The following is a 119,379-nucleotide window of genomic DNA, read 5'->3' on the forward strand; positions in this document are numbered from 1 at the left end:
TGCCAGATGGGACAGTGGGAACAAACCAGAAAACCAAAGTAAAGACAAGGGCTGGTTTCTGCTTTCTCTCAGGAACTGAGGGTCTCACAAAGCAGCAAAGATCCGCTGCGTCCTGGCAAAGGGCCTGAATAGTCCAAAAACCCCTTTAATAAGCTGCTCTTCCAGCCTGTTCAGAAGCAAGGTCTCCCTCGCGTGCTCACGATCTAAGGGCAAGAGAACCTCCTGCTCAGAGGGATGTTTGCATAAATATCCCTTTCAAGCTTCTTGAGAAGGTTAGATGAGAGATTTTCCATTCATGAAGAACTTCATTTAACACTGACTATCCAAAACCACCGAATTTACTCTCAAGCTACCAGTGATTGCTTCTGCTGTGAGCAAGTCTAAGTTGAGGCATTAACAAAAGCCCTTCTTCTATATCAAAGGCCTGTACTGAGGATTAAGATCTGAACTCCAGGTTAGCCCTTAACGACACACACATGCACACAGAAAACCTTCCCTTTAGCTAGAAGACTACATCCTGCTGTAGCAAGGCAGAAATAATGATCTTACTGGATTCAGTAATTAAAAAAAAAAATCAGATTAAGCTTGAATTTTAGTTACAGAATTTGTCTGCAGGTAAAATTATTTTTAAGCTGTTCCAAGATAAAAGAGTAAATCTCTGCCTGCCTATCAGCATTCTGTGGTATAGGGAGAGGGGGTTGGTATGACAAACTTGTTCAGAGCGAGAATCCATCTCTGCTTTTTTTCTTCTCCTCACCAGTGCGTAGGGAACCATCCCCTCCTCACCACTAGGAAACAGTCTGGAAAAACCCCTCCAGGGCTGGAGGTCCAAGCCACCACGCTCATAGCCAAGACAGCCTTCTACAGCAAACCTGCCCTACCGCTGCGTCCTCCCAAGCCAGTCCAGCACCTGCCCCAGCTCTGTCCTGGATCTCTGCGCTGGCTCGAGAGGAGAGCAGAGGCGTATGGAGGCAGAGTGGGGCCAGTTCTGAAGGGCACAAGGCTGCTGCAGGAAGCCTTCATCTACTCTTCAGTCATTTTTCAGCTATTTTTATCTCCCATGTGATAATTAAGCAGCAGGGAAAAAAAGGGCTTACAAGAAGTAGGGCCTTTCATTTTTATTTTCAAAATTTTATCTGTCTCATTAAAAGTTCCATCAGGGAGGAGAGAGGCACCTCTCCAGCGACACCATCGTCATGGAAACGGAAACACAACCTTGTACAAACCACGGCCACACGCAGGGAGGGTCCCTCCGCCCCTGCCCATGCCCGCACCCCTCGAAGCTGCCCCAGCGCAAGCACGTTGCATGGGGAGAAGCTCCTGCCATCACCTTACAGCACCTCCCCGTGCGCCAAGGGCAGCAAAGGGACCCTGCAACCCCGTGGCAGGAGCCCAGCAGGGCTTTGCCAGCAGAGAGGAGGCCTTCACCCACCCTCTCCAGACCCCCGAGAGCCAGGGGGATACAAGAAAACGCAGCAGCGAAGCCCTTACTACAGGCTCTTTGCGGGAGCCCCTGGTTCTTCCCTCTCTCCTGTGCCCTTGCACAGCCGCCCCACCAGCGGTGAGCGTCCCACCACAGCCCGGCTGCTCCTGGAGCCTTGCCGGAGGCAAAACTCCCGCTGGCCAGGCGCTCGGGAGGGCACGGGAGCCACGGGGCGCCCAGGGTCCCTTCTGTGACACAGCTTCTACACTTTCTTTTACCACAAATATTCCATGTCTCTAATTCACCAGACACCTGCAGTTCTCCAAGCACTGCAGCAGAAGCACACACACTTCTGCACAGATCTGAAATCCAGGACTAACCTCGCAGATGCAGGTCCATGACCACTGGCGTGACGGGCGAGCGCGGTGCCACGCACGGGGCGGCGACAGACGGTGGGTCCTCACAGCACGAGCCAGAAGCGAGCTGAGCACAGGTCTGCTGAACCTGATATGCCACACAGGCACCATAACCCAATTAACTCTTCGTCCTGCCGGGCCACGGCTGCCCAGCGCTCGCTGCCTGGGTCCGGAGGGGCCTCTGCCACGAGGGTGGGAGAGCTGGATCCCCAGAGGCAGGGATGCCTGGAGGAGCAGCCTCAGAGCCTGCAGGGGGGAGCTGGCAGCCCAGCCTTTTATCACCTCCCTCCCCACCCCAGGCCATGCTGATTGATGCTGTAACATAATGATCTCACATGGGGAAGAGCTTATAGGAGGCAGGTGAGCTAAAACAAACAAACAAACAGAACAAGACAAAAGGAGGCTCCTGGCTCTGACTGGCCATCCCTGTCCTGCTCTCACACCTGTGTCACACACCAACACACACCTGTGTCACGCACCGAGACGTGGGAACTGCTGTTTTCTACTCCAATTCGCCCAAAACCAAGTTCAGGCCTTGGGTGGAGGAGACCCCATCGCTTTTGATGCAACCATATACGCTATATACCGGTCGGCTGAACAAGGACAATCTCTCTCCCAGATTTCTCCTCCCTGCCCCCATACCTAATAATAATAAAAAGGAATCATGATAGTACAGGATTCATTCCCCAGACAATAGCTAGGCAGGCTGTGTATTTCTTTACGGCTGTTGACTTGATTTAAAATGCACTCTTAAAAATGAAAGAACAACTCCTTAAATTTGCAGTAAATGTATAGTTCCCCAGATCTGATTTACTGGTTATGAGCCATCAGAAAACTGCAACTGCAATTTATTGTATTGTTGACTCGAGCAGCGAAACCTTCAGCATCACTCTAGCTCTGGTAACCATTCCAAACCTGATAATTTAACGTTAATCATATATTTCAGGTTGGTTTGGTTGTTTCTTTTTTAATTCTCAGCTTCCAGGAGATAAGGGCGATTGCTTCAATGGTGGCTGGTTAGCCCAACGTGTGTGAGATCACAGGAGCGCGGTTGGCTTGTGCTTTGCTCAGTTCAGAGCTTTTTAGCCTTGGTCGACTCCTAATTGCACGAATTCCCAACTGGCTGCAGGCAGATCCCTGCAAAAGGAACTTGCTGCAGCGCAGCCGGATAAAGAACAATGTGTCACGTCCTGCCTGGACTGCGAGATGCTAAAGCATTAGCAGTAAAGTGTACAGCAAAGCAGCAAAGAATTCATCTGCTTCTACAGAGCTTCTAGCTTCAAGCCAATTGTCCTAATTTTCCTCTCATTGGCATCGCCCTGTTCCAACTCCCTGGTCTTCGGTGAGGGTCCCCCTGCTCTGCACTGGGCGCGGTACAAGCAAGCGGCGCCCCAGGCCTGGGGTACCCCTGGGACAGCAGCACTAGTGAAAAACGGCTTCAAATTCAGGATGGCAAGACTGGACTGCTCTGGCACTGTTCTCTTCAAGGTGTAAATAAAGGCAAATCACAGGCAGGGTTGTCTCACAAGCAGACACTGAACACCCAGGCACACTAGTTCACTAACCGACGGGGCAGCACTGCTTTCCTGCCCCCAGCTCATCTCTCCACCTGCTCCTCAAGAGCCCTGCATCCTCCGCTCGCTCCGGCTGTGCTTTTCACCCTGCCCTTCCCTGCCTGCCTGGTGCCACGCGCCGGTCTCACCTGTAATCAGGAATGGTAACACGAGACTCTCATTACTTAAACGTTTGGATGTTGATAACGTGGAGTATGGCCAATTAAGCACAGTCCCCGATGAGCTGTTGCAGGCAGCAGCATTGCAAACCAGCGTCCTGATTTCACTCCCCGTGTGAAGTGAGACTGGAAGAGCGAGCCATGGTGTGCCCGGGGAGAGACGGAGCACAGCGGACAAGGAATCAAAGCCCTGATTCAGGATCACTACTGTCCTTCAAGGGTCTTTCCCCTCCACTGTCGTGTATGATCTTTTCTTGATTCGTTAAGGTCAGCTGAGCAGAAAACTTTGCAGCTGCTGGCTAGCTAGCAGAGCTGCTGGACACCATCCACGGCTCCTTCCTCTTCCCTTTTGGAAAGAAGTGGCAGAATGCAGCTGCCTGTGAGGCTTTATTTCGGGTTGGAAAACCTCCAAACATAGAGGTGGAAAAAGCTGAGCAGGCTGTAAATCAGAGATGGCCTTGGACCAAACCCCCGGGTCTGCAAGTACCAACAGGCAGTGAAAGATTGCAGACCGAGACCGGGAGATGGACTGTCCCTCACACACCGATGTCTCTGTCGGACGGAGGGGTCTGAGAGCCGCACGTGGATGCAAACAGCACCCCTGTACGTTCTGCAGCGTGCCCTGAAGTGGAGCCAATACAATCTCCAGTCACCCTAAGTGAATCCCCCAACCCTTAACATCTCCCTGTAGGGAACCTTCTTCAAAAGGTGCTTGAAAACGAGCCGCTGTTTCCTTTCTCTTATTTTTAAGCCAATAACAACATCCCCTTAAAAACTCCCGAGGGATGCCGAGAGAATTCAGAGTTTCATTTTTTACAAATCTCTACAAAATGTTTCAGATACTGGTTTTGCAAAAAAACTAAAGCAGAACTGTGTTATGAAAGACCATTTATTATGGACACTTTCCAGATGTGTCTTGTTTTCCTTATAAGAAAGCCTGCAAAATTCTGATCCAAATCCAATTTTTGGCAGTTTTTTTCTGTGTCAAAACAAATTTTTCACCAGAAGTGTGCTGATAAAAGGGAATTTAGATTAGCCCTAGTGAAGATCATTTCTGCTCCTACAGTCGACACTGCATTTTCCAGTGATAAAATATATACATGAGACAGACAAACAAGTGAGCAAGTTACTTGAACACCGTATTTTGCCATGCCTGTGGCACGAAGGCATCTTACTTCAAGAAAGTGGTAGATATTTTTCATTGGATTTATACGACGAGATAGAAAGTGCCTTGTGCCTTCCTTCATTTATTCATTTTTAGGACTACCTGTTCTGTGCCTTTGTGTACCACGATAAGAAGCCCAAGAGAAATCTTGGAGGGTGGATAGTTGGAGAGACGGATGGATGAAGTTCTGGAGAAATGCCGTATCAGTTTGCTTTATGATGCCGGGGTGAAGGGCAGACAGACCGACAAACAACTAACTAGATCACCCTTTACACTTGTATACAACTGATTTCCTTCAGGAATCATGTAGCCATTTATAAATATTTATACATTCTGATAATATACTTTTTATCGGTAAATATTATTATACTCCTTTAGCTGGAAGTGAGGAACACAGAGCTTAGGAGCCCTAGCCAAGGTCTGAGAGAGGTTCCGAAAGCAGCAGAGATACATTCAAGCAGCCGTGTTTTCCAGGCTGTTTCAATCACTAGACCACATATATCATTTTAAGGCTACAAAGGCTGACTCTTTCACATAATCATATTAATGATCTTTCTTTAATCTATGAAGGTATTTTCAAGCTTGGATGCAAAGCAAGGAAACTGCTGGCACAATCTATAGGACATAATCAGACTACGAAGCTACAATGTTATGGCAAGCTGTAATTTCAAGCAACCAGGCTAGCTTTATTACTGCAAGTGCCATTACAGAATGCTTATACAGCACGGCCACGAAGTCACCGGGGCAGTTAGATGCAGAATTAATGCAGGATAGCGCCCAGTGTGAAGAACACACACAATAAATAAAATACACTCTAGAGGCATAGGATATAAATACAGAAGAAAATGACAGAGCAAAAAAAATCAAATGAGCTATATTAAATACTGATATTTGACCATGCATAGTTTATTCCAGATGTTTCTCTGCAAATATGGCTTGTTTTAACACTGGCAGGTTCTACTTTTCAGTAATAGAATGAGAAAAAGTTGTTCAAAAAGCTTTAATAAAACCTCTAACTGGTGCAGTTCTTAGGTTCTCTAAGGAGATATTCCTAGATAGAGAAAGGGAAAGGCAGGAAGAGCAAAAGAGAAACGGGGAAAAACAGAGACAGTTTTTCTCTGAAAAAAAAGAGAGAAAAAGAGATAAAGAAACAAAGAAAGGAAAATATAAATAAAAAGAAAGAGAAGAAGGAATATTTTCACATCAGACTCTTTGCAGCTAGCTTGCTTTTGACTTTCATACTCTATTTAAAAACACAAAATTGGGAGCATTGAAAAAGAGTTCCCAAATTAGCTTTTTAATAGAGATCAGAAGTTAAAACGGGGCCGAGTCATGCGGGAAAAGCTACTCAGAAACACAGCCCGGCCAGAGCCAGCAAAGGGTGAGGCCAGAGCACGCGGAGTGAGAGGGAAGTCAGTAAGTTTTATGAAGTGATGACACCGTAAATCACAGAAAAATCTCTCAGACCAGCCAAAGCCAAATGACATTCCTGGTTTTGCTTTCTTCTGAGCATCTAGTGGCGGCCTTGCCGCGTCCCCGAGTCCCCTGTTTTAAAACGACGGAGCCAGACCAGATCCCCCCCTTTGCTCTCGCTAGAGGTGACGCACCCGGAGGAGCATTCGCTGGGCTCCGCCAGCCGAACGCCCCGCAGCCGCCCGGCCGGGGGTCCCGGCCTCCCCCCGCACCCCCCCGGCCCCGGCCGCGCCGCGCTCGCTCCGGGTGACACCTGCCGGCGGCACGGGGGGGGCGGCCGTGTGCGGGGGAGCCCCCGCCAGCCCGGGCCCTGCCCCCCGGCCCCCGCCCCACCGCCCCCCGCTGCCCCCCGGCCCCCGCCCCGGCTCTGCCCCCGCCCCTCCCCGCGGAGCTGTCCGCGCCCGCGGTGCTGATCGCGGCTCTCCGCCACCGCCCCTCCCCGCGGAGCTGTCCGCACCCGCGGTGCTGATCGTCGCTCTCCTGCGCCGCCGCCACCGCCCCGCGCACTCCGCGCCGCCCCGCGCAGCCCCGCGCCCGCCCCCGCGCCGCTCCGCGCTCCCGGGGCCGCATGGCAGCGGCGGCGCTCGGCTGGCGGCCGCGGCCGGGAGCGCCGGTCGAGGCGGCGGGCCGGCGCGCCCTGCGGAGGTGAGGAGGGGTCCGCCGGGAGGGGGGAGCCCCGGTCCGGGGAGGGGGGGTCCGGCCCCGGGGGGGGGGGGTCGCCTGCGGGCGGGGAGGAGCGCGGCGGCAGCTGCCGGGGGATCGAGGGGCAGGAGATGCCCCCGGCTCGCTGCCCCCCCGCGTCCTCGCCCTCGCTCCGCGCTGCCTCCCGCTGCTCGCCGCTCCTGCTCCCCTTCCCTCCCCCGTCCCCAGCTGGTGCCCGCACAGCCCCCGAACGCCCGGCGACAGATAAAGTGTAACCGCGAGCGGTGGAAGGACGCGAGGCAATGGCGAGGCAGCCGGGCTCCTCTATGCCGTGTATGTATTTGTCTTACTTTATGGAAGTCACTAACTATCGCTGCGGCGCATCAGTCATTGCCGGGAGCTGCCCGGCAGAGCAGGGCATAACTGCTTTGCTCTGATTTGGGCTTAGAGTTATTTATTTAATGGAGATTCACCGGCAAACAGATAAATGAGCAAGGATGCCAGGTCCCTGAGCGTGTGGAGTCCAACTTCTGACTACGGATGAAAGAGGGATGCTGAGGTGGTGGGGAGACAGGACTGGTAAGAGCAGCCAAGGAGCAGGGCAAGCGAGAACAGCAGGACGAGGGAGAAAGGGGACAGGAAGAGAGGGAAAGATCAGTTTAAGTCTGGATTATTTATTTTTATTCCTGAACATAGCCTCCTGCCCTGGCTAAGGTGTTGGTTGTAGGTTTGTGATGCTGGAGGAATAGCTCATTTTCTTGTCCAGGAGAAGGGACCTCTCCCGCACGGTACCCGCCTGCCTGAGAGCCAGGGACACAGAGGCAGCTCCAGGCAGGACCAGTGAAGTTCATCTCATACTTTCCCCCCTTTATACCCCCCCCCGGGCCACTGCTGGCACATTAGCATGTAGGGTAGGCTCTGGTGTGTATTTAATGATCCCATTTGCCGGTGTCTCTGTTAGCTCCCACCGCCCTTCCTTCAGCCTCGCCTTACAGACTGCCTCCCCGGGACCAGCTGGGTCCATCTCCCCGCTGCGCCCACGCAAGCCGACTCTCCGGGACCCGGGTGCCATTTCCAGCTGGGTTAGGCAGCGAGAGCAAAGCTCCGAGCGGTGCTGGAAGGGGAGGGGGCAAAACGAAGCAAGCCCAGGCGAGAGAGTCAGGGAGAGACTCCATCTCGGCAGTAACAAGGGAGAAGCTGTTTAGTCATCTCTCTATATATACTTTCACAATGATGATCACATTTACTGATTGCTTCTGACTGCATTTAGAGAGGGAGTCAAGAGGCAGGCAGCACAGCTCACCTTTTATCCTGAGGAGTGACTGCTCCCCCTTCCTTCCAGTTCCCCAGATTCAGCCCTACTTTTGGGCGCTGAATTTCCTTGCCAGGTAAGGCATCGCTGCGAGCCGGCAAGATGGGGCTCTCTGGGCTGACTGGGAGGGAGGGGAGAAGTTTGCATGCATTTATCCTAAGCCTGTTGCTTTTGCTCCCAAATGTCTCCAATGGACTGAGGGAGTGAACGTTTTGCAGAAAGTTTTATTATCTGATGTGATTGCAAAGGGGAAGGAATATATGAGTGACGGAGGATACCGAAGCTTTGGCTGACATATTTTGCTCTAAAGCAAATACCTCTCTGCTGTCTGAGCCTGACCCAACAAGGACAGGGAAAGGAGAGAATGAACAATCTCAAGGCTCTTTACTCCCATTAGCAGCATTTCATCAAGAACTCACAGTGTGTTTATCATATTTTAAGTCATCCCTCTCTGCTTCTAGAAAGGGAAAAACTACAAGATTTTTGTTTTGTTTTGTTTCTGTTTTCATGAGACTATGAAGAGACATGTATTAAGCACGGCACTGCCGGCAGGAGCTAATGTGGTAAGAACCCATTGTTTGTTTCTTGACCCTTTAGGTGAACAGAAATAACCACGTTCTCTGAAGTTTTTCTCCAGAGCTTTACTGACCTAGCCGTGCCTGTCAGGTTTTTGTTTGAAACTGGGATGGAGCCATGGTGGCCAGGAAGCGGCCGCAGCGCAGGCGACCTGCGGGAGCCAACGGTGGTCAGGGAGGGACATAGACGGGGTCAGGCATCCCGGGAGGGGGACGGGGGGCTCATGCCACAGGCTTTCCTATCACATTTCCTTGCACCATTTCACTGACCTCATAATTATCTAAAGAAAACAGATTATTTTCTCTACAGATGCTCACTTTTTTAAGTCAGAAGGAGACAAATTATTTTATTTCATGTACCAGGTCTTCTAAATGTTATCTGCAGGGTACCGATCTTTTGTCAACTAGTTCCTTTCAAATTACATGCAGAAATTATGGTAATTAAAATTAGAAATATGTGTATAGCTAAACATATGCTTGTTAAAATTAAAGTGTGTCTGTTTGCTGGGCAAGCTGAAGAGACTCTGTCGACTGCACAGTATATTTTGAGCCCAGCCAATTGCTTTCCAGCCTAAAAAGAGCGGTTAGCAGTTACCAAAACCCAGGCATGCAGAAAAGGATTATGCTTTCCCTATTTTGTAGATAAACTAGTTAGTTCATATTTTTGTACTCGACTTAGTTTGTGCAGCTCTGAATTACAAATCCAGTCCTACCTCTCTCTTCATTTTCTGTCTTATTTTGGGGCGGGGTAGAGTACCAAGGACTCATGGACAAGAAAAAGCAAAGCCTCTTCTCCCTCTCAGTCCTTCCTCACACACAGACAATTCATAGCTCAAAAAGACTCTTTTTGCATATTTTGAGGATCCAATGGGACAGATTTAACGCAACTTTGAAAATTAAGCTGCGTGCACTAAGTTTTCTTAACCAGCTACATCTCTGTCACAGAGAAATGAGAACTTCCACAGAAGAATACCCCTCTCTTTCTCTTTTGCTTCAATCTCCTGTCCATTTCATAGCCGAGATATTTATAGCTTCCCCACATACACTGCCAGCATGAAGGACCCATTTTGTCTTTAAAAATTGATTTAAAAATGTGTAAGTCACTTATGAGTTACCAGCGCTTTATTAGAACAATTATATGTGAAGTATTTATAGTGCCTCGGCAGCTAATGTAGGTAACCTGGAATTTACAACCAAAGTTATAAAAGTACAGAAGAGATTTCTAACGAGGTTCCCCTGGGAAATCGGAGAGATGAGGATCCAGCGTACTGTAGCTGGTCAGGTCACTGTACGATGCCAGTCAGTCCTGGCAGAATGACTGTGGTGGTGTCACTAATTGAAATGAAAAAGCAGAGAAGACAGTTTACCAGCAGGGAAACCAGGAACAGGATGCACCATCTTGGTCTCCTAGTTATTTGCCTGTATATATTTGGTGATTAATGACTGAAATGGTTGTCATTTTGCTGCCTCCTGTCTTACAGTCCTGTTCTTAACGCAGTGTTTCATAAAAGTTAAACGATCTGCCCCTGCTGGCATAGGAACTCGGCGTCTCTGCCGTCGGAGCCCCCGGGCCCTGGGGACTGCCTTTCAGCTGAACACTGGGGCACATTTTCCAAGTCGTGCAGAGAAAGTTCGCAGGGCTGTGCTCTGCCTCTTCCCCGCACCGACGGAAGAGCCTGGTCTCCAGGGCTGTCAGTCTGGCACTATTAACGCAATAAATCCCCTCTTTAGGGGGAGAGAAAAAAATGGTGCGTAGTAATATTGAACAATCCTTTATAGGAAAATATTGTGGGATGTTTGCTCCAGTGCCATGTGTATAAGCAAAGTGTCTCCTTGGGATAAGCATCACTATGGATTATTACATGCTTCGTAATTACAAAATCTCTTCCAGCAGCAGTAAGATGCTTGCACGAGGGATTTCGATTGTCCTTTGGATAGTAAAATTGCATGGAAAGATTCTCCACATTAAGGTGATGAACGTTAATGCGTCCTGAAGAGGAAGAGCGTTTCTGTGAGCAGTTTAGTAATTTTCACCACAGATTGATTCCATCATTTTTTATGCAGTATTTTGATGGCCTGTAGAAATCAATAATGCTGCAGCCTTACTGGCTGGAATGGCAGCTTTCATATAATTAAAAAACTTCACCATAAAACTGCCTAGAATGATACCATGTAAAGGTTATAATTAAGCTTTGAGGGCCTGAGTCAGTGGAATCAATGGAATTTCCATTGATAAATCGACTTTTGATAGGGCCCCTAATGCATCTTATACGATAATGGCACCTTTCTCCAGCTAATTTTATGGTAGAGTCAGAAAAACACCAGGGAAGTGAAAGCAAATACAAGTTAAAACAAAAGTTACATGTTGTAAGAACTCTAATCAAAGGCCAAAAAGAAAAAGAAAATTCACGGCTAGATCAGAACCACAATAACTACTCTAATTTCAAGAGAATGTTGGCTTCCAGTGGCTGAGGACCTGGACAACTTGGGATATTTTTCCTATACAAATCAAGAGTGCAGTGAACATATTTCCTTTCAACCTAATAGTTCTTCAGTTCTTCGGCTGAAGGACTCCTGCCTCTTTTAGCTAGGAAATAACCAAGGTATCTTCCTGCTGGAAGGAAGTTGTCCAGCTCTGGAGGCTTCCCTCACTCTGATGTAATTGGTATTCAGCTGGCAGCTTAATCCATCAGCTTTCACACCCGGGATGCGCAGGTATTCTGAGCAATGTTTCCCTGACAGTCAGAATCTCCCTCTGGTCTGGTGGAGGGATGCAGTATTTCACAAGAGTAAAACCCATCTCTAAAGGAAAGAGACCAGCAAAAAACTGCTGCTGAGGCCAGGTCTTCAATTAAAGGTGGAAGAAAACGAACAAAAAACAGAGCAGATTTTCTGTTTCTTTAACTGAAATGTTCTTAGTGCAGGATTCATTACGTATGGAACTTTTTTAAAACTGGAAACCCAGCTCAGCCCAGTCGAGGTTTCTCACGGCGTACAATTTCTCTGGGTGAACTGCAAGCTGATTTCACTGGAGTTCCCAGCTCTTTCTTGACAGCTGTAGTTAAACTGATGAGCACATGAGGCTTACACCTGGGGAATTATGGATTAGTCTTGTTTGTTAGGAAGCAAATATAAATTAGTGTGTTTATGCTACTTTTAAAATGTTTTTAATGAGGAATCATTTGCTATTCAAGATTTCAATCTATAATAATGCCATAACCCTGCTGAGCCGATTATCCTGTGCCTTGTTTAACATCATTCTTCAAATGGGAGATGAGGGCAAGGCAGTTGTTTTAACTTCTTGTGTACGTACTGGTGTGGGACTCTCTAACACAACGGAGCAAGACACCCCGCTTGACTGTGTCTTGTGTTTTTATTTTGTTTTGTATTTTAGATGGAACTGATCTGACTTCCAACAGGTCTCAGGAGCAGCCTAACTGTCCTCTCCACTAACAAGGCCTGGGGTCATCATGGCAGCAGGAGTAGCAGCATGGTTGCCCTTTGCCAGGGCAGCTGCCATAGGATGGATGCCAGTGGCCAACTGTCCCATGCCACTGGCTCCAACGGAGAAAAACAAGAGGCAGGATGAGCTGATCATTCTCAATGTGAGTGGCAGGCGTTTCCAGACCTGGAGGACTACACTGGAGAGATACCCGGACACTCTCCTGGGTAGCACCGAGAAGGAGTTCTTCTTCAACGAAGACACTAAGGAGTACTTCTTTGACCGGGACCCCGAGGTCTTTAGGTGCATCTTAAATTTTTATAGAACTGGCAAGCTGCACTATCCCAGGTACGAGTGCATCTCTGCTTATGACGAAGAGCTTGCCTTCTATGGAATCCTCCCTGAAATCATCGGGGACTGCTGCTACGAAGAGTACAAAGACAGAAAGCGAGAAAACGCGGAGCGGCTGATGGATGACAATGACTCAGAAAACAACCAAGAAGGGTCCATGCCATCCCTGAGCTTCCGGCAGACCATGTGGCGAGCCTTCGAGAACCCCCACACCAGCACCTTAGCCTTAGTCTTTTACTATGTCACCGGTTTCTTCATTGCTGTCTCTGTGATCACTAATGTCGTGGAAACTGTCCCTTGTGGCACAGTGCCTGGAAACAAGGAGCTTCCATGTGGGGAAAGATATGCTGTGGCTTTCTTTTGCTTGGACACGGCTTGCGTGATGATTTTCACAGTCGAGTATCTGTTGAGACTCTTTGCGGCCCCAAGTCGCTACAGATTCATTAGAAGTGTGATGAGCATCATTGACGTGGTGGCCATCATGCCGTACTACATTGGCTTGGTGATGACCAACAATGAGGACGTCAGCGGAGCCTTTGTGACACTAAGGGTTTTTAGGGTTTTCAGGATTTTCAAGTTCTCTCGCCATTCCCAAGGCTTAAGAATCTTGGGCTACACTTTGAAGAGCTGTGCCTCCGAGCTTGGCTTTCTACTCTTTTCCCTCACAATGGCAATCATCATCTTTGCAACTGTGATGTTTTATGCAGAGAAAGGGTCCTCAGCAAGCAAATTCACCAGTATTCCTGCTTCCTTTTGGTACACTATTGTAACCATGACAACGCTGGGGTGAGTATTACTCTTTCTTTTACTGAGCAGCAGGCAAGCATGTACTAGGAGCTTGACTTGAGTTACGCCTAAGCATTTTCCTGGGTGCATGTTTGAAAAGGGGCTGGAACTGTTAAGGGCTCGATTGTGCTTTGCCTTACAACTTCTGCAATTTATGCTTATGTGTAGTTGTATAAAACAGAAAAAGCACTCACACCCGCTCGACAAATGCTTGGCACAGTGGTAAATGAGTGCAGGAGGAGCAAGGCTGAGGAGTAGCAGGTCCTGTTTCGCACTCCTTCTGCAGGAGAGAAAAGTTAACATGAGTGCAAGGGAGCTGGCAACTAGAGCTTATGCTTTTTTCAGACATGCGTTCGAGCCATAGATTTTACACGAGGTTGCTGGTGTCTGTGTTGTCTCTTCTTGCGATGTCGGTCATTGTTTCTTCACTTGACATGCCAGGAATTACCGATTTGCTGAATTCAAATGGATATTGTGGGCTGCTATACTCCTGAAAACACTCCAGGACTTGATGTATTTTTTACTTAATTGAGCAGGATATGGGCTTCTTGTCTGTGCTTAGTTGTGAGTTTAAAAAACAATATGAGTATGCTGTAGCAGTTGCAGTAGAATTTCAAGCATTCCCAGGGACAGGTACAAAGATAATGATATCAAAGCAAAGGAAATGTAGTCTGGAGGGCACTTCTTTCCCTTATATTTCATTTCTGTCTTACAGATGTTTCTACTGAGATTATAGATTTGAGCAACAGACTAAAACCTTTGTAAGCAGAATGACCAAACCCTCACCCTAACGGGGTTATGTAAAAGCAAGCAGGCATCACAGGCTGCTGCTTCAGGCAGTCACAAAGTTATGATCGAATGCAATCTCTTAATTCTGCACATCAGAGCAATACACTAAGTTTACAGTTACTTTGCAAGAGTTTTCCCACCGGAGAGTTCACACAGTTTAATATTCAGATGTAGACAATTCTCATTCTTGTGATATGGTGACCACTTTTTCTCTAAACTGCTTTTGATTTTAAACACTTCTCTGTGCCTATTATACATGGACAGGCTCACAGTAGCACTTTTAAATTATTAAAATCACAATTCAGCTGTCAGAAAGGCACAGAATCTGAGCATATGACAGCCGCAAGCCTGAATTTCTTCATTAAGTGAAACTGTAGAACATGTTTGTCAAAGTCACCAAGAGATCTCTTCTGCCTCCTTTTTAACATCTAAGCAAAGTTTGCAAGTTTGTATGGCAAAAGCTGAGGTCCCTACCCTGGAAAAGAACTCAGTGCTCGCTTAGAAATCGAAGCTGGGCTCTGGATCCCAGCACTCCCCCAACCTGGGGTTCAGCTTTCCATATTCTGACTGGGCCATACTGGTCGGTTCCCACCACTGTATCTGAGCAGCTGAGGGCCACCTGTCCTGGGGGCTTGTTCGCCCATCCCCTCCACAGGGGAAAATGCATGAAAATACAGTTCTATCGTCTAGTTGCTGTTTAATAACGATCGCACCTTCCTCCTACCCACACACGCTTACGCACATCCACGTGTATCTGTTACATCTTTGGGACGGGGAAGTGGGGGTCAAGGCAACGTTCAGCATCACTTGGGGACAAACCGCCTCTGTGAAACACATGCAGATGGGCTGTGGTGCAACTGAGTCTCTATTCCTGCTAGCGCAGTGACTTGGTCTCTTTCTCTTTCCCTTCCTTTCTGAACGCACGGATAGACAAACCAGAGTGCTCTCGAGGACTTTAAAGTGTTCTCAATCTGTTGTAATCACAGAAATTATAGATGAATGAGTGCCTTTAATGAGTTGACAAGAATTTTAAAAATGAGACATTTAAACACGGCTTTGTAAGAGTTCATTGGAAAGGGACCTATAAAATGCTGTCAAAGCCTTAAAGCTTAAACTTCTAGTATTAGTGATCTGGGATTTTTGTTGCAGGATTTTAATTAAAATAGGTGTCTCTAGCAAACAGTCTATCAGCTAAGTTTAGTGTCATATCACAGACTTACAAGAAATTCAGAAACCTCAATACCAGCAGACCCCGACGAGCCCCTGTGCTCTCTGACAACACCCAACTGCCTACGACCGTGTTCAGCAGGTCCCTAGCGCTTCCTTATCCAAGCACCCGAAGACAGACACTCTCCACTGGTTTGCCCAAAGCCTGTACTATGTAGAGAAGTTGCTACTGTGAGCCATAAAAACCTAACTCCTGCAGACCAGCTCCGCAGAGCCGCAGCCAGACCTCCTCGGAGAGGCACTTTATGGAGCTGGTCACCACGGTGGTGGGGTCCCAGCCATGGGGGTGCAAGGACAGCACCGGCAGAGCAAGGCACTGGCAGTGCCAGCACCAGCCCTTGGCTCAGGCAACAGCTCTCACCCCTGGCTTGGCATCATGGCACTGAAATTCATGAACTCTAGAAACAAAACTTTTGGCCTCAGCTCATTTCCACCTTCCTGACTCCCACCACGTGGTGGGGGTGGTTAACATCCCCCGGCCCCCTTCATTTCCTCATAAAACCTTTCCGTTTTGACAAATTGGCATTTTCATACAATATTTCACATACATCTCTATTCAGAAGTCATTTCAATATGTTTGGAAGGATCTTGTTACTAATGAGAGTACTGGCAATTCCTGTCGCACAGACATTGCCAAAAACACAGCCGAAGTCCCTAACTCGCTTCTCAACACGTCAGGCTTTGCCTGCTAGTGGTTGCCAGTTCGCTGCTTGCATTTCAGCAATGCTCAGAGCTTTCCTGAATATCTTAAATATTTTCTGCCATTTGCCTTTAAAAATTCACCCAGCATTTAAAACGTTATAAAGCACAATGGTTTTTTACGCAGATCTATACACGCACGTATGTATTTTTTGTTTTGAACACTAAAAGATTTAAACTCAGACAAGTGAACATTTCCCTGACACGAATTCCACCACTGCTTGTGACAGAGCACTTTGTAAAAGTGCTTTGGAACACGCAGGATAACTTTTCCCATGTTATTAAGACATTAAAAAATTAGCTCCATTAATATAAAATAGAAAGTTTACTTAGAACAAACAAGCAAGGCTCGCATTAGGAAACCATCAACTCTCCTACTGTACTGTACGTCAGCTGCTCTTATTCCAGATTGCCAAATATCTTCAGGATACAACTGAATTTCCAGATTGACCCATAAACAAAAAGCAATAAAAATGCATTTCTTCTTGAAGGTGAAGCACTGCAGAAAATAGAGTAAATGCTGCTTTTGGTGGGGTTACTATGCAAATCACTTCTGAGAAAAGGAGGATGACCTGCGAGCTCCTTAGGTAGTTAACAACCCAAGGAGACAGGTACAATAGTTTTTCTGGAATGGGAAACAAAGCAAAGGAATTAAATTATACTGACCCTGCATCTCTGATCCCTCTGCTCTGCTCACCAGCCCTGGTTTAACAGAGGCTGTTTTTAATTTAGCACGATTTAAATTTTGCTCAGGAGGTTTTATAATGAAAGCATTGTTCTTGGGTGCATCTTAAATCAATCTGAATTACTGAAACAACTATCCAAAATTAATTCAAAATCATCTATCCAATTCATGCAGAAACATTTTTCTCAAGAGGCCAACAGCTACCCATCTCCTCTCTTGCCCTTGTCTAAAACACCACCACAACACCTATTAGCTTTGCCAGCACCTCTCTTTGTTCTGCAGAAGGTTGTGACCCCCAGGACCTTCCATCTCACTAACGCAGGCGCTGCCGAAAGCAGCGGAGGAGCACAGTGCTGGTTCCCATCGTTAGCATTCATGGCCCTGTCTTGGTTTTTAGCAGACTCGATATGCAATAACGACCAGTTTTACATCTGTATAGAGACAGTTTAATTATCATAAATTTTGTGACCTTGCTACCAGCACGTTGGTTTTATTCACTTTTAAATAGCGTTTGGCTGTGGATGGGGCAGCCTCACGTTTCTCTGCCCGTCAGCGTGCATCTCAAACCCGGCTGTGGTGCGAGACCTCTCTCGTGCTACTAAACCCCACACATTTCCGCCCAGGGCACATATTTTTCTAAGCTTTTTTATAGCTGTTTTCATTCCACCTGACAATAGCAGTATGTTTCAGAGTCTCAGGCAGTGTTTGCGGCCTGCACCCCCATCCCCACACAGCTGGGAGCAGCAGGAGCAGAGAAGGGCGAATGCTCTGTGGTACATCCCAGAGGGAATCGGCACTGAGATCTCTGGGCCATTTGTGTCAGGAAACCAGCGGTACCGCGGACCAAGGGACAGAGGTTGTTGACGGATTTTGTTCTGGTTTGAGCTTAGGGATCCGCCGTGTGATTTTCTATCGCCTAACGAAGGCTGAGCTCCCACAGCTCAGCGCCCTCGGGGTGGTCCTAGGAGAATCTATCTTCTGCCTGACTGTCCCCCTTACAATTTGCAAGAACATAATGGTTTAGAGATCGCTATCGCTCTTTCAGATTCAGCTGCAGTGGTCAATGAGTTTGAACGATACGCCTCAGTGCCCTTGGACAACACAGCCTATCTAGAGAATCCATTTAAGGAACCAGGTTAACGCTAGGAAGTCAATAAAACAGATGTGCTGGCCTCGTTACGTCAACAGCCTGATCTGGAGCAAGATCTGAAATTCCTCACTGTTTTTATTAGCCGAGTGCTTCCAGAGCAGGGATTTGGGGGTAGGGGTCTGTTTTGGTTTGTCTTGGTTCAAGCTGGTGCCCTGCGGTTCTGCAAGACGTGGGTCAGAGAGAGTGCGAGAGACCTGACACCTGATCAGCCCCTCTGAAAGAAACATCATTCTTTGGTTTGCTCATTTCTTGGGCTTTCTTTTTTATTGGTATTCAATCATGGACAAGAAAGGAGATGAAATTTAAGCAGTGAAATAGCATGTGAAATACTTGCTGCCAAACTGTTGACAGCTGGACTAGCACGAACTTACTGAGCACTGACCACGTTGCTTACAAACGCTGCCAGCTACCGTGCGAACAGAGACGTCTGCAGTTATTTCTCCAATGCAAAGTACTGAAACCACTCGAGCTGATAGTAACCTTCATTCACCCTCCTTCATGCAAACTAAGAGGAGTTTGCAAAGTAAGGAAAATAATAAATCATCTCTGGAGCGCTGCCATTCCCGGCTTCTCCGGAAAGATTGCCGCTTGGCCCAGCAATCACATCGTGCGTGTCAGTGCTTCAGCAACTGCCATTAAACTGAATCAGAAAAATTGCTTTAATAGAAACACTACTTTGCATATTTAACACCATCCATAGAAAGACGGATGAGATGTGGGGTATTTCCTTTGTAAAGCGAGGCACTAAAATTTCATCACTCACCATTTCCCACACTGCCAACAATTCCATATCCACAGGCCAAAGAACTGCTTGAATTTAATACGCAGGGAGTCCAATCAGACAACGAACTGATGGAGCTACACAAAGAAGCCATTTTCTTGAGCTTTCATTCTCTTGACTCCAGCTTCATCTTATACAAAATGTGTATCAATTTTCTTCTCCTAATGGATTTACAGATAGTATGTGAAATGCCTTTGTATCAGAAACTACAGATGGAACCTTTTCCCTTCACTATCTTGACGTAAATCTCAGGCAAGCATCTCATTTTCGAGCTATTTGTATTCACTAGAACCCCAGAAGTATTAAAATACCTTTATTCATTCTCAGAGCAAGTGGAATTCACTTGATTTTTCTCTCTCTTAAAAAAAAAAAAATTATCTGTCCTTAGGCTTTTTGTGGCTTTGGATATCTGTGATGGCTGCACGTATGTGCAAACACACCATTTTTAATGTACAAGACAAAATAACTTTCCTTTAAGGTAAACTTGTGTGAGAAGTGAATTATTTTGAATAAGGCCAAGTAATGGTACCGGCTAAAATTGTAACGTGGCTGCTAAATTTACCGATGGAAACCTTGGCAGAGATGCATCTATAGCAACTGATTTAAGACATTTTTCTGAGCTCCTCTTCTGTTTTTTTTTTTCCCTTTGTTTCTAGCCTGCATCACAGTAAGTGCCTGGGAAATACAGATTAAAGATAACATTGTATTTTCATTGGAGATGAAGGGAAGTGATTGGCTTGCTGACTGGATCGGAGCTATTTTTAGTCTCATAAAATGATAATTTCATAACAGCACTGACCCAGTAAAAGTAATTAGTTTACAGAGATCAGCTGAAAATGAGGGACAGAGTAGCCACAGTCAGTCGGAAAGGGAAAGCAGGGAAAGGGGAAGTGAAGTTAAAGGCCCTGCAACAAATTAGCCAGAACTAATTACATCTCTCAGCTGATTACAGCCCATACAGTCGGAACCAGCTCTCAGTGTGACTGGCGGAGCAGAGACGGGCACCCAGGGGGTCTCTGAGCGACCCGTGCCTCGGCGGTGCCCCCGGCCCCAGGTCCGTCCCCTACCCGGACGGCTGCCAACAGCCACCCTCACCCTTACAGGTGACATCTGTACACCACGTCCTTACCGAGACATTCCTGCTTGGCACGGATTTAGCATGGGGCACCTAAACCAGGGGATGAAACTCCTGCCCCGCTTTAACATTAGGAAAACAATTTTTATTGCACTTCCTTAAGGGATCTGTGCATTGCGGGTGGCTGAAGCCAGAATGTGGGAGCACCTGTGACCAAAACCAGCTTATTTCTAGGCCGTAGAGGAGTGTCCCAGGCACTGTAATGCAATCACCTCATTTAAAAAAAAAAAAAGAAAAAAATACAAAAAAAAGTGTAAGATAAACGGAGAAAGTTTTTCTCAGCATTAGCCAGCATTCTTCCCTGCCACCCATCACGCTTCCAGCTGGACTCCGCTCTCGGGTACCACGGCACTCTCAGCGAACATTAACGCTGTTACCCTGTAACTCAGCTGCTTTCAGGGGAAGCAGTGGGCTATTTGCACTTAACACAGGTCACGTCTTCCTACCCTTCATCCCAACCCCTGCAGAAGCACACAGGGACGGAGCTGCCACAGCACGTTATCAGAGGACATAGCAGGTTTATGTATTTTTAATGCAGCACAAGCCTCAGAAATGGTGATACCTGAACCCGGCAGCTGCTTTTTCACTGCTCATGGAAGTGCTCTGGCAACGTGCTTTTGCGCATGACCCTGGCGGTCAGAGGACCCATGGGTCGGCCCTGGCTGCCTCTCCAGGCTCGCCGAAGGGTGCTGGCAGCCGCAGCGATATCCCCCGGTGAGCATCATGGCTCAGCAGAAGTTGAAGAAGAAAAGAGCTACGACTAGGTCATTTATCCACTGCCCTCCCACTCTCGCTGCTTCAACATCCAGCACACACATTTTTTTCTGCCACGTTGCACCACATCCACTGTGAATTTATTACTGTTTTCCTTCAGTGCAGGCAGGCTGCTGGGTGTTTTTCCTGTGGATCAGGAAGACGGGCAGGGCCCAGCTGAGCTCTGCCTTCCCCTGGACAGGCAATCTCTGCAGAAACAGATTGTGCCTATTTAACTATTTACCACCACTACATTAGAGCACATTCAAGGGCTGTAATTCACCTTTTAAAGTTACAAGTAAGCGTGGAAGAGTTATTTTAAAATCAATATCTAACAGAATGCCATTGTTCCAACATTAAAACCTGCTGGGAAATTACTAGGAGGCATGTGGCAAGTCAAATCACTGCCTGCCAGAGGAGGAAACAATTCATTACTCCTTTAAAAGGTGCAAGTCTTCACTGGCTTTTTGTTCTGGTTCGCAGCCTCAGAAATGACGCTGGAGCATCTGGCTCTTTCTTTCCCTCGCTCTTTTGTTATTTCACTCTTTTGTTCTGGCTCTACATTGTGGACTTCTTCTTACTTTGTGCACGGGGCCGTGAGGGGTTTGGGTCTGGGGACGAGCGCTGCGATGGCAATGTCACTGCTGTCACTCCTCCTGATGGAGAGTGACGCTCTGCGTATGAATTATCTCTCACCTGTAAAAGCATCTGCAAGGACAACAAGCCCGACGCGGGCAGCCGCTCAAAGCCGTTTTCCAAGCAGGCTCTGCACCGCGCGGGTTCGGGAGGGCCACGGAGCGCATCGCCTGGGGAAGCCTGCTGCTTTCATCTTGGCCTGCCATCTGCGGCAGAATTAAAACACAGATCAGCTTCAGCTTTTTGCCTTCAGGACTTTGTGAGATTTGGCTGATGTACATCCCCAGAAAGCCCTTGAGAAGGATTGTTTGCTTCTAAAGAGAGTAGTCCTGCGGAACCAGGCTACGGGCCCTGAAACATGAGCTGGAACAGAGAGATGAGAGGTCTCAGGGCAACTGGGCTGTGGAGTCTCCTACTAACAAGGTCAAATAATTCAAGTAATAAATCTTATACGTATGGAGGGAAGCAGTCGCTGCCACTGACCGTGCCCCCCAACCTTGCCCAACCTGCCCTGCCGCAGGCCGGAGCGAACGCTGCTGGGCTCACGTTTAACAGCTCCTGTCGATCAAACACCACACCCCCGCGTTGTGAAGTACCCTCAGCTTTTTATCACGGGTAATTATTTGTCACGTACTTATTGCTTTGTTCTCTCGGTACATGTGACTCCCCTTTGCCATCCAAAAGACACAAACTGCTGCTGTTTTTCTCATCTTGCCTGGAGATACAGGGTTTCACATCAGATGTGAAAACAACAGATGATAAAATCTTGAGTCACTTTCAGCCTTTAATATTTAAATGCACAGCCTTGATAACAAGATTTCACCCCACAACCAGACAGCCCCTTTTTTTCTTCTCTGCACTAAGGAAAACACTTCTTACTATTACTTAATTCTGCTTATTTTCTCACCCTCTTGCCACACTCCTCACCTCCATGTCTGTATGCTCTACATGCATTTCTGGGGTGTCATTTGGGGACAACACGCCATCAACAGTACACACTTTTCTCTATATTTGTATGACCTGGAGCACAAGGGAGCCATCCTCCTTAAATATTAATTACAGTTACTATGGGAAGAACAAAAATAGCACTTTATTTTTCAGTTGAAAAGGATACCGCAAGCCAGCTCTTCTTGCAACATAATGCTTGGCAGAAGCAAGCTATCTTCAAAAGGAAAGCTAAAATGAGAGAAAGCTGCTCTGAGCTGCTTTCTCCTAGAGTCCATCTCCTTCAGTGGCCCAGTTTGGATCAGGAATGCTCTTTGAAAGCCAACTCAATCATCTTGTCCTTGCTGCAGCTTGGCTCACACTGCCAAGAGGTTTCAGAGCAAGCAAACTGCGTTCCTTCTGGATGAAATACGACTAGAAGATGCACTCCAGGAACGCACCTAATGTGCTCTTACTGCTAATGGGCATTCAGTCCATGGATGAGACTAGGACTAGTCTAACATTAATCCTCCCTGAGATGTGTACAGCAGGGATGCTTGGCCCTCTGCACCAGCCCAGCTCCTGGTGAGCTGCACTACCTGCTAAGGCAGATATAAACTTATTCTTTCCCTGCAATTGATTTCAGAACTCATTCTCAACTATAATCCTGTTTTAGCATCTTTTGAGGTTTACATAGTTTCTTGGCCTTTTGTCATCAACATTAAACTGAGAAAAGCTCCAACTGCTTCTTTCTGCCTCTTCAGAGGGAAGATAGGAGTAGGCTGTTGTCGATTTAACAGACTCTGACACCTCCGTTACTCCACTGCATGAGAGCCTTTTTCTAATCAGTGTCTGAAATGAGTAGAAACAGGACTTAAATTTACCACTTTGAACGTGAATCAATGAAGCATCATTGCCAACACACATCCTTCACTGTCATACGTTTCAGTGGTGCTGTTGGTTCAGCAAGATTTAAAGCCCCGTCTCCCACCCAGCGTTGCACCTGTGAGATACCCTTTTTATCAAGCTCACTCTCTCATCTCTGCATAATTAGCCAAAATACGAAATCCCTTGCTTCTGCCGTGTGTGCTTCAAAACTTCCTCTAGACCACTAGATTGGGTACAGATGGGCAATCACGGTCAGCTCACAGGAGGCAATCACAACTTTTACTTGGTGCCTCTTTCGTTTTCCTGCCTACTTACATCTGCCTAACCGTCTGTTCATCAATCCAGGGAGCATCCATCATGTAACAGGATGAGTCCTACTGAGTCAGACACTCTGCTTCAGTTCATGAAATGACTTGGTATGATATTCTAGCCTTGGCACACTAGATGCAAAAGACTTCAGCCCTTTTAGATATTTTTCTGCTACAGAGGAATAGCAGGCCAGGTTAAATAATAGAAACGTTCATTCAGCAAGACAGCTGCTCAATGAAAATACACCATCCAGATGAAATTAGGTAGAAGTTATCTCTCTTGCAAAGCGTCAAAACAAGCAGTAAGCTGGGCTGAAGGGATACAAGATTTTGGGCTGCAGAGGGCTGAGCAGGATGAATTCCACCACTAATGAGCTTAGTGAATAAGCTCATTACCTAATGAGCTCTATTGAACAAGCTTGATTTCCAGCCTAGGGAAAGCCTTCTGAATAGATAAAATGTAGGTAAACAGCTCCATCAGTTTACACACAGAAGACATGTCTGTAGCTCAACAGCAAAGCCACGGTCATTGTCAGATTCGTTCCCGAAGGTGTAGATGTCAGGATGGATCAGAAAAGCAACAAACGGTAGAGGCTCTTTTCCAGTTTTGACCTTTCTTTACAAATTCTGACACAAACAAAGATGCGCACCAACGTGACTTGTTAAAACACGCATGCCCTAATAACGTTCCTTCTGCATTAACGTAGGACTGTCCTACCCTCCATGTAAGACACCACAGAGCTGGACTAGAGAACCTCCAGAGGTCCTTTCCAACCAAAATTATTCTATGACTCTATGAACAAATGCTCCTGAAATGGCACATCCCTGTGGATCTCCATCTGAGACCCCAACCTTGCTTTTGGGAAGATACATCAGACCAGATGCCAATTTAGAAGTTTTGCCAAATGATCCAAAGGAAATCTCACATCCACACTGTCTTGTGGACAATTTATTACCCAGAAAGGCAGGAGTCTGTAAGGAGCGGTCCCTCACCTACCCACATGCTTCTTAACATAGTTTTCAATTCTGTTGGCTTGGAACAGAAAGGAGAAAATGGGACTTCAGAACAGGAGAATAGATCTACAGATCTTGAAAGAAAAATCTTTACATCTTCCTTTTGTCTTCCGCATAGTAACTCACATGTATTTTTACCATTTTTTTCTTAGCCAGCAAAAGATTTTCAGCAGATATTGAAGTGTTGTTTAAACTATTCACCTCCTAGAGTTGTGCCACGCTCAGACACTGCCACTGTCCATCCTTTGTCTGTTTTCATCTGAATAGAGCTGAAAAATGTTTCAAGAGGAAAAGGGAAGAAAAACATCTGAACTTTGCAGTAAAAAATATCCGCTAATTTAGGGGTAGATAAAGATTTCTAGGAGAAAACAGGTGTTCAGTCTTTATATATATATATAAACCTATGTGTGCATGTCCTCAAGTGCACATCACAGGGTAAACAAACACGCACACAGCTCACTTGTACATGTCAGCGTATATTCACATGATTGCAGCATGGAAGTCTGGCACCAAATGTACTGTGAACTGAAAATTAATTTCAGCAGCTTTTATGATTCTTTCTTTGTCAGAAACAAAGGAGGCGGCTGTAGCTGCCTCGTTAGCTGTGTCCGGGGGCTTCGCTCGCTGCTGCAGCACATAAAACCTGCTACTCAGGCGAGGCTGGGGCTGCGCGCGTCCTTCCAGGACTGCTTTATTGACAGCTTTGACAGCCCCTTGCAATTTCATCTATGTAAATAATTTTTAATGGCTCTGCCCACTCCGATCACAAGGTGTCTCGGGAGTAACTTCATTACAGTCAGTGAGTCACACCAGTGAAAAACGAGTGTCACTGACAGCTAAACTGGGCTCTGTGGATTTGAATAGGTCGGGGTGTAATTTGGGAGACGTTATGCACTACTTTTATGGGAAAGTCATTATGGCAGGAGATGCCTTCTGGCGTCAGGTCCTCCACAGAGCCGTATCTCATCTTTCGTGTTTACCCGTGCTTGCCCTGGACATCCCACAAAGAGCGGCGATTTCCAGCTCGCAGTACTAGATGCACTGTAGTTAAGGCACTTAAGAAAACTGTTGGATAGGATTTGTGTGCAGCCACTAATAACTGCTTCCCTGGCAATATCAAAACAGAGCGGGCAGACAGCACATCTACTACCTATAGCACTTGACTATACAATAAATTAAATCCACCCATTAAATCATCTCAAACTGAGAGAAAGGGCATTTATCTGAACATCGGTGCACAACAAACGCTTTATCTGCAATGTGAAATACTTATGATGAAAACTATTGGTGACTAAAAGCAAGTCAGGCAAGGATGTGTGGAATTGTGCAGGAAATAAGCATAGCTAATGCACCCTGCACTCGGAGCAGCGATTTCAGAAAACGTGTAGGCAAACAAGAAGTGAAAGCATCAGCAGGCAGCCACACGGGACACCACTCAGCTCCTGGGCAGTAACAGCACCTTTGCTGAACGTGGTTCACTGTATCAGACAGCTTAATGCAAATGAACACCGACAGCATTAGTGCAGCACAGCCATGGAGCAGGAGTTACCGGCAGTGCCAGTCGGGTATCTCTGCCAGGAGTGGGCAGCCAGCTTCCCTGTACCTTCATGTGTCTCGTTTAATTGATTACTCTTAGCTTGTTCTCTACCTCGTTGCTGGACTGTACGGAAAGATGCGCCTCTTTCTCTAAAGGTCATAGTCACATTTGATACGAGATACCATAAAACACGTCGTAGCAGTAGGATGTCTAGTGCCCTGCATTTCTGGACAATGTTTCTCCCTCATGAGCTGTCACAGTGGCTTAGTGCAATGGGCTTCTGAAGGCCAGATATAACTGCCAAGGGACAAGGTGAAAGGGTTTTGAGACAGCTGGACCACTTCCCTCATCCGGTCCTACCACCAGGGAAAGATATAAGCAAAAGTACAACAGCGTCTTTGCTCCTGTGCGAGCTCTCACTATGACTCAGGAGAAAAAGCTTCATGTGAGCAAGGCAAAATCATAACTTTGTGCTTCCCATAGCACCCTTCGGCAGGCGTTTGGGAAGGACCCGAGGACCACTTGTCAATTAGCTGTATGAATCTCTGTGCCAGGATTCTCAAAGTCAAGTGAGACTCAGATCCCACCTCTGGCTGTGAAGTGACAGAGATCCCAAGTTTTCTTTACCATGCTCTGCTCTTCCCAATGCCCGAAAGCAGTTGCCAACTGCTGGGCAACAAACTTTATAGATGGAACAAACTCTGACACACTGAATCCCCAGCTATCTGGAATATGATCAGGCAAACATGCCCAGTCAGATATCCCTCTCGTCCCACACATGCATCACTCCAGTTACAATTTTGATGCAAGACAGGCACCGTCTGCACCGCGCAGCTGGAAGGCCAGAGGTCCAGAGAGAGGTGACCGGGCAGCGGTCGTACAGGAAGCGTATCGGTACCCAGCTCAAATGGGTTTACTTCCACATGTGCAGGGCAATCTAAATAAAATATCAAAGAACTCAATCTCATCCCACAGATAAAAGGAGAGAATGGTGAAAAAAATCACACAGAATTTTAGATGATGGAATAGATGATGTTCTCCAGGTCTATGTTTTCCTGCTTTATACCCATCTGCAACTTCGAATCCCATGAATACTGTGAGTGTATCCTGAGCCATAACCCTACATGCATCCAGCTGGGAGTGAATCAGATTGAGTGGGTATGAAAAAGACTCTTGAGGATTATATGTAAGATGTGAAAAGCAATCACACCACTATATATGATAAAACATAACCATAAAATAAAAGACTGAAGGCCTGAATGATTGGGCATTGATGCAAAGCGATTTTCTAATGTTACCATTCAGATATAGGAGAAAATAATATCCCTCTTGCAAAAAAACAGCACTGAGTGGTAGAAAACAAAACCCACTATAGAAAAGGCAGCCCTGAGGAAAGACATGGCAGAAGCACGGGTCCCTCTCCTCTGCTCATCATTTCAAACAGTTTTCCTTTCTCAGTGTTCACACTTTTGCATAATTCAAGAGTTCAGTACGTGCTGTTAGATAGGTCTGCCTGAAGAGCTGCAGCAGGAGATGTGCACCCACAGTCAGCAACACAACAGGACTTACATATATTTTGCCCCTCATTCATGTCTCAGAAGTATCACATATGTGGACTTTACAATAAAATCATCTTTTTTTTTAGTGCATAGACATGTAAAAAAATTGCTTTTCATGTATTGATATACTCAGTTAAAGCTGATCTGAGACCAGTCAGCATGAGAGAGGAAGGCAAAACCCCTCTGGGGATGCATGTGCTGGGCAATGCTTTTCTAGTCTGTGTCTGGGCCCATGTGCAACTGAACCATCTGAACCCTGGTTTAACCACACACCTGAAACATGCCAAGTATCACAAGGAGTGGTAGGAAATGGAGTCTAAAATTGCAGAGCTGACGTTGATGAAGAGGCTGTATGCGGCTGTCAGTAAAAGCGCCCCCCTCCCCGCCAAGTGCCCCGTGGTCACAGATCACTCAGGATGCGCCACGCCTGACAGCAGCGTCCCGGGGAGCATCTGCGAACCAAAGGGATATTGGCTTTATGCCCGCTGCGAATAATGGCCTTTGTCAGGAATGATCTATTTAAAAACCAAGCACTACTCAGGGCTGTCTTTCAGACACACACGACCATTTACAAGGTACCACGTTAGCGGTGCTGAGGGCTGGGGCTCCCGGCGAGCCTGCGGTCCCACGCCAACGGCGGGGTAGGACACGCCGCCCCAGACACGGCACGGATCTGCACGGCAAAACCTGCAAGTCCCCACACTGTCACCAGCTTTCCCATGGACGCGGAGAAGGGGGACACAGTAAAATTGCTTATTTTCTTCCCAAAAGCCTTTTACTACAGTGACAACAAGCATCATCCTCAGTCCTCCTCCATCCTATCCTCAGTGCAGGGAGGGGCAGGGGGAGCACGGTTCAAACACACTTGTCTTCTGTCCCATCCAGATCTTCGTTAGTGCCAGTACAAGCTTAGGGGGCTAATTACTAAGACTAAAAGACTCTTTCTTAGGGACCTGGGGAAGAAAAGAGCTGCCAAGGGCCAGGCCCATTATTTCCTCTGCCTCTCCAGCTGCTTTTTTTCATATTATGCATCTTCCCAAAATGTCTTTTTTTTTTTCTTCCATCTGAGTCACGTTCTGCTCTCCTCTCCCTTACCAGAGCCCTGATTTTGTGCTTCTGTTTGGGGACTGTTTTACAGAGAGGGGAAGTGTTTGTGCTGCAGCCATGGCAGGTGACCCAAGTGAGAAGCTGTCTCACAACTCAACTGCTACGGCAGTTGTAGCGCTGCCGAGTCTGCAACCCCGCGACAGCTCTGCGGAGCAAACAGCTGGTATCTGAGATGATTTTGGTGACGTGAGATCATTTCAGAGACTAATGTTCCCCCAGCTCACTATTGACACATGGGACGGGTAAATGAGATTTACTTTGGCATCTCATTCACTTCTCAATCCATCTTCTCTAGTACTTTTCTCCCCTCAAGCCTGTACATGGAAAGGTCAATCAGTTTAATTACAGATGTTAGACACATACGTGCCATTTGCAGCTCTCCTAAGTGCACTCAGGCAACTGGAACTCTGTTGCACACTCCTGCTGACTTTTGAACCAAATATAATAGCAACAGGTTTCTCACTGCAGCGCAGAAACCTCCCCACACGGTCACTGAACCAATAACAAAAGAAATAAATAAATGAAGAGCAATAAGTTTTCATGATATTTCTGTAGCCTCACCAAGACTGTCAGAATATGCGAGAAATATTTATTAAAGCTCACTGCCTTCCTAAATAAACACTGACATCTCCACTTTACAGATGTAAAATCCAAGGCAGCAAACAAATGAACTTCTCCTACACAAACCATACAACAAAGAATTCCCTGCCCCTGTTCTGGGGCAGCAGCACATCCTTCCCCGTGGAGCAGGGGAACTGTGCAGTCCCTCAGCCCACCACCTGTGCCAGGACAGCGGTAGCACGGAATGGGTCACCTCCTGCAGACAGGCAAGGGGGGGGCACTGAGATTTTCTGATGTTTGTTCAGAGAGTCAGTTCAGCACTTTTCCACCTGTAGTTTTCTTGCTAATCACTGTAACATCACCCCAGAAGAAAATCCTGCTGACAAGGCAGGTACTTTTGATACCTGCTGCTTCTCTCCACATCACGGTTCTGTTCGGCACTCCCACATTCAAGACCCTTTGTAAGGCAGAAGCACAAACCCATTCAGGGGCTATAAATGGTCCACTGAGACCGGTGTGTTGTTTCTGTCCCTTTAGAGAAACCCACAAAATTCTACAGGGGTCAAAACAAACACACAAATACACAAACAAACAGTAGTTGCCTTAGTCTTGGGAAACGATTCAGTAGTGTGCTCCAGGAACTCATACTGCAGTATAAACTTCACTTGGAAATAAAGAACACGTTAGGATTTTTAATTGCATCCTAACCTTTCGTTAATTGGGCTTTATGCAGCGAGCAACATCACAATAATAGGTCTGCAACCTCTGCACAGAATGCAAATGGGCCCCAATCAGGGGAGAGCACCCGAGCTCGCCAGGCCGCCAGCGCCGCGGGAGCTAATGGACTCATCCAGCACAAGACAGGCTTCCTAATCATCCCGCGGCCTTTGTTTCACTGGAATCACTTTCAAAACAAGCAACATCTGAAAAGCATTCCCCACACACCACAAATTTTGGCATTCGCTCAGCAGAGAGGCATACAACAGCTCAAGAAAGTGATGGCTTTCAGCAGCTCTGAAAAGTCACATTTTAAATTTATTTCCCTAATAATGAGTCTAGCGAACAATTTTGTCAGAAAGATTTATTTGCATACCTCACATTTATGTTTTCATGTCATTTCTGAACTTCCCATAAACAATGGATTTTATGGCTAATAAAAGTAATAATCCCAAGGGCATCGGCTTTACGGCTTCAGCTGCACGTGTGCAGCCTGCCTGCATCCGCGCCACGACGCCCGAGGGACCGGCCCTGCAGGACGCTCAGCGCGGCCCTGGCCACGTCTGGAGCTCGCTGCTCTGAGCCTGCAACGCACAGACCCGCAGGATGAGGCCACAGAGTGTGAACTCAGGGCTTGGGAGACACAGACCCCATGTTGGGTGAGAGAAGGGAGAGCACAAGCTGGAAGGGATCTTCCCCCAAAGCCCAGGGATGGCCGCTCACGCCTGCGCCTCGGGAGGGCTCTCACAACTAAAAGGAACAGAATCAGTCTCACAGCCAGATTTCCTCTCTCTTTTTTGCCAGGGCTCAGGCTTCTCAACCTCAGCCTTAGGAACATGATTTAGGAGCACAACCTGGCTTGCTTTCCGGCCACCCTGGTCTTTCTACTCTGTGTGCCTCACGCTTTGCGGCCCCTCCGCGAGCCCCGAAGCTGCAGCTGGGCAGCCCTTCACCAGGGACAAGCGCAGCTGCACGAGCCCCGCGCGGGGAGCAGGAGCCTTTGGCGCAGGCGAGCACGGGGCTGCGGGAGCAGCTGGGGCGCGGGACCCTGCCCCCGCGAGCCCCTCTGCTCCGCGGCACGAGGAGGGGCTGGGACGGAACCCAGATCCCGTACGCGCCCTACGCACGGGGCAGGTTTTACTCCCAGATTTCAAGGCTGAGGTTCTCAAAGCCTCCAGGAGAGCCCAGCTCTCCGGGGTAGCTTCGAAGCTCTCGCCCTGCGACCCTCCCCAAAACGCAGCTCTGGCACCGGCTGCAGAGGAGCCCGCAGCACCTGAGACCTCTCCCCTCCTCTCCCCGCAGTGGGCTGGCTGGAAATATTTCCCAGCAGAAACTTGTTGTCTCTTGGGAATTACAACGCCATTTGTTCTAATTCTTGTTGACATTTCATTTCACACACTATTAAATGAACCCCTTCAGAAGGACGAAGCAGAAATCTGCTTTAGAAGAGAGAAAAATAACGTGTGCTTTAGGAGAAAACAAGCTCATGATTTATTTTTCTGATACACTTAACATATACAGTGCAAAGCACCCAGCCCACCTAAACCAGTGCTGCTCTACTGGGCACGATGCTGTGCTTGGTGACTATGGCAGCAAAGTCCCTAACGCCACGTGCTTCTATTATTATTATTGCCATTTTTAAACCAGTCATAGTATTTCTAACTAAACTAATCTCTCCCTTTGTTTGTAAGTAGAGTTGAAATACTTTCTGCAAATACCCAGTTTTGTATCTGCAATAACACGATACTGGATAATGGAAGGACAAGTGTAAGAGAACTTAAATAAATCATTTTTTATTTGACCAATTTAGCAATGACACGTTATATCAATCACTTCTGTACTGGGTCTGTAGAGTAAGCAGATATCCTGACACATTTTATACCTTTCTTTGAACAATATAAAATGACCTTAGAGGATGGAACGAGTTGCTGAAGGTAGCTGTGAATCTCTCTTACTGGTGAAATGGAGCAAGGAGGGAGAGGGACGTCCTGGCCCAGAAAGACACATGGGGACAGTGGCTCCGAGAGCAGCACAGGGGACGGGCCGCTGCCGGGGGGACCTCAGCTCCCAGCTTGGGTGGGATCACGTCACCCAGAAAAAAAAAAAAAACACACACTGATGTGAGCAGAGCTGGAAAATACAGCAGTAAGAATGTCACCACTAGAAACTGCCGTGGGGAAAAATTATTTTGAAACAAGGAAGAAGTTTGAGGCTGATGTGAACTTCTACTTTCTCAATTTTTAAACTAGGATTATGTCATATAATATCCTTAAAGATATTCCCCAGGGCCAGTCACTTTTACAGTGAATAATATCTAATCACCCATTTCTTCCCATATAATATACTACCGCCTTCTAAATTTGTCGATCTAATTAGCTCTTTCCCCTAACACTCAGTATGATTAAATCTGTATTAAAACTTTCTGCGCAGCACAAGAGCAGACACACCTGAGCATTTTCTAAATTTAGCAGAGGACAATATTTAATGGGTTATTTTTAATGGATGCTGGAATTGCTGCATAAATGAATTCTGATTTGAATTTCCTCAACCTCCTTATTTTTTTCCTCAGCTCCCTTAAATTGTATATCAAGCAGATTAGAAAGAATAATGGAGAAACCTACCTGGTACCATCCATCAAGGATCTTTCAGAACTAAATTAACAATGAGCACTTTATGCAAAAAGAGGTGGAAGAAACTGGGTTTCTTTATACTTCAGCTTCATCATTTTATAAGATGTGTCAGACTAGACACATTTGGACTCATCTTGCAGTTTCCATGCGGTTTAAACAGGGCAAACATAAGGGCTGGGAACAATTCCCGAGGATTTTCATAACTTGCATTTAATCCAAATTTTAGGAAGATTTGCATGTACTTGGGGTAATTAAAAGGCCCAGGAGATGGGGGATGCTGGGGAGTGCAGCCCCTGAACCTCTCAGAAGAGAGGAGCAAAAACTCCCCCCGCACTCCACCGCCCAACAGGCAACCCCGGCTCTGTGCTCTTCCCCAGAGCCCAGGAGATGCTGAAATCTTCCCTAAAGCTACAGGCTCCAGACACAGACACGGGGTTACCCGAGTCGTGCAGAAGTACAGGGTACGAGGAGCACGGCAGATGTTCCCCACCAAGATCTGTTGAGCAACAGCTGAGCTGTCTCAGCCCCTTAGACCAGGGGCGACTCACGGCTGCTTCCCAAGCTTAGGAGAGGATTTAAATCGCTCAGTGCAACTGGCAACTAAAGGGGCAAAGCAGGGAGGACGGAAGACGTGACAATACCAGCTCCAAGAAAAAAGGGTAAAAACATGCGATGGGATCTCTTCCAAATCCTTGCACTGTCATTCATTAGGCAGGTAGATGGGAAACCATGCTGGTGTTGCTGGGGGCTCTCAACTGCCTTCAGAAAGCCCCACAAAAGTCTTTGCGTGCCCCTAATTGGAACACTTTCTGTCGCCAGTGCAGGAATTTATCTGAATCACATTGTGAGGGCTGAAAGTCGGTTCTGGGCCCATTTAACTATACAGCCACCTCTTTCATTAGAGTCCACCGGCAGAAAGATAACCAATTCCATCTTCATAATTACAAAGACATCCACAGCAGGAGACAATAAGGTTGTTTCTTACGGAGGATTTGAATTACTTCAATTATCGCATCTGAAGCCTCCCATTCAGGGAAGCGTGAGGTCTGGGAATACTTTAGAGCAATCAATTGTGCCTGATTGGTTATATTCAATAAAACTAGATGGGAGAAACTTTTTTTGTTCCCTTTCAGCAACACAAGCTCAAAGACTTGTAAAATCTCTGTGCCCCCTTCAGAGCTGTCACTTGAACAAAACAAAGGCACAAGCTGCAGGAAGGCAAACTAATATTCTGGGTGTATTTAGGCTGCTGCTTCCTGAAAGAACAGTTTATCCTCACACGTCATCCACTGAATTCAGAGCTGTGCTAGGGAGGTCAGTGCTATCACCCCCTCCCCTTGCAGGTGAAGAAACTGAGGCACAATGGAAAGCAATCTAGGCAAAGGCAGCACTTCTGCTCATGTTATAAAGGCAAAAGGACAGGAGATCCAGTGTTGGTGTGCAAGGCTATCCCCGGCTTCCAGTCGAGGAGAGAAGCAGAGCAGGGAGATGTGACAAACCCATCCCCGACCAAAGGACAGACCCGTCCCCAGAGTGGATTCACTCTGCAAGCAAAATCCAGCCAAGCTGAAGGTTGACCTCCAGTACAAATGAAGTCCTCATGACTAATTAAAATGCACTTTTTCTTCCTCTTCTCTCTGCTAGTCAATAAGATAAACAAGAGGCTGGTGGAATACAAAGAACTTGCTTTGTGCATTGTGGATTCTCAGAGATGCTTTACAGCATTAGATAGCAAACACAAAAGCTGAGCTGATGATGTGTTTGTTTCTGTATAAATATCTGTTCCTCTGGTGTCACTTTTGGCATGGGAGAAAAGAAACCTGTTTCCTCCCAAACATTTCAAAATGGCCAGAGGATTTAAAGCGGATCCTCATTAAAAGATTTGTAATCCTGCCTCTGGAAGGCATGCAGAAAAATGGGTATGCCTCAAAAACCTACAATACGTTAATGTTTTTTACATAATCCGCTCCTATTCAGCCAGACTTCCAACTTACATTTAATTTGAAGCATAGATATGAGTTCAGATTGGTTTGAAATTATACACTGAATAGAAAAGCTTTGCTGGTTCGAGGCCATAGCTGTGGACTTACCCTCATCTCTGGGGGTTGTGGCTGACACTAAGAACTCCACCAAATCTCTGAACATCTTACTGGCTCTAAGCTTATTAAATTTCCTAGAAGTTTCCCCTAAGAAAATATTATTTTTCTCTTTATTTCCATCTCTGATCAAAACCCTAACACCCAGCCAGACCATCCTGTTAAACTAAAACCAGATAACACTTCCAAGTGTGTTTCTTCATTAGCCCTAACATCTCTTTTTGGGAGGTAGGAGAATTGTTCTTTCCAAGCAAAACATGTATTTATGAAAGTTACAACCGCCTGCTCGTGAGACCAACGCGCCAGTTCAGCACTCCATGCTGGATCAACAAAGCACTTAAACACGTATTTCGTTGAGGCAGGTGTTCAAGTCCTACTGCCTTGAGCAAAGCACACCTCTAAGCAGGCTGCCACGCAGCCTGGTTTAAGCACCAGCTTTGCAGGACTCTGCTCTCCAGCTTAGCCCTCCTCTGGTAAGCTGCCTAACGCAGCACCACCGCCTCTTGAACGAGCTAGACAGAGAAAGTTGCAGACAGTAATATCGTGCACTCCCCAAGGAAATTAAAGTGGTCATGTTGGAGGTAGTTTCTGCAATGGAGAATGAAAGATGCTTGCATTATCGGTGAAGTATAAGATATTGTGGAATAGGACTGTGCTTTTGCAGTTCACGCCCAAGCTGAAGCCCTGTCTTATCTCAGGACAAACTCACAGCCTGCTCCTACGTTTGCTTTGCAAAGAAAAGGAGGACGTAAGAAAAAAAATTCATGAAAAATACTTTTTTCTTTACTTAAGTGTCACATGAAGGCTTAAATTTAGTAATTAAAAGTCCCTCTATGCTTCTGCATGAATTTTTAAATATAGTCATTAAAAATCAAATAAACCCTTAGCGTGATCCAACTTACATAACTTCCTCCACAATTTAAAAATAACTTGTACAACTCTCTAGTACTCAGTGTGCACCACAGCGTTACAGGAGAGGCAGGTACCCCGACTGCAGCGCACGCAGAGCTCGCACCTCACCCCCTTCCTCGCCAAGATCCTCCTTTACAAGAGCTTTAGCCTTTGGGTACAGAACCTCCACAGTGAAAGGTGTAAGACAGCCTCCCCCGACAAACCCGACCCTGCTGCACCCCAAAACCCAGCTCTGTGTCGCGGGGACCTGGTCACCTCTCTGCACAGGGCATTTCTGTACCTACTGCAAAGAGCTGTTTGTGTCTGGAGCTAAAACAAGCAGAGCTCTGCATTGTAGCTCGGCTCCTGGCTAACTGAATTACCAGAGAATCCTAAATCTTATGTTATTCTGGTCCAATAAATATTAAAGTCAGGGAAAAAGCTCATTAGAAGTCCCAAGAGTACAAATACAAAACAGAGCTATCTTTGTATTTGTGCTGAAATCAAACAACGCATTAATAGCGCTTCATAAAACCTTCCGTGTGCTGGTCTGGGCAGCTCCGCAGCTGAAGCCTCCGCTGTGTACGATGGAAGGACCGAGTATGAATGTCCTTCTGTTCCAGATACAGTTTCTGAGAAATTCTCAGAAGCAGCCAAAAAACTGGAAGCCAGTAAGAATTGCAGAGTGGAAAGAAATGACCATGTGAGAATGATAAATGCATTGGAAAACAAGGAGAGCGAGGATATACATCAACACAGGTATATAAATCACGTAGCTGCAGGATGGATTTGTTGTGCCAGCTATGCCTGTCGAACTGTTAAGGCAATGCTAAAATATGATTGAGGCACATGCGAGAAACTCCAGGCAAGTCTCCCAGGCCCTCATTCCTGTCTGGACTAAATTATTACAGCTGTACTCAGCGCAGTTTACATTAAACGAGGATCTGGCCAGTTTTAGCTACAGAGGGAATTATCACTGAGCACACATCAGGCAGAACATCACCAGGTGGTCAGGCACACGTTTGGTTTCGGTTTCCCAACTGCACACCCTCTCAAGTCCACCCACAACCTCAACCTTTCTCCTAAACACGCACACGCCTGCTTTGGGCGTGCAAGAGAAACCCTTCAGATGAACTTCACCTCACAGCCTGGCCCTGCACGGGACCCCGGGAGGAGCTGGGGAGCAGCGTGCCAGCAGGCAAGGAGCCAAACGGCCTCAGGACCTTGCGACCCTGCCGGGGGGCTCAGCACCCCTCGATCCTGCCGAGCCGACCCCGCAGCCCTGCCCCGGCTGCTGCCGCTGGCTCCGGAGCTGCTCCGCGGGTGTTTCCCAGCGAGGAGCCAGGCGGGACGAGCCCCGGGAGCCCTGCCCTGGCCAGGCTGCTGTGCCGCGGCCCCCGCGCCGCTTTGCTGTGTCATTGCTCAGCTATTTATAGACCCACGGTTGTATCCAGGGAACCGCAGGATGTTGACTAGTATTCTTCTATGAATAAAACATGGATATTTTCCTGGCTCGAGAAGCTAAGAGCTGCTTTACATTTAACGTTTTTCTCTCTGATTGGACTCAGCCGCTGAGCCAGTCACTTCAGACACAAAAAGAAAGGATTTGAGACTTGGCCTAAGAGCATACGTTACAAACACGAGGTCAATACGTCCTTTGCTGTGACAAAATGGCACCATTCTATCAATATTATGGAAAAAATGATAAAACTTCAGGAAATTTGCTTTTTCTGCAGATAGTATCCTTTTCTCTACTTTTTCTTTCCCATGAAGTCTAAAGATACCCTTCCCTCTCAAGTGAGCACAATTCTGAAACTTCTTTGAATAATACAGGCCTTGGTTACTTTTTCCTTTCTATAATTATAAATGGAATTTAAACAGGAGGCGTGTCCATGTTTTTTCCAAATACTAAATTGCACAAGAGGACACGTTGCTTACTGCCCTTCCCTGATGCCCAGGCAGAAGCTGACATTTCAGGGCAGGGGCTGCCCGCTCTGTCCTGAGTTCGTACTGCTTGGGTGAAATCAGGCATCCGACACCACCAAAAATCCTCCCCAGCCCTGGAGATCTAACGGGGACCAGCTTAGGGAAGGGAGGGCAGGCAGGGGGCCTGGATCTTCAGCTTTAATCAGCCGAGCTCAGGAATCCAAAGCACTGAAGGCCCTGCAGCACGCAGAGCAGCACGTGGCTTTTCAGTGGGCTACATGGATCTAAACCGGGCTCTGCGCCGCTGCAGCCAGGCTGTTTCGGGTACATCCCAGCCTGCCAGCACCAAACCTGCTCAGGGATGTCTGCACCACAAGGAATCCACCCTAGGTCCGTCCACAACGTCAGTAAACAAGAGATCTGGAGTGTACCCAACTACACAAGGAACGGCCCAAATATTTCACTCTCTCCTGGTTAAGACACCGAGTGTTTCGATTTGTTTCCTGCTGAAATCCCCATTTCTTGCTCCTTCTTATAGTCACATATTTGCTAGAAAGCATCAGACCTGATACATACTGCGTTCTTCCAGCTTCATGCCATCCTCACGCTATAGAGTTATACCAGCCTAAAACCAACAGTTTATCACAGACCTGCTACACCAGAGCAGTGGACAGACAGGCTGAGAACAGGAGATTCACCATCTCTCAGGCACAACGTGTCTTTGTGGTGGTCCATGAGAATACACCTCCTGTTACCTGCAAATTACCACCTCTACCCCAATCTCTCTCTCCCTGTCAAAAAATTAATGCCAAGTTTCCTACAATGGCATCGGAGATGTGAAATGACGGAAGGTCAGTTTGGGGGATACATTTCTGCATACAGTTTTGAAGTAGGTCAGGTAATATAGGTCTTGGCATCACTCTCAAAGTAATCATAACTGGAATTAAATTTAGGTTTATATAATGAAGGCACTTGAAAAAGTCAAAACTCCAGGCCTGTTTCTGTGGCCCCTCTTTCCTGCAAGAGCAATCCCATGACTCTGCAGTCACCTCAAAGGGTTGATAACACACAGATTTGCCAACGCACCCAAGAGAGTTTACTTTTTGCCACTGTTTTTGTCAACCTCCCCGGACAAACCACCATATGGTTAAGCACAGTGCTTTCATGGCAACTTTCACTGTAAAATTTCAGTTCATTTATGAGCTCCTCTAACACACAGACCCATATGACGGGCTCTGCAAGATGAGGTGTTTGAGGATACTGCAGCATGGGAAGATGAGTGAGCTGCCCAGGTGTGCACTGCAATGATGGGACCAACCCAGAGAGCTCAGATTCTCCTGGCACTTAAACTACGTTACTCAGCGTTCTTTTCAGGTTCAAAAAGGCTTAGGTTTAATGTCTGCTTTTCACTGCTCACTAAACTGCTTGGTTTGAGTTGGATTCACAAGAAAAATACCAAAACATTGCAAGAAATCAGTTTCTCAGTGTTTCAAACCATCCTACATCAGAAACCTTGCAAGAAGCAAGCCTGACCTAATGAGATTACCCAGGCTACTATTTTCAGGGCTAACCGCACTGAGGAAGAACAGAAAGAAAAGCACATTACTGACTGATAAATAAAATAAAACTCTTTTCTGATTTATTCTGTAAATCAAATGCTAAAAGAAACTCTAAGGCTATATTAAAGCCTAGAAAAACGTAACACCAAATCAATGTTAAAGGCCATCTCAGCATTCTTTTATCTAACCAAAATTGTAAACACACTGCTACATTCCCAAAGCACAAAATCCATTTACACTTTGCATACTTGAAAAGAAGTCTAATGCATTTTGAAAACCACAGACTTAACTGCGAGCTTCTCCCATTTAATGCAACGGGACTTAATAAGATTTGCAGGAGGCATAAAAGGGAAATTGAACCCTATAGTTGAGCACACAATTTCAGGTTCCCAGCAGAGAGGCAAACCTGGTGATGGGGAAAATGTAACACCAGAAGGGACCAAAGCAGGGTAATGCATGACCAGAAAATACAGGGAAAAGGCATGAAATGCAGACTCAGTGCTCAACTTCTTGCAATACTTCTCTGAACACTTAGCAAACAATTTGTAACAATGACAAAGAATCAGTTTGCAAAGCCAGGTCCCAAAAGGATTTTACTTCTCGTGGATAACTGCATTTCAGAGCTACCCAGGTCCTGCTAGCTTTGGGTAACAGAACCGGGCAGCCAGACTCTGAAGGAAAAGCTGCCTTGGCTCTGCAGGTCAGTGCTGCTCTTGTCAGCACGCACGAACACGGCCCCCCTGAAGAAGCTGGAGCATCCTCAGGGAGACTGACCTGTGTTCATCCTACTCTGACCATTAGCTAACGGCAGGTCAGTACTTGTACCCGAGAAGTGCAAGGTTAAATTTCTGAATACGACAAGAAAAGAGAAAACTCTGAAACCTCACAGACATGATCTTAGAAACAGGTCTCAAGACATCTAAGACTTGTGGTCGTTTGAAGTCGCCCATGTAACTAGCCATCCACCCATGCGTAGACAGACCCCTAACAATTATCCAGTGGCTTTTGATCTCTTTACTGATGTCTCAGCGTCCTGCCAAGGCTGTAGAAGCACTGAATGGCGAGTTTGCAATCTTAGACCCCTCCTTAAACTCTCTGCCCTGTTCTCAGCACTTACACTCCCACAATCTCTGTGAAGTCCACGATGTCGGAGAAGCATAAACACAGGTAATATTTTTCCCTCTGCTTAAAATTAGAGAGGCAGACACTAAGCTCAGTTTAAACTGGTATATACACATACACAGCAGAAAGCTGAGAGCTTATCCACAAGTGGTCTAAAGCATGGCACAAACTCAAATGACTCAACACAACAGATGCTCTTTATACCTGTCTGACTTTCTGCACAATGTGTGCTTTGATCCAAAAGCTTTTATGGTAACGCCTGAGCCAAAGATCACCGAGGAAAACAGAAAGGCTCCTGTTGACTCGAGTAAGCCCTGGATCAGTCTGTCACAGATGGAGGAACTGAGCATCGGTTTTGGAGTCAGTAACGTAAAATGTGCACACACAAAATTAAAAACATGCTCCTGTGCAGCCACCACGATAACTTATATTAATTCTTCCTCTCTATTTATTTCCCTCCACAAAAATACATTTTAGCAATGTAGTCTGGGAACTGAGTCTCACCCTAGGAGATCTCTGCACACTGCCTGGCTGCTGCCTTGTCCTCTCTAGAGATCAGGTGTTGCCAAGACAACCCGCGAGGAAGGAGCTGTGCACGGGCTGCGGCGAGTGGAGGTGGCCTGAGGAACAGGGCGAGGGGTCGAGCAGGGTGGGAGCGGATTTCCAGGGAAAAATCGAACACTCACTTTGGAGGGGACGTAGGAAATTACCAGGGATAATGTTTGGCCTTTGTCCCTTACTGCCTGCACGGCAGCATGCCCAATTCCCCCGCTCTGACCCAAAGTTCTGAACTGTGCAACTAAATCCAGAAAAAAATGGGTTCAGTGCTGCAAACCGCCTTGCCAAGGAAAGAAACCCCACGGGGCTCCTGCGCCTTCACTTTTCGGTCTCCCACCGTCTCCCTTCCTCACCCTGCTCCTCTCCCATCTCCATCCCGTATCCAGCGGGTGTTTCCATGGCAACACCACGTAAAGCCATCCTTCCCCCCGACACGGGAGAAATGTTGAATGGCTGAAAAGAATTGGCTTGGGAAAACCTGGAAATTCAACTGAAAATAGGAAAGGCAATAATGGAAGGTGATGGTGAAAAGCTGCCTGGGGACTTCAAACCCTTCCTGGAGGTCTCGTTACAGGCTGGATGCAAGTTGCTGTTTCTTTTTCACTCTGAGGAGAGGAAAGAAAGATTTTTGTTTTCTTGTAAGATGTGAAGCATCTCTGGCAGCTTTGTCCCTTCATTCAAGCCTATTATTAGCAGTAATTCTCCTAATTCTATTTTATCACATAGAATGATTCCGAGGGACCGAGAGAGCAAGGAATGAGCAGCAGAGCCCCAGATTCCCCCCCTAAGGAATGGCTTCACTTGAAAGCATGTACTGTTACAGCAAATGGGTGTAATTTGTGCTCTGATGTCCTGCATGGCTTTACAACAAGCAGCAAATCAATCATTATACAAACATCCTTTGATAATCAGTGTGGTTACATTAATTATGATAAATGCTTTTAGCAGCTGCAGTATGTGGATGCAATGCACAACTGCACGGGGATCATACTACCCTACTTTTCTATTCATGTCCTGAAGTACAAAGTCTCTCAAAAATTGCCATATTTCAACAGTTGAATGCAGAGTTTGCAATCCACTCTTGCAGGTGTTTAACTGTAAAAAATGCAGAGTCCATTAGTGTTACTGTTATTAAATATTAAGTAATATTCCTTGAAAAATAACCATCACCACTTTACAAATTACAAATATACAGGAGGACTATATCGGTTTCCTGACCCAGGGGATTAATTGTAGCAGTTGTTGCACAGCAACAGGGTACAGCAGATTAGGACCTCACCTAATGAGTAACACTGCATCCAATTGGAATTGCAGGGAAATTTAGCTTGGCAGAATGCAATTACAGATGTTTAAATCTGATTGGATTACAATATTTCTGTGTTCTTAAAAAGTGCATCTATAATGAATGGTAAAGAGCAACGGACGAGGAACATGTAATTGCCATTGGCCTTAAAGACACAAGAGGGGTGGAGGCTGAAAGGTTTCAAAGTGACAAATTCAGCAAACAGATCAATGGATACATCTTCACACAATTAACCTCGGGGATTCAATGCCGCAACACATCATTGGGAGTAAGAACTCAGCTTCCTTTCCAGAAAGAACGAACATTTCTATCAAAACCAGGAATTGATGGTCAAAGCAATACAAGTGAATTTAGAACAGGTTATAATTCTTCTGAATTAATAGAGAAGTGTCCTTGGTGGTAGGTTTTCCCCTCGCTGCCTGCTCAGGGTCTCTTTTTTCAGAAGCAATTCCCGTTTGTCACCGTGACTGACGGGATGCTGCACCGGACAGATTTCTGGAGCGACTGCTCACAGCAGTGCCTGTGTTATGTTCCCTCCCATCCTAACGATGGCAAGGGGTCAGCCCCTTGGTTTTACATCTCATCATCACGGAGCTTTAAGGGAGTCTTTCAGGGGATTTTGGTAAAGCAGAACAGCTACCTTAACTGTGTAGGAAATCCAAAGCACGTGTGTCAGCGCTTGCTACAGCTCTAAGGTCTTTCTAGCCTACAACTGAACTTAAAATCCTTTTCACAGCAACAGCTTTACTGCAGGAATAACCCTCTGAGCTCTTCTTCTGTACGAGTTCTCCTGAGGAACCCATGTCCCCAGGTCCTCAGTGATCCAGCAGTCCCCGTGGTCTGTCCCCACCCTCCCCTTTGCTACTTTCAGGGTTGTACATCAGCACAGTTCCAACAGTTGCATCACTTTTTAGCAAAGAGGGGTTTAATCCTGTATTTTCATCAATTTTTCCTAAACCTCTTGGCATTAAAAGATCTGAAAATAACCCCCCTTTCATATTTGGTGTGCTTTTGGAGTCTGATTTAGAAATGGTTTGAGAAGAGCTTTTTTCTTCCTTTTTAGCCTTTATATCAGTCATTTTATCTGATATTTGATAAGCCCAGATGAGTTTAAACTGATTCATCCTATTTTGTAATGTTTAAATGTACTTTGCTGAAGCTCCATCATAATGTCACACACTTTTAAAATGAATAATTCATCCTGCCCACCTCTTCTGAAATGCCAAAAGGATACTGCGCCTCACCAGAGAGAAGCAAATACCTTTACTAAAAAGTACACAAGGAAACAATATAATTTAAGGAAAAAATACCAACCCAAGGTGCACCGCTGCAAACCTCAATGCCGTGCGCTCACTTGGGAGAACGCGTTCAAACCCTGCAGGGAGGGAGAAGGCTCTTTTCCAGGGAGGGGCCAGGCCAGGGATTCAGTTGTTCTCTGCATTAGGGACCGATGGCTCCGGGCTTTCTAACGGGAGTCAAGCAGTATCTGAGAATCACTGACAGGGGCAGATAAGACTCTTCTAGCAAACGCCTGTCAAGGAACTGTGTAAGAAATGACATTGATTTTATCCCCATGCTGGTACTATTTCAGGGAGAGCCTTTGTCAGCTCTATATTTAGCTGCTGTATTATGTACCCTGCTAATAGTCAGGTAGAGTTTTGTCAATTTTGAACCCAGCAGGGATCAGGTTAAGACTCCAAAATGAATGGCACTTTGTGCAGAACCGGTGTTTGCCAACTGGAATAAAACACAGGTACACCGAAAGAAACCCAGGGAACTTCAAATAACGGGCAGCGGAGTTTCCTGCCACTGTGTAGCACGAGGGTTTCCTGCAGCCGTCGTGCAACGGCACATTGGCACCACAGGCTCCGCGGGGTGAAACCTCCCACCCAGCAGCACCCTTCCCAGGGCAGGGGTAGGTGGGCTGTGGGATGTTCACGGCTCCCAGAAACACACTGCTGCGCTCCCCAGTACAAATGCCCCGGCCGTTGGGAGGGGGGAAACAGCCTGGGAGGGAGGAAGATGAAGGCTGCAGAAACCCCAAGTTAGATCTCTGGGAAAAGACGGTGAAGCCAGAAGAGACGGAGCGGGGGTGTCACCAACCCCTGCTCACTTGGATTACAAGTTTTGTCTGGGTCCAGAGCAGAAAGCAACAATGTCACCCACTCCCCCCGAGCTGTGTCACCGCAGGAGCTGACCCCTGCTTTGGTCACAGCCACTTGTCTGCCCAGCAGAAACCCAGAAGGAATTATCTGAAGACGTCAAATAGGTCCTTTTGCCACGGGGTAGCACTGACAGGGAGGCAGGAGCTGGGCTCCCAGCCGGCCAGCTGACCGAGCAGGGCCATTGGCCACGACCCCTTGGCCTCCCCCAGCCCCGTGTGCCTCTTGCAAACAGGACTCCAGCACAACAGAGCACTCTGCAATGCATCGTTACACAGCCCAATATTTGAAGGCCTGAATCTTCATTTGTATTTCATAAATATTTTATGCAAGGGTATTTTTACTGAGTCATGGACAAGGCATGAGATAAAGTCTCCACTGGAGATACTAAATGCATCTGATCACTTTTGCTGAACATCTGCAGCACTACTGGGAACACTGGGTGCTATCACTCATGGCACATCACTTCAGACACCACCAGGAAGAGTAAGGCAAGGACAGACTCATATCATAGTGTCTTGCTTTTGTGGAGACAGGCTTGCAGAAAGCCAAAATCAGTTCTCCAAACACCTTATGAGTCTGGAATAAATAAAAATTAAAGCAAACTAAAAAAACCTGTAAAACTCCACAGTCATTTTCCATCAAGAGCCCCACGCTGCTCATCAAACATTGAAGAGCAGTCTGTGAATATCTGAAAAAATGACCTCATTGTCATCCTTCAAATCTTCCCTTCAAGCCTCAGAGCACAGCGATACTTGCAAAAGAACTCTAGATGAGTCTGGAGTCCTGTGGCCACATGTTTTCACATTCACCAGCATTTTTTTCACTCCCAAGTACCTTTTTTATATGGTTGAAATGCAAAACAAGTGCGTTGGCGGAGCCCCTGTACACTCACCCAGGCTCTTTCTAAAGTAACTTGTGCTGAGGAAGAGAACAGCGAGCCAAATGGTTTTAGCACTGGCTGCAAATCTTCCAGAGTCTTAGCTACAAACCCGAGGAGCTAAACCACATAAAGCACCATGCTGCTATGGGCATTTCCCAGACAGACCTAATTGTCAGCACTTTGGGGCAGGACTAAGTGAGAAGCACTTAGACCCCAGCCGAGGACTCTGCCTGTAATGCCTTATAAATGATTGAAACAAAATGACTGAATCTTCATTGGTCTCTAATTAATCTCAGAGGGCTGACTACAAGCACTCTGAACCCTGGTGAGAAACTAATGTGTGTGCGATGCCTTAAGAAGCAGGGTAGGAAAAAACAAAACCATAAAACAAAAGGTGTGGCCTGAAATTGCGCAGAGAGCTGAGGGCACAGAGGCACGCGCAGAAAATCACGGTTACACGCAGCTCTGAGTGGGGCCTCCTGTGGCAACTCGCTGGGTTATGTTCTTTCTAACACAGGGCAGTGGCAAACACGATACCTGTGTGCTCCTGATCAGCTCCTGATCAGCTGGCACTGGCTTAAGTGAAGGCAAGCCTGGAAAATCCCTCCCTCCAGAGCACGCTGCCATCGGCAGAGCCTGCCCCGTGTGTGTCGGGAAGGGGCAGCACATCGCGTTTCAGCTGGGGGGTCTTTTGTAGTGATGGAAGGTGGAAATATCTGTGCGTCAAACAAGATATTCAGTGCTACACGCCACGCTGCTCCAGGTAGTGTGCCTGGTGCCAGCCCTGCTCTAAGTGAAAAACGAGCCTGTCTCATCCCTCCGAGGGCTCAGACGCACCCTTGGGAGGAAAATTAAATCTCCTGCAGCTCCTTTGGGAGGGCAGCCCTGCCTGCATCACCATCCTGTCCTCCCCGTGCTTGTCTGGCCCGCTTAGAAGGCAAGCACTAGGGACCTGACTCCTGTCCAAAAGTAAAATCTAAAGGAGAGCATATGGTGTGGGTCTGAGTGCTTGGCTGCTGTTCTAGCTCGGCAGAAGAGGTAGCAGCTAAGTTTTGGATGCCAGTGAAAGCTCAAGGTCCAGCCACAGAAAGTCCATTCCTGGGGGATAAGAGTTATTTAATGTGGCTGAACTGCCCTTGCATGGTTTCACAGTCATTGAAGGAAATTGTGTGTGTGATATTTATCTCTCTCTATATATATGATTGCACAGTGTTTACATAAACCAATCAATGGGGGAATGTCCCTTTCCTATACACCCCATCACTCATAGACCAGCAGTGTTATTTATAGCTGTATATAAGAGAAAGTCACCAGTTTCAGAAGTCTTGCCAGACTCTGGGCACCGAAATGCCCAGTGGGAGAAGCAAGGCAGGACGCACTAGTAAATAACCACAAGATGGGCCACAGGAGATCAGGGATTCATTAGCAGCTTTTAAGGCAAGAAGGGAACATTGCGATCACCCTGGTACTGGCTGTTCAGCAGCAAAAGGCAAAACACCCATCTACGTGTAGACGTGCCAGAACTAGAATGGGCTCATGACTAATTTGCTTAGTTTTGAAAAACAGTAGTGTTTTCTATCAATCCAGTCACCTGTTTTTACTACCATTGTTTATTAGGTGACTTGGTTTATTCTTTTTCTCCAGTACCAGGCTGCTAGGGATGTTGCCAATAGTTGCTAAGAGAGATTCTCTGCTCCAAGTCTCCCATTTCAAGAGGAGAGGATTAAAAAGTGGAAGGGACCCACCGTGCAGATGAAAAATAGGGGCATACAGACTGACTCCTGAACTATACTAAACTCTGTTCCTGATTTAGCAAAGCAAATCAGCAGTGATTTAAACAGTGCTTACAGTAAAGCAGGTGCTTAAGTGCTTTGCTGGATGATGACTGGGACACTGAGGGTCTTGATGGATTCAGCCCAACATTTCCCTGTGGCAGTTAAGCCACTTTTGTTACATTTTGCTGTAATTCTGTCACTTCATGAAGAATATCAAGCTCTGTCTCCTACTAGCCATCTGCCAAAAGAAGTCAAATAAAACTCTGTAATGAGTTCTCACTGCAGAAATCTTTCCCACCATCCATGTTTTGGGCACCTTTGACCTCACATCCCCATAGAAAATGACCTTTCCTACTTCTCATGGCTCTGATCTATTAACACTGAGTTTTACATCGCATTCAGATCCTCTATGACATGACTTAAATCTGAACCAAGACAAGGGTAAAAGGTGTGAAAAAATACACTTCTACCTTCTTTATAAATGATTATTCCATTTAAGAACTAGAAAGTACTATTCAAGAGAGGATAAAAGATACCTTCTATACGAACGCATAAATTTAGAAAGGGACACACAGCCTTCATGACTCATAGGAGGATTTACTATCTATATTGTCTCTTATCGTGCCAGTTTAAAGCTCATCTGTTGCAAACGGTTTCAAATTAAATTTCTGGGGTAGGAACATGCAGAAAATGATCCACTGACTACAGCTGATGCCTTTCTCACTCATACACAGTATCGAGACCGTGCATGGAGCAGAGCAAGTTCTTGCTGAATCATTCAGAGGCCTTTTTCCTGCTTGTAAATTATCCTCAACCTGGCTGCTCCCCTGCCACACGCATTAGCACGCAGCACTTCTCAACCAAAACATCGAGCAGGCAAATCCCAGCCCGTGAACTGCTGTCACGCTCTTCCCCGGTAACGCTCCTCTCATCTGCCAGCCGATGGCTCCGGTGGGACGCAGCGGACCTGCTCTGCTTGCCGGGGCTCCGAGTACCCACTCGCTTCCCGACCGACTGCTCGCAGGTATTTACACAACAAAGATGCTGCAGTGGAGGAGAACATCTCCGCTGCCACTGCAGCGTGTCGAATGCTTCACCCGCCTCCCTCGCCCTCCTCCTCCTGCTGGCGAGGGGAGCAGGGCTGGGCAAGCAGCAGGGCTGGGCACACGCCAGCCCCATCCTGCCGGTCACGCAAGGGAAAGCAACGGGAGGTGGTAAAGCCTCACGGCAACCAAAGTAATAGAGAAAAGGAGATTTTTGTGTTTGACAACTAGATGAGTAATCGTCCTCAATTCCCTGCTTCGCCCTAATCCCCTGCTGAGTCACTGGGTCCCTGTTGATACCCCGGGCTGGGCGACTCCTCTCTCGGAGGCTGCCAGGGATTTTTGCCATATGGCAATGAGGAGATTTGATTAGTTGACTGTTTCCTATTTGTTTTAATTAGTAGTTTATTAGCCATATGTTAAATTGCACATTTCAAGTGCTCAGCAGTGTTACTGGAAGTCAGAAAGCGTCTGGATGGGGTTTCTGTTGCCTCCTGAGCCACGTGGGTATTTGCTTTGAACATAATGTCACCTGGTGGGAGCGTAGGAGTGCTCTCCCTTGTCTCATCCTCTCTCATCTTATCTCATCTCTTCTTGTTTTATTTAATCTCATCTGCCACCTCTGCCAGCACTGGGCAGGGGAGCAGGCCAGACCTCTGGCTGCCTCCCAGAGCTGCTCGTCACATCGGAGGATGCCGATGGGCCTTGGCATGCCCACGCTCCGGGAGGTCTGCTGCAGGACACCCGGGACTCAGGGAGAACCTCCCGGATGAGCTCCTCTGTCTGGGCAGCGGACTGACAGGAGCTCGAGACCTCTGCGCTAATCACACTGTGGCGCTTGCACCTCTCTGATTCTGCATTCCCATCAGTCAGTCACATAAAAGTTAACAGGAAACAGATAAAATCATAACCAGCAACAGAGCAGATTCAGTTTAGAACTCACTAACAACATCCACAGGGACCCAAGAGCAGTTTTCACGCAGCCCTGGTGCACAAGCTTTTATCGCAGACAGACTCTGGCACCAAGGGCTGCTGCCGCCGTCCATTTCACCAGCACACAGCTCCTAAGAATAGCCAACCAGTTACTAAACAAATCCTGCACACCGTCCCACTCCTTGTCAGGAAGCCACTGGAAAGGTATTTGCCTTTAAGAGAGTTGCCTTTTTCAGTTTTTAAATGATAATCAGATTTCTCCAAAGATTTGCCCAGGGCTTTTCCAGCTCCTCCAAGTTCTCTCAGTGACCAGCGTTGATGGCACGCACAGACTTTTTTTCCCCAGTGCTACAGCTCCAGGTTTTACTACTTCTGCACACAGAAATGCAGAAATTTTGTCCTGCTTTTTCCACCAGTTCAGCAGTTACAGTAGTCTGAAAAGCAGTAACTTTGTTCTCTCAGATACCACCTTTAATCAACGTGTTACTCTGATTCACTCTTATGCACTTGCTCCCTGTGTGGGCTCAGATCAATTTTTAGATTCTAATGACTGACACATTTTTACAATACATTTCAGCTGCATGGTTACAATAGATCCCAGGTGCAAATTTGCGAGTGGGGATGATTACAGCCCCAAACCCTTGCCGTTTGCAATGCAAAGGCCAAGCAGTGGGTGGAAGCGCTCACAGCCACGCTGGGGTGGGAGCAGGGTGGAGATCCATCTCCTCTGCAGTGGCTCCTGGTGCTCCTGGGGTGGTGGAGCTGCCTCCTCCCCCAGCTCAGCACGCTGCCTGCCCCGTGCTCACAGCAGAGACCAACACGGTGTCAAGTCTTGCTCCAGCCCAGCAGACACACAGGTGCTTTCCAAGGGTTGAGCAACGCAGCTTCCCATGGCTCAATAATAGAGTTTCTCGAGCTATTGTGTTCCACTGCCCTCAAAGCAATTAGTACATCAACCTATTAATACTCCACGTCCTCTCCCCAGCCCGGGGGGCTGTGCTCTCCATAAATGCCAACAGTAGGGATGAAAACAAGGGAGAACATTTATTCTGAGGGTGGCATGAGGAAACTGAGACTATACAGCCATCCACCTAACAAGAACCAGCAGCAGCATCCCTCCCCTGGCCTCACACCAAGCTCAGTAACATCTTGTCATCTCTGCTGTGACAAAACATAGGTGCTCACTACAAGAGCATTACAAAGCACTGCTGACAGAGGGAGATTTTGATTAGCAGGCCCTGGAGGAGGGGTTATACCCAACAGTGAATCCTGGAGCTTGTTCACATTGCTCTTCCCTTGCTCTCATCAATCCAACAAGCAGCCCAACCAACTCCCTGCTCAGTTTCAGATGTGTCTCAGCTGACGCACACATCCCTGAACCCCCCCCAGCTCCTGCGCTCCCCCAGACTGCACTGACCCAGCTCTGAGACACTGGAGTTGCAGACCTTGGACGTGACACCATCAATGAGCTCTGCCAGGGATGGGGCAGGAGGACATTTAACACCACCGATGGCTGCGGTGCCTATGCCACACCGTACAGCCCCCCCACACCCCACTCTGCTGACCGTGTCCCCCCGGGAAGTGAATCCCACCCCCCCCAGCTCACCCGCTTTGCGGCGCAGGGGAATCACTAACTCTCTTCCTGCAGCACAAGACAGTCATTTGGGTACAGAGGCAACAAGAGAAACCTCCCTCTAAGAGATGAGGACCTTCATATTCACTCTGCCTGGTATATGAGAGATTGTAACGCCACTGTTCATGTTAGTCAACACTGACAAATGTGACAAAACGTGGAGTTAATCCTTGAAGCCTGCTGGAACCAAATATTCTGTCCCATTTGGTAACAAATACAGACAGAAACATGCTCTGTGACCCCAGTGTAGTCATATAAATATTTAAAGTTACTTACTAAGTACACGAAGGGTCTGAACTTCCAGCTGATCATTGTAACATGCAGATTCTGGAGAAGAATATGGAAGGGCAGGCATGCCAGCAGCTCCGCCTGGGTGTGAACAACGGGAAGTTATCCTTCAGCTGGAAAGTAAGACAAATGAGACTGTATTAAAGCATCAGATAAGAAAAAATGTTCCCTTTATTAAAAAAAATAGCAGTACATTCTTTACATTTAGCATAAAATCTGCTGTAATTACCTAGCAGTTGGAAAGCAATTTGCAACAGGCTTTATTGTTCAGCATCTGTACCAAATTCTCAGGGAAACATCCACCAGGGAATAAAGTGAAATGAGATGTGCCACAGTAACTACAACATTTAAATGCCTGCACAATGGAAACTTCAGTGAGGCTTAAATGAGCTACAACGCAATTCTACTTTTGTGTTGCTGTTTTCGTTTTGTTACTTAAAGGGCTCTGGGTTTGACTCCAGCTTCTTTTTCTCCTGTATACACACACCCACCAGGAATGCTATAATCCACACAAACTAGTAAGGTTGTATTACCAAAAAAAAAGTCATTGTCAAAAGAAAAATCAAGTCTATTGCAGCCACAGAACAAGAAACATTTTGGCAGGTACCACCACCAGGACTTCACTATTTATTGACGCATGTACCTCTTCGGTTTTAATCTCTGCAATAAAAAGGTAAAAGAGCTCACAAGTCAACTAATGACTTGCAAATTCACCACAGCATCCCAGAGCAACTATTGCATCCAGTGGAGAAAACTGGAGCTCACACAACGTTTGGTGGATGCTTAAAGAAGATAAATTTTACTCCTGCTTAGCTTGGTATAAATCTGGCCTAACTTCACTGCAAGTGAGACAGACAGCAGAATTGTGATGGAAATGAATCACTTCAACTTTGTGGCAGTTTAAAAAAAAAAAAAAAAGAAAAAAAAGAAAAAAAAAAGAAAGAGTTCTAGTTTTGCATCTCCCAGAGCAGGGAGCGTACGTGTAAGGCCCTTGAGGAATTCTGCCTCGGGTGTTGAAACCTTCGCCCCGCGGGCAGAGCATACGAGCCTGATGCTCTCCAAAGGTTCCTACCTTCCCAGGGGACCTCCCATGTCACAGAGTGACAACCACGAGTTTATTGCATGCCTGTTTATTCCTTCTTTCTTTCTTTTCTCACTGATTAAATAACATTCCTTCTGATTTAATTTCAGACCATCAAATAAAATAGGAACGCATCCTTGCAAGGAAACGTATCTTATGTTTTGTTCCAGCCTGAAACTAAACAGCATAAACAAATCCATCCCTTTCAGTAATGAGGACATGATTGCAAGAGTGCCTGGAATTAAGGAATATTAACAAATTTCCTATACTTTTCTCCCATCCAGAATTATGTTTCAGAACTCTGCCTCGTGCTCTGCTCCTCCACATTACCCTGTCCAATCAGGCTGTGTGCCCTCCAGCCTCCAAGCGGGTTATTAGTCTTACAAAACGCAGAGGATTAAAAGCGCCTGTCTTTAAGCTCTACAGGCTGAATTCTACTCAGCGTGATTGCATGGATATAAATGAGAACAGAGCTTGATTCTAGATGTTTACAGTACCATGCGATTTGCTTTAACATGCTGGCCTCTGATGTAAGGCGAGTTCCACGCGGAGGAAGTTAATGTCTCTGTCCTCTTTCACATCAGAGCAAAGCACACTCGAACGGGGAAATCAAAGTCTTATTATTAGGTAAAATAATTCCCTCATTCAAGAGAAAAAAAGAAAAATTCAACTAATGCTGAAATAAATGGGATGATCTGTGAGTGAAAGGAGGCAATGTAGATGTGATGACAGGAGGGATGTGACTGTGTGCTCTATGGGTTGGTAGGAAAGCCAGGAATAATAGAGAGCAAGGAGAATCAGACAGACATTTACAAAAATCCTAGACTTTATTCAATGAATTATTTAAAGTCTATTTCTGATCTGGCACAGGAGGTCACTTGATCTCCAGAAGGGAGCAACGGGAGCCCCATCACTTCTGCCATTCAAGACTCGAACGAGCAAAGTGATAGGAAACACAGCACAGAACCATCATCCCGTGGCTCCAGGGAAAGGACTACGTGACCTTAGCAGACTCCCCTCTTTCTAGTGTTTCTGTCTTGTTTGCAGCCCTGGGAGTCCACAGCCTGAACTGGCTTCACTGGGTAAATACTGACACCTCTATACGCATCAGTACGTGTGGACCAAAGCTGTGGTCAGCTGCTTCATGTCTGATGGCTGAGGTGTGCCATCACCAACAAAGAGCACCAAGCTGGATGAGGCCTTTCAGACTTACCAAACAGCAGCATTAAATCCTAACAACGTAGTCTTGAAAGACTCATTTTAGTAAGACAATACTGAATACTGAAGATGAAGGCTAGATGCCATCCAGCAAAGCCTCTGAGCCGCTCAGCAGCCTTAGGAGCTCACCCCCGGACTAGTGCCCTGAAGCATATGAACATTGTGACAGACAAACTTTGTCTTTATTACAGCCTTGTCTAAGAGTTGGAAAAAAGGATAGAAATAGGAGCTGAAAGTGATGAACTAAATCACATGAAGGTTAATGACTTTAATGACTTAGTCAAGGTCTCACACACTATACCGCAGCAGTAATTTGGGAACACTAGTGCCCCAACCCAGTTCTACAGTCGTAAGATCATCCATCCTACTTTGCTTCAGAGAGCACAGACAGATTAATAGAAGACACATCTTTCCCCACACGCCCCGAGAGCTGGAGATGTCAGGTCTGCGGAAGCAAGTGCCCTATTCCCAGGATCCGAGGGAGCGCAGTGCATTCGTAGAATGGAAAGTAGATCTTAGGACCAGTCTTCCAGGTCCACCAGGTGAGGAGAGGTTGAAGCCACTCCGCATTTGCCACAGTCCCTTTATTCCCCCACCTTTCTTGAAGTCATGGAGGTGTTCATTCATTCTCTTTCTAGACTCTCTTTGGTTCCCTGTCCTGCAAATACCCTTGACAACAAGCTCCGTGGTCAAAGAGAAATCTAAAACCCTACACTCAGTTTACCTCGTTCAGTACGTTCACAGTGGCCAGGTTTGCCCATAAATAATGATACTGCTAAAGGTGAACGTGAACAACTTGACATACGTAGACACAGACAGAGAGAATGAGTTCTGGGCAAAGCTGAGATACACAGCTTCTCTCTCTGCTATTCAACTGCAGCAATTTCACATCTCTGGGAAGAAGGGAAAAAAGCTTCAAGCATGAGATTATTACATTTTGTACATTACACTCTGATAGAAGCTAAAAATAGAGTCTGACGGTTGCTAAGTGCATTTCAAATGGCCTTCCTTAGAGGTAAAAATGGGATTTTATTTGAAAAAGCAGAAGGTGGGATTTATAACATCTTGGGAAAGAGCTGAACAGAAAATCGCCAGTTGTTGGAACGGAAGAGGCAAGGAGTTTGCTATTCCTTTTCTTCTCAAGAGAGAAGGCAAGTGGTGTTTACTGAAAGACTATTTGGGGCTTCCTAGTGCACTACATGAAGATGACACACACAGGCTCAGGGTGCTTCTCATCCCCTTGCTTTACACAAAACCACAACGTTCCTGCAGGTCCTACCACACCACGGGGCACACCTGCCCTGCAGAGAAAGTAAAAATGCCTGTGCTCGCTCCAGGCGGTTTCATTGCCTAGGGAAGCAGAGAGCCCCGTGACAGCTCATTTCCCTGCTTCACAGGGTACCTGGCAGGGGGTTGGGGACACGGGATGGGAAAACCTGCAGCTTTAGCCCCATCGTCAGGGTTAGAGCTCAGGTGAGTCTGAACCCAGTGCTCCACTGCCAGGTAGCCTTCAATACACTGGCCACTGAGGATGGTAACAGCTTTCAAGCTTTCACACCGACTAACTCCGCTTTTTAATTGCTTCGTTAACCACTTGGCATGGCAGGTCTCATGCAGAACAGCACGTGTGAAACAGAGCCGTGTGTGTCACTGCAGTTAGGACAGCGTGTTAAGGGTGAAGCCTGTTTGCATTCCTTCATAGGTCTGAACTACCGGGGTGTAGGGACTGAGTGCCACTCTCATTAAAAGCACTGTGGTGATCATTTTGTAATTACGAAAATGAACCGTTATAACAAAGACTTACAGTTGTAATTGAAAGACATCTTATGTCAGAGCAATTTTTGAGACACACTCCAGGTATTAGGAGAGCCATTTCCTGCAGCAGTAACTGCTGTAGGACGAAGCAACTTGTTAACATACACACTTGGCAGAAAACAGCCTCGAGATAATTACAATTACGGCCATGAATACACTATTCAGAATGTTTCAGTGCTGTTAAAGCTGATGCAGAAACAGTCGCAGGCAGGGAGAGAGGCAGTGAGGGAGGACAATGAGCAGAAGCTCAGGCAGTGGAGGCACGCTTTGAAGCATCAGACTTTCTCTGCGACCTCGCATCTCTCCAGAAATGAGAATCACATCCAGGGGGGACATAAAATGTTGGAGAAGAGTAAAACAGTGGTTCAAAGAAAACAGGTGTTAAATTAACAGATACTTATGCATTGATGTGGAAGCGTGTATATTGAGGGGGAAAAAAAGATAAAGCTCATTTATTTTCTTGTATAACTTCTTCCTTGCAAACTCACTGTGTCCTTATCAAGGCAACATGAAAAAAAGCATTATCATGGCTGAGAAAGAAAAGCTATTTTTCATCAATTCTGTCAAGGGAGACAAACTTAGGTATACTTTTTGCATGCATTGTCGAGCCAAAGATCTGGGCCGTACGCATCTGTGGACAGTAATTCTATCAAAACAGATAAGTGTCCTAGGCTTAGTCTGAACCCTCAGGGTGGTTTCTCTGTTCCACCTTTCAAATGATGTCGATTTGTGGAGTGTTGATATTCAGAGGCTTCTGTGGTTAATACGAGAATTTTGCTCCAGTTCTGCATTTTATAGGAAATGAATGCACATGTAAATGCACAGCGTGGAATTTAGGGAGGTAGGTGGGTGTGCAGCAAACGGGCACTGTTCCTTCATTAGCTGTGGTCATTGTGATTTGGAAAGGGCATGGGGCAGGCTGACAGGTTCAGGAACTTGCCCTGTGCCCAGCATCAGAGTAGAGCAGAATATCTCAATGCCCAACACGCTCACTGTGACTTCAGCTGAACCGCGCTCCTTTTGGATCCATAATACAATGGGAAAAGATAGAGAAAAATCTATGTCAACAAAACAATTTGCCTCTAAAACTTCCACTATCAGATCAGATTTCTAAAAGAAAAGCAGGCAATTAAACCCAACTGAATGTTTCACAAACAAAATCACCGAGGTCAAGAATCTGCATTAATACGACAAAACCCAGGAAATTACAAACTTCTGACTGACGGTTCATCCCCGACCACCCCTGCACAAAGGCCTCCCAACACTAATGACCCACTTTGTCAGCAACTTCCTTAACTTTAACACAGTTTTCTCCTTTTGCTGTAGAATTTGGGACGTTTTTTATCAAGTACTAGGTAAGTCCTAATCACGATGAAGGTTATAGAGTTTACAGGGAAAGTAACGAGGCTGTTCTGACGCACGGGTTAATAACCTGCTGCGGGTCTTTCTCCACTGTACTCCAAAGGCATGATGAAAACCTCAACGCAGCAAAGCCCAGGTAGCTTGAGTAACATCTGCTTTTATTTATTTATTTTAAATGAAAACCGCTGTCCCTTCTCACTCCTGACAGAGCTCTACATCTCCTGTGCCAGTCAGCGTATGATAAAATAGCAGAATATTCACCAGTGTCAAGCAGGGGATTTTAGCAATAAGCTTCAGTGCAATGTGAAATATTGTAACAATTATTCCTTGTGATCAGGATGTTAATCTTCCTTTTTCAAACAAAATCCGAGGTTATCAGTGTGATCCAGCAGTTTCTCAAAGAACTTCAAAACAGTCTAATTATAAAATTCCGATTTTGGGAGTCCCTGGGTTCACTGTGATCAAAAATCATTGACATAATTTAACTCGGAGCCTCCCATTGCCACTCTGTGCAGCTTTTTGACTTAACAAAAGCTAAATTTGTAGGTGTTTAAAGACAGCCTAAGTAACATACATGCATATTTGTGTGTATACGAATATATGCATGCTTACATATATATAAGCTTCATTTAAAAATAATGGAAAACATTCCCAGCTCTAGGTACCTACACTGTAGATACACGGGAGATGTCGAAAAGTCTCCTGAGTATGGCCAACTCAGGAGCTGAACAGTGTAAGTAGGAAAAGTGAAAGTGTTTAAAACAGACCAGTGTCCAGGAACAGGTACAGATGAAGAATATTTTTACTGGTAACGCCTTGCACATCTGGATTTAGAGAGTCTGGATAATTTGATGAATTATTAACATGCTAATGTAAATGTAATCAAATCTCATGACTCAAGTGTACAGGGATCACCACAGGGAAATAAATAACAAAATGTTTAATTTTCCCTGCACTCCCAAGCACCGGTTCTGCCGAAGGCAGCGCGTGTCGGGCGGGACGGACACGAGAGTGTTTCTGCCACGGCACAGGGAGTGATACGGAGAAACAGAGAGAAAGCACACCCGTGCAGCGCTGGTTTTCCATACTGCAAACGTTTTCCCAGTCCTACGCAGAGGACGTAGGACAGACAGTAACAGCAGCGTCCCCAGCCCCCCTCTGCTCCGTGCATCGCACCACACCATCCCCTTCACAAGCACAAGGCGATCCCCACGCACCAGCACACATGTTTCCCCATCTCTGCCAGGGATGCTCCGTCTGGTACAACCTACACCGACTTTATGCCATTAACTCAATGGCTACAAAATCCTTGGCTAAATATTTGGGTTTTGGAGCCTTTTATGACCTATTTTGCTCCACTTCAAATGTTTTGGCACAGAAATAGCATCAAAGAGCTAAACAGAACTTGTTACTCATAATAACCCTTTAATCTTGTAAACAGTGTTCAGCAGACACAGATCTCGGCAGTGCCGTAAGATTAACGCCCAGGGCCCAGCTCAGAAGGAAACGGATGCTGGGTGAGCAGCTCCATGTAGCAAAGCATATTTCTGCAGGTGACAGGACCCCACAGAAATATTTGTGAGTGCATGCTGTGTATATTGAGAGCTAGAGAGTCACCCCAAGCACAGAAATACCGCTCAGTGCAGAAAGGGCAAGAAAAACTGTACTTATGGCAAGACCGTGGAGATGTTCTCCTCTGAACTTGGAGTGTTACCAGACTGCGGGGCTACAGAGCACTCGTGTGATGGTCCAGAACCCAACAAGATTCGTTTCATCTATTCTGATTTGGTATGACAGAGCACAGGGTCTGTCCTCATCACACAGACAACAAATTTAGGAAGGAGGGAAGTGAAGAAAACCCAAGAGAAGATTTCACATCTCTTAGCAAACCCCTGCATGAAGTGGCAGCATCCAGACTCCATCCTGTTAGCAGCTCGGTGCTTGCCAGGCAAGGGAGGGGACAAGCTGGAAGCAGCTGAGCTTTCATCAGCCCCCACAGCCCCGAAGTTGCCCAGTGACCCCCATTCCAGCGGTAAATTGAAACCCCTCCCGTGTGCTGGGGCCGGAGCGGGTGGGATCAGGTCGCTCACCCTTTGCTGAGCTGGTGCAGACGAAGCATCAGGCAAGGAGTGGGAGGCAGAGACCCGACTCCCAGCCCTTGCACAGGACACCGGTGTGTTTTTGTGTGCTCCCCTCCAACCAGCAGCTGTCTCAGCCACACAACGCTGATAACAGCCAGCATTTTCTCACCTCAGACAGGAACTATGAGACTAATGTGAGTAATGTCTGAAAAGAGCTTTGAGGCAGCCGGACGGGAGTGCTGGCATTATGATTAATTCTATAGACTCATGTGGATTATAATAAGCATGAAACCAAACCGTTGCACAGAGGACATCGATATTATACCGCTGCTGTCTTTGGGGGGGTTTAGCCTTTCAGCATCAACTCATAACCAGCAAGAGAGGGCTACGTACCACTTGTCTAGGGCACTCAACAGCTCTTCAGTCTTCCTAGGGAAGGGCACGTAACGAGAGCTAAGAGCAAACACTAGAGAAGCCAACAGTACAAGTCACTACAAAGCCTGACCAAGGCAAGAGCCTGAATCACATTAAGAGTTCAAAGACAGTGATGAAACCAGTATGGCACCCATCAGGGTCAACACCAGGGCCGTGACAGCATTCACAGGGAAACAACTCCTCTTGCTGGGATGAGGAGTGTGCCACGAGCGCGAACACCTGCCCACCCGCGCTGGCTTGCCTGAGCTCTGCCAGGTCCAGGCTCCCACTCGCGGGGCCAGGAGGCTCCAGCCAGCACTGCCAGGCTGCTCACGGGGCTCGAGCGTCAGCTCTTCCCTCCCCGAGCCAACGCTCCGGCTCGGACAACCTCTCGTGTCTCCCAGCTACAGCCAGACCACAAGGCACCTCACAGGCAGGAAGGGCAACCAATTCCATCCCACCAGTGTAAAGGCAGACGGTGCCAGTGAACACAGGAAAGTCTCTTCTCTGCTCTTTGGCAGAGGGGAAGACACAGATTTGCCCAAGGTCACACAACAAGTAATTAGAGCTTCAAATTAAACGCAAGAGACAGAGGTACCAATCTCCCTTCCCGATTACCATCAGGGCCTCCTCTTGCAAGAAGCACTTGAGGCCATCGTGGCACATCAAAGCAGCATCACAACACACACTGTGCCTCAGCTAATGCAGTCGCTGGCCCAAATGTCATTAGAATGGGCTGTGTCAGTAAGAGAGGGATCTCCAGGACTTGTGAAGCTGTTCCTTGAAAATAATGTTACACTAAGCTGTCAGCTCTCCTTTGTCACTGAGCAAAACACATTTCTTTTCCTCACATCTAACACTCTTCATGGAAGGATGTGATAAGCACAGACTTTCACTTAGAAGTTTGGGGGATTTTTTTAATTAAAAGAAGAATGTCACGTGAGATGATTTTTATACGCAATCTGCAGATCAGCTCTCTGGCTGAGAAACAGTTTGTCTGCAGCCACCCCTGTGGTCACAGGTACCACTGCCTACGTGTGTGCCCTTCATGGCAAAATCAAACTGCAATGATCGCAAAGATTAGATTACGAACACACACAAAATAGAGTGTTTACAGCATCACCAGTAATCCCACACTCCTGCCCGGCTACAGACTCAGTAAAACGTAGCCAGGACACACATTCTCAGGAGATCTACTTTCTTCCTGGGAAGGACAGAGATACGGTACACCTCGCAAGGGACGTGCAACAGAGCCTTAAATAACCACTTACAAACTTCCCTTCCAAAGAAAATTGCAAGTCAGTTAATGCCAAGAAATGCCAGGCTAAGACTGGTAAAATAGGACTGCCTTCTGCATTGGTGCGAAAGGAATTAAGGAGTTGTGTGAGAGTTTTTGGCAGAGCAACCAGGAAGAGAGGGATTTCTCACTTTTGCTGTTACTGAGAATGCCTGTTTCAAAAGAAAGAGCTGGGGTTTGGTCCTAGTACAAGACACACATGATTTGATCAGGGTCAGAGGAGTCGCATCCCTTTGCAACGGGGGGAATTTAGCACAGGAACTTTCTATCTAAAGGCTACACCCAAAGTCCTGTATGAAGCAAATTTTCCTGCTGGGTTACATCAAGGCTGGAGTCAGCAGGACGTCAGGGTTCAAATCAGGTATCTGCAGACTGGTAAGATGTTTCACCTCTCTTTGGCCAGTTAATTTAAAATAGGATTAATAATTCCTGCATGATTAGGATTTTATGAAGCTTAATTAATTAAAGGTCATAAAATGCAGTAAGACCCGCGTATGACAGATACCAGCTAAATCCAGACTATTCGTATGTAAGTCACGCTGGGTTTGAGACCTATAAGCTGCTCTGCAGAACGACTGCCAAGCGAAGCCAGACCGGGCGGCCCCTCGCCCCCCTGCCCAGGGCTGCAGTGGGGTGCTTGGCTGGGGCTCAGCCAGGAGCAGAGAACCCCAGGAGATCCAGAGGGGAGGAGAAAAGAAAATCCACAAAGGCAGAAGTGTGGGTTCACAACAGGCACCGGTGCAAAACACCCGGTGACCAGCCTGACTCCCGAGGACTCATCCAGCCCCATGCCAGGATGATCCATACCCACACGCACAGGGTGGGGTGTGTCTGTGTAAGCACAACGAGCTGTGCACATCCACGCTGGAGTGTGCACACCTATCATTCCACTCCAATGAGCTCAGTGTTCTCTGGGATCTTTAATTACTAAAAATGCAGCAAATCCCCTTAAATATACCAAACTGGGGGGGGGGCAGAAGGGGCTGTTCAGGATTGAAGTAGGATAAAGAGAATAAAATGCAAATCTCCCTGCAGTTCATACTTATGACTAATACCTAACACAACAGATCATCTGGAAACATGCTTGTGACGTTAAACTTGTCGATCCTCCTCACCTCCCAAAGCCTCTGCTGTGACGTGCCTGTGCCAGCTCCTCCAGCCCTGCACAACAGGCGCTCAGAAAACGCTGCATCCCTCCAGCTTTGGATGCTGCTGCATCCCTCCAGCTTTGGATGCTGCTGCATCCCTCCAGCTTTGGATGCTGCTGCTAGGAGTCAGTGCTCGAGAAGAGGCACCTGCAGCCAGAGACCAAAGGTTTCAGTGTATGAGCTGATGGCACCCCAAGGAACAACAACCCGAGGCGTGCAGGGTCTGTGCACAAGCACGAGGCATCCCTAATCGGCAAAGCCACAGTCCGTGACCCCGAGCTCGCCACGCAGGCAGCCCGCAGCCGCTGCTCCTCGCAGAGGCAGGGCTGGGGGGGGTCAGCCACCCCACTCACAGCTCGGCCATTTCGGGGCTTCTCTCCAGCATGTGGAAGCAGGAAGGGGAGGAACAACCTAAGGGAAAGGCAGATTATTCACAGAGGGAAAGGCTAAAGCTGCAATCTAAAAGCAGAGATATTAGCGTATGAGTAGCCCATCTGCAGTTCTTGAAGAATGAGACAAGCAAGCTAAAAAAAGAAAACGCTATACAAGGAGATGAACAACCTCAGCATAGGCATAAACTGCCCTCACTAATTGCACATTTGGTTAAGCCTTTAGGAAATCCTGCATCTTCCTCTGGACATCAAACACTGGGAGGCAGGATAGAGTTTGGCCGGGGCTATGCAAGACACCCCAGTTAAATTAAGCTCCTTTAGAGGGAAGTTCCAACTACCTAAAAAAAGTTTCTGCCCTGAACGAGCTGCCTGAAGACCTTCTCCCACCTTGGGATCTGGACTGTGAATGCCTCTCCTGGGGTCACGGAAGCTGGTGGGAGCCTCAGAGAGGCAGCAGAGCTGGGGGGTGGCAATCTGTCCTTCCTTCTCTAAGGATCCAGCCCACCATTTCCAGCAGCTACTAAATTATTTGAAAGCTGCAAGCCTATAGATTTGTCACTGGGAATGAGAGTCCTAAATCCCGTACGTACCAGCACCAGCCATCCCGCTGGGCGATGGATACGTGACAGCACGAGGCCCTGCTCTGCCTCCATCTCCAGCTCTGGCTCTGCCTGTAGCCTATTTAAAGGAGTTTGTTGGTTGGGAAACGCTCCAAACCTCTTAACAGACCACTTCTGTCTCAGTGAAATTATCAGGAAGGATAAGAGTGCAATTTATAACTATAAAAAACCCTGGCCTGCATTTGAATAAAGCCATGCCAAATCCATGTGTGCCTGGATTCACTCTGGGAGGCCAGGTAGCGATGGCCATTTAGGCATCCTGCTTCACTAAGCACCCCGTACAAAAACGCTCATATCCTGTGAATCTATATAAATACATTAAACAGAGAACGAAAACTGCATTGAGATTAGATTTCCATCTCTTAACATCTACGTACACGACAGATGGGATTAGTAAATGAACAGACCACTGAAGGAAGGAGGGAGGATTAACAATGGAAAATGAAAAAGGTCGATAATCAGTGGCAGCTCTTTTGAAAAGAGACTTAGGGCAAACGGCACAAGCGGCTTCGATTTATCTACTTCAGCAAATGAGAGATGCAGAATATGAAAATGAAAGAACAATCTTCCTTTAATCTGCGGGGAAAGCAGGGCCGGGTACAGCCCCCACAGGACACCGTAACTGCGAACAGGGGCAGAGCTCTCTGGGAACATGCTCCGACGACTCTAATCATCCCAGGGCCTGGGAAGCTTAGAATCCAATTCCAGCTCCAGCGATTATTGCAGAAGTTTTAATCTCCATTCTCATGCAAACAATTTGAGGGAATGATGGATAGATAAATAAACGAGCAAATACATAAAAATCAGGCTGACACAGATGCAAAGGAACTGTTTCTCACTGAGTCAAGCATCACATGCTGGTGTGAGCTTGTGAATGACAGTCAGTCTGAAGATGAGCACGACAGGCGGAGGTTATCCTCCTGCTTATGCTTTAGATCAAGCCCAAATTTCATATTCCAGACACGGCAACAAGGAAGCAGTGACTGCTGTAACAGTAAGCACGAATGCAAAAAGAGCACTGTTCTTCATTTATGTCCAGACAAAGGAGTGCTGACCTATGAAATCAAAATTTATGAGTGAGATATATAAGCAGGTGGTGTCTGATTCTACTAGACCCAGGCAACATAATATAAAACCACACTTGCTGTACAAAAGTCCACCTAAGCATCTGTCTGGGCTCCAGCACGGACCTACAACACATGTTTACAGATTTTTTTTTTTCCCCCCCCTCTAAATACACATTTATAAGTTTGTGGATCCTCAGCTCCTGCTGTCTCCTCTGTCAGGAGATCCATTTTTACCATTTTCCCCCCACTGCCAACATACCCACTGACTGGTCTCTTTTGAAACAACCCCCTCATAAACTGCCACAAAATTGATAGAATAGAAATTGCCTTCTGTGACAACAGTTACATCCAAGCCGTAGCTGGGGGGGCTCGTTTTGGACAGGCCCACGGAAGATGCTTCCAGGCTCTAACACCGGTACCTCGCACTTGTACTAAATCACTTCCCTCGCACCAAAAGGAAATTAAAGATTATTTTATGCAATCAGCTTTTAGTCCATTTACAACTTTCTGCATTAATATTAAGATATACACTCTCACTTTTGTCCAGACTGTAAAAAACACATGAATTAAAGATATTTGAAAGTTATTTAAGACTTGTGCCCTCTGAACAGCTCCCTCGGAAGGTGAACCATTAGGTCTTGGCCTCCCATTTAGATCTGACTCTAAAACACATTTGCTGCTTGTTAGCAGATTAACAGATGAGACAGAGGGGAGTTAAACATAGCCAAGGTGTGAAAAGTAATTATAGGCTGCTGCATGAGGCTGGGAATAAGAAAAGCCAGTGTCAAGCGTCTGCTCTAGGAGGTGATATCTATCTTTACTGGAAGAAGAACAAGGCACAGCTGAACCCGTTTGTATCTGAAGTAGTTGACCTGAATCTCATCCTGTATCTCCAAGTGAACACTGTTCAGACTGACTGCACTTAGATAAATTTTACTCTCCTCACAGTCTCCCTTTTTGGAAAGTCAGATTCTGCAGCTGACTCCGGCCAGAGGCACTGCTGGAAACAAGGGCTGCATTGCAGGTCTGGTGAAAACAGTAGCAAACCAGTAACGATTTAAAGGGACAATGAACTTCCATTGAGAAAACGGTGGGGGGTTTTGTTTGTTGTTTTTTTCAAATCAATGAAGAGACACACAGGGTTGCTTTGCTTGGAAAGGACCAGTATTCTCCCAAATTTGTGCAAAGGAAAGTCAGCCAGCCTGATGTGTCCGTCTTGAAAAACAACAAAACCCTCCAATTCACAATCCAGAGAGAAGTGATGTTCCCCCGCTCTCCCAAATAAGCGATATGAAACAAAGACCAGATCAGTCTGAAGCTTTGGAACTTCAGGATAGTTATGAGCAAGGGAGAGCGCTGCCCATTAGTGCTGCACACTCAGGAACAGGCCGGCAGGATTTTATGGCAATCATGAAAAGAGCCATTTGTGGGAGGCTGGCTCAGACTCCCCCCAAGCCACCTTTTAATAAAACCTGGCTTAGTGTTGTTCCCTACTTCTCATATTGTATTCACCTGTTGTCTTCTGCCTCGTACTGGGGTTGTAAGCTCCTGGAGGCAGCGTTTATAGCTTTGTTATGAGTGAAATCCAGGTGTCATCAAAGTCAGGGGTGATTTGTCACATCAACAGCAGCAGCTTTTCATCACACGGGATGCTGCACAGTGCCCCTCACACCAGAGCCAGGGCAGCCCAGACTGCTCTCGCAACTGACGGTGAGTGATGCACTGTTCTGTGCCCCAGTCCCTGTTACTATTCCGCTATATTATTTACCGATTGGGTCAAAATTCTGTTGTTGTGAACCTTATGCATCTTGATGCAAATTCACATCAAGAATGTGAGTGAGACTATATGAGGAAGTAATGTTTTATATCAATTTTTTGTCTATTTTAAGCCTGTATAAATAACTGCACAAGTTGTGAGGCAATGGAATAGCGTTCCCTCTGGGGCTGTCTTTCTCTAAGCCATTCCTCTGGTTCCTCAGAGGCAAAGTTCTGCTGTGGGAATTGTATACCAAAGAAGATGAAAAACAGAAGAAAATAAGATTTTTTTTTTTCTTTTTAACAACCAAACCTCAGCAGCATCCCAATGACTAGATAAACATTTCTGCAGTGCAAGTGAAGTAGTTTAGCACTAGTAATTTCATCAGTCAGAGGTTATGACTTATGCATTTTTTTGAGTTCATGATGATTCTTTATGCATGCACAAGAGCTAATTGCATCCAAGAGAGTTCTGTGCCTGTTGGTCTGGAGGTGTATTGCCATATGTTTGGTGTATACTTAATTAACACAGTGCAGCTGCACTGCTTTCCATCTGTATTATAGATTAGATTTCTATTACACATCTAGGCAGGAGTCCCACAATTCATATTTATTAAAATAATTACCCCAAGATTTAGATGGTTGGAAGTCAAGCATTACTTTGCACAAGGAATATTATTCAGCGATGAAGCAAAAGGGAATAGCGTGAGTACTTAGCGGCTGACACGCATGCAGTCAGGGCATCAGGCTGGCAGACAGAGGTTGAAACTGAGCAATGTTTAGATCCGGGATCTAATTCCACCCTCAAATACCTTTCAAGAGTCTGCAATACCAGGACCCAGAGCTGTGGTTTGGGTTTTATAGGAAGGGGACATTTAGCATTTTATGTGAATGTTATTGTCCTGTCCAACTCTGAACTGAGGAAGTAATCTGACTAATTAAAGTCCAAATCTATGCAATTATAGACAGCAATGCATGGCTAAGAAATAATCAAATTTACTTTTCTTATCCATTCATAAAGTCATCGATATAATTTTGTAAGCTGGTTAAAACCTGCACGTAGGAAAGTGAAGATTTCCAATTACCTGGAGAGCACAAAGGGCACGGCACAGCCGCTGCAGCTGCTCTCACGCTACGCTTCGCTCACACACCGCATCTCTCAGGGTGGTGTTTCTGATCCCATGCCAGGGAACGGCTATTGTCTGCTAGAAGCAGAATGGAGACTGACAGTCGCTTCGGACAGGCTCATGAACAGGTCTCAGCTGGCACCTGGCGCCTGACAAATGTCTTGGCAAAAGGCACCGATGTGAAAGACCTTGTGAGTTAAGTTTCCCAATGAAACTGTATGTATTCACGCTTTCAAGTAAGCTGGGTTTTCAGGCAGCTACAACAGACTGTTTCACACTTGCCTTTCCCCCCATTAACTTCCCATTTTCATTAACATCACACTCTTCAACCAAAGTAGTGCTCGTGACACTGCGCATTAACAGAAGCAGCAGAATCACATCTCCTAACAGAAAGCAGTATTTTGCAAATGAACCTAATCCTTTTAAGGCTTTCAGCACACGAACACACATTTTCTTGCTGGCTGATGGTTCATTTTTATACCTGAATTCTCAGGCAACTCAGAATCACGGTAGAAAATTTCATGCTGCACAAAGCTGCTTATCAGCATCAAAAGAAATGAATTAAGATAGTTGGGAGAGAAAAAAAAAAAAATATATTTTTCAAATAATGCTTATGTTCCACTACAAGAGCATATAAGGTGGGTTTGCTTTTCAATTTCAGGAGAAACTGTTCCCCCTTTTCTTGTCCCTTTGAAGTACATCTGACTCTCAAAAGCCGTATAAGAATAACTAGGCTGTTTGTACGTAAAGAACTGACAGGGAAACTTTATAGCACCATAATCACCAGCTCTCCATCCTACAGTATCCTCAGCAAAGGAACATTAATAAACATTAGAGAGGAGCGTAAGCTAGGCATCTTTCTAATTAAGAGTGGAACAGCCTGCTAGACGAGGTCAGTCCCCAGATGGGGTTGAAGGGCAGTGTAAGCATGAGAGAATAAATTCAACGTAAAGGTCATCTATATGGATTAAATGATCTGAGCAGTCATTTCCAGAGCCATCTTCTGCAATTAATATTTAATTAAAAATAGAAACACTATAAAGTTTAGCTTTTAACCAGCAAAATTATTTCATGTCCCATAAAACCTTTAAATACAAGATCATGCAATCTTCCTCTCTCCCTAGACAAAGCAGGCTGTGAGTAACCTAACAGTGCCGAGCAACCCAAGAAAGGCCATCTCAAGGGCAGTCAGCCTTTGCGCCTTAGAAAACACTTGAAATGTTTCAAGTGACCAGAGGCAGCATTTAACAGCCGAGGTATTTTTTTTCTTTTTTTCTTTCCATTCAATTGACAATCAAATGCAATTTCTAATCAAAATACATAACGAACTTAAAGAACTGGACTAACCCAGGGCCATCAGCAATACCAGTTTCAGAGGAGGTGGCGATGGAGAAAAGGCACTTGAGGACGTTTCAAGTGCAATCTGCTGGTCTCACGAAAGCATTGCCTTGTGCTAGAGCTGGAGCGAGCTGTCGCTGCTGCCTGCCGGCACCGCGGAGCTGAGCCGAGCCTGCCCGGCGCGTCCTGACCCCCTGCCCTCGGCTCCTCTCCTCCAGGGAACCGGGGAAGCGGTTCAGAACCAGCAGTTCCTAAAGAACTAACAGTAACTTTTCACTTTTCTTTGCATATCTCCCTGGACCTCTCCTAAAAGTGCCTCTGGCATTTGTTTAGTGTGATTTGAAATGTTCTGTCTCCTATGACTTTGCTGCCCAAGAACTAGGCCACCAAGCAAGTCACCAGAGGAATATTTGTTCTTCAGCACTCAAGTCCCTTGTAACCTACTTCCAAGTTTTTAACCTACACCATCAGAAAGAAGTTGGAAAAGGAGGTTCAGGCTCATCATACGAATTCTTATGTTTGGAAAACACAACAAAAGTCAGTTTGCTGCTACAATGTGCGAGTCCTTTCACTGGTCTGAAGTCGCAGAAATTTAGGTCTGGTTCCCAACTCTATCCCCGATTTCCTGTTTGACTTTCAGAAAGGCGCACACTCTCCAAGCTTCAGCTCCCTGGGAGTGGAGATCATACTAACTTATTTTCATAAGAGCTGGGGATATTTTTCACAGTGCTATGAAAATTAGAAGTAATCCAGTTTAAAGATTGGTTTTTGCATCCCTCAAAGTCAACCGTAAAATTCCCTTCACTTCAATAGTGCAGGATCAATGCCTTTAAGTGCTTGGTAGAGCTTCCTCTCCTTATTCTTGGAACTTGGGGTCTTACTGTTCATTTTTACTTATCACAGGGACAAAACATGAGATTTGTCATTGTTTTCAAGGGTACCAGAGACGTAAGTCAAAATCTCCACATATCTGACTTCTTGAAGCTCTTAGCCTTTCACATTGCTTTTAAACACCGTTCTTGGGAGGCGTGACCTCCTCAGTCAGCCCTTCTGGTTTGCCCACATCTTTTCTCAGGGAAATTTCTCAGGAGAGTCTGTGCCACTCTCTGCTGGTTATCTCCTCACTTTGGAAAGCTTCTATTAAACCCACCTGAACTCAGACCAGTACTTGCAGGAGCAGCCTGGGTCATCCTCCATGGAAGGAGGCAGAACCCGCAACACTCACAGGAGCATTCACCCACCAGGAAACAAGGACAGGCAAGGAAAGGCAATCAGCTTTTCCAAGATGCTAGTAAGGAGGCACAACTAATCTCTTCACCTCTTAATCAACCCCTGCTGCATATATAAATTAAATTAGCAGCCATATATATACACACACATATACAAAATACCCTCTGATTTAAATGGCACTTCTAACTTGGAAATAAAAGGGAACTGGGAACCAGAGTCCCTATTTTGGCCTTGACACTGGCTGTTCAGGCCATGCTTTCCACCAGCTGACACATTTTGCCTGTGAATTATACTGTACATTAAGGGATAAGTCCGAGGCTATAAATCTGAGTGCAGACACTCCCAGGTCCTGAGGGAGCACAGGACCAGACTGCCTAGGCCATGACAAAGCGCCTGCCTACCTGCAGAGCTGCACAGGTCCCGGCGCTGCCTCAGAGACCTCAAATCCCAGGTGGTGTGGAGCAGACACTAGACAAGGACAGCAGCAGCGTGCTCCGAAGGCTTGCGTCTCCTCCCTGGGAGGCAGAGCTGTGCTAATGAGGTTAGCTAGAAGGTGAGCACCACAGGGGTCAGGAAGCTTTCCTCCTTCATCACCATGCTCCTGCTTCACTTTGCTCTCCCACTCAAATCAGCAGTTGTCTCTAACGAGCTCAGGAGGAAATAGTTTGCATGTGCTTCGAATGTGGACCCCTAGGACGCCCATCCAGCTGGGTCTTTGGGTCAGTCTCTCCTCTGACTTCCACAGGTGCTGAGCCCAGCTCACCAAGGCAATGAGACTGTTGACATGCTCATCATTTAACACAGGCTTTACCTGCTTGGGTGGATTATTCAGAGTGTCTTCCAGGATGGCTAATAGCAGCCTTTTGTTGCTTGGTGAAGGACTTCTTGACAAAGTACCTGCCCTGCGGGGTCAGTGAGCAAACCTGTTTCCTATGAGCTTTTGTCACCTCCAAGGCTTGCATGATAAATACATCTAACCGTACACATTTGTTTTGCATCTCAGCCAAACAGATGGCTTGGGAGAACTGAGGGGATATTAAATTAAGCTAAGGTGAACCTTCTGGGAAAATTCAAGGGAACTTAATTGTATAGTATTAACTTTTACCTATTTCTCCCTTTTTATTTGGTGAATACTTATGAACAGACTCCACATTTAATGAGGAAGAAAGTACTGATGAAAGGATATTTTTTTTTAACATCTTTAATCTGAATTCCTGCTGGTGCTGCATATTTTCCTACTAGAATGCTTACAGGTGATGAGGTTACCCTGCAATTTTTTACTGATTACACCCCAGGCTAAATTAGATACAGGATATATATGTATAAAAACTTCAAGATAAACACAAAATTTTAAACTCATCAAACAGAGCCCTAATCCCTCTGCAATTCCAGAGTGCAAATGTTATGTATCATATGCAAGGTACACAGTTTTGCTACAGAACAAAGATACGCACGCAGACCTTTGTACTCAATGGCATTGATCACTTGACATACTAGCTCTGTCTCTAAATTTGTCCAGGATAAACAGCAGCGCAGAGGTGCAATATCAGCAGGGTAAGTCATCACAGGACGAGGAACAGAATCAAGGCTCTCTCCCTGACCCAGCTCTGGCTACAGAGAAAGTTATATTCTGAACAGACCCACTCCAGCAGGGAATTGCTCAGTCACCTTGAGTCATGTAGGACTTGAGGAGGAACAACCCTTTCTAGATAACGCAGTGTCTTGTGCAAGGGCTGAAGCCTAATGACAAAGTAATCCACAGGAGGGGTCTGTTAATGGGAGATCGAGCCTCGTCTCCAGACTTCTGTTTTAAATCTAAACCGTATCGGTGCCGACTAAAAGTCACGCGCTCCTGACAGCTAACTGGTTGCCTCTGAGAAAAGCATCCCAGAACTCTGTATAGGCCATGAACAGATAGATCACCGCAGCATCTTGTATCAGCATTGATAAATATAGAGACTTGTTATATAAGAAGGGACATTCAGGTCATTGATTTTTAGGAAGATGTTCTCATTGATTTCCAATAGGAAATTCTGATCTTAAATACTATATAAAATGACATTTTGATATTATTAATGTCATCTACAGAATAATAGGAATGTTTAAAGTGTAAATAATGATTATGAAAATACATACTGGACACCGTGTCAGTGCAAAGGGCAAAGTGCCTTATATAAAGAGCAGAAGAGAACACTGGGGATTAGAGGGAAGGACGTAATAGCTCCTCTTTTTTAGGCAAGGGTAATGGAGGAGAAAAGAGCTTGCTTAGGCTGTCCAAGGTCACATGAAGAGCCAAAAATCACACCCCTTAGAGCATCTGCCTATCGCTTTAACGTCCCATAGATGACATCTCTGTGTCTCCTGTACCAACGAATCTCCAGGCAAGAGGCAGCTTAGCCTGGCGTGGTAGAGGGTACGGGAAGCTGGCTTTGGGTTACAGCCCATGCTAGAAATGACAAAGGAAGGACAAACATGTAAAGCTTATCAACTAAATAAATCTTAAAATAAAAAGATTTAGGAACACTGTAATGATCTCACTGCTTACATCAAGCACAAGCTGTGCATATCTTCATACTATATTTCCTGTTATGAAAACATAACTTGGATTACCAGGGCTTAGGGCTTAAGCAGCCTGTTTCATTAGGAAGGCAAGGAACTTTGGCTGTTCTGATATTACAGATGTGATTTAGGACAAAGACAAGGACCAGGATGTTTTGCTGTTCAAAGCACAACAATTATACCAAATAAATAATGTTCAAATGTGAGATATTTTTAGAAGATACTTTTGATCCAGCACTGGACAGAAGAGGGCTGAAATCTCACTGCTGCTGTTCTAGATTTGCAGGGGCTTAACTGCCCCGTGAATACAAAAGGAGCAAAGCATAGCTTAAAATGTGCAGAAGTCAAAGGAAATCAGTGTACTGAATCCAGTCAGCTTCAAGGTCAGCCACCAATTTTCTTCAATCAGGAAAAAAAATCTAGTTTGTTTCCCAGTTATGCAAGACCTACCAAAAAACCCACCCAAAGAAACAAACCTGTGGCCTGTAGTCTTCCCTTACCTGATTTCCTGGCTAATCTGCAAGAACTGTTTGTAACTGATGTCACTTTGTACAGCTCTTACAGCTGCCACGCTAATCTGCAGGAGAAAGGTCCAGCAGCTTCCCTGCCAGTCACAACAGACACCGCTGACAGATCCAAATGGCACGCGGCACCGCTCGTGCAGAACATACTGCGAGACACTTGAATTCTGACATGTCTCCTTTTTCTACGAGAAAAACTAAAATAAAAACGCATGCTGTGCATCGGGGTTCCTGGTTGGTTAGTTTAGGGGTTTTATGTTTTGTTTTGGCTTGGTTTTGTTTGCCTGTTTATTCCAAAATCACCTTGGGAAATGAGCCTGCTGTGTATCACTCCCATAGATAAATTCCAATAATGTTATCTGCAGTGGTTTGTACCTGGAGGAAGGATGGTGAATCAGTAATTGCAAGAGAATGAATTCATAGTCAAGTGTTTTTATGAAGGCATCAACTCAGACTCAGCATTCCAAGTGTCAAATCTACAGGGAAAAGCTCAACTTTTTGAGATGCATATTCAGCAACAGGAAGAAAAAGATATCACAAGTAGCAAATGCAGAAACGCTCGCTTTTCTCCAGGCATCTCCCTGTGATATCTCAGAGAAAATAAAGACTGAGGGGAAAACACGATGTGCCTTAACTACCTGTACTAATCTGGAAAGGAAAGAGGTTTCTTCACAGCAGACATGGAAATGAAGTAATAGATGATGGTTTGAATCTCAGATTGTGAAATAACAGAGAAAAATCTTCCAAGACAGAAAGGAAATTAGAAAATAAAATCTGCTGACAGGGAAGCTGTGAACTTACCAACTCTGAAAGCAGTAAGGGGAAGGGCTAGACAGAGGACTTGGGACTAGACAAAGATTTACTGGGGGAAACTGCAATATGGTAATTTCACTATGTAGCAGTGATGCCAGAAAATGGACCAGACAACCCAGTCTTTTGTTTTTCCTGAAACACTTATGAATGTGCATAAATATCTGGCTGCTCAAATGCATAAAATATAAGAAGAAGGACCCAAGATATCTACGGAGACAAGAACCATCTTTCAGCTTTGTCCCAGGGTGCATACCACAAGTGATTTATTCTCATAATCTGTTTCTATTCACGCAATACTTAAACACACTTAGGGAAAAAAAAAACAGGGTTTGATTTTGGTGATTGTTCCTTTGTGTACTAATCATTTTTATTAGCAAGTTAATTTTCATCACAAACTGTCTGCTTTCTCATCTGGGAGAAACATATTTATAAGGCCAAAAGTTCAAAACCAACTTTCCGAGCATTACCAGAGAAGGAGAACACGGTGCACACTATATAACGTTGCAGCAAATATATTAGAACACAATTCTGAGACCAAAGCTAAACCAGGTAAGATGATTCAGACTCTACATAAAGCACACGTGCAGACACACACTCGGCCATACGTGGTACCATGAGAACGTGCCCGCGACACACGGTAGGGAGGAGAGGAGAGATTCTGTACCAACACACGGAGAAGCGAGCAGGTATTTGAGGAGACCCTGCCCAGCCCCAGTGCAGTTGGGTGGGACGGGCAGATTCCTGCAAGGCTCCCTGCGAGCAGCCCCAGGCTGGGGGGTTTCGGAGCTCAGGATCACCCATCCCAAAGCCTCCCTAAATCACACGTGGGACGACGCCGTTCCAGTTCCACCGCTGATCAGAGCTGTTCTGCAGCTCCAGAAAAACATGCCTTGCATTCCTAGTTGGTCAACACCCATCTCGAGAGGCAGATGAGCACAGGAGAGCGTGCTCCCCTGCTCCGCACCTTGCCCCAGTCCCGCTGTCCCAGTGTGCTGCCCGGGCTGGGACACTCGTCCTTGTTTCCTGATCCGCTGCGATGTTCGGAGCGACAACGCGGCTGGTGCTGCTGACTTTTCAAATTGCACAAAAGGGAATTTTACACTTTGGCAAACTGCCTACCTGAATTCTGGAGGAGTGAAAAAGGAGAAAACAAGTTTTGACTAGTAACATTTAAGGTGACACTATCAATCACTGGCAAACTTCGACAACTCCAGTTAATTTTTGCTCAGAATGATAAAATACCCGACTGGTGAAGAAAATAACAGGGAGTTTCATGCAGGGCTATTTTTCTTCTTGTTTTTCTTTCCATTTAGAAGAAAAATCATGTTAAATCTGCAGTGTTTTTAATCAAACACAGACAAGGGAAATTGAACTATGCACAAACAAGCCTACATTTTCAATTGACTTTCGCTGCTTTCACTTAAAAGTTTACAGTTTGGATTATTTCTTTTCCTAACAAAAATCCAAAACATTTCAAGAGAAACTGATATTCATGAGCATGCTCCTTCAGTCTGTCTTTGAAGAAAGAGGAGTCTGAAATAGAATAGAATTATTCAACCAGCTCTAGACTCAGAACACTTCCCTGGAGGCGTAGATCTGGCAGCATGTAGGTGAATTTGATTTCTTACTCAGAAAAATTATCTATGTGTCATTAATATTAACACATGCTTAGAGGAACAAATGGACAAGACAGTCTAAAACACAGATAAAGATGGATCCTAGAGCCTGAGCTCCTGGTAGTCCAAGTGAAGGTGGACAAGCAGCGAGTGACACACAGTGCTAGCGGGGTCTGTCCGCCTGTAAGGTACGAATCCAGCAGACAGTCCCTATCCATAAGATCTGCAGCTCACCAAGACTAAATCCTCTCAGAGAGCCCAAAAGATGCTGCTGTGCCTTCATGGTGGCTGTTCTCAAAGGAAGAGGAATAAAATCGAGGGATCATTCAGAGCAGGCTCATAGCATTGGTCTTCCATCTAAAAACAAACAGCTTCCATTTGGAAAGAAAGGAAATAAAGATCCTCTGATTTGTCTGTCATACAATTAATACAATAAATTTTGTATTACAGTGGGGTGTTTAAAGCTCACCCTATTTTTTAATAAGGCACTATTAAAAGAAGATAAAAGAGATAAAAGAAGATAAAAGAGCGGCTAGTGTAAGAAAAAGCTATTTGTTTCACTGTCTTCTGTGACTACCTTTTGCTGTCCTGCACTAAGTAGGTTCACAGAGGGGCACCTGTATTTCTTGGGGTTTTATTATTTATTTTTATTTTCTGCTATACAGAGTCATGGAATAAGGGGAAAAAAAGTTATTTCAAGGCTTCCAAAAAATCAAAATTTATTCATAGAAAAGAAAGCAGAAGGAACACAGTTATGAGCAAGGAATGCTGAAGTCATCTAGCTTGTAATAAAGCCTACAGCTAACTAGCCACATGTGCTCCTTACATCCCAGGAGCAATGAGAGCATGATGGATAGGGACACGATAATGGTTCTGCAACCATAATACAGTCTTTCTGGAGTACAGGTTTGCACCTGCTCAAAGACGAGGCATTAATATTTATTTAAACAAGACCATTAAAAAGCAGGGGGGGTGGAGAAGAAATCATTAAGTATCTAACCCAAGGTAGAACAAAGCACGCCCACGCCAACAACAGCCTTCTGCATTGCGGAGGGAAGAGCCCAGCCCCGGGTAGCAGAGCTAGGCACGGGCTCTGGATCCCATCTCCCAGGATTTCATGGCATACAGCGTTCAGACTGTGCCTCTGCTGCAGCGTCAGTCTGTTCCTACTGGCCAGGCTGCCTGACGTGGTCTAAAACCAGAGTAGGTTCCAGAGTCGTATACAGTGTCTGTGGCCAGATTTACAAAATTATTTAGGTGCGTAAAGATGCAAATAGCATTAGGCCTGCACCAGTGCTTCAGTGATCCCTCTTATGAGTCCAATTAACTCTGTAAATCTCACCCTACGTCAATTCTAATTTTGGTCACAAGTCAGGTGAGTCTGTGGATGAGAACGTAGCCAGGCAATGCGAGGCTGAAAGGACACACTCAAGCACTACCTCCCTGCTGCACGTGGAAGCACTGAAATATGTATCTACAAGCCTCCAGTTCACCCTGATTCTGCTTTACTGTCAAGGCTGAGACACTCTGCACTACAAACACACTCCTCCCGGGTCCTCAGCATCGGAGCTCGTTGGCTCTACGAGAGAGGGTCAGAAACCCGTGCTGCCTTCCCACCCCGTGACACGCTTTTACACCACTTGAATATTGTGATTTTACTGAAGGGCAATAAAGAGAACTCCCTTCAAATCTTTCTGATCTCAGTAATATCCTGTACACACCAAGTCATCCTTCAAGGAGCAGCTCCACGTTTGAATTTCCGGATTGCCCTTCACCCTGTTATGGCAAGGATTTGTCCCTGACGTTTCCAGGACTGAGCAGCCTACACTGAAATATTTTCTGCAGAGCTCAGAAGTACTCTCTGCAATGTGATCACTTTGATGCTCATGTAATTCTTCCTATCACTGAAATATGCCTTTCATTTACAACGTACGCCTGATCCAAGTAAATTCTTAATTCCTTTCATCTGTCGCTATCTGATGACAAATGCCTCATTACTAGACCACCTTCCCTTGGACGGGACAGAAGTATCTGTTCAGGTAACATCCAGCCCTTGGACAGCATTTACCATCTGCAGGAGAAAGAAGCATTAATCAGACAGGTCTAAAACTAACTGGAATTTGTACGCAACTTTCCATCGCCTTGAATGAAGTGAGTTTCCCACATGGCTATTTAAAAAAATATTTATTTGTGAAATTGTGTTTATCAGGATCCGTATTTTATGGATAGAGATAATGGGATGTAGAGAGAAGTGTACAGCTCGCGTTATTTTCTTGATGTGAGATATACCTCTCACTTGTGGCACATCTCTCATTCCAATAAACCTGACATACTTCATGCACTTCACTCTTTGACCAAAATTGCTAGACTTGAATTAGAACTTTTAATCAGGAAAGGTAATTCTATGCAAATTTACAGAATTATAGCTATTCTTAAATATAAAATATTTCCAACTATTATTTAAGAGGAGCTTAGGTGCTTAAATATAATTAAAGAAATCAAGCTTCTAAGGAGATTATCAAATTAAAACAGCTTTACTCTTCCAATAAACTAGTCAAAAAGCCATTCTATAGGAACTGGGAGAAAGAGGTTAGTTGTGCATCTGTGTGTTACTGTACCCAGTACTACAGCGCAGCTACCTCCGCGGGGAGGCAAAACTTCAGATACTGTTGCAAGAAAAACACCGCACAAGAACTGCCTCCAGATCGAGAGTATGCACTATTTCTTTTTTCCTGCAAAGGTGGCTGAGCACCGGACAGCTTGCCCACAGAGATCACCGAGCCTCCATCCGTGGAGACATCACAAACCCGATCGCCGCAGCCCTGAGCAGCCTGCTCCGAGCAGGGGTTACACCAGACGCTCTCCCGAGGACCCCTCCGAGCCCACCCCGCGATTCTGGGCCTCAGCCGTATAGCCAGGGCAGGCTTTTTCCAAGTCTGTTGTCACGAGCATGGTGGGGGGCACTGGCCAGGGCTCCAATGGTTTTGTCCCTCCCTGCTCAGCCCCGCAGAAAGCCTACAGAGACTGTACAGCCGATCCAGGCGTTGCACAGCGTTCCCCTCGCAGAAAGCTTTTAGCGCGTGAGCCAATTACACACACAGCTTCCAGCGCATCTTCTGACCAGCACCGAGACGCCTGGCATGCGTAACACTCCATTGCAACCTACTCCTTGTTCTTCTCCTCACTTCAACTCCTTTGAAACTGCTTCCAACTCCAAGTTCAACTCTTCCAGAATCTGAGGCTTTCAAAAAGCCAATTCTTAAAAAGCTAATTAATTCCCCATAGGCTTTTTTTTTTTTGAGTCAGTAAATATTTCTGAGATTGCTTTTTGTATAATCAGTGTTAGCAGCTCATTAAAATGCACAGTATGGGTATCATTTTGAATGTGACATGGCTCAGCATGGACACTCAAGCTGCTTAAGAAGACAGAAAAGAAAAAGATGAGGATAAAAAGAAAGCAAAACCCCAGCATTTCCTTTAAGCTGACACCACAGTTAAGCATTTGAGACAGGGCAGGGAGCCTTCAACCCTGCTATTAGGTGGAAAGTCTAATTGCTCAGTGCACTGACTGCCTGCTCCAGCCTGTGTGTTTTCTGAAAAGATTTCTTTTACAAAGAGCTTTAAGGTGCTAAAAAAAAAGGATTCTACTATCAGGTAATTGTATAAGGTTTTCACTCTGAGTAATATGAGGATTCTTCTTGAATTAGTAATGAATGAAGTAATTTAAAAGGCCTTTAGTGCATGCAGCCAGAAATAAATAATGCCTTAATCTGGGACATTTTATTTTCCATTAAAACAAACACTTTTAGAAGAGTCTGTGTTATTGAGAAGTACTCAGTTGCTGACATGCCAGATGCCCGTATCAGATGATGGTCAGATGGACAATAATTCTCAGGACTTTTGCCTAATGTTTCCTGAGTATTGTTGACGCTGGATGGCTGCAGAACACCCGAACATTGAAGACATTATTTTGGGTCACAATGAGGAAACCCAGAGCCTCCTCACAACTCGCACGCGTGCCACAGCTCCATGGTTTACGGGCCAAGGAGAACCGCGGGTGGCGACTGCCCCGCACCACCGCAGGGGCTACTTTTTATAAATGGATTTGAGACTTAGTGCCCACATTAGAATTTAAATTAAATTAAACATTGACCGAGGAAGAACTTGCTGTCAGGTTCAGGGTGAAAAGCTTCAATTACCAAGGAAGCAGGAGTCCTTGAAAATAACATCATACTTTTATGGGGTAAAAAAAAAGTACGATACGGAGATACACGGCGAGGGGTGGGGTTTTTGTCAGAAAAGAAAGAAAGAATCAAATGGATTTTTTTTGCTCACTAGTTAATGCTTTATTAAGTGGTCACGGCGAAACCTGAGATATCATAAAAAAGAAAACATCTATTTTTTCTTTAGGGAGATGTGTATGACATAGTAACCTGCTGTTTCTGTTAAGCAGTAGGCAGTGACCCTGCACGTCATTTCTGAGTTACACAGACCAACGGGATGCTCTAGATTTCAGTCCCTACTTTTGTTACCTGCTGTGACAGCGACAGCCAAGGATCAAGGCAGAGGGTCCGCATCTACTATTAAGGGAGAGCAAAGAGGAGGCCTCCCACACTACCCCTACGGATGCATTTGCTGGCAGAGCTGAAATGCAAGCGGTTCTCCATCCAGAGAAATGTAATTTCTAGCCGTAGTTTGAGGGGAAAGGGAGAGGAGTAACGACAGTGTGTTAGCTTGGGTTTGCCAAATGCAAAGAACAAACATTTATCTTAGTACCATTTCAAAAAAATTTTTGAACAACCATATTATCATCTTTTCAGTGAACAGGAATTAAGTACGTGCTTAACATTAAGCAAGGGCTGAAACAATGTGCTGAACTGGGACCGCTGTGTTCACTGGTACAGGTTCCCCATTTGCTTCGAATAATTCCTGTCGGCTACAACAAAGAAAGATTTCTAGCAGTTGGCACACATTTGAAAATGATGAAGAGCAAAGAAATCACTGACTGAAAGTCTCAGATACGGTGCAAGTCACAATTCGCAGAGGCGATGAAATTACAGAACCTAAGTCAGGTGGATGACAGCGTTAGCGTGGAAAGGATTATTAGTGTGAAAGGTATTAACAGAGGCTGTGCAAGGAGGCTCTCCTTGCAGCATTCCTGTGACTGAAGCAGAAGATAAAGTCGCTCATGTTCCCATGAAGAAACCCCTTCCCAGCCTGCTGTGGCTCCAGTCCAGCCCGCAGGACTTTAGGAAGCGACATTCATGGTCACCCCATCTCTCACACCAAACCAGGTTTGCAAACACCCAGGTCGCCGTGCAGGCAGGAGGGTGCTCACACTCCCACTGTAGTCCCTTTTTCAAAGGTCTCTAATTTTCTTCCCCTGCTCCTTTTAATGAATGGTAATAGAGAACACTTGATTAGAAGCCTTTCATCATTTTAGGACTAGGGGCTTTAGCTTTCTGACCTACTTTCCGTGCCAATGAAATTCCATTTTTAGCTTCAACTCAAGGTCTGAATGTTACCCAAATTCAGACCATCTGTTTTAACTGCCTACAGGCTGAGAAGTTGATCCAAGCCAGGAAGAATAAATGGAACCAGTGTGTGCATATATTAAGTATTCTCAACCCTCAGTGTATTAAATAACCTACTCAGTTTATTCCCGAGTCTACATAAACATTCCTGTTTCTTTGGGCAGCACCTGCTGTTGTTGGAAGGAATATTTATGCTACCAGTTGCTCCCAGAGACCCTCAGCTAGGTCACCCTTCTTGTGCAAGCACAGGAACGAGCAGGCTACAACTGACCCCAAGTCCATCTAATCCCTTAATTCGGCTTTGGTGAGGGTTGGTATGGGCTACCCAGAAGTACAGATCCCCCCGAGCAAGTCATTAGGGAATAACCTGCCTCTCTTTCTAATTCTCACTGTTAGAGAAGCAACAGAACTCGCACCTCCTCAGTGATCCTTTTTCATCCCGGGTGATGTAACTACATGCTCTCAGAGTTAATAAGACGACAGCTGGACAGACCTTTCAGGAATCTCTAGCAAATTCCCCACAGTATCTTGAAACACTGAGTTCCAATGAGGTAACTTCTCGCACTGTACAGAAATCCCTCAGTTTTCAATGTCCTGACTTCCCATTTCATTGCACATTCACTTCTGTTAGTATGAGAAAAGGGTCTAACAGCATGAGACCTTTCTTCAGGATTTCACATACATCTCTCAGTCCTTCTATTACACAAAACTCAGTAACAAATATGAATTTATAAGCCAGAACAAAATCAAAAAGGCAACATTACCTGGAAAGTCCCTACTAAGTAACTGCTGACCACAGCTTTACAAAAAAATCAAACCAAATCTGAGTACTGAAGATAAGCTTCTGCTGCTAGCACTGATACTCATCATCAGCACTCATCCCTCACAGCTTGGTTGATGGATGTAGTTTCAGCAGAATATCTAGGGAGGATGAGAGCATCCATGAAAACATCAACAAATAATATATGCCAGGGAAAAATAAAACAGTAGTGTAAAGCCAAGCCAGATATTGCAGAAGTTGAATACCCAGCTGGGGAGCTGCCCAGCTCAAAACAAGGCAGAAAATAAGTATATTTAATGTAAAAGAATCCTAGCATGAAATAGGCTCTGTACTTGCCCGGCCACAGCTGATTTGCTGTTCAAGTCTCTCATTTGACAGCCTGCTCATAGGTTCTCTTGCTTCACAGCCATTGTGGCTCTGTTTACAGCACACTCTTTCAGGAGGCACCACAAGCCTCCTCATGGGTCAGGTTTCTCAGGCGTTCATCAGTGCACCCCGTTCCTTCTAGGATCAGTATATATTAAAAGCTGACATCAGCATCCCAGACTCTCCTTATGGACGTGGATTACTGAGTTTGTGTCTGCAAAACACTTTCAAAAATCTTCTCCTATATTTTCAAAATATCATGCCAGCATTAACAAATTAATCCTCACACTTGTCCAGGACAGCTCTGAAAACATCTTGATCTTACGGACATGGAAAAATCAGATAGAGAGGGACCTGTCTTTCCTGAGGGCATAAAATGAGCCCATGACAAAGTCAGGCTTCAGGAGTGCTCCATCACCAGCCTGCGTCGCACGCCTGCATTCAATCCATCACACAACATCACTGCTCGGTAGCTCCAGAGCCCTCCTCCCACCTTCCCAGCACACAGAATTTAATACCTCACATGGGAAAGTTTGTGTGCCTCTGCTGAAAAAGGCAACAGCATCTTTGCATGCCTGGAGGTATGAATACGTGATGGGATAAAACCCAACGGGGCAGGAAAACGGCACACGTGAGCAGCAGCAGCTCGCTGTGCTCCGGAGAGCTGTGGTTTGTGATGGGATAATTCCAGCAAGGCGGATGAAACAGCCAATGTGGCAGGGGAGCCATGAGTTACACCCTGAACAAAAGATCTAACTGCCCCCAGCCCTCGTACCAGAGCTGTGAATTCCCTGTTCATCCGTCATGTGCGAAACCAAGAAAGGAATGAGTAATATTTGCTTTTGTTTTCATTGTGTCATTGGAAGTGACACGATCATTATTTCACTGGAGGTTCAAAGCAGCATTAGCATGATTACATTGGACTTGTACCTATTAAACGGAGGGACATGAGCTCCTCTGAGCTGTCAAAGGCAACATACGCAGCCTTGCAAGGCAGCTGAAACATTCTAGCTGAATTTTAGACATTTTTCTTCTCCTTCGTGCAAATCAAAACATTGCACAGCAATTTACTTACAGTATAAAAAGGATCTCTTGCACCTGGAAAGCTACGTGCTAATTCCATGCTTTATTCTCTCTTTCATGCAAAAGGTTTTCAAATTCATATTCTACTGTATGGTACACAATGTTATTATTCTGTCCTTATTGTTCTAAAAGCAAAAGCTTACAGGCTAGAGTGAAATCTTCTTTTGACTCTTCTGTGCCGGGCAAAAGGTTAGAGAGATAAATTAGCTCTCAAAGAGCTGCTCACGCCAGCACGAGGTAGAAATACTAAATCATTTGAAGCAGCATTGTTTCCGTTTCCATCCTCCACGAGATATTTCAGCTTTCACAGGCTGGGTGTGAAAACCACAAGGTTTTGTGCCACTGGGCAGGAAATGTCCTTTGATCGCTTCAGCACAGCGCCCAGGAAAAGCACAGCCCTCTCCTGACCCTCCGCTCCAGGAGCCAGCTGTCCCCACGCTCTTGTGTCGGCTCCGTGACCTTACCCAAACATCTGGGGGCTCGGGAGCGTGCACCAGCACCCCCTGAGCGTGCACCAGCACTCCCCGAGCGTGCACCAGCACTCCCCGAGCGTGCTGCTCTGCGGGGCTCGATGGCCCTCCCTGCCCAGCTCCAGAGAAGGGCTGTGGGATGCTCTGTCCAAAGACAGGTCTTTCACTGGTAAGAAGGAAGGTGCTGGGATACAAGTTCATCAATTTTCAACTGCACTTGGATCTCCTCTGCATCTAGAGGAACCAATGCAGACAACAGCTATGCAACAAGGGTAGTTTATGAACCATAAGCCCCTCCCCAGGTGCACACCTTATACTGCCTGAAAAGTTGGCACGTAAAAAAGCTGCTGGGAACGAGCATCCTCTGAAAAGCTGTTTCACTGTCCCCACAGAGTTGTTATTGCTGTGGCACCTTCTGATGTCCTTATGCCATAGCATCTTCCAGTTTTTTGACTACAATTCCCTATTTCCAGGGCTGTGAATGTTGCACAGAGATAGGATCATCAGAGACGCTGCTGAGAGTCTATTTTTAGCGTGAGTCATTTGATGAGCTGTTCAGCACCTTATTTATTGCTGTCTCCAGCTGGGGAGCTAAGCAGTGTCCAGACACCTCTGCTGCTAAAACCAGAGCTTGGAAGCAGTGACCTCTACTTGATAACATTTTCTGTACTGACAGAGAGAAAAACAGCGCATTATGCTGTCAAGGCTAACGGCTGCTAATTAGGGTGAGTGACATATGACCCCTTTATATCCAAAGAACACAGAAGTCACGCTACAAATTAAAAAAAAAAAAGTTGAAATTCTGCATTCACAGTCTTTTCCTGTCTAAATAGTGACCACTTAAAAGTAATTTCCTATTTTGTTTTACTCCTGGTTTGTCTGTTTAAGGCTTTACTTGAACTTTACATTATGCATACAGTGAGTAAGAGTCTCGGTGTTCAGTGTTTCCTTGGTAGGACATGGGGCTTTGAAGGGACACCAGGAGAAAAGGGGACAGAGCGAAGCCATGTCACTGGGAACATGGGATACATGCGCAGAGGCTCCAGAATCAGCCCTGGCAGCAGGTCTCTCTCACCTAGCACAGCCAGGAAGCGGAGCAATGAATTCAGCAACTGAAAACTGGCTGAATCTGTTGCCATCTAACCGGATACTTGGCAAAATAAATAGAAAAGATGTTTATCTCTAGGCATGTTCCACATCTAACCCAGCCAATGCTCAGCACTTCTCTCTGGACAAGCACGGAGCCACGTACAGGCTGGGTTTACTGCGGAGTTCTGGGCAAGTGCCTTGCACGATTGATGTTCGTAAGGCAGCAGCACTCCAGGGTCACTGCTGGGTGCTGGGTTTATTCAGAACACCGGGCAGCTCCTGCTCTGAAGAACCCAGCACCTACTCAACCAAACAGGCAAGGGATAAGTCACCAACTGCCATTTCATAAGTGGGGAACCGAGGTACAGAAAGCTGAAGTGATTTACTAGAGGTCACATTAAAAGTCCACCAAATTCGCAGCCTCCTGTTGTTTTATTACAGGCTCAAACATTCCGTCAGACCCTCTGATCATTAATCATTACCTAACTCTTCTATCTTCCTGTTGCTCTAATGAGATTATTGATGAATTACTTAAAATGCACTTTCCGTGGAAGAAATTTTTTAGGTGACAAGTTGCCTTTTACTAAACAAATTAATGGGAAAGTTGAGTTCTCTCATTCTGATCTGGGGAAAAGAAGTTTTGGGTTTAAAATGCCCAATTAGTACTAACTGAAATCCAATATTTGAGATTATTTGGCACTGTATCGGTTATAAATATGCAAGGTATAAACACAAACAGCAAACAAGCACTCAACAGAATAGTGGCTCCTGTCGTGTGGAACCCACAGAACATAAACCAGCATCATCTTCCATCTGCATAAAATTGATTATACCATCTCAGTTCTGCTAGTATTATTTAACATACAAATTACAATCATTAATGAAGATTGCCAGGTCAAACCCAGAGCAGAGGCTTGTTTGAACATTTTTCAGCTGGTCTCATATTCCTGAGAATTCACCCTTTACTGAATCCAGACTTTGAACAAACCCCAACTTTCTGACAGCACAGATGGCAAAGAAACTGCTGGGTTTTGATATGGAAGTGCAAATCAGTCCTCATTTGCACCTGGATACACGGGAATGAAAATATATGAACCTGCTCACAAGCAGACATACAGTTTTAAGTTTGTTAGGGCTCATCTACACAGAGAGGTAGGTACTAAATGAGCGAGGACGTGAATTTAATGTACTCAGCAGCTGCCTGAACCGGCACATCTATTCTGCAACAAAAGTGCCTTTCTTTGGTTTAGCTTAACTCGTTGCTAAAGCGCAGCGCAAACTGTCATCTCTAGGACAACAGCACCCCATGAACTGCTGCTTTCATGGTGGAGCTCTAAGCTTCAGGGTCTGGCCTGGGCACTCGCGCTGCTGCGCGCTCAGGGAACCTGGAAAGGCTTTTGGTGCCGTTGCACTTGTCTGAAGGAGGGGCTTCCCCTTTTCTTTTTTCCCCCTCTAGTTATGGTGACATGGTGCCCAAGACAATTGCCGGGAAGATATTTGGCTCCATTTGCTCCCTGAGCGGGGTGCTGGTCATTGCTCTGCCGGTTCCAGTCATTGTTTCCAACTTCAGCCGAATTTACCACCAGAACCAGCGGGCCGACAAGCGGAGGGCGCAGAAGGTAAGCGGTCAGCACACACACCCCTCGAAGCCGCAGACTGTAACACAGACCAAGCACTGGGAACACACAAAAGCCCCTGGAAGTGTCCGGGGATTAGGGACTAGTCAAAAATCTGAGCAGTTTTTACCAGCATAAGCTTACTGATTCACTGAGAAAGTATAACAGATTTATTATATCTCTATTTCAGTCTGCTAAATTACACCAAATCCAGAATCAGGTTTCTACAACAACTGCAAACGAAAGGTCTGGGGTTTTTTTTCCTCCCAATGGAACACTGTCTGCCAGAAATTTGAGACTCAGGGGACCGATGGAGAACAGTAGTAGAAAGATATGCTATTTCTGCTTCAGGCAAGCATCTGGGCCGTGCCTACTTCTTGCATCTCAGGGAGCTGAAGGCAGAGAGCTGAGATACAAGACCTACAAAACTAAAAAATTTGGCAGTCAAAACACATAAGGAGAGTCGCAAGAGACAGAACCATGCAGGAATGAGTTGCAGTCTCCATAAGTCACTGCTGGGTTTCACACGTACCTGCATCAGGTTAGGCATTGTGAAACATCAAACTGCAATGATTTTGGGAGGGGTTTCTGAGGGAGACTTGTTTATCTGATTAGTCCCACAACGCAATATAGATTAAAAAAATCTGAAGGTATCACAATAGAAGTCCACGCAGTACCACACACTGTTCACCAGCAGCTGGACAGTGGGGAACCAGTACGGATAATTACATTCATTTAACGATTTGCAGAGTGGGTTGCCTAACGTGAGGCTGCACCCAGGCATAAGGCATCTGGGTTTAACTTGAACAGGAACGTGCTGGGTGTCAGAGCACGGGAAGGAGTGGAGCACTCGCATACAGGTTTGTTAAGGGGACAGTGTGCAATAGCCCATTTAAATAACTGATGACTTTGAGAGAAAGCACTTGTTCTACTGAAATGGCACATAAACACAGTGAGAGACAGCACCTGCGTTACCGTACAGCCCAGGCAGCACATAAACAGGCACGACAAATACGATTTGTGCATAACCATGGATCACAACACAAAGAAGCTCCAGAACCGACTCCAGGTCTGTGCTGTCGGATAAGGCTGCCCTTCTCTCCAGGCAGCACACTGAAGGTTCTCTTCCTGATTCACCTTTTCCTTTATTTGTTGGACTGTGATCCCCTTGGTGACAAGGAAATGGACCACCACCTTTAATGCCGATGTGAGTGACTGCAGCTTTTATGAGCTTTGCTGTATTGACACACACAGCATATAATTGCCCCCATCTGAATTTCTAATTCCCTTGATATTGGATGAATTTCTGGGCTAAGAAAGTTTTCTCAAGTCAGAAGTGTGAGTAATTTTCACATGATCATCACTGCATGAATACTAACGAGAACAGAAGAGACAAGCACATTAATGACAGTCTCTCTGGGGACGGTCAGGACATACACAGGGACGTTAGGAATCTGCTTTGATAGCAAACTTGTTCCAGCATCATCCTCCAGTGCAGTGAATCCCTTCTTCAGGAATAGGAGAGTTTTAGTAATAGCTAAAATTCTGTCCCAGTCTAATTAAAGATACAAAGACATTTGCATGGCTGTTTCAAGAAGGTTGGAGAAAGCTCTTTGCACTCTCTCAGTCCTTGAATATGAAGAGCTGACCAGTAGCAGCTCTTTATCAGCAGAGTTCAGAGGATACAGCTTTGAAGAAATAAGACAGACATCTTTCCTAAGTTTCTAGTGTGCTAAATAAATTATTTTTCTCTTTTAATTGAAGAGTAAATAATTTGTAGGGTATGTATTAGTAAAAATGCTTTAGAAGAAGTTCTATTTAGCTCAAGAATTGTGACTTTTATAATGTACAAGTAAGTTTCAAGATTAAGCTATAGACCATATTTATTTATTTTTATGAACTCAGACTGAAGATTTCCAATGAGAAATAAAGACAAAAGTACTGTACGTGTGTCAAAGTGGCTGGATGTGACATTCACAGATTTGAAGGTCGGGCTGTGAGGAAACCCGGGCTCTCCAGAACAGTGGGGGTGTCTGAGGGGCAGCACTCAGAGAAGAGGAAAATGCAGCACAGCCCCGATGTCCATCTGCGTTATGATGTGCTCAGTCTTAACTTTGTCTCTTAACTGTTGAGGAGGCCCTGGTCTAGCAGGCAGAGGCATTTAAATAGCATGAATAAAATACCAGGAGGTGGCTGTTACTCGTCAGCATCTATTCTTCAACTAACTGAGGAGAAATATTCCTTAAAAAGGAGAAAAAAAAACAAAACAAAACAACCCAAAACCAAACTACCAGTGATTGAATCACCTTGAAGATAAATTATTCTTTGCCAAAACTGCACTGCAAGAGAATTAATTAAGAGGAGATCTGGCAATCTTAATTTATTGTGCTGTGTCATCAAATTTTGTCCTCTGGCTTGATTCAAGGACCAGGTCAGTCTGGATGGAAGATGAACTGATCATTTCTGACAAGGTTCATTTTGGTAAAATTGTTTTTCTTTTTTTTCCCCAAAGACTTTTTTTTTTTCTTTTTGACTGATGTGCTAAGAATAGACTTTCCTGACTTTGAAACAATGCTGTTCTTTAGTGAATGTCACAGCCTTTGGTTTTAAAAGAGAATTTGACACTTAAAAGGCTTGACAATAGAATGACTTTGTAATTCAGATAATGCTGGAGTCTGTCTCTTGCTGTGTTCAGTTTGCAGCATAGATGCAACGTGAAGAAGAAGGAGACAAGTATCTGGTGGTGGTTTGAGGACTACACCTCCCACTTCTCAACCCTAGAAAGAGAAAGCAGAGGCAGCTACTACCAGCTACTGAGATGCTGCTCCTTTAGCAGCAGCAGAAAAAGTAAAACAGTTCATTGTTTAGAAGTTCGACTTAGTGAAGACAACCCCAAGCCAGCCCCCCTAGGGCTAAAATTTAGCCAACTGAGTTGTTGAGATCTGCTCATGTTGGAGGAAAACAAGTGTTCAGAAGGGAGCCCCTCACACAATGAAGTATGTCTCCTCACATCTGCACGACAGAGGAGGGACAAATGTACATGCTCAGATGCTGTGAAAAAAACCCTGTTTAAAGTGCATTTATCGTTTAACAGTTAGATTTCCTAAACGAGCCAAGATACTGAAATGGCTGATAATCTCAGAGGGATTAGCACGGTTTAAGTGGTGCATTACACAGGAGCTAAACTGAAACTGTCGTATATGAATATAAAAGTTTAGTAATCACAGTGCTTGGTTTCACATCTGTAGTAAATATGCTTTAGAGGACTACAGCTTCTTAGTCTGTTCAATTCACTTCATTTATTATCCGGTGGCCTTCGACCCTAGGAGAACAAGCAATGTACAGCAAAAGCCTTGAAATAGCCTGGAGGATGAAATGAGAAGTCTATAAGTTTCCAGGAAAGAACCAATCACCCCGATTTAGGCAAGGAAAGGACTACCCAGGACAAAATCATTTTGCAGAGCCGCTCTCACATAAAACTATCATATAGAACTGAAAACTGTGACGCAGGCTATCAAAGAGGAGATGGTATAAACTAGGTGAAGCAGAGAAGTGGACACATTGCCTGGTGGATGAATTAAAGCATTCAATCTCAGAGCCAACGTCAGCAGAAGAAAGGAATGAAGAGGCATGGGAGAAGCCGTAGCTTTTCAGATGGAAGCCGATGAGAGGAAGTAGGTGGAGGAAGGTTACTCCAGACAGCGAGAGCTACTCACGAGATGGTTGCACACAGGCAGTTATGACTCTGCAGACGGACAAAGAGGTAACTATGGAGATGCTTAAAAGGGGCTTAAGCCAAAAGGAAGGAAGAGTAAGGACATAAACGTCTTTCTGATTGTTCCATGAGAGGCACGTTGGAAACAGCCTGTTCCAGACCCAGACGTCGCTCCAAGAGGCACAGAGAACAGGACTGCAGTCAGCAGAGCAGATGAAGAGGGAAGATGGTGATGAAAAGAATGCTTAATGCTAGATTCATGTCACCATTGTACCCATGAGAAAGACAGCCCACACACCTGTCAATAATGAGGCCATTATAATAATTGATTTGCTACAGAGCAGGGGAGTCAGCTTTGAAATGTTGTTTTTCAGCTGACACCCTAGATTTTGGGGGTGGGTTAGTGAACTTCAGAGCATGGAACAGAACGGCCAGAAAAAGTGACTGGAGCAAAGCTGTGAGCTGTCTAAGGAGAGCTCAGCAACAGAACATGACTCAGTTCCCAGCAGGGGATGGGGTTGGGAACTTAAGGAGAGAGAGAAACAATAAGGTTAAAACTGGAGCTGGCTGACATTTAAAAAACTTGGTTTTTTCAACCACAATGAATCTGTGTGGAATATGTGTTCGCTGTTGTTGATATTTAACAGTTTTTGATGGGGAAAAAAGCTTTTCAAATTATTTTTTATAAAAAGCTATTTCATTTTTGCTGGGGTAGGTACCTCTCTCTTCCTCCTGTTTGGTGTTTGTCACATCCCCTTATACAGTTCAGGAGGAAAAAACCAAAACAAACAAATAAACCAACCAGGAATCCTTCCTCTTTTCTTTCATATCATCCAGGAAAGCAAAATGGCATTTTCCATCAGTTCAGCTAGTTCAAATTCCCTGGGTCCCAAATTGCATAAGACTAGATGTCTCCTCTGAAAGGAAGGATTGAAATCAGTGAGCTAGAGCTTATAGGTTCAGCCTCCGAAGCAAGCCCATACATCTAAACATTAAGCCTGTTGTCAATAGTGGCCCAATGCCCAGATGAAATAATTTCCACACATATCCAGAAGCCACTCTACATTTGTTTCACGCCTTGAGGCCCTTTCACATCATGTGTCAGTCGTAACAAGATAACAGCCCTCAATGAGTAAGAACCTGTCTAATCCATCCTGGGGGTCTCTCCTTGGGCATCTCAGCACGAGGGGGTCCCCTCTCCCCACCTGTTGGCAGGTCGGTTGTGTGTGGCAGCCTCTGTCCAGATGGCTCCATTATGTAGCACAGTTGGTAGGATTTGTAACGGCTGACGTTGCCCGCTTCATCCCAGATGTCTAAATAAGTGCAAGCTGAAATTGCCTTGTCAAGGAGACCTGCATGCAAAACGTTCAGTCAAAAAATGCTGGGAAGCCCTATCCTACTTTGGAACTAGGTTCAAGCAATCAGATTCTTTGCTGTTGCCTTTATCAATTAGTTATTTTACCACTCTGCCCAAGTAATACAGAATCGAGTGGGCTGGGTGCGTTTAGTTCCCATGCAGTTCCCAGCCTCCTTACTGAGTACAGCTCAAACACCCCTGCGCCAACTGCAATATGTGGTTATGTCTAGATTAATGGATATGGATATATCCACTGAGTCAGGAAAAGAGATAACTAAAAGTGGGTGTAAACAGTAGTAAAGCTTATTGCAGTTACTAATTTGCACTATGACAGCGATACGCAGATGAAGAATAATGTTTGTTGCTGACACGTGTGGGGCTGGGATGGCAATGCAGGTCTCCAGGTCCTCTAATCACACGTCACGTGGATGGGAACACTCTGCAGTGTACCAGCACCTCTCTCAAGGGCCACTGCGGAATTTCCCTGCTTCCACACTGCCAGATGTCTCATACAGCCAAACTCGAGAAGTCCTAGAATCTCATTACTCCACTCCTCCCACTCCACCCAGAAGCAGTGGTCTGCAAAGTCTGACTCAGAACAAGCCTTTGTTGTTTGAAGGTCATGAAAATCCCAACAAACAGCGACTGCTGATAACTTCAGCATCGCATCGGGCTCTAAACCAGCACAAGGCAGGCCCTCTCCGGGCACACGCAGGACCCTGCTCTCCTCTTTTTGTCTCTCCACTACAGCTGGTCTCACTGTTTTGACAAACTCCGATGCTGCAGCCGCATCGCCCTTCCATACTTCCCTCTCTGTGACTCAAGTTTTTCATGCGTGGAACTGGGATAAATCCACTTCTTTTCTTGGCTTGGAGGATTCTTGCAGTTAGCTCATGTACATGTACAAGGTTATAAAGTGAAACCATCTTATGGTAATACTATTCATACCCAGAATTTCAAATTCATCTGCCTGAGCTTTTGCACTAGCCCTTCGTGCTGACTCACCAAACAAGGCAGCAGAAACGACAGCACATGCCTTCCTGACCAGTCACGGGCAGCAGTCAGAGTAACAGCAAATGCTGGCAGAGAATGGATCACAAGCAGGCGAGGGAATCAAGAGCGTGCATAAAACTTACAGACAATTTTCAAAAAATACCTATATGGGGAAATCAGAGTCTGCCTGCGAGTACTGTGCAGGAAGAAAAGGCAGTTCAATCCACCAGACAAATTGCTCCATGGGAAACGGTTCCTCATCCCTCCTCTTTGTCACAGCACAGCAGAGCTCTCCTGTTTGCTATGCAGACCGCTGCCTGCTGGTAATTCAGCCACCTGCTCTCCATGCGAGCGCAGCCATTTAGACCAGCTCAGCATTAGCTCCGAACAAATACAATAACAAAGAGCAATCCTACACATTGTCCTCGAGCTCCGGTACCCCGGCGCCAGTGCATTTCTGTCCATATATGAACACCAGCTTCGTTAGCGATGGAGTCAGGACAATCAGGAGCCATCCTAGCGCAGCGATGCTGGAATGCACAAGCGAGGGCCAGAGCAGCGCGTAGCCATGACGACTCGCAGCTCTCTGCTGCCGAGCCGGAGGCTCCCGCGCCCGGACCGCGCGCCAGGCGGGCAGCTCCCGCGCAGCTGCCGAAGCAGGGCACGCAGCCAACGTGTTGTGGCTGCCGGCGTGAGGACGTGAGCCGAGACACGCGTTACTCTAAGAGCCTTCACCTATCAAACAGAACCACGGGATGGGTTTGTGAGATTTTTTTTTTTCCCCTAGAAATGCAAGAGATTTGTCCCCAGAGACCCCAGGAGCAAGAGGAACAACTAGGAGCAGCCTCAGTAGTAAAGCTAATTGCAGCACCCAGCAACTTTACTGCCATCTGACGACTTCCAAGCAATTTCTGTTTGCCCGCAAGCAATGCTCCTCTCAATTAATGCTGAAAGCTTGTAGCACAGAGAATGGGATGGAGCACAGCTCCTGGCCCTACCCCACCTGCAGCAACAGCGGTGCCCACACTGACGCTTAACCCTGTTTGCTCACCTTGCTGCCAGTGGGCACCTGCCCATCGGGGACGGCACGTGCTCTCACTGCCAGCGAGCAGGAGAACAGCCCCGCCGTCATCTCTGCCCCGTGGGCTTCATTCCACGGGGGAGAACGAAGGGCACAAGTTTTACAAATTAGCTTAGTTTTTCTGGAGTTTGATACAAAGGTTTTGTAGCTCCCCTTCCCCCTCATTCTCACTGCCCTCCCGGGGAAGGTGCGAGCAGTGCTGTATGAAGCTATTACCTTCATTTTCTGCAGCTAACCACAGGCCTCCACACCATCAATTAGTGTTCATATATCAGGTCTAGTAAGTCAGCATGTGACACTAGATCAAATTCTGTTAATTTCTCCATCCTCTGAATACTTTATAGCTATTAATTAGGGGTGTGAGCTGTGTGAAAGATGTTATAGAAGCGAGATCTGGAAATACAGACAGACAGATAAATCACAGGCAGACAGATGCTCGTCCCACTTTGCTTTCAGTGAAACACAGAACCTTATTTTAGAACAATGGAAAACAGCAACGTCTCTATTAATGATGCAGAAAAACATGAGGATCTTTTCTTGAGAAGAGGTTTATTAAGTAATACGTTTCTAGACAAATTCTGACACCCTAATTTACACCCCATCCTACTTCACTTCTAACTCTAACAAACTATACCAGATTCCCACTCCAATTGGCACGGCACCTCTCTGCCCGTGCATCCCTGGAGTGATTTTGACCCAAGCTCTAAAATCTGTTGCAGCATTAAGAATACAAAAAAGTACATGTAGGAATTTCTTTTATTACTATTTTAAGAGGCAAACTTAAGAAGTGATGAGAGCTGGCTTTGTCAGTCAGCTGGACTAGTAGCGTGGGAACTGCAGCAGAGAGGAAGCTTTGAATTTCAGCCAAGATGCAGTAACTGTGTATACCATACATTTCAATCAAGGAAAAACTGTCCATAAGGTCAGTTCTTACAGAGATCGAGGTCTGACTGTAACCCTTACTGGGTGGATGGATAGATGGATAACTAAAAAAAGGTATTAGAAATAAGCAGCGTACCTACAGAGGATAAAAATATGACATGGCCTCCAAAAAAGCTTACTTCCTACATGTAAAGCAAAGGAATACAGTGATAATTGTCAATCTCTAAAAAAATGAATTTTATTCTATTCTTCCCTGTAGAATGCAAACACCAGGAAGGGAATGGTCTATGTAAAAAGAAAACGTCAATACAATGACAACTGAGTAAAATTGGCAGCAAATAACATGCAGGCTGGAAATCGGACGAAAATTTCTAAATAGAAGAATGAAGTTCTAAAATAAATGCCAGTAGGAGTAAGGGCTTCACTAAGTTTAAGCCAGAGCTTGTTAAGTTCAAGATGAAAGTGTACAAAATGAAGTCTGCAATAGGAGAGGACTGGCCTCAGTGCTCCACAGGCTTCCTGACCCTCCTGCATTTCTCTAAGTTTCGCATATTACGACACATTTTTTTTTTCCCCAAAGTTCTGTGTTTAATCAGCCAGGACTAGTAGAGACGCCGAGATCCATTAAACTCCATATTCTGTGCATTGTTCTATAAATAGATCGAACATCATGTTCTTCAGCGTTGGATAAGATGAAATGATACAGTGCATTTGAAATGATGTTCTGTTGCTTTAATGGCGCCAAGGGTAAGGTAGGATTAAAAGGAGAGCCGCAGAGGAGAGGAGGGGAATCTTTCATCTCTGGAAAGTAATGAAGAGGCCCAAAATAAGATCAAGGTCTGACTGTAAGTGGTTCTATCAAATTATATAGGAATATAATGAGTTCTACACTATCTGATTTCCATACGCAGCTCTACCACATCTCCCCCAAAGCAAAAATGACAGAGTATTTAAACTTGGCTCAAAAGCTGTTTGCAACAAAGATTTGAGAGGAAGAAAAGTCCAAATGTGCATACTTTGTTTCTTAGGGAAAAAAAGGTTAAAGTGACAGAAGACAATCTGCAGAAACTAACTTTTCCAACACTGCTGTAACTCCCCTGCCTGCCTGTTACAGCAGCCAGATGGAACCGTGGCTAGCAGAATAACAACTAGTACTTATTATATGGGCCATTTGCTTTTTAAACAGCCATTATTTCTCTCAGCGTTCAAACACATGTAATGACCCCGAGTCCAAATTTGGCAGGCCAGCCTGCTTCCAGGCTTTGTTAGAGATGGCATAGCAGCTTCCCAGAGCCCTAAGTAGGGCAGATGATCAGTGTTGCCTGATTTTATTGAGGAAGGCACTCCACAGACAGTAGACTCATTTAATTTCTTGTCCACTATTATCTCTGAATGCTTTTTAAAAATGAAGAATTTTCCATTTTCTGCTTGGCAAGGAAGAACTACCACAACAGGCCAGGGAACTAAGCTATTTTCTACCAGATGAAGGTTACATCCATTCCCTTTCCAAGTTACATATGTGCACTGAGTTCCCACTCAGAAGTACAAATTGAAGTCTCTGCTGAATTCCTTTCTCAATTTTATGCTAAAATTAGTCAAAGGTACCACACACAAGATCATTTTTGGAAGGTGAGAACACAACTACAAGAAAATACTTTTTTGTCATTCCATGCTCTAAGCCCTGTTGTTAAGTCTGCAGAAACTCCTGTTTAAACGTACAATCTGCTTGTTCTCTTTTCCATAGCCTAAAATCAACCATGTTCTTTCCATCTAGAATCCAAGTCCAGACCCAAACTAGCCACAGATGCAGAGATATGCAAGAAAATTGAGCACTTACTGAATGGCTGTGGTATTTCACCTTGGAAATAAAAATCAGATCAAAATATTCTGTTAATTACTTTTGAGAACAGCTTCATTTCAGCCTTAAAAGACCAGTGGTGTACACCTGCACCACTGGACTCACTGAAGCAGTCAGCCATAGTTCTACTCATATTCAACTATTAGTTGTTTTAGGGAAAAAAAACACGAAGCACTGTTAATTATCTAGTGTAGCTGCACTTTCTGCCAGGAGTGCTCTCAGTGTGGTTTTAGCAGATCAAGTCAGATAGGATATGGACTGGAGCATCTCTCATGTGAGGAAAGGCTGTGAGAGCTGGGACTGTTCAGCCTAAAGAAGAGAAGGCTCAGAGGGATCTCATTAATATATACAAATACCTGAAGGAAGGGTGCAAAGAGGACAGAGCCAGGCTCTTTTCAGTGGTGCCCAGCGACAGGACCAGAGGTGATGGGCACAAACTGGAACATGGGAGGCTCCATCTGAACATCAGGAAACACTTTTTCAGTGTGAGGGTGACCGAGCACTGGCACAGGTTGCCCAGGGAGGTTGTGGAGTTTCCATCCTTGCAGATATTCAAAAGCCATCTGGACAGAGTCCTGGGCAACTGGGTCTAGGTGTCCCTGCTTGAGCCGGGGGGTTGGACCAGATGACCTCTGGAGGTCCCTTCCAGCCTCAAGCATTCTGTGAAGGATAATGCTAATAACAGCTCCAGCCCGAAGAGGGAGCAGGAGCAGACACAGGACCTGTACATGTAGTACCTGCCATACACGTGCTCCAGTCATCTCCTTGCTCAAAAGCACGGAAGATCTGGAAACCTGCAGAGTCTGGCTAATATGAAATTATGTCATAGGTTGTAACTTAATAGTTTATTATATCACATAAATCAAGAGTGAACATTATTTCCATAAGAACTAGATTAAAATCATCAATAAATAATAATTAGCTGTTTCCTGGGCCTGCCATCTGGTAAGCATTTTTCCTAGCCAGCAACTCCTGCTCTTTGCACTTCTCCAAAGCAGCTAAAAGATGAAGATAGGCTGTTCTTCCTTCTTTGTCATTCCCTTTGAGAAATGTAGATACCCAGGATGCTGATAGCCACTTACATCATCCTCGCCACCGTACCTCGCGTACACGGCTCACTGCCCGTCCTGCTTATTCTGAGCCTCCAGTTTCTTAAAAAGCAGTAAGGAGACAGAAGTTATCAAGACCTGCCTTCCATCCTGCTCTCAGGAACACGTGGGCTCCAAGATAACCAAATTAATCATTCTAACCTGTAAGTGGCTGTCATTAGTATTATTATTTTCATCATATAAATTATCTTCCAGATTAGGTCATATGCATTTTGAGATCCTGTGGTTTCCTAGCAACTCCTCTTACCACTCCACATGCAGACACAGTGTGCCGTTTTCTTTTCCTTTTTTAGACTCTCTGTGCAGGGGTTATATTCAGTAACAGTGATCTCAGGCCTGGCCCTGATGACCTCTAGTCTGTCATATTTGTGGGATAAGACGCAGAAGACAGCTATCCCTCCCCAAAGACAGTTACAGCAGGTGGCCAAAAAAACATGGTCCTCCACTTGTCTGTCTTCTGTTCTGCAGACCAGAAGTACTAAGCTCTGCAGGACAGGGATGACAGAACCATACCCACACGTGTTAAAAACTGGCAGAATCTGGAAGACCCCATCAGCCTAATTCTCTAGGCTTCTGACAGCAAAATATGTGACAGTACACAGCAGTTCCCTGCAAAACACTGCTGCTTCAAAGCATGTGTGGGGTGCCCTAAGTGCAAGGCTTTTGCCTCTCTAACTTACTCTTCAGCTGATCTGCCAAAGCGTACCTCTGCCGCTGGCCAATGCACTCCAACAGAGACCACAAAACTCCACTGAACCGGCCAGCTTTTACCCGCTGCCACGCTGTGCCCCGAGTCTCACACTGCTGCCAGGTGCCCTTCACGTCCTCAGTCACATAAAGCAGTGTCAAACCTCTGCTGCAGATGCCAGAGGGGAGTGCTCTGCTGCTCTTAAACCCTCCGTTCCTGTCAGGCATGATCAAAGCACTGCATCCCGCGTACACCTAGTAACGCCTGCGTCACGGGGTAGAGAAGCTTTCCAAATAATGCACAGTTACACACAGACTTTCACATAAAAACATGAGCTGTGGTTTTAGAGTTGTTTCTAGTGCAATGTGGGAAACTGTCTGGAGGGTCAAAGAAATTTTAGGCACCTATTTTAATTAACTTCTCTAGCTGAGTTAATCAAGATATCTACCAAATTTAATCACGATAAGGGTACAGAGTTAGGCGATGTGACTATCCTAGACAGCCTTTTGTGTACGGAGAATAGGATTAAGTTCTGTCCTGCCCCACTGACGCTTTTTAAAATAACAGTGTCTGTTCTAAACTACAAAAGCTATGGGGCTTAATTATTTAGATAGCTAGTGGCCCTGTTTCAAAGAAGAAAAGAGAACAGACCTCAGAAACGAACCATCTCCAGTCCATGTGGAGTACAGCTATTAATATTTGATCCCCTGCTAGCCTGGAGGCAAAGGGAATAATGCTCATTAGAAGAGCCTAAGACTGAACCCACTTTAACAACTGACTGAACTGAAGATGAGGATGAAACCTTTCCTGCTGCAGGTGAGGTGGGTAAGTCGGGGGACTCTCGTAATTCCTGCAGCAAAGGAGCTGATATTTTGTCAAGCAAAGAAAGGAAGTGGAACTCTTCTGCGGTTGCCATCAGAGCCTCACTGTAAAGACCATCACTGGATCCAATATCCAGTCCTGATTATGGAAGAGATAAGATAACTGCAAAAAGTAAGGAAAGTCATATACTTGCAAATGGAAGTAGTAATTTAATGGAAATGTAATTAACAGGAACAGAGAGACAATGCCATGTAACTGGGAAATGGAATATCCCTCAGTCCCTTATCCCCTGCTCTCTCCCCATAACGCATCTTCAATAGCAGTAGTCTCTGCATTTGTTCCAGACTAGTCTCAGGCCGGTCTTATTCAGGGCCTAGAGCAACACAGCAGTCTGGGGAGAGTCTTCAGAAAAACTGAAGATCCAATTTCATTTTCCTGTTGTATCCTCAGTCTGTGTCTTGCAAATACAACTCGTGCCCCTTTCACAGGGTGACCAGACAGCCCTGGGAGGTACCTCAGCCCCAGTACAGAGCTTCGCCAGAGATTTCACCCTCATATACTAACTTGGAATCTTAATGTTAAAATGGGACAATGAAATCTAGGTGAAGTATAGCAAAGAAAGTCAATTTTGGATGTCCTCATTTTGGGGTGTCAAAAGACGACCTATTTTTCAGACTGGTCATAGCTTGTGTCACCTAATTAAAGCTGCCAACTAGTGTCCTGTACATGTCTTTGCCTGAGAAATCGTCTGCTTAAGCAGAAGCTCTTAAGGTTAAGTAAATCTTTCAAATATTGAGGGCCAGAGTCACTCACGCATGTACGGTAATAGAGCTCCTGGAATTACTACACTCTTTGGACCCACTACAGATATTTGCCTCTTGGCTTTACTCTTCCTACAGTGTATACCCATTAGAACCTCTAATTAGAAAGGAAAATCACGAGTTCTGTGTTATTTAAAAGATTATGCAGCATTTTAAAATACAGCACAATGTAATTATTTTTTAATAGTCACAGCTATTTCATGTATTTACTTTTAATGGTGTTTGAGTCATAAATTAACAGCAGAAAAGAAAAAGGCAAATCAGCACTTGACAGAGAAGCAGGCAACAATTGAAAAGAAGAACTGAAACACTAAAAACTGTGTGATTAAAAAGGAAGAGGGCCTTATTAGTTTTTCTTGCTTGCTTTATTCTGGACTGGTTTTTATCATTTAACTTGTCCACCCGGAGATCAGGAAGGTCAGGGATAAATAAAAATGAGAAGAGTTGAACATCTGTGTTGTTGCAGAGTGACTTCTGTCAGTTTGTCAAGAGATGCATATTTTTGGACAGAGTATTATATTATCAGATATCAAAATTAATAAATAGTACTGCCATTGCAGAAGACAGAAGGAACAAATATGGTGCCTCTCCCTACTGCAGGATGATGAACGTAGACTTTTTCATTAGCATTTCCCAATATTAAATTAACAACCTATGCTACTTGACTGGTAAGTGGAACAAGTTACCAAACCTCCCTCTTGGCTCTCCTCCCTCTGAATTGAGCAGTGGCCTGTTACTAGCCACTGGTACTGCAGCAGCATCTCCACCATCCCTGGGGACCGGGTGCCACCACGCTAGCTGCAGTACAAGCAGAGCAAGTGACACCACAGATGTCAGAGCACAGAGCTAAAAGATAAAGAGAGGATTAAACAACCACGCACGTCAGAGAGAAGGTGAGCCACGAAAGCAACCCACGTGCAGAGCAGGGACACACCGCTAGATCACATACAGCCACACAGTCCTCCTGTGCCAGGAACACGTCCAAGACAAGTGTCTCTAGTTGCTGTGCGTCTCACCCAAAAAAAATTACTATTAACTTTTGAAAGGATAAACAAATCTGCAGGACCCCCTTTCTTATCTCCAGAAAGGCCATTAATGCTCTGTGGCAGAATATGTTCTTCAGACATACGTACTCATCCGACTCCTGGAGACAGGCCTGTGCTAGCTGTCCTCAACAGCACCTTGTCCTGCCCGCGCATCCCTTGTATTTCACCCCCAGGCCTTTTCAAGTACAAGGAGAACCCGAAATTTCCTTCCTCCTGGTATTGCCAGCACAGGACCGACCACTTGGTGCACCAAGGTGTAACTTCAGCTTGTTTGCCTTCTTCACAGAAAGCCCGGCTTGCGAGGATTCGAGTGGCCAAAACGGGCAGCTCCAACGCTTACCTCCACAGCAAGCGCAACGGCCTCCTGAACGAAGCCCTCGAGCTGACGGTGAGTGCAGAGGCAATAAATATCTCCTTCCACAGAGTCTGAGAAGCTCCCTATTCCCACTCCTCTCCCTGGGCTCCCTCCCTCCCTCTCTCCATTGCCACCTAATTGCTCATTAGCCAGGGTGGCAGCCTCACACATGGAATGGCGTTATGCTATAATTACGCTCTCATGTACTGTATGTGCCGTGTGGAGGGACAGCTGGAATCCAGCTGCAAGACTGGATGGGAGGAAAAAGCTTCCTTGGGCTCCTCCTTGAGCTAGGAAAGGATCTGACCTTCCACCAACGATCAGGTTCACGGCTCCCTCGAAGCTCTGTGTGCGATGGAGCTGTACTGGGTCTACCCACACTATAAATATCCATTCTCTTTCAACATACAGTTATTTATTTTTCAAGAGTCTCCCTCCAATATGGACTATCTGATCATGCCCAACAGGACAAGAAAATATTCCCTAGCTCCTGTTTCAGGCAGTTTGGTGGTGGGTTTATTTTTAACAGAAAGGCCTCCGAAGGCTAATACCAGCTATTCATGAGAAGAAAAGTTTTAAGTGCGTCAGATTGCTCAGCAGAATCAGCGAAAATGAGAGGAGGTTATTACATTAAGCCTGATCAACACCAGAGCAGGTATTAGCACTTTTCATGGATTTCATTTCAAATAAATCAGCCTTCCGTGCACACGGGGAGCAAAGAGCGAGATGAAGAATGCTTAATTGAGCCACAGAGCCACCCAGCACTTGTTTGTGCATCCTTACTGGGCGTCTAATCCTTCAAACGTCTACTATTCTCCCTGGCACATATCCTTGCGTTTGTGAAATCAAAGCTGAAAAACCTTTTCAGCTCATGGTGAAAGCTGCTCACTAGGACCCGAGCCCACTCCTACCCAGGCTCAGTGGGTACAGCATGCAGAGCGAAATTGCACAGCACCTTATTTTGCGTGTAGGATGCTACTCAGTGCAGACTGACAGAGGAATCTGGCCCTTTACAACCGGAACAGTTTTTAAACAGACTCTACAAAAACACTTCACATGAAGTACAGGTTTGAAAGGTAGGAAGCACAGATCAGTTTCTGTTCTCCCCTCCAAAACAAGTTTGATCCTTCTGGCTACACGTCTAACGTTGTCTCCTGCTCTGCGAAAGGCAGCGACACTCAGAAAATCTGTTTCTTGAACCATATGTTGTTGTTGAGCAGTTCAAGAAAAGTTTCTTTATCAAGAATATGAGAGACCAGGAAGACTGGTCACACCTAGTCCAGAGCCTTATCCCCACAGAGGAAAGGCTCGGGACTGGGATGCCAGCTCAGCAGAGGTTCTGCTACTTCATTACCCAGGAACATGCAAAAATTCGACTACAAATTTTAAAATTCCTTTCGAGCTTTAGACTTCTAGTTTTTAAAAATGCCAGAAGAGCCCAGCAGGGACACTCATTTTGCACTTGATCTTCCATCCTGTCATCCCAACAAGAACCTCCTCACTTCTCTTGTCAACCAAAACTCCCTGCCAAGACCGCTCACGGAAGAGCAGCTGACGCACCAATGCTTAAGTCCAAAATGCATGAGGTTGAGAGAAATATTTGGCTGAATGGGTTCATTTCCTGGCCCTCGCCCAAAAAATAAGTGGAAGAAGGGTCATTTTGTTGGCTACAAAGCTACTGTAGACACAGGAAGGAAAACAAAAACATTTCTAAAGAGGTTCCAGAGGATTTTTTTTATCCGTTAATAACTAAATTTAGATCTATAGTAGCACCTAGAGCAGGCCTTCACAAGCTTTTCTGAGTGCAACTTGCTTTCTGGTGGGCTTATAGCCCTAAATGCTAACATGACTCCCCCATAGCCCAGTAAGAGCCACAAATCCTACTTTGAAAAGCACTGAATATTGTGTACATTTGTATTAATACTTCGTAAGAAAATATCCCCACCCTAAGGAATGTCCTGTTGAAATAGTCAAAAGCAAAGGGTACAGGGAAGGAAGAATTACCCTCTACCTGTGACATATGGGAATATCATTTATTAAAATAAGAAACTTGCCAAAGCCATGCCTGGCATCTGCACAACCACCAGGAAATGATCTTGGACTACCTGAGGACTAGCCTCATACTTGAATCAAGAACCGAGACATGTCTCTCCACAGGTAGTGGCATTAATTAATTACAGAACATCCTTTGTTGTAAAGGTATACATGACCGTTTTAACTCCACAAGGCAAGATTTTACATCCTTTCATTTTATGGCAGGAGAACAAACTATTCTTAAGGAGTACAAAATGTGAATGACAGCATAGTCTAGCCAGCCAAGTCTTTTAAGCTGTAAAAATAAGAAGGAATGTGACGTAGTTGCTATATTAGGGACCAAAATATTATCTATATACTGTGCACATCCGTCAGTCAAATTAGTATCAAACTGCTTCACTGGTCAGGTACACATCCCATTTTGATACCTTGCCCAGGACTCATGCTAACTTTAATGGACTTCACGTAGCCAGATTGCCATAGGGCTGGTTTGCTACCCAGCAGTAATTCCAACTGCAATTACTATATGGCCATGACTAGATATCACCACTTCCATCATTAGCAGTCACACAGTACTGCGATCAACGTATAATTGTTTACAAGTGCCCAGCAGATTGCCCTGCAGTCTGACACCTTGAGGGTTTACCCGAGGAAAACAACTGCCCCAGAACATACCCTGGCTGTGGCTCTGCAGTCAAACTAATAAATTGAGAAATAAGGACTGTTCGAGATTCCGGAACATGTGCCAGAATGTCCTTTCATTAGCAGCAGAATGAATACACTGACACCATCTTTCAAGGGAACAGCATGTCTTCAGCCTGTAGCCTTGTATCAAAGTAAAGAAAAAGCAACGAACAGGATTTATCCAAGGACAGCAGCAGGAAGGAGTTCTGCTCCCAGCAAGGATACAGACTCTTGCTTCAGAAACACGTGATTTGTGGCATTTTGCATTTACCATCTAGACACAAAGTACTCAGACTGTTTTCTCCTCATTTCGAGAGATTTTTAGTGGGTTTTATGTCAGAAGTGCTCAAGGGATGGTGAGCTTCTTCCCATGGCAGCAGCCTACATATCCTCTTAGTGTTAATCTCCTTGTACTGCTAGCTGAAATTCCCTTTTAGCTAAAATGCTAGGAGGTGTATATCCCAGGAACAGTAGGTAGTGAGGTCCTGTGCCTTTTCACAAGCAGACCCTGCTTAGCCATAGATAAGCTTTATAGCCCTCCTCATGGGAAGGGACAGTCTAACCACTGAACCAGTTCATCTCAGTTCACCAGCACCCAATTTTGCATGCTGAAGCACTAACTAGAAGAGGTAAAATGGAAGTATTTTGGATTTCAGAACTGACACTACAGGGTGTTTCAGTCTCCCTCCAAGCAAGCAGCAGCTCAGTGAATGTCTTCCAAGAACACACTGAATGGTAGCTGGCATCAAATCCTTGCAAAACTGGCATCCCAGCTCAAAAAGCAAACCATCTCCTCTCCTCTACCTCCCCCCACCCAGCTTTTTTCATTACAGCCAGGCTCTTCTAATGAGGACACAGATTTTGTTTGCCTGCAGTAACATAGGTACCACCGAGGCAATCTCTATAGGTATGCATTCCTCAACAGTACCATCACAATGCCAAGCATTTGTGCAGTGCTGGCACTCTCACTGTCCTAGGGCAGTAATTCCTGCAGATCTAATTCTTAATTCGCAGGCTAGGACGTTCTCAGTAGTTGCATCCTCTTTGTTTCTGAACACATTGAGCAGACTGAAGAAAAAGCGAAAGGAAGATAAGGTAATTGCCATGTGCACTGATGCTACACTTTATTCCTGGTCGCTGCCATCCCTCAATCCACTTCCATCAGCAGCAAGCCTAGCCCCGGGACGGGAGGCAGAGGGAGAGACTAAGTTGTGCTGCCAAATTTAACAATTGGCTTAGGTCTTCTGCCAGAGGTATGGAAGCTCTGTCTTTGCTTTCACATTCCATTTAGACTTGCTCTCAAGCAAATCCTCATAAAAAGATGCTGTTTGCAATATGTGCTCTTTCTCTCTCTTTTTCCTCTGTTTTAGTGCAGCATCATATTTGCTTTAGGGCTTGCAAGGACCTTGGGAAATACTCCAACACAGACTTCAGCAGAGTCAGTAATCTCAGCAGGGTATGAACAGGACCTGCTTGATGTGTTAGCTCACCAGGAGGATTGCTAATAAGAAAAATGGAACTCGGTTTTTTAGGCCACTTCTAAAAATACTTCTGGGAATGCTCCATCTTCCAAAACAACAGCAACAAAAAAATCCATAACCCGCCTAAGATGCATTCCCATAGGAATCTATTAATTCTGTGTACAGTAAGTCAGCTTTCTTAATGCACCGGTTCAGCTATGTTTTGCATCTGTCGGAAACAGAGTTGTTCCTTCACTTAAGGATTACAGCACCATCCTGGAAAAGGCATCTAGAACACACACTTGCAGTGAATCACTGGGACACATGGGTGTATTTAAAAGCAATGCTTTAAGCAGAGTTGAATTTTTCCCCTTGAGCAACAGACATCATCTCGGCACTCCCCCCAAGACGTTCTGCCGTGTCTCCCATCCCAACCATTTTCTCTCTTCAACAGCTAGCCACTGCTGTTTCACGCCTAAGCAGAGATTCAAGCCACGCACATCAGTCTTTGACTTTCAGATCTAGGCATTACAGAAGACACCAGGCACTCCTTACTTATGGAGCACAGGGAAACATTTTACAACACCTAATTGCCATTTTAATGCATGCAATTGTCTTTGAAAATGCTAGTCATCAAAGACACACACAGGTTAATGTGTCACAAAATCACAGTTTCAAGATTAGGAGCTTAAGGAGTAGTAGTAAGAGAACACGCTTAACAACCCAGATTTTAAATCTACCACCACAGAACAAAGTGAGAAAAATAATCCTGACTCTCAAATAGCACAGAAACTCTAACAAACCCCTGTTGCTTCTTTTCCTTCCATTTCTGAGGCGTATCTGATCATCCGTTCATAGGGTGAGTGACATGCTGTATTTTAAGGAATGTAAGCATCTGATTCACTGATACAGTGCAGAAATCAAAACCACAGAGTACTGCATTTCTCCCCCTGCACCCAAGTTGACTAAATTAGCCCACTGCAGTTTTGATAAATGCTTGATGGCCAAGATTTCTGCATGAGCAAAACATTACACACATTCTGAACTCAAGCTCCTAACCTCCTATCAATTTTTATTTCAGCTGTTTCAAGCAAATCAAGCCCCTCAGCTTAATAAAAGCACAGAAATCGGTCCAAGATCTGTAGCTTATCCTAATCATTAATATCACTGCAGTCTGAGCAGTCTCTTCCCCAAATCACCACACACACACACACACACATACCTGATATAGAAGCTGAGAACCACCACCAAAAGTACCCCGAAAAGTCTTTCCAAGCCAGCGTCCTCAAATAGATGTGCCACGACCAGTTCATCCCCTCAACTCTTCCTAGGTAGGACCACTCCTTTAAATAGTTTTCCACCCTAAATACTCTCAGCTGTACCCAATCCCTTCCCAGCTGGCACAGGCTGCTTGCTTGACACACCCTACTCTCTGAATTAGCTTCCAAATTTGTTAGCCACATTTCAGCAGTTTGAGTACCCAGGGGAAACAGGGGAAAGCTGGTCCCCAATTGTACAAGTGTTGCTGTACCATGAGTCGAGTATCTGGATCGTGATGCCTTCGAAACAGGCTTGCCTTGTTCTGTTCTTGTGCTAAGTGATGTGCAAGGGTGTTCCTGGTCAGTTCACAGGGTCCTGGGCATTGTGTTACCAAAACATAAATCACAGGAAGCCATTCTACTGAGTGAAAGCCACAAGCCGTAAGAAACTAATGAAGATGGGACCTTCCTCCTCCTAGGGAACTGCTGCCACACTTCATGTGAACATAAACCCTTTGCCACTGCTGCACAATGCTTCTTCATTTGCCATACACTTGAACAGAATGATTTATATATATATTAACTCTTACCTAAGTAGTGCCCGCCTTTCAAAGAGGGCTTCACCACAGGAGGGGTTACACACCTTCAGGTTGCACTGAACCCAGTCCTCAAGACCTGCTGTAAACTCCCCACCAACAACCACGTACACTGACACGGGGAAAGAGCAGCCCCCTTTGGATACACTGCGGGTACAAAGGGTGGAAAACAACAGGTCATGCCCGTGAAGAGGAGAGGCAGAGCCAGGAGTCCTGTCTCTAGAAACAGCATTACAAAGTCCAAGAGGTGAAGCCTGGACTCACGTTTTTTGATCTGGTGTGCAGCCATGACTCAGGAGGCTTTGGCAGTAACACATGCACGTTCCAACAGGCCCAGCTCTGCCCAGCCCTGAAGGTCAGGCAGAGCCAGGCCTTCGGCTCAGCGAAAGAAAGACAGCTTGTGTTTTATCTGCTAACAGAGACCAGAGCTCAGGGTACATCCATTGGCATCCAAAGGTCATGTCAAGCTTAAAAGTCTTAATGTTTTTTTGAAAAATAAAACAGCACAGGTTCTTTTTTTTCCTTTACCATCTGGTTCCTGAGCCTTGACATCATATGTCAAACAATATTTCCCAGGTTTCCTCCACAGCTACAAAATGGCTAGAAACACGCTGGTGTTGAACCACAGCTGAGCTCCCTGCCCGAGTTTACAAGCCAAATCGTTAAGAAAAAAAATGAGGTAACCTCGTAAGAGTCATGAGAAAAACCCGAGAGCTGGCAACACTGAAATTGTTATCCTTATCCCTGAGAAAGCTAATGCTGATAGTTCTGTTTGTTTCACGGTTTTACACCTGGTTTGGGTTTTCGTTCCCCCTCTCCCCCCCTTTTCTGGCTATTTAGGGATCCACTGAAGATGAACAGCATATGACTAAAGGCACCTCCTTAATTGAAAGCCAACATCACCACCTGCTGCACTGCCTGGAAAAAACAACCGTAAGTAGCAACACAATCCTTTTACATCTTACTGGGTCTTTGTGCCTGGCCCAGGCTTCCCATGGAACAGACGTGCACACAGGTGCTCTGAAGGGGCACTCGGTTAGACATACTCAGTAGACCTACAAAACACTCAAGCCTACAAGAATATTCTGCAGTGGGATAAATGCACTTTATTTCACTGTCTTCTTTAAAATAAAAAATAATTACTGTGCAAAGGGATAAAGATGTGATTATCTGCTACTCCACACTCATGTACACCAGCACAAAGTCAGGACCAGGTTGCTCAGTCAGGTTCACTTGAATGCAAATATCTTTTCAGCGTGGGGTTAGGGAGATCCTATAAACAAGTTTACATTACTATAAACAAGTACATTAAGTTTAATTTTTTCAGTGCTTCTGAAAGAGAACTATACTGCATTTGTCCTGTGCTGTCAGTCACACATCATACACACTCATCGCTTGTGCTAATTAGTAATAAAGGACAGTTCTGCCACCTTAAGAGGAGGAAGCTGCTGCCAGTGACTCCAAACTACAACCTGGTCACCAGTGCCAAGAGGCTGGAAAAAATAACCTTTAGCCCTTTATGTGGCACAGAGCAGATGAACTCCATTAATGGGTTTAAAGGCTGCACATATCTTTTCTCACTCCAGTTCTGGTTACAAGAGCAGGCAATTTATCTCAAAGCCAGTCAGGCAGTTTCTCTACCACGACTTTTCTGTTCGTGTCATGTAAGGTGTTGGAGTGAGAATTTTATTTTTCATTAAGTGATTCTGCATGCAGAAGTCTCTTGGAACATTTCAGATATTTATTTGATACATATGTTTTACTTCCAGGTTTATATAAAAGGTTCTGCAGTAAAGGAACACATTATCTATACCATGATTCATTCTAGAAAAAAATGAAGAGAGGTTAACACTTGAAATATTCATGCCTTTTTCTATCTGCATCCATCACCAGATGTACTTTTGATTTCTGACTTGCAAGAGCTTTCTTTTAGATAAATCACCTTCACTTCCATAGTTTGGCTTATGCTGGAATAACCCCACTTAGGCTTCAGCGATACACTGGAAGATGATGACTGGTTAATGACAGTGACCCGCTGAGTCCAGCTGGTTCATCACAATGAGCTATAAAGGTCACACTCCAAGGACAGTGAACTGATTCTTCCTGTATCAATGACTACTGAATTTATAAGACTCATCTTGCCTTTATTTCTAGCAATTTTGGATGTTACTTAACAAGCAGATATTTCACAATCTGACTCTTTAGTTTAGAACTTTATGCTTCAAAGCTTCACTACTATGACCCACATTTCTCAAGAATACTTTCATTTGGAAACTTTAACAAATTGCCTGAAGCAAACAAAAGCTGACAGCCCTGCTTCCAGGGTCTGCCCCGGTAAGGCCCTGACTTCGTAAAGGCTTATAGAAATTCTGACCTCCACACAGGGCGGGTGGACACCCCTGGGAGCTGCATTACTGATGAGCCAGTTGGGGTGCTGGAATTAATGTTTGTGGATGCATTAGCCTACCTCACTAACAAAGCCAGACTGCCTCCAGCATGCAAGCCTGCTCAGACAGTGAGTCTCAGTGGATGAAAATGTTCCAAACATTGCTTTTTTCAGCAAAGAATGGCAATAACAGTGATACTTTGAATTTTGATTAAAACCTAGAGGGAGAATCTGCACAATATTTAATGTGGGTTTTCCCCCATTTTTCAGCCAGTTATTACCATGATGGTGCATGAAATCATGTAGCACGTTTGGATTCTGGTCTGAAATTATCAACCAAAACAGTTCAATCAGCTTGTGTGGAAATTCTATAGTTCACATAATCTATTAAAATACTATACAACAGTTCTCACAAAAATTTAAATCGTAGTAAAAGAATTTTTAAATACTAAAGAGTCATTTTGTGACCAAGTTGCAGGAATGGAATGAGGAATGTACCATGGTCGCAAACTTGTTTCAATGGGCAATTCACCTTTCCTTAAACAAGGCAGGATTCTAAAAGTACATAATTTATCATCATGGTACTTGCAGTCGTCACTAGCATACAGCCTCACAACTGAATGGCTGTGAATGGCTCACAAATCTGGTGTGTCAGATGACAAAGAGACCCCAAAGTACTTCTAGCTGCCAGAACAGCGGTTACTTTATCATATTAACTCAACAGATGGAGTTTGCTCAAACAAAAGGAGATTTTTTCCACTCGTTCCAACTCCCAGATGGAGTATGGACGTTCACATGCCATGTTTTCTCTGAATGCTGAGTGCATCAAATCCAGTCCTTCAACCCAAACCTTTCTTCTGTGTTCCCACAGAGTATGATCAAAACCCATCTCCAGTGGTGACCCAATGGCAATACAATTCCAATTCGTTACTTGTGAATCAGCAGCTGAAAACTTTGTTTTCCTTTGCCTTTGGCTCTCAAAACATCAAAGTAATAAAGTTGCTGCCAGTTTTGTTCTGTTTCCAAGAACATAACATTAAAAAGCCCAAGTGTGAGAAGGAAGGAACAAAGAGGTCTGATTCAGGAAAGGTTTGGTGAAGAGAAGGTCCGGTTGCCCATTCAAACTTGAGCGAGCCACCTGGAATGCTGAGGCAATAGATGCAATGCTGGGACTAAACTTCTGAATGCCAGAATGGACAATCAATTGTGTTTTTATCTTCTGTTGGCATGTTGTCCCGTAGGGATTGTCCTATCTTGTGGATGATCCCCTGTTATCTGTACGAACTTCCACCATCAAGGTATTTCCTTTTTAATTCAATCTGTTTTCTCTATGGTCTCTGTGACGTGTCTGGAGAGTGTTTGCTTCCCTTCTCATTCCTGGTCTTGTCCTTGGGAGTTTGTGCACGTGGCTCTTGGCTATCCCGTGCTCGTTTCCTGTGAGAGCTGTTAGTTGTTCCAATGAAAACCGATGGCTGCCTTCACCATGGTTGCTTTTGTTTCCCATCCTTTCTGATGCTGACAGGGACTGGATAAAGTATGTTCACTAGAATTACTTGGGTGTTCATAGATGCACTTAAGAGTTCTTTCTTTCAGGATTCCTTGTTCTTTAGGACAAAAACTCTTTACAGAATCAGCTTTCTGAATTTCCTTCCCCTATACACTTCCCACTCTCACCTGCCACGTTTATTTCCACTCAGCTAACAGCACCCAATGAACTGCAGGTATGCTTTGCACCCAATAGCCAATACCAGCAACATCCTGCAATTAAGCTATATGTCAGGATGGTAATCCAAATACAATACAATCCTGTCCTTGTGGACAAAAAAAAGGAGCCTAAATCTCCTCTGGGGTTTCATAACCACATGGCATTGCAGACTTTTTGAAGCCACTTCTGGAATCCAGTCACAAAAATGAAATGAAATTTGAACACAATGTATTAACCATCTCAGACTACACAAGCAAGGCAGCATTGATACATGATCATGCTTTTGTCACTGCAACAGTTGCCTTTATTCCCCTAGTAATTCAAGAGAGCAAAATCTTCTCTTGGTTGCAGTGAGTGGAAGGGCAGAGTCATTTCTTTTAAAGATCTGCCTAGTACCAATATTTTCAGGCACAGAGGCAGAGAGCTTCTTACACGGACAAGGGGCTGACACATCCCACCAACCTAGCAAAAGGTGCCGTTGAAAACAAACTGCTATTGGGCCAAAGCTGTTGGTGTCACCAGAGAGTAACGGCACTATTCTTCTCCCTGCCAGAACCACGAGTTCATAGATGAGCAACTGTTCGAGCAGAACTGCATGGAGAGCTCAATGCAAAACTATCCTTCTTCTCGGAGCCCCTCCTTGTCAAGTCACCACGGACTGACCACCTCCTGCTGCTCTCGCCGTAACAAGAAGACCACCCACCTTCCCAACTCCAGTGTACCAGCCACTCGCCTCCGGAGTATGCAGGAGCTCAGCACCATCCACATCCAGTGCAGTGAGCAGCCCTCACTTACAACAAGGTACAGTAAGTAGGCTCTTCATGCTAACTACTGCATGCAAACTTCTGAAGTGCATTATCCAACTGAACATTCTTGCAGGCCTGTTCTCCAGCCAGGGAGAGGGGTCTAGTGCTGGGAGCATCTTTGTTTCCCTCCTTCTAATGACAACCCAAGGAAAGCGGCTCTGAGCTGTTCCAGGAAGAACCAGGTCAGACGCTAGTGCAGCCCTCCTCCGGCCAGACTGGACACAGAAGAATGAATTCCAGCTGAAACCTGCCTATGAAGTGCTAATCACACAGGCAGGAGCCAGCAGTTCCCAGTTGTGAGCCACTCACCAAAGCTGCCTCAGGACTACTCCACAGCCCACCTCCCAGATAGCCCAGTACTTCCAAGTACTTACTGGGAGAAGGCAAAGACAACTGGCTGATCAGTGTCTGTCAGCAAAAGCTGTTGGAGAGCTGTACACACTGACATGGTCCACCAGGGACAACCACTTCACTGATTTTCATTGTCCAAAAGTCTAAATCACAACTGTAACCATCAAGCATCACTGGGAAACAAATAAGGAGGAATTTCACAATGGTGTCTTAGTAGCTGCCACCTAAAAAGCCATTAGTGACACAGGTGAAGAAGTGTCTCAATAGAAAATTTTGAAATTTTCATTTTATACATAACTTGCTGAAAAAAAATCATTTCTTCACCATATCTTTCTTGCAAATATTAAATTACTTTCTAAATCCCCACCAGCCCATTAAGCTTCTTGTGCACTGGGCTCTTTTTGAACTTACCATTCTACACCTCCCCACTCCTATCAAAGGGATCTAGAAACTGAAACAAAGCTGCCTTTAGGGCAGCAAGCGATTACTTTGTGCCAGGGTGAAGTCAGAAGGGCATTTCAGAGAATGAATTATGGATGAATAAGCACAAAACAAGTCTCTGGCTATTGCAGTTTCAAGGTTACAATAGCTGAAACCAGCACCTGAAACAGTAGTTCAGGGGAATGTCAGCTATTCTGCCTGTTTCAGTGGGTGCTAAATCAGATGCCAGTGATATTTTAAATGTCAACACTGTTCGTTACTTCACTTCCTTACCAAACTGTGTAAGAATGGAGAGAGAAAAAAGCTTTTAAGTTGTTCTTCATGTGGAATGCAACTAACTGGGTGTACTGGTTACCACCGGCAGAACCACCCAGTCCCTAAGCCTGCCCCACTCTCAGCTTGTGACTGAGGCAACGGGGGAGCAGAATGGGTTCTGCTGTGCTCTTGGGATGCTTGAGCGACCAAGAAACATCCTCTTGGTGAGTCACTCTGAGATAACAACAGCAATAGCTTTCCAACTGGGAGCTTTACATTTTAAAAGGACAGGCCTTGTGTTTAAAATGAACATGTTGGGCTGGTAATAGCAGACTCCTGTAGCTGTGCAGATGCACAGAAATCAACCTATCATTTTCCCTCTGTAATTAATTATAGGATGCAATTGATGCAGATCTAATAAGAATGCTCCCAGCTGCCAGACCCTTGAAACTACTGCAGAGAGATGAAAAAAATAGAAAAGATCAAGGGACAGTGAATTTGAAAGAGGCATTTGAAATGCAAGGAAGACAACATCTCTTTCTCAGAAAGAACTACCTGTGCTCTGAAAAGATACAGTACACAGGACAGTATATTTAGATGTCCTCTTAATTAAAGTAGAATTATGTAAGAATGAAATGGAAACATAGAACGATTTGCCCTGTGAAAAGCTGAATCCTAACCAGGGGGAATATTTTAAGAAGCTTAGTGTAATCCGGGTAGAAATAAATGATGCCTTGCAGGAACTGTGGGGAACATATAAGTGGAGTCTTCTGAATATTTCAGTGCCCTTAGTTCAGACGAATAAGACACTGATTAAGAACAACCACCATTCCCATCCTCCTTTCTACTGTCCGGTTTTTAAAAAAAAAGCCAAACACTAAATTTGTTTTCTAGTCGTTCCAGTCTCAACATGAAATCAGATGATGGGCTGAGACCGAACTGCAAAACTGCCCAGATAACGACAGCCATCATCAGCATCCCCACACCGCCGGCGCTCACGCCAGAAGGCGAGAGTAGGCCTCCGCCCAGCAGCCCCGGCCACTCCACGAACATTTCCACCACCACCACAAGCAACATAGTCAAGGTCTCTGCCTTGTAAGACGTCTCATGCACAGAAGGAGGCTGGAAGACCAGTGCCCCTCTCCCTCCACACCTCCATGTTCCTTTCTTGCTGCAAATTGTGCCTGGATGGACCAACCTGACATTTTGTCATCGAATTAGCAATGGAGACCTAACGAGGCAGCTTTCTTCAGACTCCCATTCATGCTGTGGACTGAGGAAGGATTAGGAAAGGGAGGAAGAGGCTGGTTAAAGGAAAAACCTGCATGGAGAGCACCTGTTGTGCCATGGTACAGGGCAAAAGTCACCTGCGGAGGCTGGAGGGAAAGAATCATCATGGCAACGAGAGGGTCAATAAAGAAAACGGAAATATAACACTGTGTATCGCAGCACCTTTTTAAAGGTTTTTAATGGATAATATTTATTCATGAGGAAATGACTGAAAAGGTGAAAAACAATGGATTTTGTGAAATTTTTTTCTTCATGGAGCAGAACCTTTAAACCAACTAAAATTTCACATTTTTTTTCTTTTATAGAAAAAGATTTAGACAAAGAAGCCACCTGTCACAGAAATCTATTTCCATTCCTCTGTGTGTGTGTGTGCGAGTGTGCAGCAGAACTACATCAGAGCAACACTGAATTACAAAGAGCAGAGCATGTTTCCATGATTGGGTGCACAGTAGGAAAACACAAGCATGTGTCACACATACATGTGCACACGCACACACACACACAACTATTTCACCCTGGATGGCATTCTTTATTTAGACAATTTTGTATCCGCCTTTTAAGTCAATACAGTGCAATTGCAAACAGTGTGTTTGTCTGCTAATTATTGTCTGTGAAAACATATTTGTGGAAAAAAAAAAGAGACAGGCTTTAGTAGAGTTTTAGTCCCACATGGGTATCTGCTTTCTATTTTTGTTACCACTTACTTGTAAGAGTGTGACTAGACTACCAGTTCTGTATTTTTAAAAAGGAAAAAAAAAAAGGTAGAACTCTTTTTTAACACTGTACACACAAATGGCAAAGAATGAGAAAGCACTGAACTCAACTGCATCAAGCATTCGTCAGTCTGACAGAGGTTTCTTGTAGTGTATGCCCATGCTTTTTTTATTTTTGTTTTCTATATATAAATTTCTTTGCTAGCACTGGACATACAACCCATTGTAAATAATAGCCAAAAAATGTCTGGATCTATACTTGATAATTAACCCCGGAGCCAAATATCTTGCATGGACAGAGAGGTATTTGGCTTTTTCCACAGTCTTAAGGCTCCAGTTTTCTCATCAATGGCTTCTGGGTTGCACTGATTTTAGGGGTAGACTAGGTCAGCAATTTTAGTTCTCCAGTGCCAGCACAGGATCTACAGCTTGCATCCACTTGAGAAGGGGGAGCAGTACTGGAGTTTGGAAAACATTTGATAAAGTGTGGTACAGACAGCATCATCTTCTTGCAGTTCTACACTTAGTTTGGGAAAAGTCACGCACTCCTAGCCAACCAAAAACTGAAGGAACACTGGGTGGTACTGCCAAGAAGTTAATACTTCTAACCAAGCTGTGGTCAGTCCTAGCACCTCTTTCTGAGATCCTTCTAGGAATGATTTATTGTAAGGAAATACAAAGCCCTGAACATAACTGATTTTTCCCCCCCGCTAAGAAGAGTAACTTTTTTCTTCCATTCTGCCTTTCTCGAGTCCCCTTTTCATAACAGGTGTGATCCACGAAGGGCAGAGTGAGGAACAGAGTCACCCCCCTTTTCACTTGTCATACACTGTCTGGCTAATTATTGTAGTCATGCACAAATGCCTCTTCAAGGCCCTACACACACCCACGAACGGCGATGCACCTGGCCCCCGACAGCTTGTAGATAATAAGGAAACATTTCAAGTGTCCTGTTTCTGAACAGTGATTTTACCAACACTAGAGTTAAAAACTACTCAAAGCATGTTTGAGGCTGATTCAGCAAAGGGATGACTTTTTTTTACCATCTGTCATAATCTATCCTGATGTAATATTTATATACACATAAACATATATAAATAAATAGACACATACATGTATAGGTAGATAAATAGACCTACATGCTGACTTAAACACATGAGCTAGCAATCCGCTTTGTTAGCACTCCTAATCTATTAGTCTGCAGAGTGCACTCAGACAGCTGATGCATTAATTCAACAGCCTCCTTCGAAACCTGCCACATTCTAGGAATATTAGGGCTACGGCTAAGCCTTCAGCAGCTGCACCAGCTTAGAGCAATTTATTCCAGTGCTGTAATATGTTACTGAAAACTATGTTTAGTCCTGTTGAATGATGAAAATGCTCTGCCTTTACTGCTTCCTGTAGAAGGTTATATTGCAGTTAATCTTACCATGATTGAGTTTTTCTTATGTTTTAATTTAATCTTTCCTTTGCTGTAATTTCATTACTCGTCATCACCTGCTCCCCATCTGAACACCCTCACCCTTGTAGATCAGAGGCCTTGCTCTCCACCACTTACCACCTTGCAACCTCATTTACACTGGCACAGAACGAGGGTTAAATGCTACAGTGCTAACAGGGTACAGTGTTCCTTCCCATGGGCAGGAGTAAATGACTACAAAGAGTCAGGGACTCAACACGGATTCTTGGTGCTGCCTTTCTTATTCCTGATTTACTGTGGAGTGGTAAACAAACCACTTCCTCTCTCTGGGCCCATTGCTTTATCTGTAAATAGCAATCATGGCAGCCCTTGTCTAAAGCACTGTTGGTGCATTTAATTGCTATCAATCAAAACGCTTTTTGGAAAAAAAAAAATCAGCATTTTTAAGAGGCAAAAAAAAAAAAGTAAGGAAAGCCATCCTTGGGGTTTCTGGGTGGCTGCTTGGGCTCAGATTGTCAAGGCAGCCATGGCCTTTGTTCTCTTCCATGGAAGAGGAATCATTGTTATCCTTGCTCAAAAATATATGGCTTGCCTCTTCTACCATTACCTTAGCAGGTGCTACCCCATGCAGTCAGTACCTCAGTACAGACTTCCAGAGGATAAAGACAGACAAAATTAAGGCAGTCTGAGCCTAGAGGACAGGGCTAAAATATTTTTAACGGAGGCATTAGCTCCCTTTATACACTGATTTGAAATAGACTAATGCTTCCAAAAGCACTTGAAAATATGCTTGTACAAAAGCTCCCTGGATTACCCAACACAGCCCCGTCCTCATTATGAGAGCACTGTGCATCCATTGAAACAGCAAAAACAGGACTATCGCCGTCGTGTCAGTGTTGGTAGGGCATAACATAGCACCCTGCAAGTGAAATGCAGGGAAGAAGGGAAAGCATTTGCACAGAAGAGCATGGGAACTGCACTACAGACACTCCTACAACAAAGGGAGGCAATTAGCTTTACTAAACTGCAAGGCTCTTTATAAATAGCAACTTACAAACCATTGCTGAGATAAAGCAAAGCCAATCCCGAAAATTCCTAAGCTAGAATTTTAACTGAAGGATTTGGACCATTCTCTCCAGCAGTCCCCAGTACTGCCTGCCTTACCAGCGTCCCTCTCCCTTTCCCCACTGCCATGCATGCCCAGGGCCACACACACACACTGACACAGACACAAAAACCAGCACATACCCCTGCAATCCTGGTCATTCCTGATGCAGATGGAAGCGGGCTTCTTCAGGTGTGGGCTACCTCCGGGAGAAGCATCCAGAAACATGGGTAGGCTCTAGTCCTGATCCCTTTCTGAAAGGCAGGTGGTACAAAACAGCCTGATTAGCAAGACTGCTCAACAAAATGTCAACAGTACGTTGGCAGTTCATTTCAAAAGCCTTTCCCTCCCCCTAATTCCTTGTGACTTTTTATAGTTTTAGATAAGCTCATTAAAAAATATATAAAAATGGATTGTTTGTACAAAAAGCAAGTGGAAGGGGATTATTTTTTTGAGTCTTTCATAAAGCAATATTAAAAATATCAAAGGAGCAACACCTTTTTCCAAGCATTTTGTTTCCTTTCCAAAGCCTTTTCTGAGGGAAAAGTATTTCCACAGATTTTTAGCATATTCTATTAATAGATTTACTCTCTTCTCACCTGGTATTGGGCTGCTAATAGAAGGACTCTCACCCAATTAGCAAAGAATGATGAGAAATACCCTTCACATTTAGGCTTTGCCTTACACTGACTCTTCCTAAAATTCACCTTTTACTTTCCTTTTCCTTAAAAATCTTAAGGGCACTCATAAAGAAGAGGCCCCAAATAACACATCTTGGTACATAAAAATTAAAGAATTAAAAAATGTAATCCATCCTCCTCTAGCACAAGATCCTCCACTGCAATATATTGCATTGCTTTCCCTAGATTAGATTTAGAATTCTCCAAGCAAGGGTCTCCCACCGCTTCCCTGGAGACCTTATTCCAGACTAATAGATCTCAATGTCAAGGATTTTCCCCCTGCTGTTCAGCCATAATTCTTTCCTTATTTTTTCCTCTCTTGCTGCCATTATACTCCCCCACACCACGTTAAATTATTCTCCTTTCCACACTGCAAGTTAGCTACAAGCATAAGAGGAATATAAAACCTTCTACAGAAAATTCTTATCCCAGAGACTACTTTTGTTTGTCAAATAATTATCATTGTTACAAGTGAACTGGGGAAAAGGTAAACTAAGTAACACACATGGCTTCAGTGTGGAATAAAGTTAATAGGTAATTCAAAATACATCCTTCTTCACTGTTGCCAGAAATACTAAAATTTGAATCAATGCTACTTGTTTAACCTGAAACTGTTGGTAATATACCAGTACTGCAAATCGTTTATCATTCTAGTTTAGACAGCTTAAGGGGTGTGCATGAAAACCAGATTAATACCAGCTAAAGAAAGCAACGTTTCTTCAAATATTTTGCTTTTTTTAAGTAAAGAGCTTGTAAACTTGTAGTATCTTACATGTATTATAGAGCAAATTCAGTATATTAAAAATCACATTTAATTTATGCGTTGCAAACATCCCTTGGATCCTGTAATATTTTTTCTGTGTTGGACTATGGCAGAGTTACAAAGTCACCATTCATGCATGGCTTGCAAACATCAGAAGCTTTGAACTGAAGACTTTATTCTGCTTTTAAAATTGGGTGAATACACCTTTCCTACATAATTTACCCACCAAATATATCTTAATTGATTTAAAAAAAAAAGTCACTTATTTTTCTCCAACACTTTAAGCAACTGCACTAGATACATGACTTCAGAGCTTAAGTTTTTAGGCTGCACATTTAATGATGGACCATCTTCATAATGGTTTCATCTTTCTAAAACTTTAAAAGCAAACAGAAGGCAAGGTGCACATTGATTAGAGCTAGGAGAGTTAGCATCAGGAACCTATGTTCTACTCCTGATAGTCTTGATGAATCACTAAGTGACCTCCAAGAAGTCATTTCACCTCTCTTTGCCAATTATACAAGCTGTACAGAATTCAATACCTCCTCTTTCAGTAAGTGAAGCTCAGTTCATGAACACCTACAAAATACCATAGAGAACTCTTGAGAAAGTGTACCAGAAAAGTACTGCTACTTACGTTCAGAATGCAGAAACTGTGCCAGAAAAACTTCAGGTGGATCAGTCAAAAGACCAGGTGACAAAGAGCTTGTGAAAATTCCTTCTTGAGTTTTGTTCTCAGTCAATAGTCTGTTCCTTTGTGTGTATATGTGTGCACGTGTTTCTTTTCATTTTGATTTAAACTAGTGCTAGTCACAGAAGCCACACAACTGTCTGGGTGAGAAGTTACCAACCATATCGAATGCTCTTCTCTGTTCTGTTGCAACTATGACTGGGAGCTCCCACTGGCTCCTCGGACCAAGGAAGTATCTGACAAACCGCGTGTGATGGTATATTTTTGATAAATCAGTAACGCATTCCAATGCAATGGTGTTTTCTTTAGAAGTTTTATGTTCTGAGAAGCTCTCAACTTTATTATTTTCTATTTTCGTACTATAAATGGGCTTTGCTTACAAACATCAGAGGACAGATACAAAATGTACTGTATACAACTGCAGGTAGCTTCATTTGAGAACAACTTTCTAGAAGAACCAAGTTTCCTGTTGTCTTCTTTTGGAATTGTAGTGCATATGTTGAAACTTGTATATCATTTACAGTATTGAGTCTTGTGCCACTGCTGTACCTGATGTATCCAATCTGGATTAAACAGAGTATGTGCCACAAATACCAAGATGATGCTGTAGATTTCTTCTTTTTATTAAGCAGAAATTAAAATTACTTACGAGGTGACCTCCAACACCCACCAAGTCAGAGCTGAACGGAAGCACTTACAGATCCCGTGTCTCTCTTGCAGTAAGGTTGACACCCACCAGAGGCCACCACTGCCCCAGCTGCAGGACAGCACAAACCCGCCCCATGCAGGCCAGCACCCTTGCTTGCCCACCTAACTTTCCGTGCCACTCATGAGCTAAATCAATCTCACAGTTCTCCTGCACAGTGAAGAGAGTCTGAATAGCGTGGTATAAAGTTTAGACCCATCACTGCACAAAAAGGTCAAAACTGCTGCCAGGGACACCACCAGATTTGCACAGGGAATTTTGCAAGAACATTAGGAATGGTCAAGGCAAGCTAAGTGAAAACGTATTTCTCAATGAATTTGAAAGC

At 45.2% G+C, this 119,379-nt stretch overlaps 1 protein-coding gene across 2 annotated transcripts; it reads left to right on the forward strand.

Moving 5' to 3' along the window:
• Window positions 1–12,208: 12,208 nt before the first annotated feature.
• On the forward strand, window positions 12,209–112,785 carry KCND3 (potassium voltage-gated channel subfamily D member 3). 2 transcript variants are annotated; one of them, XM_068419364.1, is made up of 7 exons: window positions 12,209–13,317; window positions 84,823–84,985; window positions 99,641–99,742; window positions 106,583–106,675; window positions 109,370–109,426; window positions 110,387–110,634; window positions 112,581–112,785. In XM_068419364.1, the coding sequence occupies exons 1-7, from the start codon at window positions 12,209–12,211 to the stop codon at window positions 112,783–112,785; spliced, it is 1,977 nt and encodes a 658-aa protein (XP_068275465.1). The 2 variants fall into 2 exon arrangements, with proteins under 2 accessions (XP_068275465.1, XP_068275466.1); XM_068419365.1 differs by lacking the exon at window positions 109,370–109,426.
• The last annotated feature ends 6,594 nt before the right edge of the window (window positions 112,786–119,379 follow it).

This window comes from Nyctibius grandis, chromosome 27 (assembly GCF_013368605.1).
Source record: "Nyctibius grandis isolate bNycGra1 chromosome 27, bNycGra1.pri, whole genome shotgun sequence".
Taxonomy (NCBI): domain Eukaryota; kingdom Metazoa; phylum Chordata; class Aves; order Nyctibiiformes; family Nyctibiidae; genus Nyctibius; species Nyctibius grandis.

Bases quoted from the DNA above. Each gene is read 5' to 3' on its own strand.
- KCND3 (XM_068419364.1), top strand. From the start codon at position 12,209: ATGGCAGCAGGAGTAGCAGCATGGTTGCCCTTTGCCAGGGCAGCTGCC. The intron at 13,318-84,822 runs GTGAGTATTACT...TTCCCCCTCTAG, and splicing joins GTAACCATGACAACGCTGGG to TTATGGTGACATGGTGCCCA. The intron at 99,743-106,582 runs GTGAGTGCAGAG...CTGGCTATTTAG, and splicing joins ACGAAGCCCTCGAGCTGACG to GGATCCACTGAAGATGAACA.